General features: G+C 39.1%; 3 protein-coding genes and 1 long non-coding RNA gene across 14 annotated transcripts in view; 1 reads left to right on the top strand and 3 right to left on the bottom strand.

Annotated features, from left to right (window-relative positions):
* Positions 1-14504: 14504 nt before the first annotated feature.
* LOC137244585 (mannosylglucosyl-3-phosphoglycerate phosphatase-like) lies at positions 14505-23301 on the bottom strand. 5 transcript variants are annotated; one of them, XM_067773789.1, is made up of 9 exons: positions 22679-22831; positions 22482-22572; positions 16817-17095; positions 16674-16760; positions 16037-16600; positions 15606-15940; positions 15341-15520; positions 15027-15272; positions 14505-14971 (listed from the first exon to the last, which is right to left on the bottom strand). In XM_067773789.1, the coding sequence occupies exons 3-9, from the start codon at positions 16995-16997 to the stop codon at positions 14798-14800; spliced, it is 1767 nt and encodes a 588-aa protein (XP_067629890.1). In that variant the 5' UTR covers positions 16998-17095; positions 22482-22572; positions 22679-22831; the 3' UTR covers positions 14505-14797. The 5 variants fall into 5 exon arrangements, with proteins under 5 accessions (XP_067629890.1, XP_067629889.1, XP_067629888.1 ...); XM_067773788.1 differs by having other exon boundaries at positions 22482-22585; XM_067773787.1 differs by having other exon boundaries at positions 22482-22621.
* Positions 23302-25388: 2087 nt separating this feature from the next.
* Positions 25389-94878, bottom strand: LOC137244588 (uncharacterized). Of its 3 annotated transcripts, XR_010951118.1 has the most exons (5): positions 93683-94878; positions 86562-86718; positions 30513-30669; positions 26146-26381; positions 25389-25622 (listed from the first exon to the last, which is right to left on the bottom strand). It is a non-coding gene; the product is annotated as an uncharacterized lncRNA (long non-coding RNA). The 3 variants fall into 3 exon arrangements; XR_010951120.1 differs by lacking the exons at positions 86562-86718; positions 93683-94878 and adding an exon at positions 37635-38830; XR_010951119.1 differs by lacking the exons at positions 25389-25622; positions 26146-26381; positions 30513-30669 and adding exons at positions 81438-81671; positions 82195-82430 and having other exon boundaries at positions 93683-94875.
* Positions 71132-79350, bottom strand: LOC137244586 (mannosylglucosyl-3-phosphoglycerate phosphatase-like). Of its 5 annotated transcripts, none has more exons than XM_067773794.1 (9): positions 78728-78880; positions 78531-78621; positions 73444-73722; positions 73301-73387; positions 72664-73227; positions 72233-72567; positions 71968-72147; positions 71654-71899; positions 71132-71598 (listed from the first exon to the last, which is right to left on the bottom strand). In XM_067773794.1, the coding sequence occupies exons 3-9, from the start codon at positions 73622-73624 to the stop codon at positions 71425-71427; spliced, it is 1767 nt and encodes a 588-aa protein (XP_067629895.1). In that variant the 5' UTR covers positions 73625-73722; positions 78531-78621; positions 78728-78880; the 3' UTR covers positions 71132-71424. The 5 variants fall into 5 exon arrangements, with proteins under 5 accessions (XP_067629895.1, XP_067629894.1, XP_067629893.1 ...); XM_067773793.1 differs by having other exon boundaries at positions 78531-78634; XM_067773792.1 differs by having other exon boundaries at positions 78531-78670.
* A 37289-nt stretch (positions 94879-132167) lies between the features above and the next one.
* The window catches only part of LOC137246763 (nucleoporin seh1-like), a 21983-nt gene continuing 9971 nt past the window's right edge, over positions 132168-144179 (top strand). Inside the window, exons 1-2 of the mRNA XM_067777772.1 lie at positions 132168-132303; positions 132381-133350. The gene's annotated coding sequence lies outside the window, so the exon portion shown is untranslated. The remainder of the gene's footprint in view (positions 132304-132380; positions 133351-144179) is intronic.

Genomic DNA, 144179 nt, shown 5'->3' on the forward strand with positions numbered 1-144179 from the left:
GCTTCAGTGCTTAGCTGCGCCGCCGATTCGAGAGAAGGTAAGCTGTTGTTCCGTATTCTCCCAGTGACAGTATATGGAAAGCAACAAAATGTAAACACGTATGCTCTGCTGGACGAAGGTTCATCCATAACCATGCTTGACAACACCCTAGCTGAAGAACTGAATTTGCGTGGACAACCCCACCACCTCAACGTCCAGTGGTTTGGTGGTCATGCGGTGCAGGAACCAACTTCTTTGGTTAACATTAGTGTCAGTGGTGCAGGTATGTCAAAGAAACACAAATTGAAGAATGTGTACGTTGTCAAGAATCTTCAATTGCCATCACAAAGTCTTAGTCGTTCCGACTTAATGTGCGATGAAGAACAAGTGCGTCAGTTACCACTGCAGCCACAATCCAGTATAGTGCCGAGACTACTTATAGGAATTGACAATTGTCACTTGGGTATTGCATCCCAAACCTTTGCGATGCGTAAGAATGGTCCGTATGCCGCCAATACAGAATTGGTTTGGGTAGTGTTTGGGCCATCAAACAACACTACACCTAAGCCATATACATGCCTTTTGATGAATAGCAAGACGGATGAAGATCTCCACAAGATGGTAGCCGACTTCTTCGACACTGGAAGTTTCGGTGTGAGAGCTGCAAAGCGTATTGAAAGTGACGAAGATATACGCGCAAGGAGCATTTTGCAGTCGACGACCCGCCGTGTTGGTGCAAGGTTCGAAACGGCACTACTGTGGAAAGACGACAACATGCATCTGCCAGACAGTTATGATATGGCCTTAAGGAGACTAGTAAGCGTGGAGAAACGAATGAACCGCGAACCTAGCTTGGCCGCAGCATACAAGCTCATGATTGAATCTTACGTCGAAAAGGGTTATGCACGTAAGATTGAACACCCTGAAGAAAATTTCACAACACCGCGCACCTGGTATCTACCACACTTTCCAGTGACGAACCCTAACAAACCAAACAAGTTAAGAATTGTTTTTGACGCTGCCGCTGAAGTTAAAGGTGTTTCGTTAAATCATTGTTTGCTGAAAGGTCCTCAAGAATACAGACCATTGCCATCAATTCTTTTCCATTTCCGTGAAGGAGCGGTGGGCGTTTGCGGTGACATTAAGGAAATGTTTCACCAGGTGTTGGTACGTCCAGAAGACAGACAATCCCAGAAGTTCCTGTGGAGAGATGGTGACCTCGATAGACAACCAGACATGTATGAAATGTGCGTGATGACGTTTGGAGCGGCGTGCTCGCCATGTGTCGCGCATTACGTCAAAATTCGAAACGCCTTGGAACATCGCAATGAAAATCCATGCACAGCCCGTGCAGTTGAATCCATTTTAGAGTACCATTACGTTGATGATTTCGTCGACAGTTTTGACACGACAGATACAGCTATCGCAGTTTCAAGCCAAGAGAAGTCCATACACATGGATGCCGGTTTCGAGCTCCGTAACTTCACGTCTAGCTCATCGGAAGTTCTCGCTGCTTTGGATGGCGTTGATGTCACAAACAATCTCGTAAAGAAGGAAGGTCTAGCATTAGAAAAGGTGCTGGGTCTGTACTGGCAGCCAAATTTAGACTGTTTCAAATTTAACTTGAAGTTCCACAATGTCAGTGAGATCGTACTTGAAGGTAAGAGACGACCTACCAAGAGGGAACTACTAAGTGTGGTCATGTCAGTTTTTGACCCACTCGGATTTATCGCGCATTTCGTAATTGGCGCAAAGCTTCTCATGCGTGAGGCGTGGCGTCAAGAAGCCTGCTGGGACGAGCCGTTGCCCGACTACGTTGCCGAGTTGTGGGAAAGATGGCGCAAGCAACTTTCATCAATTAACCAATATGCCATTCCTCGCTATTATTTTCATGGAGGTAAGCCTGAAAAATTACAATTGCACATTTTTGTGGATGCAAGCGAGAACGCATTTGCTGCTGTTGCCTATTGGAGGTATACAAATGCCCGGGAAGAAGTTGGAGTCAGTTTCAGCAGCGCTAAATCCAAGTGCGAACCACTAAAGCCTCTCACGGTGCCGCGACTAGAACTGTAAGCTGCTATATTGGGAACACGACTTATGCAAACAGTGATCGAGGAGCACAGCGTAACCATCGACAAGTGCGTCCTCTGGAGTGACTCCAAAACCGTCATAAATTGGATACGAAGCAAACACCGAAGATACAAACCATTCGTGCAACATAGGATTTCGGAGATTCTTGCCTCCACTAAAGTATCCAATTGGCAATGGATCCCTACTGCCGATAATGTGGCCGACGAAGCTACACGTACCAACAACAAAATTGAGTTTTCCACGACAAGTCGTTGGGTTAATGGTCCGATTTTCCTGCGCCAGCCTGAGAATACCTGGCCATCCGAAGACATTTCTGCTATTGAACTCGATGAACCAGATGAGGAAATGCGATCACAATACACTTTGAGCATCATAAATTGTGACTTCATAAGTTTTGATCGTTTTTCGTATCTCAGCAGGTTGATAAGAACCACAGCCTGGGTAATCCTATTTTCTAAAAGATGTCGACGCCAAGTTCCAATTTTGAGTAACTGCTACGGATTGACTGCCAGTGATCTGGAAGCAGCAAAACACCTTCTATGTCGTATCGTCCAAAACGCGGCATTCAATACCGAAATTCAACAAATTCGTGATGGGCAGAGTATATCACACCAAAGCTCTCTGGTACAACTGTCACCATATCTAGACGAAAAAGGAATCCTGCGAGTACAAGGTCGTATTGATGCTGCCAGTTGGTTGCCAATGGACGTTAGACACCCCATAATATTGCCGCCTACACACACATTTACGAAACTGGTAGTGCTGAACTGCCACATGCTTATGGGACATCAAAACATTGAAGCTACCATATGTTCCGTACGCCGTGTCTATTGGGTACCACGATTGAGAACCCTTCTACGAAGCGTTATAGCCAATTGCCAAGTGTGCCGTCTCCGAAAAGCTGCCCCGATTAACCCGCTGATGGGACCACTTCCCATAGACAGATTGACGCCATACGTCAGGCCGTTCACATACACAGGCCTCGACTTTTTCGATCCTGTTTCCGTTACGGTTCGGCGCAGTACAGAAAAGAGATGGGTGGCTCTTTTCACATGCCTTACCATACGCGCGGTGCATTTAGAGATTGCTCACGATCTAAGTACCGACTCTTGTATAACCGTCATTCGAAATTTTATAAATCGCCGAGGAGTGCCACAACGTCTACGATCCGACAACGGAAAAAACTTCGTTGGCACCAACAACGAAGCCAAACGTTTCGACGAAGTCTTCGAATGCAATCGAATACAAAGTGAGTTATCGAAACGAGGTGTCGAGTGGTATTTCAATTCACCTCACAATCCGGCCGAAGGAGGAGCATGGGAGCGTATGGTTCAGTCGGTTAAGAAAGTTTTGCAACAAACAATGAAAGAAGTCAAGCCAAAGGAACATACTTTCAACAGTTTCTTGATTGAGGCGGAAAATGTTGTCAATTCCCGCCCTCTCACACACTTGCCTGTAGATGCGAATCAGGAGCAGCCGTTAACGCCAAACGATTTCTTATTGGGATCGACTAATATCGCACAGACACCATGTGCATCCGGAGTTTCAACTGATACCTTCTCAATGCGTCAACAATGGCGAATTGCTCGTCAACTCCGCGACCATTTCTGGAAGCGATGGATATCCGAGTATCTTCCCACATTGACACGTCGCGTGAAGTGGTGCCAGCGGACGAATCCTCTCAAAAAAGGTGATCTGGTATTTCTATGTGATCCCAACATACCACGAAGGGAATGGTGTCGTGGTGTAGTGGAGGAAGTATATCCTGGCCACGATGGTGAGATACGACAAGTCGACGTACGAACGAATACAGGAGTTAAACGGCGAGCTGTGTCTAAGTTGGCCGTTCTGGACGTTTCTTGTAATTAGTGAATCCAGTTGATTCACGGGGGTGGGAATGTTGTTGATGAGATACTTTGTCATATATACTTATACTTTGAAATATTTTATAGATCATAAGAACTTAGCATATAATTTCTTTATTTTGAATTTCGTGTCAATGTACTGTCATATTTTTTCTACTGCTGATAGTTTGTACGAATTTAATTTGGAATGAATCGTTGGTCGTCAGCCGGACAAACTACAGCAGAATAAACCGTTCGTAACTATTCCGTTTTCAAACCGTTTTGCCTTTAATAATTAATTCGGACTTTTAAACGCGTTAAATCTAAAATAGATCAGATAAAAAAGAATTATTGGTTTCCAAAACTTAGAAAGAAGGTTGAACATTATATCAGAAACTGTATTAAATGTATAGTATACTCACCTGCTGCACGTTTAAATGAACATAATTTGTATAACATTCCTAGGACACCAGTCCCTTTTGATACCGTACACATAGACCACTTCGGTCCACTTCCTTCAAATCGCACGATTAGAAAACACATTTTAGTGGTTGTAGACAGTTTCACGAAGTTTACTAAGTTGTATGCAGTAAAAACCACTAGCACCAAAGAGGTATGTGCATCTCTGCAAAAATACTTTGACAGTTATAGTCGACCCCGTCGTATTATAAGTGATCGGGGAACATGTTTCACTTCAAAGGACTTCTTGGAATTCCTTAAAAGTAACAATGTCCAGCATGTAAAGATTGCCGTCGCTTCTCCGCAGGCAAACAGACAGGTAGAAAGGGTGAACAGTGTTTTAAAGGTTATGCTAGCAAAGCTTACAGAACCAATCGGTTATTCAGATTGGTTGGGCAAACTTATCCAAGTAGAGTACGCAATAAATAACTCTGTTCACGCCTCGACTCAGGAATCACCGAATAATTATTGTTTGGAGTGGAACAGAGAGGGCGAATCATCGATGAGTTGACTGAATATATACAAGAAAAGGCGGGTGTAGTTGAATCACCGAATTTAGAGAAAATTCGAACAAAAGCATTGAATTATATCGAAAGGTCTCAGGAATATAATAATAAGTATTTTTAAAACATATATTATGTAGTGATGAAAAATGTTGACAGTACTGTTGGGACTAATAAAAAATGTATCGCTAAGTGCAAAGGCCCTTATGAGATTTCCAAAAATTTCCAAATGATCGGTATGTTTTGAAGGACATCGAAAATTTTCAGGTAACGCAAATACCATATAATGGTGTAGTTGAATCGAATCGATTGCGTATGTGGATAACACCAGATATTGCATCGGATCCTTTGGCTGCGAACAAGCACAGTGACACGAAGAAGGTGACGGAAGTTGTCCCGATCGAGTCGATCGAGATGTCAGGAAGGCCGAGTTGTAATACTGTATTGTAAAACACTTTGAAATATTGTATACAAGTTTTGGAATTTAGAAACAGAAAGCTTTGTATATCTTGGGGGATTCTTTTCAATTTGTTTGGGAAAAAGCTAGACGTTTTTTATAAAGAATAAAGATATATATAATTGGATCTGATTGTCGTCTTTACACTATATACATAATGACTTCGAAGTCCGAGAGGGAACACAAAAGCTCACATCATTCAGAAGGAATGGGCTTGAAATTGATCCATTTAAAAGTTTTGTCATAAATATTACACCAAGCATTTCCCTTCGACTAGTAAGAGTTTGAAGATTGATAAGCTTTAATCGATTAGTATAAGGTGGAAGATTATATAAAAGAGTCCTATTGAAAATTTCTTAAAGCAAATAGTAAAAACTGGTTTTGTATTGATTCGAGACTGTCTGCATGGACTTGATAACGCGGATTCCAGATTACGGCCTAACTAATGTTGTGAAAAGTGCTTCAGTTACGTAAGGGTCGTTAAATTCCTTTGACCACCGCAAGGTGGGGTGTTTGATCAATCTAGCTGGCCAAAATTAAAACAGCAGTTATTTCTGTTCAAAAAGTTGTCGTCTCACTTCATTGTTATGAAAGGAAATATTCCACAGTAAATTCACGGTGTTCGGCGCAGGATTACTATGGATCGGGCCCCCGGTTTTGGATAGACCCAGGGTCATTTTTTGGTATTACATGAGATATGTCAATATGGGTATCAAACGAAAAGTATTTTACTCCGCATTTCTATTAACATTTTTATACTTCTTTTCATATCCAGTACCATCTTGGAAACGGCTTAACCGATTTGAATCAAATTTGGTACATCGATATAGTATTGAATTTGAAGACTTTTCACCTAGGTGTTGCCACTGAGGATGTTTTCACAAGGTTGCCACCTTTTGCCAAAAAGGGTATCAGTCTCTTACAAAATTGATCACCACTCAAAAAATCGCGAGTATGCGCAGCCGTTTATGTTATTAAACTTTGAAACAAACACAAGCTTATGTATTGCCAAAAAATTACTGACATGATAATATAAGATATGCCATGAAAAAAAGATATCGTTAGCTTAATGTGAAAATGTGCTAAGTCACTTTTTTTTAAAAATTTTATTTTAATGCAGTTTTAAAACTGAATTCAAAATACATCGATCAGAAAAAAAAAATATTTTCATGTTTACGTGCTGTGAGAAATGATGTGTAAATTTGCTAAGTCGCCAGGCATTAAAAAAAAAATGTACTAAGTCAACCTGTCAATAATATCAATCTGAATTACTAGTCATTTCTTTGTGCGCGAATTTTATTTATTTATTTAATTCATTCAGACGAGAAGTGCATGCTTTGTTGTTGTATTAACGATAAAGACACTCCCCGAAGGCTTTGGGAAGTGTTACCGATGTTGATGGTCATTTGCCAGATATAGATCCGGTACGTTCCGGTAACAAAGCACTATTAAGGTACTAGCCCGACCATCTCGGGAACGATTTATATGACCACATTAAACCTTCTAGGCCATCTCGCCCTCCCCATCCCCTTGTTCCATGAGGAACTTGGGCCCGCCAGAGCCTCGGCTGTCAATGAAACGGGAGTCGCCAGTGAAGCATACGTAAAGCAATTTTTGTAAAAAATTTTGAACTATCTCAATTTTATAGGAGTTAGATTCATAGAAAGAATTCCATATTATTGAGCAATATTCAAGACCACTTCTGTCCAAGGATATATAAATTGCCTTCAACGTCTTCGGGTCCTTAAAGTCACTGGTGTTACGTCCACTGAACACAACCATTGCAACAAATTTTGAAACGATGAAGTCAATTTGACCAGAAAAAGAGGGTTTGGAGTCAAAAATTACACTCAAGTCTTTACTCTCTTGACAACGATTAAGAGATTTAGCATTTAGGTAGATAAAGTATGTGGCAGTTGTCTTTATGGAATAAGACACGAAACAGCATTTGTTTGAATTTAAAAACAAATTATTGTCTGCGCACCATCCGGCAAAAGAGTCCAGATCAGAACCGTTAGAAATAGTTTGACAAATAAAAAGTATTTTTTGTGAAATATATAGTTTTAATGTAATATTTCAATCATTAAAGAGGAGTGATGAGGAAATATTTTGAGTAAAAAGTGCCAAGTCAAGAGAAAAAATTTGTTTTGAGTGCGGAAATTGTGCTAAGTCATAAAATAGCTGCTGGGTTAGCATACATGATTTTTATTTCTTTTTCAAAGCTTCTACACTCAAAAGTATTGCAGCTATGGTATCCTCATTCACAGTTTTGAAAAAAAGAGTTATTTCATAAATTATTCATTTTTTTTCGTCTCCTGTAAAATTTATAAAAAGTGACTTAGCACATTTTCACATTGAGCTACTGATATATCTTTTTGTTTGGAAGGTTTTTAAAAAAATTAATATTGAAAAGTAATCTAACATATGAATTAAAAACACATTTACCTGTCCTAAAAAAAAAATGTAACTAGATTTCATTAAGGCTAAACAAGTGAACAAGTATTTATGTAGGTTAGAAGGAGTATATTGCTTTTTAATCCAAAAATACACCGTACAGCACACAATTTTTATACAACTTTAGATGTGGGCGGTTAGCTCCGTTGACGTTGCAGATGGGTTTTGGGGTATGTATACTATTCAATGGACATATAGGAGCGCCAGCGAGTATATTTTAAAAAAATTGGAATATTTTGAAAAATCAACTTTTGGCCAGCTAGATTGATCAAATACCCCACCGTGCGGCGTTTAACAAATGCAAAAAAACCTTTGCCTTTCTTCACTGCAGCATTAATATGAAGGTTGTAACTGACCTTGCAATCCATCATGACTCCCAAGTCAACAAAATTATTTACAATTTCTAGACTATTGTTGTTATTTGTATATGAAGCTGGCGGCAAAATTCTCTGTTAAAAACACAATCACTTTACATTTTTTAAGATTGAGCGTCATATAATTTACATTGCACCAGGCAACCAAGTGATTTAAATCCGTTTGAAGCAAGGAATGCTCCTCAACAGACGCATATGATTTGAAAGGTTTTACATCGTCGGCGTACAAGATTTTTAAGTATTTTATTGTATTGGATAAATCGTTTATGAACACCAGAAGAAACATTGATGACCCCAGAAAGTGTATTTTTAAAGATAACTTTTTGCGTACGATTACTGAGATACGAAGAAATCCAACATATAAGACGGGGTTGAAAACCAAGTTAGCTGAGCTTTTGAATAAGTAATGGGTGTGATACTTTGTCAAAAGCCTTACTGAAATCGGTGTAAATTACATCGGTGTGAAGGCTTTTTCAAAATCCATTACAAACATGAGTGATAAAGTCCAGTAAATTGGTGATAGTTGATTTACCTTACAGAATCCATGCTACGAGCTTGCAATTATGAGGGAAATAGAAAACGTTAGGTGGTGGGTAACAATAGCTTCAAATAACTTTGGAATAGCGGATAACTTTGCTATGCCGGGTGTTTTCTATTGCAAACCTGCTTCCATTTTTATGAAGCGGGATAAGAAAAGATTCCTTCCACATCGTTGGGAAAACGCCATATATTAAAGATAAATCAAAAAAAATCTGTTAGCGGCTGATAGATGTTTGCAGCACATTTTTTAACCCTTTCGACCCCGCTCATAAACCAGCAGTTCTAAAAAATTTTTTTTATGATTCCCGTGCTTTTTAGGCCTAAATTAAGGATTCCTGAAGATTTTAGACTTTTGGAATTATCGGGTCGTTAGTTATTGAAAGTTGCTTATAAGCAACTTTGGGCCGTTGAGGAAGCATTTCATGTCATTGGGCAATTAAAACAAATGGATGATCATTAAGTTTTAACTCTTTATTTTATAAGAATATTAAGTATGATATGACAAGAAACAATTTTTACTTGTATTGGAACATAGATGTATGCCACATTTCGCACATTTTGATAGTGGTGTTGCAATTTTACAGTGGCGGCATCGGCCTTTTTCTCCCCATATTACCCAATGAAGGCTCCCATCATATCTTTTGAAATTTGGCGGATCGTGAACTAATTTACGGCGCTTAGGATTGAAGATGGATGCACAATCCGATGACGGAGATGATGATGTGGTATCGACTTGGTACTGTTCCGATATGTTTTCACTTGGTCGACCTCTTTTTCGTTGTACTGAGCTGGTTGATGTGGCATTTAGCAACTCATTTGCTATCTCCATTTGAAATTTGATAAGTGGTATGTGTTTTGCATTCGGCTCAACGTTCTTCAGGTCCTTACGATACAAAAGCCAAGAATTTGTTACGGCCGTCCCTAAAGCCCAGTAAAGTATTCGCATGTACCATTTAGTGGACCGATGATTAATTTTATAAAGCTCCATTAGCATGTCTGCCAGATCCACCCCTCCCATATGTTTGTTATATTCTGACACAATGGCTGGCCTCGTTACATCAATAAATTGTTTTTTTTTGCGCTCCAAGGACGGCAGGTACCAATTGGTTCATCCCCAATAAATGAAGATAATAATTGTACCGCTTTATTGTCCAACCAGCGAACTGTGGCAATCCCATAGTTCCCTTCGCACTTCATATCATACGATCCTCGGCCCAATTTCTTTAAATCAGCTTCTGATTTCATATCGCAGTTACCCATACGATTTTTTCTGACAGTGCCGATACAAAATATACCCATCTCTTTCAAGCTTACAAGCAAACTTACCGAAGTAAACCAATTGTCGAAATACAGCTTGTAGTTTTTGAATTTCGGGACCGAGGATGCCAAATATATGACGATATCAGATGATATGCCAAGTCCATATGATGGGCAAGTTCCATCCCCTACATAAAGCGCGAAGTCGTATATTATACCCGATGAACCTGCTCGGGTAAACATTTTCAGTCCCCATTTATGAGGTTTAGCTGGGTTATATTGTTTCAGTGCTGATGCTCCTAAAAAGGGCGATTCAAAAATATTTATTTTTGACATTGAAAAAATATCACTCCCCTTTGTACGCTATTATTTGCTCGTCAATACTTTGATGTTCTTCCTGAGGTAAACTGTTGAGCTTGTCTTTCAGCATTGACAAAATTGGACGAATTTTGTACAGTTTATCATAGTTAGCATCCCCTTTTTTGGGTTGCTTTGATTTGTCAGAGAAATGTAAGAATTTCTTTATTTTTTCAAATTTGTTGCGGGGCATCGAATCCGTTATTGCGGTCAGCTTTAGTTCTTGAGACCATGTCATTTTGAAATTTGGAAGCTTAATCACTCCCAAATATAACAAAATACCAAAATATCGGTGAATATCCTCTTTAGTACATTTTAGTTCAGTGCCGGACTCCTGCAGTGCATACAGGTTAGTCTCTTTTACGAAAAGTTCTATGACTGCTTCGTCAAAAAATGAGTTGAAGTATTGTATCGGGCTTTTAACCAATTGAGAATCCTCTAGAGGATTTTCGAAATGGGTATTTGGTATATCAAATGACGTCTTTCTCCGCCGCAATGTTGCCAGATCGATTTTTTCAGCTATAAAACTTTCGGATCTCTCCGGATAATCTTCACCATGTTCTTCGCTGTCGATATTTTCTAATAAATTCAGCTGGATTTCCTCACCTTCACCTAAATTATCTTCCAAATCGTTTACTAAAGCTTCCTCCTCGCCAACTTCACTTTCTTCATCAGAAGATTCATCCCAGTCAAATGCTAGAGCTGCAGCTATATCCACTTCAGAAAGACCTTTACGTTTGCTCATCTTTTTTTTTTTCTACCAGCGTTGCCCAAAGTTGCTTATAAGCAACTTCAATAGAAAAAAAAATACTAGTCTAAATATTGCAACTTTTTCTCAAATATTATATTACTTACTTTTTATAGAACTTTATAGCTTTGAAACGGCGTACTTATTTTTTTCAAATTCTATTTCGAATATATTTTTATTTAATTTTTAATTTTGCTCTACAATTTAGGCACGCGCACTTCACTTGACTTCCAACTAAATAAACATTTACAGTTATTTTTATCGCAGCACAAGCGAAACTTTGTTAGTGTTTTTCTTTTCATGGAACTACAAGTTATTCATTTCATCCAAGCGTTTAATCTTTTCGATCCGTTTGGTTCGAAAAAACTGTGCTGAAGATCGAAGTTGCTTATAAGCAACTTTGGGGTCGAAAGGGTTAAGAAAGTGTGTCACGATCCTGTCAGGACCGTATGTACATGATACTTTTAAAATTTTTAAATAAGAGAATACATCTTCTGAAGATATATCAGAGCGCCATGATTGAATTACATGTATCAAGATGGTATGGGTATTCAGTAGGCGAAACGTTGGTCTCTATAAAGTAATTTGATTTGAAAAATTCCGCAATCTATATTAGATATATATTATTTTGAAATTACATAGATAATGGAAACCCTTTCACACTGCGTTTAGAGTTTACGAATCCCTAAAATGCTTTCGGATTGCAAATTATATTTCTTTTCATTTTGCAAAGATAAGCTTTGTAACACTTTTGGTTCAATTGAAAATACTTATGGCGTAGAATCGAGTACTGTAAGTTATGGTTATGTAAACCCGTCTTCTTGAACAACTTGAAAGGCCGAGACTTGATTTTTTTAAATTTTCAGCTCTTTAGTGAACCATACTTGGCTTGTATCGGAATGTATACAAATCCGCTTAGGTACGTATTTTGTTTTGACAGGCCTGCATTTTCTTCCAGTGAGTATCCCTTAGGCTTGGCGACCCTATCGGAGTGAGTGGTATTCAGCGTCTCTTTGTCTTTACCCCAAGTGCTGCCGGCAAGAAATTTGAGGATTTTATTACGGCTCTGGATTTTAGGTTCAATTGCGGTTGCATTCTCGCCAAAACGTAGATCTTGAACGTCGAACGTCACACCCAGTATTTTTGGGTGTAAGACAGTTGGTAGCGTAAAGCCCTCGACGTTGATGTCCAATATGGTCGATATTTACCGTGTCCATGTTGTAAATAAGGTCGCCGATGATTTGATCGGTGACAATGTCATGTTTCGCTAAGCGAAAAAACTAGAGAGATCAGGGAGGTAGCCGTTTATTTTGTTGCAAAGCTCATCGATCTGTGGGCCTGGGCTTGTGGCCATTATCGTGCAGTCATCGGCGTGTATACAATAGTGACTCCTTCTCGTGGCCAAGGTAGCTTCGATATGAAATAGTCAAACAAAAGCGAGGATAGGACACCACCCCATGGTACACCTTGTTTAAATATTCTTGGTTTAGGTGTTACGTTCCTAAATTGCGCCGCTGCTTGCCGACCAGATAAATAATTTGCGGTCCACTTTGGAGATTTGAAGGAAGGGGGGACGCTTCCAAATCTTGCAGTTACGTGCCGTGATTGGCTGTATCAAAAGCTTTTGATAGGTCTAGCGCTCGGAGTACTGTTCTGTGGTGGAGTTTTTGCTTGAATCCGCAATTTTTCTGCGTGTTGATGGCATTTAGCGCGGTGATAGTGCTATAGTTATGGCATAGCAATGTGGTCATAATAACTCTGAGATGGTCGGGCTAGTACGTTAATGGTGCTTTTTATCGGAATGTACCGGATCTATATCCTACAAGGAACCATCAACATCGTTAACATTCCCAAAACCTTCGGAGAGTGTCCTTATCGCTACAATAACAAGAACAACAGCGCTCGCCTAGCCGGGCAATAGTTAGAATGGGAAGAGCAGCGAAATATTGATTTAAGAAAGTTTTATAGTCTTCCCAATTTCCTTTTTTGAAATTAATAAGAGTCCACTGTTCAAAGGTGATGAAATGGCTGATCGCTGTATGGGTAGGTGCTGAGACGCAAAGGTTAGTATCGGCTGCCATTCAACGATGGAAATGTCTTGCGAGCAGTGCCAGTTTCTGCAGTCCGAGTGGGGGCATCGCCATTCATCGTACATAAAGCCATACTCGTCACACAAAGTTTTTGGGTTAGAGATGGGTGAACATGCCTAGATGGGTTTAAACAGCACAGTGCAACGAATTCGCCCTTCGAAGGGTTGCTCTTGCTAAACCCAGAATATATATGAAGATGGCAGCGGCCAAGACATGAACTGCATTGGACTGATGTCACAATCATAAATATTCTTAGCTGGCATACGGAGCACGTGGAGTGAAGGGCGAGGAGTTGACTACTCCTTCTAACGCAAGTGCGTGTGCCGCATAGGAGAGGCGAGACATGGGCAGGGGCTTGTGCTTGGCATTGTTTCCATCCACTTTATGTAGGTTGAGGTGGCCGTGTGAGCTGGAGGTTCCGTTTGGTGCGAGCAACAGCTGCCAGAAAGTGGCAGAGGCACGCTTAAGTGTGTATCGCGGGACGTCCTTGGACGCGAACAGCAGGACGCCACAAAAGTTTTATAAGGATTTCGGTATCGACGAATATTGGGATTAAGCCCAGAAGTTTGTTTGTAAGGCAAACCTTGTATGTTTTGTAAATCGGACCCAAGCCTCCTGAGATGCGACTTTATTAATGATTTCGTTGAGATAAAACCTTAAGAATAGAATGTCCGAGATGTGTACCTTAATGTTAACAAAACTTTTAGGTTACGACTTTTCTATTAGGTTAGGTCGATATTCCTTACACTTCCGCGCAATAATGTAAACAATTGACCATGCCCCTTTATTTATACTTAAAATTTATAAACGAGTTTTGATATGTAAAGAGAACTAGACACATTTGCATTTATTAACTCAAACCGCCAAAGTATTATTCCTTGTAGCAAATAATTTGAATGGCCTGAAGGTTTAATGTGGCCACATAAATCGTTCCCGAGATGGTCGGGCTAGCACCTTAATGGTGCTGTGGTACCGGAGCGTACCGGATCTGTATCCGGCAAAGGACCATCACATCGATAACACTCCTCAAAGCCTTCGGGGAGCAACCTTATCGCTACAACAACAACAACAAGTAACCGGCAATAAAAAACAGAGTTTATATCAAGAGTGAATAAAACTGTATCTGTAAAAATATTTGTAAAATAAAACTTAAATAAAAATTGGCTGTAGAATTTTCATATCAACAACTATTTAAATGTTGCCGAATGCAACAAGCGAATTCGAGTGAAAGTGAAATGCAGCATATGCCTCTGTTTTTTTTTTTTTTCTTGCGGATATGCTTAGAAGTACTGCTTTTATTCTCTCTTGATATAAATCTATTTTTTATTGCCGATCGCTCATATAAGAGTACTTAAACGTTGTATGCGCCAAGATGGTATTTTTTTATATGGATTGGCATTGAATACTTCTCTGGTTGCCAAAACTTTTGGGCATATTTAAAACCAATATATTTCATACAGCTAGGCACAAATTTAAATAAAAGTATAGTAATTTTAACTTAAACTTAAAAGAAAAAGTCCAACAATATTAGAGATAGGAAAACAACTAATATCAACAATTCAGTATTATTACTAATACATTTGCTCTAAGCATCGCATTACTGTTCGTCACGCATTTCAATTTAATCCCTGTTAATAGATTTGTTCATTGCTCGTCTTCCACTTCTTTAATTACAGAATTCGCGATAGAAGTTTCCTGCTTCATTGTTAATTGCTTATGATGTTCCTCGTCCAGAATTCGTATAATCCTTTGTTGTATTGTGGGAGCCAGCTCACAACTTGATTGTTCTAAATCATCCAAAGAAGCTCGTCGTGACATCTATGAACAAAATTATTGCTTTGTTTATAACCACTTTACAAAAAATGTTAAGTACCTTTGACACTTTTGTGTTGGGAAAGTCAACAATTTTTGCTTGATGTCCTACAGATAATTTTCTTAAGGGAGATGGCCCATCTAGGTCCATATTTTCCAACATTTGTACCATACTGTGACGTCTTGAAAGTGTAACTAATGATTGTCGATGTTTAGTATGATGATCCTTTTTTTCATTTCTTAAATAAATGGCCTTAAAGTGGTTTTGTATGGCAAGGCCAAGCTCAGGGCAAAGATCTTCGTCAATCTGTAGCGTTAATAAATATTTAACAAATAGGTTAAGATTTAGTTTAAGCAAGAGGCTCTATAATTTACCAGAACTTTGGCCTTTTTAAACATTGTAAAGCCATCACATCCATGATAAATATAACTTTTAATACATATTTTATACGTTTGCTTTAAGTTTATATATTCATCTCCGACTTGTATTAAGCGTGGGTCTATTCGACTTCCAGGTGGTTTTGCAGGATCAAAGGCGAATGTAATACCACTTACCTACATGTACATTATACTGTTTAATTGTGTAAACCGACATGCTTCTAAAGCGCTAAAATAAAAATTCTTTGATACTAATACTCACTTGGGCAAATCTTCCTTCTAGCTTGGGATACGCAGATACGGCGTTTTCTAAAGCATCCAGCAAGCATTTTCCTGTGATCTCCAATAGTATTAGAGGGTCACGCATTGGTATGACATTCACTAAGTCTCGCATCGTAAAAGGACCAGGTGGATGAATTTGGTCTGAACGGAAAGTGCCAGAATTGATAATCACCACGTCGGCTCCAGTTGCAGCCAAAACTACATCGCACACCCAATTCCCCAAATTAGTTTCTTGTGCGCGAATAACGGAGAAACGCCCATCTAGTTCAACACTAAAGTTCCCCAGAACCTCGGTCATTTTAGATTCAACAATTTCTAAAAATTATAATTTTAATTTAATAAACTTTTCTATTTAAAGCTTAGCAGGGAATTTGTTTCCAAATCATACATGTACTACCATAAATAAACTACCTGAAAATTTTCCCAGTTCTTCTTTTAAATCTTTATCCTCCACGTATGCTGCTGTTACATTTATCTGTTCAATGTTTATCACAAGTTTACTATTCACATCACGTTCATTCTCAATTGTAATTTTGGAAAATTGACGAAAATCTGTCCCTGACTTTAATATTTTTACACCGTTCACTTCTTTGATCTCATATACATGATCATGTCCACCCAGTACTAAATCTATACCAATGGAATGAGTCGCGAGTTTCAAATCATTTGGTGTTCGCATATGAGTGAGTGCAATAATAATTTCGCAGCCCTCTTTATGCAATTGAGATGCTAATTTATTTCCTGACTCTACGAAGTCAAAGTAGATAACTTCATTTAGATCAATAGTTGGCAATGTTTCCAGCCACTCCTTTTCGACTAATCCAATAAGCCCAATGTGCGTTCCATTATGAATTAGTGAGTGATGTGTTTTACCACCACCAAGAGGCTTTCCTGTTTCTTTGTCTACAACATTCGACATAAGCCAAGGAAAAGTTGTTTTCTTAATTAAATTCGCGAGAACATCCAAACCGTGATCTAAAAATAAATTGTAAAAGGGCGTACATATGTAGGAACTTATTATATACAAACATTTAAAATATGTATATACCAAAATCATGGTTTCCAAAAACAGCACAATGAGTACCGGATTCTCGTAGGACTGGTAGCATCTGTTCGCCCTGAGTGAATGTACTAACTAAATAAAAGAGCATTCAATTTAAAATTTTATTTTATTAAATAATGCCTACTTACGCATGCTGGGAGAGAAAATATCACCGCTGAACAGAACTAGTGGGTCCAGATGAGCAAATGATTTGATAGCCGTGCAAAACCGTGTTGCTCCGCCAATTGGTTCCTTACCACTGTTCGGTTCAATATTATAAACGTCATTGTAATGTAAGATTGTTAAAGGAGTCTCGCTGCGGTTAGACATTATCAGTCAATTATTCAAATTTGTTTTGATTCTGTCTCTGAATGGCTGATTTACTAGATTGAGTAAAATATCCACACAAGTACTGGGATCTGAAATAACTAAATAAATATGTATGTATAGATATACAATATAAGTCGATACAATATATGTTTCACTGCACCTATGCATCTTATAAAATTAAGTCCTTTAATGCCGATGTCGCACAGAAAGCTCCGATTTAAAGAAGTTTTGTTTTTATACTCAGTTGAGCAGAGCTTACAGAGTATATTAAGTTTGATTGGATAACGGTTGGTTGTACATATATAAAGGAATCGAGATAGATATAGACTTCCATATATCAAAACAATCAGGATCGAAAAAAAATTCGATTAAGCCATGTCCGTCCGTCCGTCCGTCCGTCCGTACGTCCGTCCGTTAACACGATAACTTGAGTAACTTGAGTATGCGGCTTTCATTTGGCGGCCCTACCACACAGTTCACATCAACCGCCTGGAGCGGGTTCAAAAAATCTTTATGCGCTTCGCGCTTATTTCATTACGTTTCTCTGAACCGATCCCGTCTTATGAGTCTCGATGCCAACTAATATCCTTATTATCCCTTAACAATCGCAGAATTCTTTTGGCCTCGTTGTTCATTTTCGATCTTTTCACGGGCAAAATTGACTGCGCGCTGCTTCTTGAAAGACTATGCTTAAATACTCCCTGTAGAAACCTCCGCCACTTTGAAATCTTTTTCATAGGGCTGAGTAGAACTGTTTATAACTCAAAAGCGCCTATTAACAGAGCCCTATCAGAAATTAATTGCTTCTCTAGTGTTTTGGATTTTGATTTCTCCGACTCAAAATACGCTTTTCAACTTAAACTAAAAAATTACTTAATCTGTAATAATATAAATTCTTCTTGTTAATGTTCTCCATTGCTTAATATAAGCTGGTCTCTGTAATTTAGTCATAAGTGTCTGTACTAAACATTTGTTACTAGACTAAATAAATAAATAAATAAATAAATAAATTTTGAGGTATCTTGATGATGTAGGTTCCTGAGCACTCATCTCAGATCGCTATTTAAAATGAACGATATCGGACTATAACCACGCCCACTTTTTCGATATCGAAAATTTCGAAAAACCGAAAAAGTGCGATAATTCATTACCAAAGACAGATAAAGCGACGAAACTTGGTAGATGAGTTGAATTTATGACGCAGAATAGAAAATTAGTAAAATTTTGGACAACGGGCGTGGCACCGCCCACTTTTAAAAGAAGGCAATTTAAAACTTTTGCAAGCTGTAATTTGTCAGTCGTTGAAGATATCATGATGAAGTTTGGCAGGGACGTTACTCCTATTAATATATGTATGCCCAATAAAAATTAGCAAAATCGGAGAAGGACCACGCCCACTATTAAAAAAAAAAATTTTTTTTAGTAAAATTTTAACAAAAAAATTAATATCTTTACAGTATATAAGTAAATTATGTCAACATTCAACTCCAGTAATGATATGGTGCAACAAAATACAAAAATAAAAGAAAATTTCAAAATGGGCGTGGCTCCGCCCTTTTTTATTTAATTTGTCTAGGATACTTTTAACGCGATAAGTCGAACAAAAATTAACCAATCCTTTTGAAATTTGGTAGTGGCATAGATTTTATGATGTTAACTGTTTTCTGTGAAAACGGGCGAAATCGGTTGATGCCACGCCCAGTTTTTATACACAGTCGTTCGTCTGTCCTTCCGCATGGCCGTTAACACGATAACTTGAGCAAAAATCGACATATCTTTAATGAACTTAGTTCACGTACTTACTTGAACTCACTTTATCTTGGTATGAAAAATGAACGAAATCCGACAATGACCACGCCCACTTTTTCGATATCGAAAATTACGAAAAATGAAAAAAATGCCATAATTCTATACCAAATACGAAAAAAGGGATGAAACATGGTGAGGTAATTGGATTGGTTTATTGACGCGAAATATAACTTTAGAAAAAACTTTATAAAATGGTTGTGACACCTACCATATTAAGTAGAAGAAAATGAAAAAGTTCTGCAGGGCGAAATAAAAAACCCTTAAAATCTTGGCAGGTATTACATATATAAATAAATTAACGGTATCCAACAGATGATGTTCTGGGTCACCCTGGTCCACATTTTGGTCGATATCTGGAAAACGCCTTCACATATATAACTACCACCACTCCCTTTTAAAACTCTCATTAATACCTTTAATTTGATACCCATATCGTACAAACACATTCTAGAGTCACCCCTGGTCCACCTTTATGGCGATATTTCGAGACGGCGTCCACCTATAGAACTAAGGCCCACTCCCTTTTAAAACCCTCATTAATACCTTTAATTTGATACCCATATGGTACAAACAAATTCTAGGGTCACCCCTGGTCCACCTTTATGGCGATATCTCGAAACGGCGTCCACCTGTGGAACTAAGCATCACTCCCTTTTAAAATACTCATTAATACCTTTCTTTTGATACCCATATTGTACAAACACATTCTAGAGTCACCCTTGGTCCACCTTTATGGCGATATCTCGAAACTGCGTCCACCTATGGAACTAAGCATTACTCCTTTTTAAAATACTCATTAACACCTTTCTTTTGATACCCATATTGTACAAACAAATTCTAGGGTCACCCCTGGTCCACCTTTATGGCGATATTTCGAAACGGCGTCCACCTATGGAACTAAGGATTACTCCCTTTTAAAATACTCATTAACACCTTTCATTTGATACCCATATCGTACAAACGCATTCTAGAGTCACCCCTGGTCCACCTTTATGCCGATATCTCGAAAAGGCGACCACCTATACAACTACCACCACTCCCTTTTAAAACCCTCCTTAATACCTCTAATTTGATACCCATATCGTACAAACGCATTCTAGAGTCACCCCTGGTCCACCTTTATGCCGATATCTCGAAAAGGCGACCACCTATACAACTACCACCACTCCCTTTTAAAACCCTCCTTAATACCTTTAATTTGATACCCATATCGTACAAACAAATTCTAGGGTCACACCTGGTCGACCTTTATGGCGATATCTCGAAACGGCGTCCACCTATAGAACTAAGGCCCACTCCCTTTTAAAACCCTCATTAATACCTTTAATTTGATACCCATATGGTACAAACAAATTCTAGGGTCACCCCTGGTCGACCTTTATGGCGATATCTCGAAACGGCGTCCACCTGTGGAACTAAGCATCACTCCCTTTTAAAATACTCATTAATACCTTTGTTTTGATACCCATATTGTACAAACAAATTCTAGAGTCACCCTTGGTCCACCTTTATGGCGATATCTCGAAACTGCGTCCACCTATGGAACTAAGCATTACTCCTTTTTAAAATACTCATTAACACCTTTCTTTTGATACCCATATTGTACAAACAAATTCTAGGGTCACCCCTGGTCCACCTTTATGGCGATATCTCGAAACGGCGTCCACCTATGGAACTAAGCATTACTCCTTTTTAAAATACTCATTAACACCTTTCTTTTGATACCCATATTGTACAAACAAATTCTAGGGTCACCCCTGGACCACCTTTATGGCGATATTTCGAAACGGCGTTCGCCTATGGAACTAAGGATTACTCCTTTTTAAATTACTCATCAACACCTTTCATTTGATACCCATATCGTACAAACGCATTCTAGAGTCAACCCTGATCCACCTTTATGGCTATATCCCTAAATGGCGTCCACCTATAGAACTATGGCCCACTCCTTCATAAAATACTCTTTAATGCCTTTCATTTGATACACATGTCATACAAACACATTCCAGGGTTTCCCTCGGTTCATTTTCCTACATGGTTATTTTCCCTTATGTTGTCACCATAGCTCTCAACTGAGTATGTAATGTTCGGTTACACCCGAGCTTAACCTTCCTTACTTGTTTTAATTGCAATTGTTGTTGTTGTAGCAGTGCTTCGCCCCACCTAATAGTTGCGACCGATCACAAATTGTCATCAATGTTCTCTAACGGAAGCCTAAGGAAACTTGCTGTTTCAACAGGGGTGGACCATAATGAAAGGGATGTTAGAGGCGTTGGTTCCACATTACAATTAAAGAGATGGTCGGTGTCACGTGGGGGGACACATTGCAAGCGGGGCATAACTTTTGTATGTCGTGGTTGATTCTGGATAGGTAAGAGTTTAACCTGTTACAGTATCCAGAACGAAGTTGAGCTAGAGTGACTCGCGTTTCCCTGGGAAGTATGCGTACCTCTTTCGCAAGTTTTGGGTACCTTGTCCATTTTCCATTTTTCGGGTATGACAAAGGTGGAAAGAGACAGGTTGAAGACATGTGCTAAATATTTGAAACCCTCTTTCCCTAGGCTTTTAAGCATCGGCATGGCTATGCCGTCTGGGCCCACTGCTTTGGATGGTTTAGCATGACCGATGGCATCCTCAACCTCTCTGGCGGTGATGGTAATTTGTGACGCGCTGAATTTATGTTTATGTGCGTGTCTGTTGGCCCTCCGTCTATCTTTGTCGGCAGAAAGCGCGTATTTACGTCTAGATGGTGAAAAAAGTTAACTTCCGCTTTCGGATTCTCAATTTAGACGTAAATACGCGTATTTTGAGACTTCAATCGACCATAAACAACAACAACAACCCATGTTTGTACTAATGGAGCTATGTAAATGTACCATATTATAAAATTGGAAATTTAATCCTCAAATAATATTCGTTCTCTGGACAATAACCTGAAACTAGGACTATTAAATATAGACCTGTCCACGAAACCGAACACCAGAAACAAAAAAAAACAAAAACGATTCAAGGGGTTGTGTAGCGCAATATATAGCTTATCCAACCCAATTGTCAACCTCACCTACCCGCGGCGTATTCTGTTTCATTAACAGACGAGGCTCTGGCGACCCCAAGCTCCTCATGGAACTAGGGGTGGGGAGGGAGAGCTGACCTGAAGGTTTAGTGTGGTCATATAAATCGTTCCCGAGATGGTCGGGCTAGTACCCTAATGGTGCTTTGTTACTAGGGCGTAGCGGATCTATATCTGGCAAAGGACCATCAGCATCGATAACACTCCCCCAAGGCCTTCGGGGAGTGTCTTTATCGTTAATACAACAAAAACAACAGAAACAAAAAAATGCTCAACTTGCTTTATTTTTGCGGCGTGTGAATCACATTTTTTTCTCTAGAATCGTCATCTCGATGTGAGGAGTCTTTTGATACCACCTTTGATAATTTTTTGATAAAAATTAGGGGGTGCACCGTCTTGTAAAACGTTACCGTACAATGTTCCAATTGTAGCTGGCACCTGAAAGGGGTTGCTGGTCGTCAATTTGAAACAAATCGGTGTCTTAACTCCGCCCAAATTCATTTTATTATACAGAACTCATGACCATACCTTTTTAGGTAATTTTCAATGTGGTTATTGAATTTTTGCAGCAATACTTATGTATATTTATAAAACAGAATATTTACCAATGTGTGCCTTCAGTTCAACATAATTCACGTTTTTTAAAGATTTTTTTAATAAAGTATATTTTTCTGCAATGTCGATTTGGTTATGTTTCTGCAAGTCCGTTCTCAAAATTTAAACACATTGGAAATGGAAAGCATCGCTAATCAAATAAAGTCGCACAAACTTTAATATATGTAGGTTTTAATTGAATAATTACCAAACAATTCAATACAATTTACGCCAATAAACAACCATATTCCGTAAGAGGTTTTGGAATTTTTGTTTTCGTTTCGAGAGAAATAAGTCGTTCTTTTTGGTGGTATGGGTGGCCCACGGACCATAGTAAAGGTCAAGGCGAATCTATACCAGGTGGTGGCCAAGGCGAACACCACCTGGTACTGAATTCGCCTTCGGTGGTGGCAAAGCGAATTCCATCAATTCGTCGTGCAGATGATTGTCAAGCAAGGCGAATTCATTACAGGTGGTGTTATCCCATCAGCTGATTGCTTCTTCTTGATAATTTTCCATACAACGCCTTGTACTGCAACATGTCAGTTAATCGAAATCAATGAAAATTTTCTTTTGACTTGACATTCTTCCGCACAGCGAATTGGTTGAATTCGCTTTGCCATTACCTAGTATAGATTCGCCTTGATTGTCAAGTCAAAAAAAATGTTAACCATTGTAAATTTTACCAAGTAGCGCAACTAACAGCTGATCGGTGAAAATTCGCACATTCACACGCACAGTTCTCGACTCAGTTTCAAAAAAAACTTTAGATTATTTAACTCAAATTTTAAAGTGAGATAATCCTTACGAATTTATGTATATACAAAGAGTATATATTTGTCAAGAGGCGTCACTCGATACTTTTGTTGTTGCCAAAGCAAATTACTCGATGTTTTCTCAAGGTAGTCGTTGGTTTTTTTTATCAGATGTATTTATAAAAACGCTTTCTATACATTTTCGTGGGGTATTTGTGTTTATTTTACTGATTGTATTAAATTAATTCTCTTTCCAAAAATCGTAATTATGCAAAGTCACTTTACCGCATAACTATATAGGATTCAATTAAAAAAAACTAAACAAAACTTCCTTGAGAATCACATTCGACATGACAGGGTGCTTTGGCAACAACAAAGTATCGAGTGAGGCCTCTTAACAAATATATACTCTTTGGTATATAGAATATATAAGGCGTTTTTGTTGTTATTAAAACAATAGTTTTATTTATATTAAAGCTTTTATCATTTTTTTTTAAAACTTTGAAAAAACTCCGAACACCATTCCTTCATTATATGACATTCGACTGCCTAGTCCACTGCCTTCCACTCTATTCGCAACATAACCTCTATTTAAGCTGCCAAACTATATAGTAAACAATGATGTTAACCTCTTGTGATTGAATCATGCACTGAACTTACCTACTGAATTTGCTTTGGTCCAATCATGGCGGAACGATACAAGGTGGCAGCATGGAACAGCTGATTATAAACTTTTTTTGTTTGATTTGATAAATCAACTTCCGGCGCAGTACGATTTTGACATTTGTCCATCGAATTTACAAAAACAAAGTACATGGGATTTTTATTTATGTTTGTAGGTATGTCACCATGCTGCCACCTTGTATCGTTCCGCTATGGGTCCAATATAATAGACGTCACAATCATCTGACTGTACCGTACTACACCCGGTAGTTACCCTGCTAAACAGAGCAGAGGGAAACTCCAACAATTTAACAGAATTGTTGACATCACTAATACAATCGCATAAATCCTGACTGAAAACCTCAAGGAATCAGACAATAATAGCCGTGTTTTTTAACACGCGTATATCCGTTTACGCTTAAACTTTATATTGACTGCTAAGAGACAAACTATAAATACACCTCTGAAATTGCTGCGCATAAATTTTGTCCTACAAAATTTCAATACGCATTATACTCAGATGTAACTGAAATATGTGTCTTTGTTTCACCCTGTACACTAATTCTATGTATTATATGTGTGTCCACAATTCATCGCAACTGATTCAGCTATATGTTATACCCTATGGCCATCAGAGCGTTGCGTCTCCGCTTTTCGGTACACCCTGTTGCTGTAGCTAGTTGTTTTACCACAGCCGCTAGATGGGTCTCCTAAGCATTATCTAAGCGAAGATAGGCGTTTTTTAACACGCGCAAACGAAACGTATACGCGCGTGTTAAAAAACACGGCTAATATCATATTTGGAGATTTTAACATCAATATGAATGTATGTCAACATACTCGAAACACCTATTAAGTTTATTCGCACAAAGGGCAAAGATTCGCAGAATTAATTTCAATACGAGAATAGCAGAGAACTCGTCTATCAAAATTGACTTGCTCTATAGTAATAATGATCAAGTTAGGTCGGAAAATATAGTTGAATATAGAATTTCGGATCATGAGACAATTAATTTCAAAGTGCCAACAACAAAGTTTTGCAAAATGAAAAGTTACTCTACTTTTTCCTCTTGGGAATACTATAGTTCCGAAAACCTTTTAAATAAGCTACCCTACAAGACAGGTACCCGTTACCTAATCGATTACTTAATCGTTACCAATAACTTAGTCACCAATTATCGTCTTAATGACTTTTACCAATTGCTTTTATATTGCTGTCGTGAAAAAGGTACCGCATGCGCTCTCTCAAAATAGTGTACGTGTGACTCGCTTTCTCGCTCTTACCTATTGTGTTTTCGACATTCCTTCTCGCTTGATGTTATTTACATTTTTAAGTTACTTCATTAGGTATGTTTTCGTTATCGCTAACCAAAACATATGCAACAACAACAACACGGGTAACTGGCCTATCGGTTACCCGTACCAGTTACCTTCTATCAATTCGCTTTTTATATGAATGAAACGAGTCCCTTTTGTTTAAATAATATTTAATTATGAATAAATTATGTATACAATGGTTTTTACAAATAATTTCCTTAATTTTCTGGTAAACCTTACATATGTGCATATTTATATGTACAAACTACATATGTAAAGACATAAACTCATTCGTAGTCGTACCCTTTCTGAAACCATTTTGAGTTTCGAAGCTCACACTGATGGTGCTCAATTTTTCCTGTGCTGGTGGTGTTGTTAGTATCAGTTTGCATAGATATGAGTGTTGTAGATATAATGCTATGTTCAAACAGAAAAATAAATTGAGGCAATATCAATTCAAATTGAGTGGTGTTCATACAACTCAATTTAGCTTACACAATAGTAATTTGATGGCCGGTTGGCTCATCTCTACAGCAACAACATACCTGTGTTCAGAATGTCAAAATGTGCGTGTTGGAATTAGGTGAATGGAATGGAATGAAAACATAAAACTTTAAAATTTTTGTGTGTTGTAAGATAATGTGTTCAATGTTTTGGTTTCATTTTGAGTTTGCCATCCTCTTTTGACAATTCCTACTCCAGTGAAATGAAAAAAATAATATCAGCTGATGAGATGAGCCAACCATATAGTTGAGCCATGCGCAGCTGACGTTTAATTCTACTCAATAAACACACTTTACAAGGTTGTATTTACAGTTTGAAACAATTTATTACGCAATTTTTTTTAAATTGGCAATTTGTTATTACAATTTATTATATGATAAATTGCGTAATAAATTGCCCAAATGGTATAAATTGCCAATATGGCGTGTGTTTGTACCTAGTATAATACCGGAATATATGCAGCCCCATTTCGTGCTATCAAAGTCGATTTGCAGGTGATGTTGAGCCTTTGAACTTGACCCTTTCCCATAATATGCGTGGCAGGGCCTTATATGTGATACTAAAAAGGCCGAGGGACAGTTGTCGCAGTTTTCTTGTAGTTTGAGCAAATGTACGTTCTTCTTACAGCCACAGCTGGAATATTGCTATGCCCACATCGTCAAATCGAATTACCTAGAATGAAAAAGAAACGAATATCAGTAAGGATAGATAATAAGTTTTTAATATAACCGGAAGTGCTTAATAAATACAAGATACTCAAGGGGATTTCAGATAACCAGAATCAGGACCTGTAAAGTAAATTCAAGTGAACCTCCACCATGCCAAGGCATCTTCCGGTAGCGGGGAAACCCGAAGATTATAACAAGGGATAATTGATAGATGTTGGGGTAATAGATAGTAAATTAGGCGTGCTACAAAATAAATGCAGATGACTGTTTAATCCATTATGCGAAGTTCTTTGAATGGATGTGCAAATTGAAACGGGCAAAGTACTGCTAAAACTGCTTTCCCCGAGTAACCCGGGAACGAATTGATATGACTACGTCTATTCTTCTTTAGCACCAGTGACGAGCACCAATTCCCTTTTGGACAGGAAAGTAAACGTTTGGTTGTCTGCAAGTTTATCATATGTCAGTACAGAACATACTCGTTTGCTGGATCTGAGCAGTACATCTAATTTTCCCAGATTTGCTGGGCTCAGCGAAGGTATCCTCCTGAATGGTGCATGTGTACCCTGCTGCCTTGCCTGGCCGCTCACCCAACAACACCAGGCACGACGGAACTTGCCTTGCGACACCCAAAGTGCACTCACGCTTCTCATGGCTCCAGCGGGTTAGTGGGCTTAGAGTATACCCGTGGTAGCTATGCCTGTCGTAAGAGGCGACTAAAATACCAAATTGATTCAAGGGGTTTTGTAGCGCAATCCTTTCAATGGGTTGCCAGCGCAATATATAGCCTCTCCAACCCAATTGTCAACGTCACCTACCCGTGGCGAATCCTCTTTCTTTAACAGCCGAGGCTCTGGCGACCTCATGTTCCTTATGGATCTACATTTGAAGGCGCTTAGTTAGCTGACATCGCTTAATTAACCGGTAGATTCTAAAGTAAAAACCAAAACACAAAATATAGGTTAGGTTGAAGTGGCCGGTTCATGAGGATCTCACATAGACTGAATGGGTCCGTAGTGTTACCAGAAGTATGTTTTAACAACCAAGCTGAAAACCCTATCAAGAACCAGGACCTATGTTATAAAAAAACTCCGTCCTCTTCACAAATACTAGAAGCTTCCTAGGACTTAAGCCACTTGCTGCTTCTAGATCTGACAGCTTTATCACTCCTAATAGCTGGAGCCTTAGCCTGGCAAGCACAGGGCACGATATTTCTTAGGGGCCCCGGTATTTCTCGGGGGGGCCCGCGATTTAGAGGTACTAAGACATTTTTTTTAATTCAGGAGAGTCTTTAGTTCTTCCATGTGGAAATTTTAAGCCGAATTTCAAAAGCAACGAATATTGATAATAATTTTTTACCTGGTCCCTCGAACAGTGAGGAGACAATAAAAACATCGAACAAAAATATATGTTTACATGAATCCGAAATCGTAAAGTTTTCGTGGTAACACTGATGAAGGTTCATCTTCAAAAAGCCTTCCAACAATACGACCAACTCTGTATCAAAGTCTAGATTATTTAAACGACTTCGATATCGGTACCGTGAATAATGAGTTTTTGCGATCTGAAGAAGTCAACGAAATAATTCGTCGAGGACATCAAAAGTGCCCTGTTATTTTTCCACGTGATTGTCATGACGAGGAATTTCCTACCTCGTTGTTAAACAGAATCTTGCCAAATAGAGAGAAAGTGGAGCGTCACTGGTTGGTATGGAGTGCCAGTAGCAATGCTTTTTATTGCCTACCATGTCGTCTGTTAAGCACCAATACTTTAAATCGAAATCGAAATTTGTTGTCCTGGCGAATATTGGAAATTCCAGGTATGGAAGAAGCTATACGCTTATCTGCCATCACACGAAAATACTGCAGATCACATTAAATGTTATATTCAATGGCGATCTTTACAAAACCTAATTCGAAAGGAGGCTACAATTGATACACTTATCAATAAACAGCTAATCACTGAAACTCAAAAGAGGAAAGAAATTTTATATAGAATTTTGGACACTATTTTGGTTTTTTTCAAAAAGCGAAAGGATGGACATTTTTTGGGCATCTAAGATCTCATAAGCCATTATGATCCGATACTTAGAGATCATTTGGAGAAAGTTAGGATTTTACAATAGCAGCACAAATGTTTAAAAGTTCACTATCTTTCCCCAGACATTCAGAACGAGTTTATAGAAATTTGTGCAAAGCATGTGAGGGAAACTATATTAGATCAAGGCAAGAAAGCTAAGTATTTTGCTATTATCGTTGATGCTATGCTTGATGCTAGTCACGTTAACTACGTTCATTTTGCGCTCACTCCATTTCAATTCGAAAGCAACAAATTTACAATTCCAGAACAGATTTTGGCTTTCGTGAATTGTAACCAAAAAACTGCTCAGAAAATCGCTGATCTAATTTTCCATACATGATTGAAGATTGTCGTGCACAAGGGTACGATAACGGCGCCAATATGAAAGGAGCTTACAACGGAGCACTACGTCACATTCTCAACAAAAACTCTAATGCTGATTACTCGCCTTGTGCAACCCGCAGCTATGATAGCGTTTTCTTTTCTGGATAAAGTGTTACGCAAGCGTTGTTGTTCTATTCTAAAAAACAGGCAACGCCTTTACGGGGTATTTCGTTCTTTTGTGAAAATTCTTGCCTGCTCGCAACGCAAAAGCGTTACACTTTTACCCTGTGTTAAAATGGCGGTGTGGCAGTGCAACTTTGTGAAACTCTCAATTCGCTCTTAAGTTCCACATATACTCTGTTAATATGAGTGAATTTGTGAGTTGAAATGTTCTTTGTATGCACTATAAATGTTGACCATTTTTAGGGGTAGGAGTAACTCTATTGTTGTTGTTGTTGTTGTTGTAGCGATAAGGTTGCTCTCCGAAGGCTTTGAGGAGTATTATCGATGTGATGGTCCTTTGCCGGATACAGATCCGGTACGCTCCGGTACCACAGCACCTTTAAGGTGCTAGCCCGACCATCTCGGGAACGATTTATGTGACCACATTAAACCTTCAAGCCATCCCCTCCCTCCCCATCCCAATTTCCATGAGGAGCTTGGGGTCGCCAGAGCCGCGTCTGTTAGTGAAACAGGATTCGCCGCGGATAGGTGAGGTTGACAATTAGGTTTGGGGAAGCTATATATTGCGCTCGCTACCTGCAGGGTTGCGCTACACAGCCCCTGGAATCTGATATTTTAGTCCCCTCTTACGCATACGACAGGCATACCTACCGCGGGTATATTCTGACCCCCTAACCCGATGGGGTAGAGTATTACCATTTACTTAGGCAACAATTTATTTCAGAAAAGAAAACGCTATCAATTTATGTGGTGTTGATGCTGCAGAATGTTGTACGGCTGCAATTATTTTCTTCGGCAGCACTCCACAACGATGTGACATCTTCAAAAAAAATGTACCTAGCTCTCTTCATAGTCTTTCAGCCAAAAGCCAAATTTGACTGCTCAAGCATACGGCGATGTTACCGGCATTCTCAAGTACATCAACAAGTTCGAATGTATCTTGCTGGCCTCAATTTGGTTCAAAACCCTACCATTAATGAAAGAAGCGTGGTCCTCCAAGCGAGAGACGCTACCACAGATGTTGAGGTCCGACATCTAGATGCCTTATTAGCTGATTTGAAGTTCATCAGGAACCAATGGGAAACAATTTTAAACGAATGCAAAACAGTTGCTATTCAATTGAACATCTCGGCAAAGTTTCCGGACATTCGAAAGAGAAAACCCAAAAGGCGTTCTGAAGATAATTTAAATGAGATGATTACGGATGATTCAGAGTCTGATTTCAAAAACAATACATTCTTGGTGATCGTTGATTCGGTAATCACTGGCATCACTGAACGATTTGCAGCTATGAGAAATTTGAACGAAAAGTTTTCCTTTTTGTGGCAATTTAAGACATGGATGAAACTACGGTTCGGGCGAACGCAGCAAAATTTGTCAAAAATACAAGTCGGATATTTCTCAAAGCTTAGAATGTGAAATAGTTCACTTGAAACACATTTACGAAGCAAATTTTGATAAAGGTCTGTCACCATTGGAATTGCTAAATGCCGTCTATTTTCAAAATATGTATACAATTTTCCCCCAACTTTTGTATTGGTTTACGTACCTTTTGCACTTTACCTGTCACTGTATCTAGTGCAGAACGTTCCTTCAGCGTCTGTTATGGAATCGCATTTACGGTGGAAGCAGTAAGGAAGGCGGTCGGCATTATGTGTTGGTGCACAGTGGCTAGTCATTGTCGGCTGGGGCGGGTCCTTGCCAACCTTAATGTTAAGAAAAATTGTAAATAAATGTGCTTATGAATAGTAGATATATTACATACAAAGTAAAAATTTGGTTAAATGCCCGTTTTCGTTTCAATCACAAACCTATTCTAGGGCTATACAGTTTGGATACAAATTCCGATAATTGGGGCCCCCTTACAAAATTAATATGTTGTTGTAGTAGAACTTATTTTTGAGTTTAACCAAATATCAATCCGGTATAACGCATAGTTTAATGACACTAATATGTAATATGTACTAAGAAAATTTGTTATAAACGCAATTAAGATTAAATTTGGGGTAAATCATACTCCTCGAAGAAATTGTTTCACATATTCAAGTAAAACATAACTTTTAAATTTATAGGAAAATTAACGGAATCGTTTTACATGTTCAGATAAAACGGGTACTTTTAAATTCATAGCAAAATTAACGAAATCGTTTACATGTTCAGGTAAAACGTGAACTTTTAAATTTATGGTAAAATTAATGAAATCGTTTTACATGTTCAGGTAAAACGTAAACTGTTTTGCATTTACTAGTCAGTGCTGGTATTGTTTTGTTTTTTTTTTTTTTTATTGCTTCTAAGTTAATTAAACCTATCTACTTAACTTTACGTTACGTCTACTTTATTTTTGCATGGTATAATAAGTTAACTTTACTACAAGTGGATGCAGCTTGCTCTCTTTCCTTAGGTATATGCATGTATGTATGTATTACGTGTTAAGATTCTATACTAGGGTGATAGCCTTGATTTTGAATATGGCTGTATATTAACAATATTTGTTGTTGCAGAGCCAAAAAAAAAATTAAAGAACAAGGTTGAGACTACAAATACGTATATTTAGTTCAGTATTGGAACGAACTCACCGCTTTAACCGCTGATATTCGTTGTTGCAATTGGGATGGCCGCAGGCGTATGTTCGCTGCACTGTGGTTGTTATTGTAGCTGGTATTGTTGTAGCTGGTATTGGTGTAGTTGGTCGTAGCTGATACGGTTGCGCTAGCATTGTTATAGCCGGTATAGTCATAGTTGATAAGGATGCGGTTAGTATTGTTGTAGCCGTTATGGTCGTAGCTGATAGGGTTGCGCTAGCATTGTCATAGCCGATATAGTCGTAGCTGATAAGGATGCGGCTAGTATTGTTGTAGCCGTTATGGTCGTAGCTGATAAGGTTGCGGTAGCATTGTCATAGCCGGTATAGTCGTAGCTGATAAGGATGCGGCTAGTATTGTTGTAGCCGTTATGGTCGTAGCTGATAAGGTTGCGGTTAATGTTGTTGTCCGTGCTGCCCGTGATAATAGTAGGCGCCGTTGGTGGTGGTTGGCGCTTTGGGTCGAGGTAACCGAGTGAACCGGGTGGCGATAAAGCTTCGTGCTACCCTTTACGAGCCGGATGACTTGGCTCTTTGACGTTGATTGCATTACGCGGCAGCGTACTGCTGGCCCTGGAGGCAGAGGTAGTGTCGGACGCTTTTCCGCAGATGGTAGGGTTCTTCGTAAACGTAGAGGAAGTGGTTTATCTCACTAGGTGTGACTGCGAACGCCGACCTACTTCAACTGGATCTTATGTCCACGCAACACAACCGGTGCAAGGTTTATTACCACCCAAAATAGACGCGTAGAAACGAGATTTGTCGGAAAGAACGGTTTCGGTGCTTTGCGCTATCGACTCTTTCCTAGTTTCTGGACAATCACCTGCTTACGTGCACAGCCGGCGAGGATGTTTTGTGATTAGTTGAGTATCGTTGGGGATGCGCAGTGAGCAATGAGGTTACCAAAGCAGTATACTTGAGTATCGTTGGGGATGCGAAGTGAGCAATAAGGTTACTAAAGCAGTATATTGGCGGAACTTGACGCCTTTGCTGCTGAAGTTATGCCCCTAGATGTTATATATCCCGTTTGTATAATTGTAGGGTCGCCAAAATTTCGCTCACGCAATTTTTCACCTTTCCTCTTTTTCTTTTTTGCCGGAAACTCATGGCAATTTTCGCTAGTGATGGCCGGTCTGTTTTTTTCCTTCTTTCTCGATACTTTTTATCGCAACTTTCGCCCCATCACTAGGTGTGTTCGCGCGAATACGCTCCCAAGTGGACCGTAACCGTAGACCGTAGCAGCAGACCCTAACAAACCTGCTTCGCTTTGAAGACCTGGCGATGAAGCGAACAGGAAACCGGATCCGCTGTGGGAAGCCTCTGCCAGGGGCCTCCAATGCCAATCAACGTGGGGCACGACTCACCCCTGAGATAAGAGTCTCAAAGTCCTACTACGAAGCTAGCCGGGCAACATAGGTCCATCAAAAAAAACTAAGTCAAGTTGGGAATTAATTCTGTTTCCTAGTTTAAAAGGGCTTTGCGGCAATTAGACATTTGTTATGGAGAACTCGTCAAAATTCCGAAAGATGATTTCTAGTGGTTATCGCTCCCACCGGAATGCAAAACAAAAAAAAAGGTGTAGACATTTTGATCTGGAGAACTCGTCCAAACTCCGAAAGGCTAGTCCGACCTAAGCGTGGACTGCCTGGGGGTTCACGGTCCTCGGTGAGTACGCGTGTGAACATCCTCTGAGGTCAGTGCTCGGGGAGGATACTGGGCGAGATGTCCCCGACCGCCAAAACGCCCAGACAAAAAAAGAGGTCCAATTGGTAGGTATATAAAAAAAAGTCAAATTGTAATTTGGCAAAGAAACGTTCTTTCTGGTTCATTGAGGACGAATGTCCGAAGCGTGAAAGCGGCCTATCAATTTCCCGTTTAGGTCTTCGAGATCATACAGTGCATTGCCTATTTTTCGAAGCACGCGACACTTCAGGTATTTTGGTAGGAATTTGGCGTTAATGCCCTGTTTGAAGTTACTTAAGGCAAAGTTTCTCCGAAAAACTTCCTGACTTTCCTTATAGTTGACTTGCCTAGAGCGCTTGTTATAGGTGGTTACTCTCCTATCCTTGGCCTGATCTAAATTTCTACGGATCTGCTCACGAATATTAGTCAACTTGTCAGCTCGGCCTACTACCGTAACCTGGTCTTCCCGAAGGCTGTCGAGTTTCCCTAAAATGTTGTACGTTGAGGCATGTTGGACCATATTTTGGCCATATAATGCAAAGTATGGAGAACACTGAATCGCCGTATGAAAATCACTTCTCAAAACTGATAAAATCTCGGGTATATGCTTATCCCAATCGGTATGGTCAGGTTTATCTTTTAGGAAAATCCTAATCTTCGAAACAATTTCTCTATTAACGCGCTCGGATGCGTTCGCTTGAGGAGAATATAACCCCGTCCTCACGTGCGTCACCCCGTAATTTGCAAAAAATTGGTTCATTTCCTTCGAGATAAACTGTTTACCATTGTCACTGTGAATAACCTCAGGGACCCCTACAGCCGGAAAAATTTCTGAAGCGAAGTAATTTATAACGTTTACAGTGGTGGCTCTCTGCATGGGCTTTAGCCAAACGTATTTTGAAAAATGGTCTAGTACTATGAAAAGAAATTGATTTCGCCGCTTAGATCTCGGATACGGCCCTAGGAAATCGCAATATAATCGCTGAAATGGCCTCTCGGATGCAAAGGTATTCTCTATAGGCGGTCTCGACTGCTGATTAGTGGGTTTTACAGCCTTGCAGGTGTCACAACGCTGGACGTAGTCCCTGACGTCCTTAGCCTGTGCGGCCAGAAGTACTTCTGCCTAACACGTTCTAAGGTTTTCTGCCACCCGCCATGGTAACTCCGGTTAGCGTCATGTGCTAATCTCACTGCTTCCTCAGTCAACCCTTTCGGCAACCATAATCGCCACAGTGAGTCTTCTTCCCCTTCCACCCCCTTACGAAATTTAACTCGTTTGAAAATTACCCCGTCCACCACTCGTAAATCCGGAAGCGATTCCTCGTTTTCGGTGAGGGTCCGAATTAAGTCTAAATATTCGTTGCTGCTAAATTCGGGAGAGACTAAATCTATTTCCCCGGGTGTGGTAGTAAAAGACAACTCACCGGCATCAAACCACGACAGCGCATCTGGTACTACATTCAGGGTGCCCTTACGATGTTCCATTTTAAAGTCGTATCTTTGCAGTAAGAGCGACCATCTCGCCAATCTCCCGCTCAAGTCCTTTTGTGTCATTAACCACTTGAGACTGGAGTGGTCCGTGATGATACGAAACGGTAATCCCTCCACATAGGGTCGGAAACGCTTCACGCTGATTATGGCGGCGAGACATTCCAGCTCGGTTACCGTGTAATTGCGTTGAGCATTATTCAGTTTTTTCGATACAAACGCGATCGGATGCTCAGCGCCCTCGTCATCCACCTGGAGCAACACTCCGCCAACACCTATTTTGGAAGCGTCGCATTGTATCACGAATTCCCTTGAAAAGTCTGGTTGGGCCAAGACAGGGGCGGAACTCAAAGCTACTTTTAGCTTTTCGAAGGCCTCTATAGCTTCAGAGGTAAGCTTGAACGGGCCTGCTGACTTACGGAGACAGTCGGTCAAGGGACCTGCCAAGTCAGCAAAATTGGTAATAAACGCCCTGTACCAATTTCCCATGCCCACAAACCTACGCACTTGCCGAGGGGATTTAGGGATCGGGAAGTTTTGCATTGCTTCTATTCTTCCCGGATCCACTTTCAGACACCCGCTGCCTATCAAGTACCCTAAGTAGCGTATTTCCTTCTGACAAAATTTACTTTTTTCACGTTTATTGTCAGCCCTGCGCCTCTCAAACATTGGGCCACTTCCGCTAGCAATTTCAGGTGGTCTTCAAAATTAGTGCTGCATACCATCAGGTCGTCCAGATAGACTAGTGATGGACGATATGGCGATTTTGAGCTATCAGTGAAAATAGATATGGCTATTTTTGAATATCGGCTATTTTTTATAGCTATAGCGATCGCTTTATTTCAACAAGCGATTCCATACAGAAGAGCGATTTTGAGCTATCAGTGAATATATGTAGGTATGGCTATTTTTTACAGCTATGGCTATTTTTTACAGCTATGGCGATCGCTTTAATTTATCTTTAATAAGCGAATGTGCAATTATTTTTTTATGGTATCGCATCTTCAAGGGAAGCAGTAAGGAAGGCGGTCGGCATGATGTGTTGGTGCACAGTGGCTAGTCATTGTCGGCTGGGCGGGTCCTTGCCAACCTTACTGTTCCTGCGCCATAAACAGAAAAAATGGTCGTATCATGCCTGTTCAAAAGCAACAGCTGTCAGATTCAAAAAAACCTGACAGAAGCGCAGAGACCGACTCAAAACGCTTGAAATTCAAAAATAAAACAACATCCGGCTGAACCGGATGTCACGGACAGACCGTTGACATTCAAAATTTAAAAATTCAAATAAAAAAATAACCGCAAAAAAGAAATTGACGCAAAAAAAATTACCGAACCGGAGATGACCGGTTACTAACTGTTAAAATCAAACTCGGAAAAAAAAACGCTGAAAAATAAAAGGGCCGAATATACAGAGGGGCGCCGCGGGTGGTGTTGCGACGCCCGGTGCCTATACCCACCCTCAAATAACCATGGCCACCGACGCACCTAATTTTCGGTGGCCCCTTACCTGTATGCCCTAAGTGCCTTCTAAAAGAATAGGGTAGTCAACATTCCCATTTTAATTACAATATTTATTCACAATTCATTATAAAAAAATATATATAAAGTTCTAGCTAGTTTTGGTTATTCACGTAGGGGGTTGGTGATTGTGTTGGTGTTGTTGGTTGCGAGTGTATATAAGTTACATACATACATACTTGATCTATGCACATACTATTTTAGTGTTATATGGTTTAGCCCCTTACTCATTTTGCCCTTACATTAGTACGTTGTTACAATAATCACTTATTATATGCTTTGTGGTAAACTTATTTTTTTGAGTGTAACTAAATATCAATTTGGTATAACGCGCATATTATAATGATAATAATAATATGTAATATGTACTGAGACATTTTGTTACAAAAGCAATAAAGATAAATTTTATATAGCGCTATGCAGTATATGCACGTATATTACCTTCTTCTGGTTGTTCGAACAATATTGCTAGCAATAGTAATTCATATGTGTAGATATATATATATATATATATATTGTACTTGAATGATATAAGAAAAGAAAGTTTAAATCTTCTAGCCGATTCGTGCATAAAATTTCCTTTTTTTTTCTAACATTTTATGGGTGAGCTCCAAAATGAATCGCTAAAACGTTTCACGTGATTGCGTGAGCTAACTTCAAACATTTTAAAGCGCCCAAATGTATTCTTAAAATGATAAAGAAAAGGGTATGCCTTTTAAAAAAAAATTCTTTTTTTTTTTTTTTAATCTAGTGCTTAGGTAGGTATTAGATATATGGAATTATGCTCGGGAATTGCTGAATACAATTTTAGTTACATCTAAAGAGTTTTGTTCAAAATAATGTGTCTAAGATGCATTCACAAATAAACGGCGTATGTTGGAATTAGGGTTAGCGTTCTAACAGGTAGGTGCTGCTTGACCTGGCTGAGACAAACTGCCTGTTTATTTATGCACAAACCTTGAAAATGTGTAAATATATTAAACGGTGGTTACATTCTTTAATATCTTGTTAAGTTGCAAACATGAGTGTTCATGTGGTAATTCTTTTGGTTAGATAGATATTACAAGCTAAAGTTACATAGTGGCAATCATTTATGTGTGACTTTTCTTCTATAAAACGTTAATCTACCTTTTTATCTTTTAGGTTGCTAATTCGAAAGTAAAAATGTCGTAATTTGGACAAAAAAAATCGATCCCTGTCGAATGGTTCACCGGGCTATATAAAACCCTCCAAGTACCACTTGGAAGTTCCTTTAACTGCCCTGCAAAAAATGCTCTAGTCATTCCACGCCGTTGGACTAGTTACTATACTTCATATGTTATGTTCTTAGTCATAATTGCATGGCGTGGGTAAGTTTCATGACCAGAATTTTTTGTAGGGTAATTACATCTAAATTTATACCTTGATGTTTGCTTCTTTTGCTGCGCCTCCAGCTGATGTTCCAGATGTTGGAGTCTTGGTTGTAATTGTGGTACTAATTCAATGATGCAAGTACCAAATTTTGTGATTATTATAAGATTTTTAGCGCTGGGATTTGGAATTTTAGCCACTTTGCGTATACAAGTACGATGGTGGCAGGGCGTTGAATCTCGTACACGTCGTCGCAAGCGTTGGGAAGACGAGGAACAAGACGCTGCTGTTATTTCTTGTTTATGCCCGTGCTACGCCACTTGGTTGCAATTGATATATGTATGATGATGATGATCCACCCAACTTGCTAGAACAGCAGGGCGCCGCGACAATTGTTTAACGCGATTCCGTATTGTTGGTTTATGACTAATTCTACGTTCAACAAATATGTGCATATGTAACACATGCAGTTTTAAGGTTTAGTTGATTGGCGTTGATCACCATAACTTTTATAAGTAATTATTGGCGTAGTTGAATTAATTAAACTTTTCAATACATAGCAGCAATTCCACAAAATAGTTCCCGCTTTTATTGTGCATCAGCCTTCGCAGTATGTATTTGTGTATATTTTCTTTTGCTCTTCCAATCTTCCTTGCACCAGTAAGGGATTATTTCATAGAACTTTGGAAAATGTTCAAGTTCTACCCATTGGGTTTAAATTCTTATCAGGATGACTTACTCGAGCTTTTCGCTGCTGGAACCTCGTGCTAAAAGAGAAAAATTTTTCGTAGTGATGGCCGGTCTGTCTTTTTCCGGTTTTCGATATTTTTTTATCGCCATTCAGCGCACGGGACGACGCCTCGAGCACTGGCTGATGTGGGAGCTATGAAGCCGAACGAGGTTCCCCCGCCTTCTCGCTCGGGTACTGGTTTCCCTGCCTACGATGGTCCCTAGGGCATTTAGAGGTAAATACACCCTTATACCCACATTTAAAACAAAAAGGTTTTTTATATGGGTCCCTCACAATATATATAGGAGTGCCCCATTCCCTGGCAATTCCAGCATTGGATTCCCGAGTAGTCCGGTCTTCTGCTGCGTCGATATTCCAGCGCCTCTATCTGCGGATCCATCTCGCCGTCCTCGTTTTCCGTCCTCATATCCGGGGCTGTCACGCGTGCTTCGCTTACATGCCGTCCTGGGTAAGTAGCTCCCAACAGCTTGCTTTCTTTCAGCACTTGTTCACCTCTGCGTGCTACATCCCGTAAATCATGAAGGTTCCTTACATCTGCGTTGAAAAGCATCAGCTTAAGGCTACTGTTGACGTTTCTTTTTATTATGTCAATCAGTAAAAGCTCCGACATTGGCTCCCTTAAGCGCGCGTTCAAGGAGATTATGTCCGCCTGAAACACGTCATAACACTCACTTGCTTTTTGCTTCCGCATGGAGATCTCCATCATGATCTCGTGGTCAGTCTTCAAAGTGCCAAATTCCCTTTTCAGTGAGTAGCACAAAAAGGCATATGTCGCATTTGGGTTTTGTTTTGTGAACAGCCAGTACCATTCTTCGGCTCGTCCAGAAAGGAACAAGTGGAAACTAGCCATTATCTGTTCGTCAGGGCATTGTGTGCGCTCACAAAAGGTGTTCAGTTTGAAAAGGAAATCGGCTACGCTCCCAGTGTCGTCGAATGCGATTTTCCACTCCTGCGGTTTTACTGCTAGGCTGCTTGGAATCGGGTACATTGGTGGTACTCCCGTTGGAAATGGGTTATGGTCCATCCTACTTGCGTTCCTATTTTGCTGATTCGCTTGCTGCGTGGATTCGAGAGCGGCGTTGAGCTGGGCCATATTGGCTCTAATTGAGCCCATCTCTCTCCGCATTTCCTCCTGCGAAGCCTGGAACAGTTGGTGTAGCACGTCCACCCACGAGCCTCCACGAGTGGCTTCGTCCTGCATTCCTAAGGTATTCGTCCGATCACTTGTAGCGTCTACAAAATTTCCCATTTCCTGATTTGGTGGTAAAGCACCAGCTCCTTCGGGTGCGTAGGTCGCCACATTGGCCACTAGCGCCGAGAGATCGTGCGCGTTCACGTGACTGGTGCTTATAGGTCCGTCCAGTTTTTCGCGAGGGTCATTCAGGTCCGAGCCCATGTTTATTAACGCGGGGTCTCCATATTGTACGCCTACTGGGGTGTGCACCACCAAGGGACGCCTGGCCTGAGGGAAGGCCCTTCTATTTTTACTGCCCCGGTTCTGGTTTCCCCGGTAATTCCCTGCACTCCCAAACGGGGTAGTCCAGCCCGGTTGCCCGAACGACTGGTCGCGCGACATATTAAAAAAAAAATGGTCAGTTATAGGTCAAAAAAAACTTTTGCCACGTAAGGCAGTTAGGAATTCAAACAACAAGGTTTTTGTATATAAATTTATACGCAAAAAAAAATGAATAAAACTTTCAAAAGCTGAAAAAAAAACAGAAGCGATTAAGCAATTTAAATGTGTCGTGCAATCAATGGGAAAGCTGACATTCCCTTCCCGAAGGCACTCGGGCTACAGGCGAAAAAAGGAAAAAAAAAAATTACATAAACTCATTCATACTTGTCCCTAGTGCTCCCAACCGCAGTGCGAGGGGGTCTTAAGGCCCCCCTCCGAGACTGGTTGGGGCCACTAGGGTCACTCCAGGCACACACGGGTTGGTCTCAACACGCCCAGCCGCAACGCAGGGGCAGTCTCCAGGGGCTTGCCCCTGGGACTGGTTGGGGGTGTTGAGGCCTCCCGTCCATTCTCGCTGGACACACCTCCTGCCTCCGCCGCAATGGGTGGAGCGGTTTCGGAACCGCTCCCCCAGTCTGGTGGGACAGGAAGGAGTGCCACTCTGAATCCCAGCTCAACCCGTCACAATCCAGGTGGCACTATGAGTTGCCACCTGAGACGTGGGATGAGCTGGGGTCCTGTCAACACCTACACACACTCCAGACAACACAAAACAAAACAAATTCGGCAAAAAAAATTTAACATTACAAAAAAAAATTGAAACCCAATTAGCGGACATATATTTTTCCAATGCCGACTGCAGACAAAATTCCGGAAAAAAAACCCCAATTACAAAAACTAAGTGCGTTCAGCACTGCCTCACCGGGTGGAATAAAAAAAAATCCGGGTAACACGACGTGAAGTCACATGGCCCCGTCAGCTACTGCCCCCCATGACCAGCCCGGGCAACCTGATCCGTCTAACCATCGCACCGCAACGTAGGTGGCAGCTTCTGTGGCTGCTCACTCGGACTGGTGGGATGGTCAACCTCACAGGTTGACCCGACTGTCCCTCGCGGCCAGCGCCTCAGGTGCCACGTTGGGCGCCATCTGTTATGGTATCGCATCTTCAAGGGAAGCAGTAAGGAAGGCGGTCGGCATGATGTGTTGGTGCACAGTGGCTAGTCATTGTCGGCTGGGGCGGGTCCTTGCCAACCTTACTGTTCCTGCGCCATAAACAGAAAAAATGGTCGTATCATGCCTGTTCAAAAGCAACAGCTGTCAGATTCAAAAAAACCTGACAGAAGCGCAGAGACCGACTTAAAACGCTTGAAATTCAAAAATAAAACAACATCCGGCTGAACCGGATGTCACGGACAGACCGTTGACATTCAAAATTTAAAAATTCAAATAAAAAAATAACCGCAAAAAAGAAATTGACGCAAAAAAAATTACCGAACCGGAGATGACCGGTTACTAACTGTTAAAATCAAACTCGGAAAAAAAACGCTGAAAAATAAAAATAATATACAAAAAGCTGAAAAATAAAAGGGCCGAATATACAGAGGGGGCGCCGCGGGTGGTGTTGCGACGCCCGGTGCCTATACCCACCCTCAAATAACCATGGCCACCGACGCACCTAATTTTCGGTGGCCCCTTACCTGTATGCCCTAAGTGCCTTCTAAAAGAATAGGGTAGTCAACATTCCCATTTTAATTACAATATTTATTCACAATTCATTATAAAAAAATATATATAAAGTTCTAGCTAGTTTTGGTTATTAACGTAGGGGGTTGGTGATTGTGTTGGTGTTGTTGGTTGCGAGTGTATATAAGTTACATACATACATACTTGATCTATGCACATACTATTTTAGTGCTATATGGTTTAGCCCCTTACTCATTTTGCCCTTACATTAGTACGTTGTTACAATAATCACTTATTATATGCTTTGTGGTAAACTTATTTTTTTGAGTGTAACTAAATATCAATTTGGTATAACGCGCATATTATAATGATAATAATAATATGTAATATGTACTGAGAAATTTTGTTACAAAAGCAATAAAGATAAATTTTATATAGCGCTATGCAGTATATGCACGTATATTACCTTCTTCTGGTTGTTCGAACAATATTGCTAGCAATAGTAATTCATATGTGTAGATATATATATATATATATATATATATATATATATATTGTACTTGAATGATATAAGAAAAGAAAGTTTAAATCTTCTAGCCGATTCGTGCATAAAATTTCCTTTTTTTTTCTAACATTTTATGGGTGAGCTCCAAAATGAATCGCTAAAACGTTTCACGTGATTGCGTGAGCTAACTTCAAACATTTTAAAGCGCCCAAATGTATTCTTAAAATGATAAAGAAAAGGGTATGCCTTTTAAAAAAATTTCTTTTTTTTTTTTTTAATCTAGTGCTTAGGTAGGTATTAGATATATGGAATTATGCTCGGGAATTGCTGAATACAATTGTAGTTACATCTAAAGAGTTTTGTTCAAAATAATGTGTCTAAGATGCATTCACAAATAAACGGCGTATGTTGGAATTAGGGTTAGCGTTCTAACAGGTAGGTGCTGCTTGACCTGGCTGAGACAAACTGCCTGTTTATTTGTGCACAAACCTTGAAAATGTGTAAATATATTAAACGGTGGTTACATTCTTTAATATCTTGTTAAGTTGCAAACATGAGTGTTCATGTGGTAATTCTTTTGGTTAGATAGATATTACAAGCTAAAGTTACATAGTGGCAATCATTTATGTGTGACTTTTCTTCTATAAAACGTTAATCTACCTTTTTATCTTTTAGGTTGCTAATTCGAAAGTAAAAATGTCGTAGTTTGGACAAAAAAAATCGATCCCTGTCGAATGGTTCACCGGGCTATATAAAACCCTCCAAGTACCACTTGGAAGTTCCTTTAACTACCCTGCAAAAAATGCTCTAGTCGTTCCACGCCATTGGACTAGTTACTATACTTCATATGTTATGTTCTTAGTCATAATTGCATGGCGTAGGTAAGTTTCATGACCAGAATTTTTTGTAGGGTAATTACATCTAAATTTATACCTTGATGTTTGCTTCTTTTGCTGCGCCTCCAGCTGATGTTCCAGATGTTGGAGTCTTGGTTGTAATTGTGGTACTAATTCAATCATACAAGTACCAAATTTTGTGATTATTATAAGATTTTTAGCGCTGGGATTTGGAATTTTAGCCACTTTGCGTATACAAGTACGATGGTGGCAGGGCGTTGAATCTCGTACACGTCGTCGCAAGCGTTGGGAAGACGAGGAACAAGACGCTGCTGTTATTTCTTGTTTATGCCCGTGCTACGCCACTTGGTTGCAATTGATATATGTATGATGATGATCCACCCAATTTGCTAGAACATCAGGGCGCCGCGACAATTGTTTAACGCGATTCCGTATTGTTGGTTTATGACTAATTCTACGTTCAACAAATATGTGCATATGTAACACATGCAGTTTTAAGGTTTAGTTGATTGGCGTTGATCACCATAACTTTTATAAGTAATTATTGGCGTAGTTGAATTAATTAAACTTTTCAATACATAGCAGCAATTCCACAAAATAGTTCCCGCTTTTATTGTGCATCAGCCTTCGCAGTATGTATTTGTGTATATTTTCTTTTGCTCTTCCAATCTTCCTTGCACCAGTAAGGGATTATTTCATAGAACTTTGGAAAATGTTCAAGTTCTACCCATTGGGTTTAAATTCTTATCAGGATGACTTACTCGAGCTTTTCGCTGCTGGAACCTCGTGCTAAAAGAGACAAATTTTTCGTAGTGATGGCCGGTCTGTCTTTTTCCGGTTTTCGATATTTTTTTATCGCCACTTTCACCACATCGCTAGGTGTGTTCGCGTGAACACGCTCCCAAGTGGGTCGTAGCCGTAGACCGTAGCAGCAGACCGTAACAATTTGTATACTTGTATATAAAAAATGAATGTTTAAGTTTTTTACCAGAGTAGATTGAATGTTATACATTAATTTATACTAAATTAAATTTTATTAGAATATATGAACCAAAATTGGAATAAAAAGAAAAAAGTATGTACCTTTAATTGTAAACTAATGTAATGTGAAATTCTAATTTTCTGAGATGTTATGATATATATTATTAACTGGCTGACGACAATATGTTCAGACTCCTATTACACTCAATGAGATGAAACTACCTGAAATAAATGTATATGCATCTTTGTTTTATAAATTTTGTTAATTGAAAATGCTTTGATTTTTAAATGTAAGATGAATCAACCCGAAATAAATCTGTATATGTAACACCATGAAAACATGATTTATTTACTATATTATACTACACCGATGTATTCAGAAATACTCCGTATGAATTTATTCTGAAAGTTGTATTTGCATAAATTTGTACAGTAAAGTGAATCAATTTTTAATGAAAAATACAGAGGAAAAATATAGCAAATTCTTCAAACTATTATAAAAATATTCTTTAGCAGAAAATTAGCCACCCACTGCAGTGCCCTAGAAATTAGCCGGAGAATTCAACCATATACAAACCATATGACAAATCTTGAATTGCATTCTCCCAAAAACCTTAAATTTTGAGTTAATCTGTTTACAATAAGACGAGTGATATATGTTTCTATAATTCTTTTATTTTACCATCAAAAACACAAATTTTATAAAACTGTTAACGGCTACTGCCTAGAAGTATGAACTTATGAATAACACAGGCAATCAATCTTATGCCAAGTCTAAAGACTCATGTCTATTTGGCGTCACATAGTGTAATTGAAAACAAAAAAATTCAGTCAGTCCATTTCTTTTATACATTTCATGAAATTAAAATCAAAATATAACGAATTTTATATTTTATGATTGGCGTTTAAAAAGATAAGCATTTTAGCCTTTTCATCATCTAAGCGCATTATTCTCTCGCTTAAAATAAGGCCGGCTTGAGAAAAAGTCTTTCACAGGGAACCGATGTTCCTAAACACCCCAACTTTTCGCGAGCTATAGGAGATAGATTGGGATACTTGTAATTGTTTTTCTGCCACCATAAAAAAGGATCAGCTTTTTGTGCAATTACAGTTCCTTCTATATACCTCTGCACTTCGATAATTGCTCTTGAATGAGTTGTGCCTTGCGGTCTCTTTGATCCTTGCGTTGATTACACTGGTCGACGGCCAAAATTTACCAGAGACGCCGTTATGAAATTCGTATGTAAAACCACCTCCTGCTTTCGAAAATCGAGTTCGTTTTTGATTGTATGGTACCGTTTTTGAGATATTTGCAATTTACCGTTATTCGAAAAAACCAAAAAGATGGCTCCCTTTAATTACGTATATCTCATGAACGAGTCAAGCAATTGGAAAATGTTTATAGAATCAGAAATACGATAAAATTTGCTATAAATACATCATACATTGTTTTTTTCTCAACCAGATAGTTTTCGAGATATCAGCTTATTATTTCAGATTTTTGTTTTTTTTTATGAAAAAATATGAAAAAAATTACTTTTTGCGAGGGTAGCATTCCAAAGCCACAACTTTTTTTCCAGATATTTTTTCTTTGCGTAAAGCTCTGTTTAATTAGAAAAAAGGCAAGCTACCATCTAAGAAAATCGATGCAAAAGTACGTAAGTTATAATCAATCAAATAAAAATACCCAGGTTGCGCAATTTCAACGTATACCTCAAAACGTACGTGTGGTATAAAGAAGAGTAAAATATCTAGTTTTGCTCTGTTTCTATTTAGTTAAAAGTTCAATTTATGAATGAAATTACCCCTATTTTTAACTTTTTTTAAATTTATTTATGTTTATAATATATTCTAACAATCTTTATCTTAATTTGATTTTACTATGTAGTCGAAATAATTATGTGTTCTACTTTGACGCTTATTCAGTTTAGGATCGGTTTCTCTTATGAGAAACCAGCAGCAATCAGCCATTATTGTGGCGCCCCGAATCCTTGATATCGATTGTCAATTAATTTCATTTGCTGATGTAACCTTTCGCCATGTTCGTCACTTTCGTCGCCAAGATTTGCCGGAAAAAAGCTCAAATGTGAGTGCAGAAAGTGAATTTTTAAGGACATATTTACGCCTGGAAATAAATTATTAGTTAGGTAAACAAGTTATAGAATATTGGGAAATTAATTTTAATAAGCCTTTAATATCTACCCATTTTCACATAATTATTGATTAAGTTGTTCACTATCTGCTCGTAGTTAGGGCTTTTGTGTCTACCGAGAAAAGAAGCAACGACCTTTTCAAAGGATTCCCACGCTGCTGCGACAACTGATGAGAGTAGTCCTTTGAATTGATTATTGTTGATCAACTTTTTTATTTGTGGTCCAACAAATATACCTTCCTTTATATTGGCTTGAGAAATATCTGGAAAAATTATTTTCAAATAGTCGGATGCTTCGCCTTCTTTGTCCAAAGCCTTAACAAAGTTTTTAATGAGACCGAGCTTGATGTGTAAGGGTGGAAGTATGATTTTCTCTTTCTTGACAAGAGGGGTGTATTTGATGTTATCCACACCAACGGTAAACTGGACTCTTTCCGGCCAATCCTTTCTGACGTAGTGGTCTTCACGAGCTCGGCTATCCCACTTACAGAGGAAGCAGCAGTGCTTGGTGTAGCCACTTTAGTGTTTGGAAAATGGTTCGTGACGAGTTCTACAATATATCACCTTAACATTGGATGACACAAATTTAAATTGTTGCATACCAGAAGTGCGGATCTCGGCCTTTTCCTTGGATAGTTCCAAATCTCTTATCCAATCATTAAGTTGTGCTTGTGACAGAACGTTTCTCTCGTTTCCCATGCGAAATTCAGTACAACTTGATTCCTCGCACTCAGATATTACTGTTGACAATGGAACTGGATCCGCAGCTGCCATTGAATGTAGTACTGGTAATGTCACTGTAGGTACGCTGGCATAGGTTACTCTTTGTATTTGTATTCTCTATTGAATGGCAAGTAGGTTCTCTCCATATCATTGCTGTATCAAATTGTATTTGTTCTCCTGATTCCGACTGAATCAATTCTACTCGAAAGTGTTCGGTGTCCATGGTTTTTCAGCATTTTTAGGCTCAATGCCAAAATACTTGGAGTATAAAGTTTTCATATGATCTCAGCAAACTCGGCGTCGCCTTATGATAGTATATTGGGCACACATGAAACAGAACATATCTGGATCGTTATTACACTCAAATTCTCCCGTCCTTTTACTCATTTTATTTTTTTTTAATAAATCACGGTTTTGAAATTTGACTTATGAACTGAACTACCTCCGGCGAGCCTTGCAGATGTTATGAAGTTTCAAGGCGCATTAACTCCTATTTATACTCGGAACAAGAATAAAATTGAAAAAATCAAATCTTACCTAGACAGAAGGGTTCCATTTATACGAAGCCGTGAAAAGAAAATACTACCTGCTTTAGATGTAGGCTTTAAAAATATTCTGTGTCTTATAATTTTGAAAATCTACCTGCATACTTACACATAAGTGACGGAAATACATGTTTATAACTACATGCCTACAGCAGGTTTCGAACCCAACCACTCTTCCTTTCGATGCAACCACTCTACCTACTATAAAACAATTCGAGTATTAAAAGTACTATTTGATTTATTTAAAGAAAAAGTATTATCATTGTTATGGTGTTATTCGTTTATCCGGATAATATCCCATTTGCACTGTATACCTTTAATATATGTATACATACATTGAAGTTGCGGAACCTGGCTATTTTTATTTGATCGCTTATAACTTACGTAGTTTTGCACCGATTTTCTTCGGTGATAGCTTATCTTTTTTCTAATTAAACAGAGCTTTAAGTAAAGAAAAAATATCTGCAAACAAAGTTGTGGTTTTGGAATGCTGCCCTCGCAAAAAGTAATTTTTTACATATTTTTCCATAAAAAAAAAACAAAAATCTGAAATGATAAGATAATATCTCAAAAACTATCTGGTTGAGCAAAAAACAATGTATGATGCAATTATAGAAAATTTTATCTTCTTTCCGATTTTGTAAACGTTTTGCAATAGCTTGACTCGTTCGTGAGATATACGTAATTAAAGGGAGCCATCTTTTTGGTTTTTTCGAATAACGGTAAATTGCAAATATCTCAAAAACGGTACCATAGAATCAAAAAAGAACTCAATTTTCGAAATCAGGGGGTGATTTTACATACGAGTTTCATAGCGGCGTTTCTGGTAAAGAGAAAAAGTTGAAATTCGTGGTCCAGTGTTATTTTTGAATTCGATCTTTCGCTTGTCTGTAAAAATTACCCAAACCACGTGGCTGCTTTTCTAGCCGACTTCACAATGTCGTCGTTCTAGTTGTTGCACAAGTTTGCTTTGTTCCGTTCGCTGTTTCGGAAAGTAAAGCACACAGATGAGCAATGATGAACGATATCTCACTATCGATGATTGCATCGCTGCTATTAGTATTAGAATTTCATGCTGAAGGAAAATCGCCAATCGCTATTGGCGATATTCTGCCAGAGGTGATTGTCATTCAAAAGAATCGAATGAAGGAAAATAGCCAATCACTGATATATTTGGATTGCAATAGCTATAGCTATTAGCGATTTGTCAATAGCGGCGATGCAATCACCAATAGCGAAATATCGAGCCATCACTAAGATAGACAAAGACGTTCTCTCGCAAACGCAAAGGGATTGCCTTGTCCATCAGCCTACTCATAGTCTGCGGTCCATTGCACAGACCAAATGGCATTACTTTGAAGTGGTACAGAGGCCTCCCCGGAACTGCGAATGCTGTTTTTTCCTTGGAGGACTCTGTCAATTTGATCTGGAAGAACGCGTCCTTCAGATCAATACCACTAATAAAATGTGTATTCTTTAGTCTGCTCAATAAGCCGTTGATATGAGGAAGAGGGAATGAGTCCTTCTTAGTCACCGCGTTGACCTTCCTGGAATCTATGCACAGCCTAACTTTACCTGGTTTCCGGACCAGTACTACAGGACTACACCACGGGGAGTTTGATTCTTCTATAACTCCTAACTCGAGTAACCTGTCTAGTTCGCTAAAAGCTTCGGCTTGCCTCGGTGGCGAAAGGGGGAAATGTTTGCTTATTATGGGAACGGCATCACCGATGTCAATGTGATGCTCCACTATTTTAGTTTGCCCTAGGCCTAACTTCTCGTACGAAGGAAACGTCTCGATGACCTTTTGCAATTCTAATTTCCGATCTGGTGACAATTCATGGAGGTTAAGTTCCTCTTCTTTTTCAAGTCTAATATCTATGCACTCTACGCTTGGGAATATTTCGGGAGCTACCGCAAATGCTCTCCAAAAATCTACCCCGAAATACGCTTCTTGGAGCAATGAGGGAACAAGGTAAAAACGAATAACCTTTGTGATATTTTTGAAGGTGACTGGTAGGGATACTGAGCCAAAAATTTTTTGCTTGTTGCCGGCCGCGGTATATACGAACGCATGTAGGGGCTGATATTCGAAGCCGTTATCCTCTAGGAATTCTAATCGATTTTTCCCTAAGATGGAGACGTTGGCTCCCAAGTCCAACAGCCCTACAAGAAAGCTATATTTAATTTTGGCCTTTACGAGAGGCCTTTCATCCTCTGTAAGCGTCAACGTGGTGGCTTGCAGCAGTCTTCGCTCCTGTACTCTCCTGTGGTATCTCTTCCTACACTTCAAAATATTGTCCGATACCGGGTATTGTTCGAAAATGGTATGTCTTATTTGTTCATACCTATGTTCCCTTTCTTCTAGGTTTGGTAGAAATTGCGTTTGGCAAGCGACATCCCTATGCTGGCGTTGCAGAATTCTGGTCGGTTCGCCCATCGCGGATGAGGACGTTTGACTCTCGGATTCAGAACTATTCGAATTGTCGGTACTGTCAGGGTAAGTTATTATCACGTTTGGGTGTTCCTTTGCCAGGGTACTACTGCACCTCGGAGCTCACCACCTCCATGCAGAGATTCACCCTCTGGTTCGGTGCACGGGACGACACTTCGAGCACCGGCTGGTGTGGGAGCTATGAAGCCGAACGAGGATCCCCCGCCTTCTCGCTCGGGTACTGGTTTCCCTGCCTGCGATGGTCCCTAGGGCATTTTGGAGTTAATACTCCCCTATGGCCGCATTTAAAACAAAAAGGATTCCTAATGGGTTCCTCGCAGTATATGTATGAGTGGCCCATTGCCTGGCAATTCCAGCATTGGATTCCCGAATAGTCTGGCCTCCTGTTGCGTCGATATTCCAGCGCCTCTATCTGCGGATCCATTTCGCCGTCCATCCTTATGTCCGGGGTTGTCACGCGTGCTTCGTTTACATGCCGTCCTGGGTAAGTAGCTCCCAACATCTTGCTTTCTTTCAGCACGTGTTCACCTCTGCGTGCTACATCGTGTAGATCATGAAGGGTCCTTACATCTGCGTTAAAAAGCATCAGCTTAAGGCTACTGTTGACGTTTCTTTTTATTATGTCAATCAGTAGAAGCTCCGACATGGGTTCTCTTAAACGTGCGTTCAAGGAGATTATGTCCGTGTGGAACACGTCATAGCACTCACTTGCTTTCTGCTTTCGCATGGAGATCTCCATCATGATCTCGTGGTCAGTTTTCAAGGTGCCAAACTCTCTTTTCAATGAGTAGCATAAAAAGGCATAGGTCGCATTAGGGTTTTGTTTTGTGAACAGCCAGTACCATTCTTCGGCCCGCCCGGAAAGAAACAGGTCGAAACTAGCCGTGATTTGTTCGTCCGTGCATTGAGTGGGCTCACACAAGGTGTTCAGCTTAAAAAGGAAATCGGCTATGCTCCCAGTGCCGTCGAACGAGATTTTCCGCTCCTGCGGTTTCACTACTATGCTGCTCGGAGTCGGGTACATTGGTGGTACTACTGTTGGACGTGGGTTACGGTCCATCCTATTTGCGTTCCGGTTTTGATGAATTGATTGCTGCGCGGATTCGAGAGTGGCGTTGAGCTGGTCCATGTTGGTTCTGATTGACCCCATCTCTCTCCGCATTTCCTCCTGCGAAGCCTGGAACAGCTGGTGTAGCACGTCCACCCACGAGCCTCCACGAGTAGCTTCGTCCTGCATTCCTAGGGTATTCGCCCGATCCCCTGCAGCTTCTCCAGAGTTTCCAACTCCTTGGTGTAATGGTAAGGCACCAGCTCCATCCGGTGCATAGGTCGACACATTGGTCATTAGCCCCGAAATATCATGTGTGTTTAATAGGGGCGCATTAAGGTTACTGGCGCTTACAGGTCTGTCCATTTTATCGCGAGGGTCATTCAGGTCCGAGCCCACGTTCATTACCGTGGGATCTCCGCATTGTCCCCCTACTGGGGTGTGCACCACCAAGGGACGCCTGGCCTTGGAGAAAGCCCCTCTATTATTACCGCCCCGGTTCTGGTTTCCCCGGAAATTCCCCGCACTCCCGAACGGAGTATTCCGGCCCGGTTGCCCGAAAGACTGGTCGCGCGACATATTCAAAAAAAAAAGGTCAAATCGTAGATTAAAAAAAAACTTTTGCCACGTAAGGCAGTTAGGGATTGGAGGGAGAAAAAAAGTTAAAGTCCACCCCCTTCACTTAGTACACCTAGCGATGATTGATAAAAAATTTTTTTTATATATATATCTACAGGTACGCGAGGAAATACAAAAAGCTCGCAAATAATAATTACTACGATTGATAGCCGTACAAAAAAAAAGTCAAGCTGCAAGAAAAAATGATTAGTTATGTATATAATCAATGGGAATGCTGGCATCCCCTTCCCTAGGGCACTCGGGCCACAGGCAAAAACAAAAAATCAAAAATCCATTCATACTTGTCCCTAGTGCTCCCAAACGCAATACGAGGGAGTCTTAAGGCCCCCCCTTACTGTTCCTGCGCCATAAACAGAAAAAAAGTCATATCATGCCTATCAAACTAGCAGCTGCCAAATTTAAAATAAACTGACAGAAGCGCAGAGGCCGACTCAAAACGCTTATCAATTCAAAATAAAACGACATCCGGTCGACCCGGATGCCACGGACAGACCGTTAGACATTCAAAATTTCAAAAATTCAAAAAAAAACGAAGAAAAAGAAATTGACGCAAAAAAAAGTTACCGAACCGGAGATGACCGGTTACTAACAGTTGAAATCAAACTCGAAAAAAACGCTGAAAAATAAAAATACAAGTAAAAGCTGAAAATTAAAATAAAAATAGAAAAGGGCCGAATATATATAGGGGGCGCCGCGGGTGGTGTTGCGACGCCCGGTGCATTGTCCCACCCTCAAAAACCATGGCCACCGACGCACCTAAATTTCGGTGGCCCCTTACCTGGTAAACCTACGTGCCTTCTAAATAAATGGCGACGCCAGCATTCCCATATTATTTACAAGTTTATTCAAATTTCATTTTTACTAACGTATGTATGCTATAAAAGAAATATTTAAAGCTATACCTATATTTATGTCACCCCCTTTTTTCTTGACAAGGGTTATAAGCGCTTGGTGTGAAAAAAAAATTGTAAATAAATGTGCTTATGAATAGTAGATATATTACATACAAAGTAAAAATTTGGTTAAATGCCCGTTTTCGTTTCATTCACAAACCTATTCTAGGGCTATACAGTTTGGATACAAATTCCGATAATTGGGGCCCCCTTAAAAAATTAATATGTTGTTGTAGTAGAACTTATTTTTGAGTTTAACCAAATATCAATCTGGTATAACGCATAGTATAATGACACTAATATGTAATATGTACTAAGAAAATTTGTTATAAACGCAATTAAGATTAAATTTGGGGTAAATCATACTCCTCGAAGAAATTGTTTTCACATATTCAAGTAAAACATAACTTTTAAATTTATAGGAAAATTAACGGAATCGTTTTACATGTTCAGGTAAAACGGGTACTTTTAAATTCATAGAAAAATTTACGAAATCGTTTACATGTTCAGGTAAAACGTGAACTTTTAAATTTATGGTAAAATTAATGAAATCGTTTTACATGTTCAGGTAAAACGTAAACTGTTTTGCATTTACTAGTCAGTGCTGGTATTGTTTTTTTTTTTTTTTTTTTTCTTGCTTCTAAGTTAATTAAACCTATCTACTTAACTTTACGTTACGTCTACTTTTTTTTGCATGGTATAATAAGTTAACTTTACTAGAAGTGGATGCAGCTTGCTCTCTTTCCTTAGGTATATGCATGTATGTATGTATTACGTGTTAAGATTCTATACTAGGGTGATAGCCTTGAATTTGAATATGTCTGTATATTAACAATATTTGTTGTTGCAGAGTCAAAAAAAAAATTTAAGAACAAGGTTGAGACTACAAATACGTATATTTAGTTCAGTATTGGAACGAACTCACCGCTTTAACCGCTGATATTCGTTGTTGCAATTGGGATGGCCGCATGCCTATGTTCGCTGCCCTGTGGTTGTTATTGTAGCTGGTATTGTTGTAGCCCGTACGGTCGTAGCTGATACGGTTGCGCTAGCATTGTTATAGCCGTTATAGTCGTAGCTGATAAGGATGCGGCTAGTATTGTTGTAGCCGTTATAGTCGTAGCTGATAGGGTTGCGCTAGCATTGTCATAGCCGGTATAGTCGTAGCTGATAAGGATGCGGTTAGTATTGTTGTAACCGTTATGGTCGTAGCTGATAAGGTTGCGGTAGCATTTTCATAGCCGGTATAGTCGTAGCTGATAAGGATGCGGCTAGTATTGTTGTAGCCGTTATGGTCGTAGCTGATAAGGTTGCGGCTAATATTGTTGTCGGTGGTGCCCTTGATAATAGTAGGCGCCGTTGGTGGTGGTTGGCGCTTTGGGTCGAGGTAACCGAGTGAACCGGGTGGCGATAAAGCTTCGTGCTACCCTTTACGAGCCGGATGACTTGGCTCTTTGACGTTGATTGTATTACGCGGCAGCGTACTGCTGGCCCTGGAGGCAGAGGTGGTGTCGGACGCTTTTCCGCAGATGGTAGGGTTCTTCGTAAACGTAGAGGAAGTGGTTTATCTCACTAGGTGTGACTGCGAACGCCGACCTACTTCAACTAGATCTTGTGTCCACGCAACACAACCGGTACAAGGTTTATTACCACCCAAAATAGACGCGTAGAAACGAGATTTGTCGGAAAGAACGGTTTCGGTGCTTTGCGCTATCGACTCTTTCCTAGTTTCTGGACAATCACCTGCTTACGCGCACAGCCGGCGAGGATGTTTTGTGATTAGTTGAGTATCGTTGGGGATGCGCAGTGAGCAATAAGGTTACCAAAGCAGTATAGTTGAGTATCGTTGGGGATGCGAAGTGAGCAATAAGATTACTAAAGCAGTATATTGGCGGAACTTGACGCCTTTGCTGCTGAAGTTATGCCCCTAGATGTTATATATCCCGTTTGTATAATTGTAGGGTCGCCAAAATTTCGCTCACGCAATTTTTCACCTTTCCTCTTTTTCTTTTTTGCCGGAAACTCATGGCAATTTTCGCTAGTGATGGCCGGTCTGTTTTTTTCCTTCTTTCTCGATACTTTTTATCGCAACTTTCGCCCCATCACTAGGTGTGTTCGCGCGAATACGCTCCCAAGTGGACCGTAACCGTAGACCGTAGCAGCAGACCCTAACACGTCCTTTCAAGAAAGAAAGACTTTCATAAATCGTGTTCATCTAAAGAGCGAGTTTTAGGACTTGCCACGCTTTGTGTTGCATCCGTTTTGGCAATATTTTATAGATCATAAGAACTTAGCATATAATTTCTTTATTTTGAATTTCGTGTCAATGTACTGTCATATTTTTTCTACTGCTGATAGTTTGTACGAATTTAATTTGGAATGAATCGTTGGTCGTCAGCCGGACAAACTACAGCAGAATAAACCGTTCGTAACTATTCCGTTTTCAAACCGTTTTGCCTTTAATAATTAATTCGGACTTTTAAACGCGTTAAATCTGCTAAATCCGTCCAGCGATTACAAATTTTTATTCTGCTTGTTTTCCGTGTGAAAATTTGCTGCAACTTTTTCGCCAACATACATTTGTGTAGTAAGTCATTTCCGCCGCCCGTCTATCTCCGCAAATGCTATTTCGCACTCCACCACGAAGGAGCCCTCGATTAAACAACAATTTGCCAACCACAACTAGCCAAAATAGTATGGATAACGTCACTTTAGGTCCAATTCCCGAGGAATCTTCCAGTACTACAAGCATTATCCAGCCAGATATCAGTACATCAGTCGCCATAACTGTACCCACGTCTGATGCCGATAGTGGAATAACCACTAATTTAGCCACGGATGCTAGCGCCACCGAAGCATTCAGACACAACACAATGGACCCGCCGGCCCATTCAGTTTTTGATTTCAACGCCATGGAGCAACGTTTAGCTTTGTTGGAAAGCAATTTGAGAGCCACTCAAGTGCAATTAAGGGAGCGTGACATGCAAAACGAAACCCTCAGGACAGAACTATTACGTAGCGCCAGCTTTACAGCCACACACGTCAGCAGCGCAGTAGCCGTGTCGCAGCCATCGATACCGCAGTCAATGCCAGCTCCGTTGACAAGTGCACATACTTTTACAAGTCAACTCTATCCTGGAATTCGTTACGATGTCAACTCACAGCCAATAACTCAAAGCCGACTATATGCTGATTCCTTTCATGGAATAAGTTCAATGCCAACTCAAGGCCAACTATATACCGAACCTCGTTATGACCTTTACTCGCAACCTACTGCCTTTCGTTTAGTATCGTCAGCCAACAATATGAACACACCATTTTTGCCCAATGTATCTATGCCGCCGCCTAATGCCAATACACAATTTTATACAGCGCCAACCACATCATCATCCGCATACATGCCGCGGAAGTTATTAGATTTGCCAGAGTTTAGTGGCCGTCCAGAAGAGTGGCCAGTTTTTTATACAGCTTTTGTCGAGTCAACGTTAAGGTATGGATACTCCAATTTCGATAACAACCAACGGCTACAAAAGTGCCTCAAGGGTGACGCACGCGAGATGGTTGAATCTCTACTTATTCACCCTAACAACGTTGACTGCATTATAAATCAACTCAAGAGTCGATTTGGACGTCCGGAGCAGCTCGTTCGAAGCCAACTACAACAAGTGAAGGAGATCGCGCCGATCTCGGAGACAGCATTGGGAAAGCTCGTGCCTTTCGCAACCAAGGTCAAAAATATTTGCGCCTTTTTACAATCCGCAAACGCCGACCATCACTTATCCAACCCGATGTTGCTCGATGATTTAATTTCGAAACTACCGATGAGTAAGCGCATCGAATGGGGCCGGTATGCAGCCACCGTACAGCCAAGAGCTACAACAGCACATTTCAGTGATTGGTTAACATCACTTGCCGATGTCATCTGTTCTATACAGGACGAAAGCCAGTTTGCCGTACGTGACCCGAAACGTCGAGTGCTTCTACAAGTGGACAAAAAGCAACAACCATACAAATGTCTAGTTTGCCAGGGTCCGCACAAACCATACGAGTGCAAACGCCTTCTCGACGCGACAGTTGCTAACAGGTGGGCTGAAGTAAAATCGCATCACCTATGTTTCGCATGCCTTAATGTAGGTCACTCCTCTCGAGAATGCAGACAACGGAAGGTTTGTGGCATCGATGGATGTAAACGCATGCACAACAAATTGCTTCACGAAACCCAGTCAGTAAATGCGCCAGTTCAATCATCATCGTCCTCAAAGGACTTCGTTCGACCCAAATCATCTCAGCCATCGCCGCCAACACAAGGTAATGATCCAAGAGCTTCAGTGCTTAGCTGCGCCGCCGATTCGAGAGAAGGTAAGCTGTTGTTCCGTATTCTCCCAGTGACAGTATATGGAAAGCAACAAAATGTAAACACGTATGCTCTGCTGGACGAAGGTTCATCCATAACCATGCTTGACAACACCCTAGCTGAAGAACTGAATTTGCGTGGACAACCCCACCACCTCAACGTCCAGTGGTTTGGTGGTCATGCGGTGCAGGAACCAACTTCTTTGGTTAACATTAGTGTCAGTGGTGCAGGTATGTCAAAGAAACACAAATTGAAGAATGTGTACGTTGTCAAGAATCTTCAATTGCCATCACAAAGTCTTAGTCGTTCCGACTTAATGTGCGATGAAGAACAAGTGCGTCAGTTACCACTGCAGCCACAATCCAGTATAGTGCCGAGACTACTTATAGGAATTGACAATTGTCACTTGGGTATTGCATCCCAAACCTTTGCGATGCGTAAGAATGGTCCGTATGCCGCCAATACAGAATTGGTTTGGGTAGTGTTTGGGCCATCAAACAACACTACACCTAAGCCATATACATGCCTTTTGATGAATAGCAAGACGGATGAAGATCTCCACAAGATGGTAGCCGACTTCTTCGACACTGGAAGTTTCGGTGTGAGAGCTGCAAAGCGTATTGAAAGTGACGAAGATATACGCGCAAGGAGCATTTTGCAGTCGACGACCCGCCGTGTTGGTGCAAGGTTCGAAACGGCACTACTGTGGAAAGACGACAACATGCATCTGCCAGACAGTTATGATATGGCCTTAAGGAGACTAGTAAGCGTGGAGAAACGAATGAACCGCGAACCTAGCTTGGCCGCAGCATACAAGCTCATGATTGAATCTTACGTCGAAAAGGGTTATGCACGTAAGATTGAACACCCTGAAGAAAATTTCACAACACCGCGCACCTGGTATCTACCACACTTTCCAGTGACGAACCCTAACAAACCAAACAAGTTAAGAATTGTTTTTGACGCTGCCGCTGAAGTTAAAGGTGTTTCGTTAAATCATTGTTTGCTGAAAGGTCCTCAAGAATACAGACCATTGCCATCAATTCTTTTCCATTTCCGTGAAGGAGCGGTGGGCGTTTGCGGTGACATTAAGGAAATGTTTCACCAGGTGTTGGTACGTCCAGAAGACAGACAATCCCAGAAGTTCCTGTGGAGAGATGGTGACCTCGATAGACAACCAGACATGTATGAAATGTGCGTGATGACGTTTGGAGCGGCGTGCTCGCCATGTGTCGCGCATTACGTCAAAATTCGAAACGCCTTGGAACATCGCAATGAAAATCCATGCACAGCCCGTGCAGTTGAATCCATTTTAGAGTACCATTACGTTGATGATTTCGTCGACAGTTTTGACACGACAGATACAGCTATCGCAGTTTCAAGCCAAGAGAAGTCCATACACATGGATGCCGGTTTCGAGCTCCGTAACTTCACGTCTAGCTCATCGGAAGTTCTCGCTGCTTTGGATGGCGTTGATGTCACAAACAATCTCGTAAAGAAGGAAGGTCTAGCATTAGAAAAGGTGCTGGGTCTGTACTGGCAGCCAAATTTAGACTGTTTCAAATTTAACTTGAAGTTCCACAATGTCAGTGAGATCGTACTTGAAGGTAAGAGACGACCTACCAAGAGGGAACTACTAAGTGTGGTCATGTCAGTTTTTGACCCACTCGGATTTATCGCGCATTTCGTAATTGGCGCAAAGCTTCTCATGCGTGAGGCGTGGCGTCAAGAAGCCTGCTGGGACGAGCCGTTGCCCGACTACGTTGCCGAGTTGTGGGAAAGATGGCGCAAGCAACTTTCATCAATTAACCAATATGCCATTCCTCGCTATTATTTTCATGGAGGTAAGCCTGAAAAATTACAATTGCACATTTTTGTGGATGCAAGCGAGAACGCATTTGCTGCTGTTGCCTATTGGAGGTATACAAATGCCCGGGAAGAAGTTGGAGTCAGTTTCAGCAGCGCTAAATCCAAGTGCGAACCACTAAAGCCTCTCACGGTGCCGCGACTAGAACTGCAAGCTGCTATATTGGGAACACGACTTATGCAAACAGTGATCGAGGAGCACAGCGTAACCATCGACAAGTGCGTCCTCTGGAGTGACTCCAAAACCGTCATAAATTGGATACGAAGCAAACACCGAAGATACAAACCATTCGTGCAACATAGGATTTCGGAGATTCTTGCCTCCACTAAAGTATCCAATTGGCAATGGATCCCTACTGCCGATAATGTGGCCGACGAAGCTACACGTACCAACAACAAAATTGAGTTTTCCACGACAAGTCGTTGGGTTAATGGTCCAATTTTCCTGCGCCAGCCTGAGAATACCTGGCCATCCGAAGACATTTCTGCTATTGAACTCGATGAACCAGATGAGGAAATGCGATCACAATACACTTTGAGCATCATAAATTGTGACTTCATAAGTTTTGATCGTTTTTCGTATCTCAGCAGGTTGATAAGAACCACAGCCTGTGTAATCCTATTTTCTAAAAGATGTCGACGCCAAGTTCCAATTTTGAGTAACTGCTACGGATTGACTGCCAGTGATCTGGAAGCAGCAAAACACCTTCTATGTCGTATCGTCCAAAACGCGGCATTCAATACCGAAATTCAACAAATTCGTGATGGGCAGAGTATATCACACCAAAGCTCTCTGGTACAACTGTCACCATATCTAGACGAAAAAGGAATCCTGCGAGTACAAGGTCGTATTGATGCTGCCAGTTGGTTGCCAATGGACGTTAGACACCCCATAATATTGCCGCCTACACACACATTTACGAAACTGGTAGTGCTGAACTGCCACATGCTTATGGGACATCAAAACATTGAAGCTACCATATGTTCCGTACGCCGTGTCTATTGGGTACCACGATTGAGAACCCTTCTACGAAGCGTTATAGCCAATTGCCAAGTGTGCCGTCTCCGAAAAGCTGCCCCGATTAACCCGCTGATGGGACCACTTCCCATAGACAGATTGACGCCATACGTCAGGCCGTTCACATACACAGGCCTCGACTTTTTCGATCCTGTTTCCGTTACGGTTCGGCGCAGTACAGAAAAGAGATGGGTGGCTCTTTTCACATGCCTTACCATACGCGCGGTGCATTTAGAGATTGCTCACGATCTAAGTACCGACTCTTGTATAACCGTCATTCGAAATTTTATAAATCGCCGAGGAGTGCCACAACGTCTACGATCCGACAACGGAAAAAACTTCGTTGGCACCAACAACGAAGCCAAACGTTTCGACGAAGTCTTCGAATGCAATCGAATACAAAGTGAGTTATCGAAACGAGGTGTCGAGTGGTATTTCAATTCACCTCACAATCCGGCCGAAGGAGGAGCATGGGAGCGTATGGTTCAGTCGGTTAAGAAAGTTTTGCAACAAACAATGAAAGAAGTCAAGCCAAAGGAACATACTTTCAACAGTTTCTTGATTGAGGCGGAAAATGTTGTCAATTCCCGCCCTCTCACACACTTGCCTGTAGATGCGAATCAGGAGCAGCCGTTAACGCCAAACGATTTCTTATTGGGATCGACTAATATCGCACAGACACCATGTGCATCCGGAGTTTCAACTGATACCTTCTCAATGCGTCAACAATGGCGAATTGCTCGTCAACTCCGCGACCATTTCTGGAAGCGATGGATATCCGAGTATCTTCCCACATTGACACGTCGCGTGAAGTGGTGCCAGCGGACGAATCCTCTCAAAAAAGGTGATCTGGTATTTCTATGTGATCCCAACATACCACGAAGGGAATGGTGTCGTGGTGTAGTGGAGGAAGTATATCCTGGCCACGATGGTGAGATACGACAAGTCGACGTACGAACGAATACAGGAGTTAAACGGCGAGCTGTGTCTAAGTTGTCCGTTCTGGATGTTTCTTGTAATTAGTGAATCCAGTTGATTCACGGGGGTGGGAATGTTGTTGATGAGATACTTTGTCATATATACTTATACTTTGAAATATTTTATAGATCATAAGAACTTAGCATATAATTTCTTTATTTTGAATTTCGTGTCAATGTACTGTCATATTTTTTCTACTGCTGATAGTTTGTACGAATTTAATTTGGAATGAATCGTTGGTCGTCAGCCGGACAAACTACAGCAGAATAAACCGTTCGTAACTATTCCGTTTTCAAACCGTTTTGCCTTTAATAATTAATTCGGACTTTTAAACGCGTTAAATCTAAAATAGATCAGATAAAAAAGAATTATTGGTTTCCAAAACTTAGAAAGAAGGTTGAACATTATATCAGAAACTGTATTAAATGTATAGTATACTCACCTGCTGCACGTTTAAATGAACATAATTTGTATAACATTCCTAGGACACCAGTCCCTTTTGATACCGTACACATAGACCACTTCGGTCCACTTCCTTCAAATCGCACGATTAGAAAACACATTTTAGTGGTTGTAGACAGTTTCACGAAGTTTACTAAGTTGTATGCAGTAAAAACCACTAGCACCAAAGAGGTATGTGCATCTCTGCAAAAATACTTTGACAGTTATAGTCGACCCCGTCGTATTATAAGTGATCGGGGAACATGTTTCACTTCAAAGGACTTCTTGGAATTCCTTAAAAGTAACAATGTCCAGCATGTAAAGATTGCCGTCGCTTCTCCGCAGGCAAACAGACAGGTAGAAAGGGTGAACAGTGTTTTAAAGGTTATGCTAGCAAAGCTTACAGAACCAATTGGTTATTCAGATTGGTTGGGCAAACTTATCCAAGTAGAGTACGCAATAAATAACTCTGTTCACGCCTCGACTCAGGAATCACCGAATAATTATTGTTTGGAGTGGAACAGAGAGGGCGAATCATCGATGAGTTGACTGAATATATACAAGAAAAGGCGGGTGTAGTTGAATCACCGAATTTAGAGAAAATTCGAACAAAAGCATTGAATTATATCGAAAGGTCTCAGGAATATAATAATAAGTATTTTTTAAAACATAGTGTTCCAGCAAAGGTTTTTAATGAAGGGGATTATGTAGTGATGAAAAATGTTGACAGTACTGTTGGGACTAATAAAAAATGTATCGCTAAGTGCAAAGGCCCTTATGAGATTTCCAAAAATTTCCAAATGATCGGTATGTTTTGAAGGACATCGAAAATTTTCAGGTAACGCAAATACCATATAATGGTGTAGTTGAATCGAATCGATTGCGTATGTGGATAACACCAGATATTGCATCGGATCCTTTGGCTGCGAACAAGCACAGTGACACGAAGAAGGTGACGGAAGTTGTCCCGATCGAGTCGATCGAGATGTCAGGAAGGCCGAGTTGTAATACTGTATTGTAAAACACTTTGAAATATTGTATACAAGTTTTGGAATTTAGAAACAGAAAGCTTTGTATATCTTGGGGGATTCTTTTCAATTTGTTTGGGAAAAAGCTAGACGTTTTTTATAAAGAATAAAGATATATATAATTGGATCTGATTGTCGTCTTTACACTATATACATAATGACTTCGAAGTCCGAGAGGGAACACAAAAGCTCACATCATTCAGAAGGAATGGGCTTGAAATTGATCCATTTAAAAGTTTTGTCATAAATATTACACCAAGCATTTCCCTTCGACTAGTAAGAGTTTGAAGATTGATAAGCTTTAATCGATTAGTATAAGGTGGAAGATTATATAAAAGAGTCCTATTGAAAATTTCTTAAAGCAAATAGTAAAAACTGGTTTTGTATTGATTCGAGACTGTCTGCATGGACTTGATAACGCGGATTCCAGATTACGGCCTAACTAATGTTGTGAAAAGTGCTTCAGTTACGTAAGGGTCGTTAAATTCCTTTGACCACCGCAAGGTGGGGTGTTTGATCAATCTAGCTGGCCAAAATTAAAACAGCAGTTATTTCTGTTCAAAAAGTTGTCGTCTCACTTCATTGTTATGAAAGGAAATATTCCACAGTAAATTCACGGTGTTCGGCGCAGGATTACTATGGATCGGGCCCCCGGTTTTGGATAGACCCAGGGTCATTTTTTGGTATTACATGAGATATGTCAATATGGGTATCAAACGAAAAGTATTTTACTCCGCATTTCTATTAACATTTTTATACTTCTTTTCATATCCAGTACCATCTTGGAAACGGCTTAACCGATTTGAATCAAATTTGGTACATCGATATAGTATTGAATTTGAAGACTTTTCACCTAGGTGTTGCCACTGAGGATGTTTTCACAAGGTTGCCACCTTTTGCCAAAAAGGGTATCAGTCTCTTACAAAATTGATCACCACTCAAAAAATCGCGAGTATGCGCAGCCGTTTATGTTATTAAACTTTGAAACAAACACAAGCTTATGTATTGCCAAAAAATTACTGACATGATAATATAAGATATGCCATGAAAAAAAGATATCGTTAGCTTAATGTGAAAATGTGCTAAGTCACTTTTTTTTAAAAATTTTATTTTAATGCAGTTTTAAAACTGAATTCAAAATACATCGATCAGAAAAAAAAAATATTTTCATGTTTACGTGCTGTGAGAAATGATGTGTAAATTTGCTAAGTCGCCAGGCATTAAAAAAAAAATGTACTAAGTCAACCTGTCAATAATATCAATCTGAATTACTAGTCATTTCTTTGTGCGCGAATTTTATTTATTTATTTAATTCATTCAGACGAGAAGTGCATGCTTTGTTGTTGTATTAACGATAAAGACACTCCCCGAAGGCTTTGGGAAGTGTTACCGATGTTGATGGTCATTTGCCAGATATAGATCCGGTACGTTCCGGTAACAAAGCACTATTAAGGTACTAGCCCGACCGTCTCGGGAACGATTTATATGACCACATTAAACCTTCTAGGCCATCTCGCCCTCCCCATCCCCTTGTTCCATGAGGAACTTGGGCCCGCCAGAGCCTCGGCTGTCAATGAAACGGGAGTCGCCAGTGAAGCATACGTAAAGCAATTTTTGTAAAAAATTTTGAACTATCTCAATTTTATGGGAGTTAGATTCATAGAAAGAATTCCATATTATTGAGCAATATTCAAGACCACTTCTGTCCAAGGATATATAAATTGCCTTCAGCGTCTTCGGGTCCTTAAAGTCACTGGTGTTACGTCCACTGAACACAACCATTGCAACAAATTTTGAAACGATGAAGTCAATTTGACCAGAAAAAGAGGGTTTGGAGTCAAAAATTACACTCAAGTCTTTACTCTCTTGACAACGATTAAGAGATTTAGCATTTAGGTAGATAAAGTATGTGGCAGTTGTCTTTATGGAATAAGACACGAAACAGCATTTGTTTGAATTTAAAAACAAATTATTGTCTGCGCACCATCCGGCAAAAGAGTCCAGATCAGAACCGTTAGAAATAGTTTGACAAATAAAAAGTATTTTTTGTGAAATATATAGTTTTAATGTAATATTTCAATCATTAAAGAGGAGTGATGAGGAAATATTTTGAGTAAAAAGTGCCAAGTCAGGAGAAAAAATTTGTTTTGAGTGCGGAAATTGTGCTAAGTCATAAAATAGCTGCTGGGTTAGCATACATGATTTTTATTTCTTTTTCAAAGCTTCTACACTCAAAAGTATTGCAGCTATGGTATCCTCATTCACAGTTTTGAAAAAAAGAGTTATTTCATAAATTATTCATTTTTTTTCGTCTCCTGTAAAATTTATAAAAAGTGACTTAGCACATTTTCACATTGAGCTACTGATATATCTTTTTGTTTGGAAGGTTTTTAAAAAAATTAATATTGAAAAGTAATCTAACATATGAATTAAAAACACATTTACCTGTCCTAAAAAAAAAATGTAACTAGATTTCATTAAGGCTAAACAAGTGAACAAGTATTTATGTAGGTTAGAAGGAGTATATTGCTTTTTAATCCAAAAATACACCGTACAGCACACAATTTTTATACAACTTTAGATGTGGGCGGTTAGCTCCGTTGACGTTGCAGATGGGTTTTGGGGTATGTATACTATTCAATGGACATATAGGAGCGCCAGCGAGTATATTTTAAAAAAATTGGAATATTTTGAAAAATCAACTTTTGGCCAGCTAGATTGATCAAATACCCCACCGTGCGGCGTTTAACAAATGCAAAAAAACCTTTGCCTTTCTTCACTGCAGCATTAATATGAAGGTTGTAACTGACCTTGCAATCCATCATGACTCCCAAGTCAACAAAATTATTTACAATTTCTAGACTATTGTTGTTATTTGTATATGAAGCTGGCGGCAAAATTCTCTGTTAAAAACACAATCACTTTACATTTTTTAAGATTGAGCGTCATATAATTTACATTGCACCAGGCAACCAAGTGATTTAAATCCGTTTGAAGCAAGGAATGCTCCTCAACAGACGCATATGATTTGAAAGGTTTTACATCGTCGGCGTACAAGATTTTTAAGTATTTTATTGTATTGGATAAATCGTTTATGAACACCAGAAGAAACATTGATGACCCCAGAAAGTGTATTTTTAAAGATAACTTTTTGCGTACGATTACTGAGATACGAAGAAATCCAACATATAAGACGGGGTTGAAAACCAAGTTAGCTGAGCTTTTGAATAAGTAATGGGTGTGATACTTTGTCAAAAGCCTTACTGAAATCGGTGTAAATTACATCGGTGTGAAGGCTTTTTCAAAATCCATTACAAACATGAGTGATAAAGTCCAGTAAATTGGTGATAGTTGATTTACCTTACAGAATCCATGCTACGAGCTTGCAATTATGAGGGAAATAGAAAACGTTAGGTGGTGGGTAACAATAGCTTCAAATAACTTTGGAATAGCGGATAACTTTGCTATGCCGGGTGTTTTCTATTGCAAACCTGCTTCCATTTTTATGAAGCGGGATAAGAAAAGATTCCTTCCACATCGTTGGGAAAACGCCATATATTAAAGATAAATCAAAAAAAATCTGTTAGCGGCTGATAGATGTTTGCAGCACATTTTTTAACCCTTTCGACCCCGCTCATAAACCAGCAGTTCTAAAAAATTTTTTTTATGATTCCCGTGCTTTTTAGGCCTAAATTAAGGATTCCTGAAGATTTTAGACTTTTGGAATTATCGGGTCGTTAGTTATTGAAAGTTGCTTATAAGCAACTTTGGGCCGTTGAGGAAGCATTTCATGTCATTGGGCAATTAAAACAAATGGATGATCATTAAGTTTTAACTCTTTATTTTATAAGAATATTAAGTATGATATGACAAGAAACAATTTTTACTTGTATTGGAACATAGATGTATGCCACATTTCGCACATTTTGATAGTGGTGTTGCAATTTTACAGTGGCGGCATCGGCCTTTTTCTCCCCATATTACCCAATGAAGGCTCCCATCATATCTTTTGAAATTTGGCGGATCGTGAACTAATTTACGGCGCTTAGGATTGAAGATGGATGCACAATCCGATGACGGAGATGATGATGTGGTATCGACTTGGTACTGTTCCGATATGTTTTCACTTGGTCGACCTCTTTTTCGTTGTACTGAGCTGGTTGATGTGGCATTTAGCAACTCATTTGCTATCTCCATTTGAAATTTGATAAGTGGTATGTGTTTTGCATTCGGCTCAACGTTCTTCAGGTCCTTACGATACAAAAGCCAAGAATTTGTTACGGCCGTCCCTAAAGCCCAGTAAAGTATTCGCATGTACCATTTAGTGGACCGATGATTAATTTTATAAAGCTCCATTAGCATGTCTGCCAGATCCACCCCTCCCATATGTTTGTTATATTCTGACACAATGGCTGGCCTCGTTACATCAATAAATTGTTTTTTTTTGCGCTCCAAGGACGGCAGGTACCAATTGGTTCATCCCCAATAAATGAAGATAATAATTGTACCGCTTTATTGTCCAACCAGCGAACTGTGGCAATCCCATAGTTCCCTTCGCACTTCATATCATACGATCCTCGGCCCAATTTCTTTAAATCAGCTTCTGATTTCATATCGCAGTTACCCATACGATTTTTTCTGACAGTGCCGATACAAAATATACCCATCTCTTTCAAGCTTACAAGCAAACTTACCGAAGTAAACCAATTGTCGAAATACAGCTTGTAGTTTTTGAATTTCGGGACCGAGGATGCCAAATATATGACGATATCAGATGATATGCCAAGTCCATATGATGGGCAAGTTCCATCCCCTACATAAAGCGCGAAGTCGTATATTATACCCGATGAACCTGCTCGGGTAAACATTTTCAGTCCCCATTTATGAGGTTTAGCTGGGTTATATTGTTTCAGTGCTGATGCTCCTAAAAAGGGCGATTCAAAAATATTTATTTTTGACATTGAAAAAATATCACTCCCCTTTGTACGCTATTATTTGCTCGTCAATACTTTGATGTTCTTCCTGAGGTAAACTGTTGAGCTTGTCTTTCAGCATTGACAAAATTGGACGAATTTTGTACAGTTTATCATAGTTAGCATCCCCTTTTTTGGGTTGCTTTGATTTGTCAGAGAAATGTAAGAATTTCTTTATTTTTTCAAATTTGTTGCGGGGCATCGAATCCGTTATTGCGGTCAGCTTTAGTTCTTGAGACCATGTCATTTTGAAATTTGGAAGCTTAATCACTCCCAAATATAACAAAATACCAAAATATCGGTGAATATCCTCTTTAGTACATTTTAGTTCAGTGCCGGACTCCTGCAGTGCATACAGGTTAGTCTCTTTTACGAAAAGTTCTATGACTGCTTCGTCAAAAAATGAGTTGAAGTATTGTATCGGGCTTTTAACCAATTGAGAATCCTCTAGAGGATTTTCGAAATGGGTATTTGGTATATCAAATGACGTCTTTCTCCGCCGCAATGTTGCCAGATCGATTTTTTCAGCTATAAAACTTTCGGATCTCTCCGGATAATCTTCACCATGTTCTTCGCTGTCGATATTTTCTAATAAATTCAGCTGGATTTCCTCACCTTCACCTAAATTATCTTCCAAATCGTTTACTAAAGCTTCCTCCTCGTCAACTTCACTTTCTTCATCAGAAGATTCATCCCAGTCAAATGCTAGAGCTGCAGCTATATCCACTTCAGAAAGACCTTTACGTTTGCTCATCTTTTTTTTTTTCTACCAGCGTTGCCCAAAGTTGCTTATAAGCAACTTCAATAGAAAAAAAAATACTAGTCTAAATATTGCAACTTTTTCTCAAATATTATATTACTTACTTTTTATAGAACTTTATAGCTTTGAAACGGCGTACTTATTTTTTTCAAATTCTATTTCGAATATATTTTTATTTAATTTTTAATTTTGCTCTACAATTTAGGCACGCGCACTTCACTTGACTTCCAACTAAATAAACATTTACAGTTATTTTTATCGCAGCACAAGCGAAACTTTGTTAGTGTTTTTCTTTTCATGGAACTACAAGTTATTCATTTCATCCAAGCGTTTAATCTTTTCGATCCGTTTGGTTCGAAAAAACTGTGCTGAAGATCGAAGTTGCTTATAAGCAACTTTGGGGTCGAAAGGGTTAAGAAAGTGTGTCACGATCCTGTCAGGACCGTATGTACATGATACTTTTAAAATTTTTAAATAAGAGAATACATCTTCTGAAGATATATCAGAGCGCCATGATTGAATTACATGTATCAAGATGGTATGGGTATTCAGTAGGCGAAACGTTGGTCTCTATAAAGTAATTTGATTTGAAAAATTCCGCAATCTATATTAGATATATATTATTTTGAAATTACATAGATAATGGAAACCCTTTCACACTGCGTTTAGAGTTTACGAATCCCTAAAATGCTTTCGGATTGCAAATTATATTTCTTTTCATTTTGCAAAGATAAGCTTTGTAACACTTTTGGTTCAATTGAAAATACTTATGGCGTAGAATCGAGTACTGTAAGTTATGGTTATGTAAACCCGTCTTCTTGAACAACTTGAAAGGCCGAGACTTGATTTTTTTAAATTTTCAGCTCTTTAGTGAACCATACTTGGCTTGTATCGGAATGTATACAAATCCGCTTAGGTACGTATTTTGTTTTGACAGGCCTGCATTTTCTTCCAGTGAGTATCCCTTAGGCTTGGCGACCCTATCGGAGTGAGTGGTATTCAGCGTCTCTTTGTCTTTACCCCAAGTGCTGCCGGCAAGAAATTTGAGGATTTTATTACGGCTCTGGATTTTAGGTTCAATTGCGGTTGCATTCTCGCCAAAACGTAGATCTTGAACGTCGAACGTCACACCCAGTATTTTTGGGTGTAAGACAGTTGGTAGCGTAAAGCCCTCGACGTTGATGTCCAATATGGTCGATATTTACCGTGTCCATGTTGTAAATAAGGTCGCCGATGATTTGATCGGTGACAATGTCATGTTTCGCTAAGCGAAAAAACTAGAGAGATCAGGGAGGTAGCCGTTTATTTTGTTGCAAAGCTCATCGATCTGTGGGCCTGGGCTTGTGGCCATTATCGTGCAGTCATCGGCGTGTATACAATAGTGACTCCTTCTCGTGGCCAAGGTAGCTTCGATATGAAATAGTCAAACAAAAGCGAGGATAGGACACCACCCCATGGTACACCTTGTTTAAATATTCTTGGTTTAGGTGTTACGTTCCTAAATTGCGCCGCTGCTTGCCGACCAGATAAATAATTTGCGGTCCACTTTGGAGATTTGAAGGAAGGGGGGACGCTTCCAAATCTTGCAGTTACGTGCCGTGGTTGGCTGTATCAAAAGCTTTTGATAGGTCTAGCGCTCGGAGTACTGTTCTGTGGTGGAGTTTTTGCTTGAATCCGCAATTTTTCTGCGTGTTGATGGCATTTAGCGCGGTGATAGTGCTATAGTTATGGCATAGCAATGTGGTCATAATAACTCTGAGATGGTCGGGCTAGTACGTTAATGGTGCTTTTTATCGGAATGTACCGGATCTATATCCTACAAGGAACCATCAACATCGTTAACATTCCCAAAACCTTCGGAGAGTGTCCTTATCGCTACAATAACAAGAACAACAGCGCTCGCCTAGCCGGGCAATAGTTAGAATGGGAAGAGCAGCGAAATATTGATTTAAGAAAGTTTTATAGTCTTCCCAATTTCCTTTTTTGAAATTAATAAGAGTCCACTGTTCAAAGGTGATGAAATGGCTGATCGCTGTATGGGTAGGTGCTGAGACGCAAAGGTTAGTATCGGCTGCCATTCAACGATGGAAATGTCTTGCGAGCAGTGCCAGTTTCTGCAGTCCGAGTGGGGGCATCGCCATTCATCGTACATAAAGCCATACTCGTCACACAAAGTTTTTGGGTTAGAGATGGGTGAACATGCCTAGATGGGTTTAAACAGCACAGTGCAACGAATTCGCCCTTCGAAGGGTTGCTCTTGCTAAACCCAGAATATATATGAAGATGGCAGCGGCCAAGACATGAACTGCATTGGACTGATGTCACAATCATAAATATTCTTAGCTGGCATACGGAGCACGTGGAGTGAAGGGCGAGGAGTTGACTACTCCTTCTAACGCAAGTGCGTGTGCCGCATAGGAGAGGCGAGACATGGGCAGGGGCTTGTGCTTGGCATTGTTTCCATCCACTTTATGTAGGTTGAGGTGGCCGTGTGAGCTGGAGGTTCCGTTTGGTGCGAGCAACAGCTGCCAGAAAGTGGCAGAGGCACGCTTAAGTGTGTATCGCGGGACGTCCTTGGACGCGAACAGCAGGACGCCACAAAAGTTTTATAAGGATTTCGGTATCGACGAATATTGGGATTAAGCCCAGAAGTTTGTTTGTAAGGCAAACCTTGTATGTTTTGTAAATCGGACCCAAGCCTCCTGAGATGCGACTTTATTAATGATTTCGTTGAGATAAAACCTTAAGAATAGAATGTCCGAGATGTGTACCTTAATGTTAACAAAACTTTTAGGTTACGACTTTTCTATTAGGTTAGGTCGATATTCCTTACACTTCCGCGCAATAATGTAAACAATTGACCATGCCCCTTTATTTATACTTAAAATTTATAAACGAGTTTTGATATGTAAAGAGAACTAGACACATTTGCATTTATTAACTCAAACCGCCAAAGTATTATTCCTTGTAGCAAATAATTTGAATGGCCTGAAGGTTTAATGTGGCCACATAAATCGTTCCCGAGATGGTCGGGCTAGCACCTTAATGGTGCTGTGGTACCGGAGCGTACCGGATCTGTATCCGGCAAAGGACCATCACATCGGTAACACTCCTCAAAGCCTTCGGGGAGCAACCTTATCGCTACAACAACAACAACAAGTAAGCGGCAATAAAAAACAGAGTTTATATCAAGAGTGAATAAAACTGTATCTGTAAAAATATTTGTAAAATAAAACTTAAATAAAAATTGGCTGTAGAATTTTCATATCAACAACTATTTAAATGTTGCCGAATGCAACAAGCGAATTCGAGTGAAAGTGAAATGCAGCATATGCCTCTGTTTTTTTTTTTTTTTTCTTGCGGATATGCTTAGAAGTACTGCTTTTATTCTCTCTTGATATAAATCTATTTTTTATTGCCGATCGCTCATATAAGAGTACTTAAACGTTGTATGCGCCAAGATGGTATTTTTTTATATGGATTGGCATTGAATACTTCTCTGGTTGCCAAAACTTTTGGGCATATTTAAAACCAATATATTTCATACAGCTAGGCACAAATTTAAATAAAAGTATAGTAATTTTAACTTAAACTTAAAAGAAAAAGTCCAACAATATTAGAGATAGGAAAACAACTAATATCAACAATTCAGTATTATTACTAATACATTTGCTCTAAGCATCGCATTACTGTTCGTCACGCATTTCAATTTAATCCCTGTTAATAGATTTGTTCATTGCTCGTCTTCCACTTCTTTAATTACAGAATTCGCGATAGAAGTTTCCTGCTTCATTGTTAATTGCTTATGATGTTCCTCGTCCAGAATTCGTATAATCCTTTGTTGTATTGTGGGAGCCAGCTCACAACTTGATTGTTCTAAATCATCCAAAGAAGCTCGTCGTGACATCTATGAACAAAATTATTGCTTTGTTTATAACCACTTTACAAAAAATGTTAAGTACCTTTGACACTTTTGTGTTGGGAAAGTCAACAATTTTTGCTTGATGTCCTACAGATAATTTTCTTAAGGGAGATGGCCCATCTAGGTCCATATTTTCCAACATTTGTACCATACTGTGACGTCTTGAAAGTGTAACTAATGATTGTCGATGTTTAGTATGATGATCCTTTTTTTCATTTCTTAAATAAATGGCCTTAAAGTGGTTTTGTATGGCAAGGCCAAGCTCAGGGCAAAGATCTTCGTCAATCTGTAGCGTTAATAAATATTTAACAAATAGGTTAAGATTTAGTTTAAGCAAGAGGCTCTATAATTTACCAGAACTTTGGCCTTTTTAAACATTGTAAAGCCATCACATCCATGATAAATATAACTTTTAATACATATTTTATACGTTTGCTTTAAGTTTATATATTCATCTCCGACTTGTATTAAGCGTGGGTCTATTCGACTTCCAGGTGGTTTTGCAGGATCAAAGGCGAATGTAATACCACTTACCTACATGTACATTATACTGTTTAATTGTGTAAACCGACATGCTTCTAAAGCGCTAAAATAAAAATTCTTTGATACTAATACTCACTTGGGCAAATCTTCCTTCTAGCTTGGGATACGCAGATACGGCGTTTTCTAAAGCATCCAGCAAGCATTTTCCTGTGATCTCCAATAGTATTAGAGGGTCACGCATTGGTATGACATTCACTAAGTCTCGCATCGTAAAAGGACCAGGTGGATGAATTTGGTCTGAACGGAAAGTGCCAGAATTGATAATCACCACGTCGGCTCCAGTTGCAGCCAAAACTACATCGCACACCCAATTCCCCAAATTAGTTTCTTGTGCGCGAATAACGGAGAAACGCCCATCTAGTTCAACACTAAAGTTCCCCAGAACCTCGGTCATTTTAGATTCAACAATTTCTAAAAATTATAATTTTAATTTAATAAACTTTTCTATTTAAAGCTTAGCAGGGAATTTGTTTCCAAATCATACATGTACTACCATAAATAAACTACCTGAAAATTTTCCCAGTTCTTCTTTTAAATCTTTATCCTCCACGTATGCTGCTGTTACATTTATCTGTTCAATGTTTATCACAAGTTTACTATTCACATCACGTTCATTCTCAATTGTAATTTTGGAAAATTGACGAAAATCTGTCCCTGACTTTAATATTTTTACACCGTTCACTTCTTTGATCTCATATACATGATCATGTCCACCCAGTACTAAATCTATACCAATGGAATGAGTCGCGAGTTTCAAATCATTTGGTGTTCGCATATGAGTGAGTGCAATAATAATTTCGCAGCCCTCTTTATGCAATTGAGATGCTAATTTATTTCCTGACTCTACGAAGTCAAAGTAGATAACTTCATTTAGATCAATAGTTGGCAATGTTTCCAGCCACTCCTTTTCGACTAATCCAATAAGCCCAATGTGCGTTCCATTATGAATTAGTGAGTGATGTGTTTTACCACCACCAAGAGGCTTTCCTGTTTCTTTGTCTACAACATTCGACATAAGCCAAGGAAAAGTTGTTTTCTTAATTAAATTCGCGAGAACATCCAAACCGTGATCTAAAAATAAATTGTAAAAGGGCGTACATATGTAGGAACTTATTATATACAAACATTTAAAATATGTATATACCAAAATCATGGTTTCCAAAAACAGCACAATGAGTACCGGATTCTCGTAGGACTGGTAGCATCTGTTCGCCCTGAGTGAATGTACTAACTAAATAAAAGAGCATTCAATTTAAAATTTTATTTTATTAAATAATGCCTACTTACGCATGCTGGGAGAGAAAATATCACCGCTGAACAGAACTAGTGGGTCCAGATGAGCAAATGATTTGATAGCCGTGCAAAACCGTGTTGCTCCGCCAATTGGTTCCTTACCACTGTTCGGTTCAATATTATAAACGTCATTGTAATGTAAGATTGTTAAAGGAGTCTCGCTGCGGTTAGACATTATCAGTCAATTATTCAAATTTGTTTTGATTCTGTCTCTGAATGGCTGATTTACTAGATTGAGTAAAATATCCACACAAGTACTGGGATCTGAAATAACTAAATAAATATGTATGTATAGATATACAATATAAGTCGATACAATATACATATGTTTCACTGCACCTATGCATCTTATAAAATTAAGTCCTTTAATGCCGATGTCGCACAGAAAGCTCCGATTTAAAGAAGTTTTGTTTTTATACTCAGTTGAGCAGAGCTTACAGAGTATATTAAGTTTGATTGGATAACGGTTGGTTGTACATATATAAAGGAATCGAGATAGATATAGACTTCCATATATCAAAACAATCAGGATCGAAAAAAAATTCGATTAAGCCATGTCCGTCCGTCCGTCCGTACGTCCGTCCGTTAACACGATAACTTGAGTAAATTTTGAGGTATCTTGATGATGTAGGTTCCTGAGCACTCATCTCAGATCGCTATTTAAAATGAACGATATCGGACTATAACCACGCCCACTTTTTCGATATCGAAAATTTCGAAAAACCGAAAAAGTGCGATAATTCATTACCAAAGACAGATAAAGCGACGAAACTTGGTAGATGAGTTGAATTTATGACGCAGAATAGAAAATTAGTAAAATTTTGGACAACGGGCGTGGCACCGCCCACTTTTAAAAGAAGGCAATTTAAAACTTTTGCAAGCTGTAATTTGTCAGTCGTTGAAGATATCATGATGAAGTTTGGCAGGGACGTTACTCCTATTAATATATGTATGCCCAATAAAAATTAGCAAAATCGGAGAAGGACCACGCCCACTATTAAAAAAAAAAATTTTTTTTAGTAAAATTTTAACAAAAAAATTAATATCTATACAGTATATAAGTAAATTATGTCAACATTCAACTCCAGTAATGATATGGTGCAACAAAATACAAAAATAAAAGAAAATTTCAAAATGGGCGTGGCTCCGCCCTTTTTTATTTAATTTGTCTAGGATACTTTTAACGCGATAAGTCGAACAAAAATTAACCAATCCTTTTGAAATTTGGTAGTGGCATAGATTTTATGATGTTAACTGTTTTCTGTGAAAACGGGCGAAATCGGTTAATGCCACGCCCAGTTTTTATACACAGTCGTTCGTCTGTCCTTCCGCATGGCCGTTAACACGATAACTTGAGCAAAAATCGACATATCTTTAATGAACTTAGTTCACGTACTTACTTGAACTCACTTTATCTTGGTATGAAAAATGAACGAAATCCGACAATGACCACGCCCACTTTTTCGATATCGAAAATTACGAAAAATGAAAAAAATGCCATAATTCTATACCAAATACGAAAAAAGGGATGAAACATGGTGAGGTAATTGGATTGGTTTATTGACGCGAAATATAACTTTAGAAAAAACTTTATAAAATGGTTGTGACACCTACCATATTAAGTAGAAGAAAATGAAAAAGTTCTGCAGGGCGAAATAAAAAACCCTTAAAATCTTGGCAGGTATTACATATATAAATAAATTAACGGTATCCAACAGATGATGTTCTGGGTCACCCTGGTCCACATTTTGGTCGATATCTGGAAAACGCCTTCACATATATAACTACCACCACTCCCTTTTAAAACTCTCATTAATACCTTTAATTTGATACCCATATCGTACAAACACATTCTAGAGTCACCCCTGGTCCACCTTTATGGCGATATTTCGAGACGGCGTCCACCTATAGAACTAAGGCCCACTCCCTTTTAAAACCCTCATTAATACCTTTAATTTGATACCCATATGGTACAAACAAATTCTAGGGTCACCCCTGGTCCACCTTTATGGCGATATCTCGAAACGGCGTCCACCTGTGGAACTAAGCATCACTCCCTTTTAAAATACTCATTAATACCTTTCTTTTGATACCCATATTGTACAAACACATTCTAGAGTCACCCTTGGTCCACCTTTATGGCGATATCTCGAAACTGCGTCCACCTATGGAACTAAGCATTACTCCTTTTTAAAATACTCATTAACACCTTTCTTTTGATACCCATATTGTACAAACAAATTCTAGGGTCACCCCTGGTCCACCTTTATGGCGATATTTCGAAACGGCGTCCACCTATGGAACTAAGGATTACTCCCTTTTAAAATACTCATTAACACCTTTCATTTGATACCCATATCGTACAAACGCATTCTAGAGTCACCCCTGGTCCACCTTTATGCCGATATCTCGAAAAGGCGACCACCTATACAACTACCACCACTCCCTTTTAAAACCCTCCTTAATACCTCTAATTTGATACCCATATCGTACAAACGCATTCTAGAGTCACCCCTGGTCCACCTTTATGCCGATATCTCGAAAAGGCGACCACCTATACAACTACCACCACTCCCTTTTAAAACCCTCCTTAATACCTTTAATTTGATACCCATATCGTACAAACAAATTCTAGGGTCACACCTGGTCGACCTTTATGGCGATATCTCGAAACGGCGTTCACCTATAGAACTAAGGCCCACTCCCTTTTAAAACCCTCATTAATACCTTTAATTTGATACCCATATGGTACAAACAAATTCTAGGGTCACCCCTGGTCCACCTTTATGGCGATATCTCGAAACGGCGTCCACCTGTGGAACTAAGCATCACTCCCTTTTAAAATACTCATTAATACCTTTCTTTTGATACCCATATTGTACAAACAAATTCTAGAGTCACCCTTGGTCCACCTTTATGGCGATATCTCGAAACTGCGTCCACCTATGGAACTAAGCATTACTCCTTTTTAAAATACTCATTAACACCTTTCTTTTGATACCCATATTGTACAAACAAATTCTAGGGTCACCCCTGGTCCACCTTTATGGCGATATCTCGAAACGGCGTCCACCTATGGAACTAAGCATTACTCCTTTTTAAAATACTCATTAACACCTTTCTTTTGATACCCATATTGTACAAACAAATTCTAGGGTCACCCCTGGACCACCTTTATGGCGATATTTCGAAACGGCGTTCGCCTATGGAACTAAGGATTACTCCTTTTTAAATTACTCATCAACACCTTTCATTTGATACCCATATCGTACAAACGCATTCTAGAGTCAACCCTGATCCACCTTTATGGCTATATCCCTAAATGGCGTCCACCTATAGAACTATGGCCCACTCCTTCATAAAATACTCTTTAATGCCTTTCATTTGATACACATGTCATACAAACACATTCCAGGGTTTCCCTCGGTTCATTTTCCTACATGGTTATTTTCCCTTATGTTGTCACCATAGCTCTCAACTGAGTATGTAATGTTCGGTTACACCCGAGCTTAACATTCCTTACTTGTTTTAATTGCAATTGTTGTTGTTGTAGCAGTGCTTCGCCCCACCTAATAGTTGCGACCGATCACAAATTGTCATCAATGTTCTCTAACGGAAGCCTAAGGAAACTTGCTGTTTCAACAGGGGTGGACCATAATGAAAGGGATGTTAGAGGCGTTGGTTCCACATTACAATTAAAGAGATGGTCGGTGTCACGTGGGGGGACACATTGCAAGCGGGGCATAACTTTTGTATGTCGTGGTTGATTCTGGATAGGTAAGAGTTTAACCTGTTACAGTATCCAGAACGAAGTTGAGCTAGAGTGACTCGCGTTTCCCTGGGAAGTATGCGTACCTCTTTCGCAAGTTTTGGGTACCTTGTCCATTTTCCATTTTTCGGGTATGACAAAGGTGGAAAGAGACAGGTTGAAGACATGTGCTAAATATTTGAAACCCTCTTTCCCTAGGCTTTTAAGCATCGGCATGGCTATGCCGTCTGGGCCCACTGCTTTGGATGGTTTAGCATGACCGATGGCATCCTCAACCTCTCTGGCGGTGATGGTAATTTGTGACGCGCTGAATTTATGTTTATGTGCGTGTCTGTTGGCCCTCCGTCTATCTTTGTCGGCAGAAAGCGCGTATTTACGTCTAGATGGTGAAAAAAGTTAACTTCCGCTTTCGGATTCTCAATTTAGACGTAAATACGCGTATTTTGAGACTTCAATCGACCATAAACAACAACAACAACCCATGTTTGTACTAATGGAGCTATGTAAATGTACCATATTATAAAATTGGAAATTTAATCCTCAAATAATATTCGTTCTCTGGACAATAACCTGAAACTAGGACTATTAAATATAGACCTGTCCACGAAACCGAACACCAGAAACAAAAAAAAACAAAAACGATTCAAGGGGTTGTGTAGCGCAATATATAGCTTATCCAACCCAATTGTCAACCTCACCTACCCGCGGCGTATTCTGTTTCATTAACAGACGAGGCTCTGGCGACCCCAAGCTCCTCATGGAACTAGGGGTGGGGAGGGAGAGCTGACCTGAAGGTTTAGTGTGGTCATATAAATCGTTCCCGAGATGGTCGGGCTAGTACCCTAATGGTGCTTTGTTACTAGGGCGTAGCGGATCTATATCTGGCAAAGGACCATCAGCATCGATAACACTCCCCCAAGGCCTTCGGGGAGTGTCTTTATCGTTAATACAACAAAAACAACAGAAACAAAAAAATGCTCAACTTGCTTTATTTTTGCGGCGTGTGAATCACATTTTTTTCTCTAGAATCGTCATCTCGATGTGAGGAGTCTTTTGATACCACCTTTGATAATTTTTTGATAAAAATTAGGGGGTGCACCGTCTTGTAAAACGTTACCGTACAATGTTCCAATTGTAGCTGGCACCTGAAAGGGGTTGCTGGTCGTCAATTTGAAACAAATCGGTGTCTTAACTCCGCCCAAATTCATTTTATTATACAGAACTCATGACCATACCTTTTTAGGTAATTTTCAATGTGGTTATTGAATTTTTGCAGCAATACTTATGTATATTTATAAAACAGAATATTTACCAATGTGTGCCTTCAGTTCAACATAATTCACGTTTTTTAAAGATTTTTTTAATAAAGTATATTTTTCTGCAATGTCGATTTGGTTATGTTTCTGCAAGTCCGTTCTCAAAATTTAAACACATTGGAAATGGAAAGCATCGCTAATCAAATAAAGTCGCACAAACTTTAATATATGTAGGTTTTAATTGAATAATTACCAAACAATTCAATACAATTTACGCCAATAAACAACCATATTCCGTAAGAGGTTTTGGAATTTTTGTTTTCGTTTCGAGAGAAATAAGTCGTTCTTTTTGGTGGTATGGGTGGCCCACGGACCATAGTAAAGGTCAAGGCGAATCTATACCAGGTGGTGGCCAAGGCGAACACCACCTGGTACTGAATTCGCCTTCGGTGGTGGCAAAGCGAATTCCATCAATTCGTCGTGCAGATGATTGTCAAGCAAGGCGAATTCATTACAGGTGGTGTTATCCCATCAGCTGATTGCTTCTTCTTGATAATTTTCCATACAACGCCTTGTACTGCAACATGTCAGTTAATCGAAATCAATGAAAATTTTCTTTTGACTTGACATTCTTCCGCACAGCGAATTGGTTGAATTCGCTTTGCCATTACCTAGTATAGATTCGCCTTGATTGTCAAGTCAAAAAAAATGTTAACCATTGTAAATTTTACCAAGTAGCGCAACTAACAGCTGATCGGTGAAAATTCGCACATTCACACGCACAGTTCTCGACTCAGTTTCAAAAAAAACTTTAGATTATTTAACTCAAATTTTAAAGTGAGATAATCCTTACGAATTTATGTATATACAAAGAGTATATATTTGTCAAGAGGCGTCACTCGATACTTTTGTTGTTGCCAAAGCAAATTACTCGATGTTTTCTCAAGGTAGTCGTTGGTTTTTTTTATCAGATGTATTTATAAAAACGCTTTCTATACATTTTCGTGGGGTATTTGTGTTTATTTTACTGATTGTATTAAATTAATTCTCTTTCCAAAAATCGTAATTATGCAAAGTCACTTTACCGCATAACTATATAGGATTCAATTAAAAAAAACTAAACAAAACTTCCTTGAGAATCACATTCGACATGACAGGGTGCTTTGGCAACAACAAAGTATCGAGTGACGCCTCTTAACAAATATATACTCTTTGGTATATAGAATATATAAGGCGTTTTTGTTGTTATTAAAACAATAGTTTTATTTATATTAAAGCTTTTATCATTTTTTTTTAAAACTTTGAAAAAACTCCGAACACCATTCCTTCATTATATGACATTCGACTGCCTAGTCCACTGCCTTCCACTCTATTCGCAACATAACCTCTATTTAAGCTGCCAAACTATATAGTAAACAATGATGTTAACCTCTTGTGATTGAATCATGCACTGAACTTACCTACTGAATTTGCTTTGGTCCAATCATGGCGGAACGATACAAGGTGGCAGCATGGAACAGCTGATTATAAACTTTTTTTGTTTGATTTGATAAATCAACTTCCGGCGCAGTACGATTTTGACATTTGTCCATCGAATTTACAAAAACAAAGTACATGGGATTTTTATTTATGTTTGTAGGTATGTCACCATGCTGCCACCTTGTATCGTTCCGCTATGGGTCCAATATAATAGACGTCACAATCATCTGACTGTACCGTACTACACCCGGTAGTTACCCTGCTAAACAGAGCAGAGGGAAACTCCAACAATTTAACAGAATTGTTGACATCACTAATACAATCGCATAAATCCTGACTGAAAACCTCAAGGAATCAGACAATAATAGCCGTGTTTTTTAACACGCGTATATCCGTTTACGCTTAAACTTTATATTGACTGCTAAGAGACAAACTATAAATACACCTCTGAAATTGCTGCGCATAAATTTTGTCCTACAAAATTTCAATACGCATTATACTCAGATGTAACTGAAATATGTGTCTTTGTTTCACCCTGTACACTAATTCTATGTATTATATGTGTGTCCACAATTCATCGCAACTGATTCAGCTATATGTTATACCCTATGGCCATCAGAGCGTTGCGTCTCCGCTTTTCGGTACACCCTGTTGCTGTAGCTAGTTGTTTTACCACAGCCGCTAGATGGGTCTCCTAAGCATTATCTAAGCGAAGATAGGCGTTTTTTAACACGCGCAAACGAAACGTATACGCGCGTGTTAAAAAACACGGCTAATATCATATTTGGAGATTTTAACATCAATATGAATGTATGTCAACATACTCGAAACACCTATTAAGTTTATTCGCACAAAGGGCAAAGATTCGCAGAATTAATTTCAATACGAGAATAGCAGAGAACTCGTCTATCAAAATTGACTTGCTCTATAGTAATAATGATCAAGTTAGGTCGGAAAATATAGTTGAATATAGAATTTCGGATCATGAGACAATTAATTTCAAAGTGCCAACAACAAAGTTTTGCAAAATGAAAAGTTACTCTACTTTTTCCTCTTGGGAATACTATAGTTCCGAAAACCTTTTAAATAAGCTACCCTACAAGACAGGTACCCGTTACCTAATCGATTACTTAATCGTTACCAATAACTTAGTCACCAATTATCGTCTTAATGACTTTTACCAATTGCTTTTATATTGCTGTCGTGAAAAAGGTACCGCATGCGCTCTCTCAAAATAGTGTACGTGTGACTCGCTTTCTCGCTCTTACCTATTGTGTTTTCGACATTCCTTCTCGCTTGATGTTATTTACATTTTTAAGTTACTTCATTAGGTATGTTTTCGTTATCGCTAACCAAAACATATGCAACAACAACAACACGGGTAACTGGCCTATCGGTTACCCGTACCAGTTACCTTCTATCAATTCGCTTTATATATGAATGAAACGAGTCCCTTTTGTTTAAATAATATTTAATTATGAATAAATTATGTATACAATGGTTTTTACAAATAATTTCCTTAATTTTCTGGTAAACCTTACATATGTGCATATTTATATGTACAAACTACATATGTAAAGACATAAACTCATTCGTAGTCGTACCCTTTCTGAAACCATTTTGAGTTTCGAAGCTCACACTGATGGTGCTCAATTTTTCCTGTGCTGGTGGTGTTGTTAGTATCAGTTTGCATAGATATGAGTGTTGTAGATATAATGCTATGTTCAAACAGAAAAATAAATTGAGGCAATATCAATTCAAATTGAGTGGTGTTCATACAACTCAATTTAGCTTACACAATAGTAATTTGATGGCCGGTTGACTCATCTCTACAGCAACAACATACCTGTGTTCAGAATGTCAAAATGTGCGTGTTGGAATTAGGTGAATGGAATGGAATGAAAACATAAAACTTTAAAATTTTTGTGTGTTGTAAGATAATGTGTTCAATGTTTTGGTTTCATTTTGAGTTTGCCATCCTCTTTTGACAATTCCTACTCCAGTGAAATGAAAAAAATAATATCAGCTGATGAGATGAGCCAACCATATAGTTGAGCCATGCGCAGCTGACGTTTAACTCTACTCAATAAACACACTTTACAAGGTTGTATTTACAGTTTGAAACAATTTATTACGCAATTTTTTTTAAATTGGCAATTTGTTATTACAATTTATTATATGATAAATTGCGTAATAAATTGCCCAAATGGTATAAATTGCCAATATGGCGTGTGTTTGTACCTAGTATAATACCGGAATATATGCAGCCCCATTTCGTGCTATCAAAGTCGATTTGCAGGTGATGTTGAGCCTTTGAACTTGACCCTTTCCCATAATATGCGTGGCAGGGCCTTATATGTGATACTAAAAAGGCCGAGGGACAGTTGTCGCAGTTTTCTTGTAGTTTGAGCAAATGTACGTTCTTCTTACAGCCACAGCTGGAATATTGCTATGCCCACATCGTCAAATCGAATTACCTAGAATGAAAAAGAAACGAATATCAGTAAGGATAGATAATAAGTTTTTAATATAACCGGAAGTGCTTAATAAATACAAGATACTCAAGGGGATTTCAGATAACCAGAATCAGGACCTGTAAAGTAAATTCAAGTGAACCTCCACCATGCCAAGGCATCTTCCGGTAGCGGGGAAACCCGAAGATTATAACAAGGGATAATTGATAGATGTTGGGGTAATAGATAGTAAATTAGGCGTGCTACAAAATAAATGCAGATGACTGTTTAATCCATTATGCGAAGTTCTTTGAATGGATGTGCAAATTGAAACGGGCAAAGTACTGCTAAAACTGCTTTCCCCGAGTAACCCGGGAACGAATTGATATGACTACGTCTATTCTTCTTTAGCACCAGTGACGAGCACCAATTCCCTTTTGGACAGGAAAGTAAACGTTTGGTTGTCTGCAAGTTTATCATATGTCAGTACAGAACATACTCGTTTGCTGGATCTGAGCAGTACATCTAATTTTCCCAGATTTTCTGGGCTCAGCGAAGGTATCCTCCTGAATGGTGCATGTGTACCCTGCTGCCTTGCCTGGCCGCTCACCCAACAACACCAGGCACGACGGAACTTGCCTTGCGACACCCAAAGTGCACTCACGCTTCTCATGGCTCCAGCGGGTTAGTGGGCTTAGAGTATACCCGTGGTAGCTATGCCTGTCGTAAGAGGCGACTAAAATACCAAATTGATTCAAGGGGTTTTGTAGCGCAATCCTTTCAATGGGTTGCCAGCGCAATATATAGCCTCTCCAACCCAATTGTCAACGTCACCTACCCGTGGCGAATCCTCTTTCTTTAACAGCCGAGGCTCTGGCGACCTCATGTTCCTTATGGATCTACATTTGAAGGCGCTTAGTTAGCTGACATCGCTTAATTAACCGGTAGATTCTAAAGTAAAAACCAAAACACAAAATATAGGTTAGGTTGAAGTGGCCGGTTCATGAGGATCTCACATAGACTGAATGGGTCCGTAGTGTTACCAGAAGTATGTTTTAACAACCAAGCTGAAAACCCTATCAAGAACCAGGACCTATGTTATAAAAAAACTCCGTCCTCTTCACAAATACTAGAAGCTTCCTAGGACTTAAGCCACTTGCTGCTTCTAGATCTGACAGCTTTATCACTCCTAATAGCTGGAGCCTTAGCCTGGCAAGCACAGGGCACGATATTTCTTAGGGGCCCCGGTATTTCTCGGGGGGGCCCGCGATTTAGAGGTACTAAGACATTTTTTTTAATTCAGGAGAGTCTTTAGTTCTTCCATGTGGAAATTTTAAGCCGAATTTCAAAAGCAACGAATATTGATAATAATTTTTTACCTGGTCCCTCGAACAGTGAGGAGACAATAAAAACATCGAACAAAAATATATGTTTACATGAATCCGAAATCGTAAAGTTTTCGTGGTAACACTGATGAAGGTTCATCTTCAAAAAGCCTTCCAACAATACGACCAACTCTGTATCAAAGTCTAGATTATTTAAACGACTTCGATATCGGTACCGTGAATAATGAGTTTTTGCGATCTGAAGAAGTCAACGAAATAATTCGTCGAGGACATCAAAAGTGCCCTGTTATTTTTCCACGTGATTGTCATGACGAGGAATTTCCTACCTCGTTGTTAAACAGAATCTTGCCAAATAGAGAGAAAGTGGAGCGTCACTGGTTGGTATGGAGTGCCAGTAGCAATGCTTTTTATTGCCTACCATGTCGTCTGTTAAGCACCAATACTTTAAATCGAAATCGAAATTTGTTGTCCTGGCGAATATTGGAAATTCCAGGTATGGAAGAAGCTATACGCTTATCTGCCATCACACGAAAATACTGCAGATCACATTAAATGTTATATTCAATGGCGATCTTTACAAAACCTAATTCGAAAGGAGGCTACAATTGATACACTTATCAATAAACAGCTAATCACTGAAACTCAAAAGAGGAAAGAAATTTTATATAGAATTTTGGACACTATTTTGGTTTTTTTCAAAAAGCGAAAGGATGGACATTTTTTGGGCATCTAAGATCTCATAAGCCATTATGATCCGATACTTAGAGATCATTTGGAGAAAGTTAGGATTTTACAATAGCAGCACAAATGTTTAAAAGTTCACTATCTTTCCCCAGACATTCAGAACGAGTTTATAGAAATTTGTGCAAAGCATGTGAGGGAAACTATATTAGATCAAGGCAAGAAAGCTAAGTATTTTGCTATTATCGTTGATGCTATGCTTGATGCTAGTCACGTTAACTACGTTCATTTTGCGCTCACTCCATTTCAATTCGAAAGCAACAAATTTACAATTCCAGAACAGATTTTGGCTTTCGTGAATTGTAACCAAAAAACTGCTCAGAAAATCGCTGATCTAATTTTCCATACATGATTGAAGATTGTCGTGCACAAGGGTACGATAACGGCGCCAATATGAAAGGAGCTTACAACGGAGCACTACGTCACATTCTCAACAAAAACTCTAATGCTGATTACTCGCCTTGTGCAACCCGCAGCTATGATAGCGTTTTCTTTTCTGGATAAAGTGTTACGCAAGCGTTGTTGTTCTATTCTAAAAAACAGGCAACGCCTTTACGGGGTATTTCGTTCTTTTGTGAAAATTCTTGCCTGCTCGCAACGCAAAAGCGTTACACTTTTACCCTGTGTTAAAATGGCGGTGTGGCAGTGCAACTTTGTGAAACTCTCAATTCGCTCTTAAGTTCCACATATACTCTGTTAATATGAGTGAATTTGTGAGTTGAAATGTTCTTTGTATGCACTATAAATGTTGACCATTTTTAGGGGTAGGAGTAACTCTATTGTTGTTGTTGTTGTTGTTGTAGCGATAAGGTTGCTCTCCGAAGGCTTTGAGGAGTATTATCGATGTGATGGTCCTTTGCCGGATACAGATCCGGTACGCTCCGGTACCACAGCACCTTTAAGGTGCTAGCCCGACCATCTCGGGAACGATTTATGTGACCACATTAAACCTTCAAGCCATCCCCTCCCTCCCCATCCCAATTTCCATGAGGAGCTTGGGGTCGCCAGAGCCGCGTCTGTTAGTGAAACAGGATTCGCCGCGGATAGGTGAGGTTGACAATTAGGTTTGGGGAAGCTATATATTGCGCTCGCTACCTGCAGGGTTGCGCTACACAGCCCCTGGAATCTGATATTTTAGTGCCCTCTTACGCATACGACAGGCATACCTACCGCGGGTATATTCTGACCCCCTAACCCGATGGGGTAGAGTATTACCATTTACTTAGGCAACAATTTATTTCAGAAAAGAAAACGCTATCAATTTATGTGGTGTTGATGCTGCAGAATGTTGTACGGCTGCAATTATTTTCTTCGGCAGCACTCCACAACGATGTGACATCTTCAAAAAAAATGTACCTAGCTCTCTTCATAGTCTTTCAGCCAAAAGCCAAATTTGACTGCTCAAGCATACGGCGATGTTACCGGCATTCTCAAGTACATCAACAAGTTCGAATGTATCTTGCTGGCCTCAATTTGGTTCAAAACCCTACCATTAATGAAAGAAGCGTGGTCCTCCAAGCGAGAGACGCTACCACAGATGTTGAGGTCCGACATCTAGATGCCTTATTAGCTGATTTGAAGTTCATCAGGAACCAATGGGAAACAATTTTAAACGAATGCAAAACAGTTGCTATTCAATTGAACATCTCGGCAAAGTTTCCGGACATTCGAAAGAGAAAACCCAAAAGGCGTTCTGAAGATAATTTTAATGAGATGATTACGGATGATTCAGAGTCTGATTTCAAAAACAATACATTCTTGGTGATCGTTGATTCGGTAATCACTGGCATCACTGAACGATTTGCAGCTATGAGAAATTTGAACGAAAAGTTTTCCTTTTTGTGGCAATTTAAGACATGGATGAAACTACGGTTCGGGCGAACGCAGCAAAATTTGTCAAAAATACAAGTCGGATATTTCTCAAAGCTTAGAATATGAAATAGTTCACTTGAAACACATTTACGAAGCAAATTTTGATAAAGGTCTGTCACCATTGGAATTGCTAAATGCCGTCTATTTTCAAAATATGTATACAATTTTCCCCCAACTTTTGTATTGGTTTACGTACCTTTTGCACTTTACCTGTCACTGTATCTAGTGCAGAACGTTCCTTCAGCGTCTGTTATGGAATCGCATTTACGGTGGAAGCAGTAAGGAAGGCGGTCGGCATTATGTGTTGGTGCACAGTGGCTAGTCATTGTCGGCTGGGGCGGGTCCTTGCCAACCTTAATGTTAAGAAAAATTGTAAATAAATGTGCTTATGAATAGTAGATATATTACATACAAAGTAAAAATTTGGTTAAATGCCCGTTTTCGTTTCATTCACAAACCTATTCTAGGGCTATACAGTTTGGATACAAATTCCGATAATTGGGGCCCCCTTACAAAATTAATATGTTGTTGTAGTAGAACTTATTTTTGAGTTTAACCAAATATCAATCCGGTATAACGCATAGTTTAATGACACTAATATGTAATATGTACTAAGAAAATTTGTTATAAACGCAATTAAGATTAAATTTGGGGTAAATCATACTCCTCGAAGAAATTGTTTCACATATTCAAGTAAAACATAACTTTTAAATTTATAGGAAAATTAACGGAATCGTTTTACATGTTCAGATAAAACGGGTACTTTTAAATTCATAGCAAAATTAACGAAATCGTTTACATGTTCAGGTAAAACGTGAACTTTTAAATTTATGGTAAAATTAATGAAATCGTTTTACATGTTCAGGTAAAACGTAAACTGTTTTGCATTTACCAGTCAGTGCTGGTATTGTTTTGTTTTTTTTTTTTTTTATTGCTTCTAAGTTAATTAAACCTATCTACTTAACTTTACGTTACGTCTACTTTATTTTTGCATGGTATAATAAGTTAACTTTACTACAAGTGGATGCAGCTTGCTCTCTTTCCTTAGGTATATGCATGTATGTATGTATTACGTGTTAAGATTCTATACTAGGGTGATAGCCTTGATTTTGAATATGGCTGTATATTAACAATATTTGTTGTTGCAGAGCCAAAAAAAAAATTAAAGAACAAGGTTGAGACTACAAATACGTATATTTAGTTCAGTATTGGAACGAACTCACCGCTTTAACCGCTGATATTCGTTGTTGCAATTGGGATGGCCGCAGGCCTATGTTCGCTGCACTGTGGTTGTTATTGTAGCTGGTATTGTTGTAGCTGGTATTGGTGTAGTTGGTCGTAGCTGATACGGTTGCGCTAGCATTGTTATAGCCGGTATAGTCATAGTTGATAAGGATGCGGTTAGTATTGTTGTAGCCGTTATGGTCGTAGCTGATAGGGTTGCGCTAGCATTGTCATAGCCGATATAGTCGTAGCTGATAAGGATGCGGCTAGTATTGTTGTAGCCGTTATGGTCGTAGCTGATAAGGTTGCGGTAGCATTGTCATAGCCGGTATAGTCGTAGCTGATAAGGATGCGGCTAGTATTGTTGTAGCCGTTATGGTCGTAGCTGATAAGGTTGCGGTTAATGTTGTTGTCCGTGCTGCCCGTGATAATAGTAGGCGCCGTTGGTGGTGGTTGGCGCTTTGGGTCGAGGTAACCGAGTGAACCGGGTGGCGATAAAGCTTCGTGCTACCCTTTACGAGCCGGATGACTTGGCTCTTTGACGTTGATTGCATTACGCGGCAGCGTACTGCTGGCCCTGGAGGCAGAGGTAGTGTCGGACGCTTTTCCGCAGATGGTAGGGTTCTTCGTAAACGTAGAGGAAGTGGTTTATCTCACTAGGTGTGACTGCGAACGCCGACCTACTTCAACTGGATCTTATGTCCACGCAACACAACCGGTGCAAGGTTTATTACCACCCAAAATAGACGCGTAGAAACGAGATTTGTCGGAAAGAACGGTTTCGGTGCTTTGCGCTATCGACTCTTTCCTAGTTTCTGGACAATCACCTGCTTACGTGCACAGCCGGCGAGGATGTTTTGTGATTAGTTGAGTATCGTTGGGGATGCGCAGTGAGCAATGAGGTTACCAAAGCAGTATACTTGAGTATCGTTGGGGATGCGAAGTGAGCAATAAGGTTACTAAAGCAGTATATTGGCGGAACTTGACGCCTTTGCTGCTGAAGTTATGCCCCTAGATGTTATATATCCCGTTTGTATAATTGTAGGGTCGCCAAAATTTCGCTCACGCAATTTTTCACCTTTCCTCTTTTTCTTTTTTGCCGGAAACTCATGGCAATTTTCGCTAGTGATGGCCGGTCTGTTTTTTTCCTTCTTTCTCGATACTTTTTATCGCAACTTTCGCCCCATCACTAGGTGTGTTCGCGCGAATACGCTCCCAAGTGGACCGTAACCGTAGACCGTAGCAGCAGACCCTAACAAACCTGCTTCGCTTTGAAGACCTGGCGATGAAGCGAACAGGAAACCGGATCCGCTGTGGGAAGCCTCTGCCAGGGGCCTCCAATGCCAATCAACGTGGGGCACGACTCACCCCTGAGATAAGAGTCTCAAAGTCCTACTACGAAGCTAGCCGGGCAACATAGGTCCATCAAAAAAAACTAAGTCAAGTTGGGAATTAATTCTGTTTCCTAGTTTAAAAGGGCTTTGCGGCAATTAGACATTTGTTATGGAGAACTCGTCAAAATTCCGAAAGATGATTTCTAGTGGTTATCGCTCCCACCGGAATGCAAAACAAAAAAAAAGGTGTAGACATTTTGATCTGGAGAACTCGTCCAAACTCCGAAAGGCTAGTCCGACCTAAGCGTGGACTGCCTGGGGGTTCACGGTCCTCGGTGAGTACGCGTGTGAACATCCTCTGAGGTCAGTGCTCGGGGAGGATACTGGGCGAGATGTCCCCGACCGCCAAAACGCCCAGACAAAAAAAGAGGTCCAATTGGTAGGTATATAAAAAAAAGTCAAATTGTAATTTGGCAAAGAAACGTTCTTTCTGGTTCATTGCGGACGAATGTCCGAAGCGTGAAAGCGGCCTATCAATTTCCCGTTTAGGTCTTCGAGATCATACAGTGCATTGCCTATTTTTCGAAGCACGCGACACTTCAGGTATTTTGGTAGGAATTTGGCGTTAATGCCCTGTTTGAAGTTACTTAAGGCAAAGTTTCTCCGAAAAACTTCCTGACTTTCCTTATAGTTGACTTGCCTAGAGCGCTTGTTATAGGTGGTTACTCTCCTATCCTTGGCCTGATCTAAATTTCTACGGATCTGCTCACGAATATTAGTCAACTTGTCAGCTCGGCCTACTACCGTAACCTGGTCTTCCCGAAGGCTGTCGAGTTTCCCTAAAATGTTGTACGTTGAGGCATGTTGGACCATATTTTGGCCATATAATGCAAAGTATGGAGAACACTGAATCGCCGTATGAAAATCACTTCTCAAAACTGATAAAATCTCGGGTATATGCTTATCCCAATCGGTATGGTCAGGTTTATCTTTTAGGAAAATCCTAATCTTCGAAACAATTTCTCTATTAACGCGCTCGGATGCGTTCGCTTGAGGAGAATATAACCCCGTCCTCACGTGCGTCACCCCGTAATTTGCAAAAAATTGGTTCATTTCCTTCGAGATAAACTGTTTACCATTGTCACTGTGAATAACCTCAGGGACCCCTACAGCCGGAAAAATTTCTGAAGCGAAGTAATTTATAACGTTTACAGTGGTGGCTCTCTGCATGGGCTTTAGCCAAACGTATTTTGAAAAATGGTCTAGTACTATGAAAAGAAATTGATTTCGCCGCTTAGATCTCGGATACGGCCCTAGGAAATCGCAATATAATCGCTGAAATGGCCTCTCGGATGCAAAGGTATTCTCTATAGGCGGTCTCGACTGCTGATTAGTGGGTTTTACAGCCTTGCAGGTGTCACAACGCTGGACGTAGTCCCTGACGTCCTTAGCCTGTGCGGCCAGAAGTACTTCTGCCTAACACGTTCTAAGGTTTTCTGCCACCCGCCATGGTAACTCCGGTTAGCGTCATGTGCTAATCTCACTGCTTCCTCAGTCAACCCTTTCGGCAACCATAATCGCCACAGTGAGTCTTCTTCCCCTTCCACCCCCTTACGAAATTTAACTCGTTTGAAAATTACCCCGTCCACCACTCGTAAATCCGGAAGCGATTCCTCGTTTTCGGTGAGGGTCCGAATTAAGTCTAAATATTCGTTGCTGCTAAATTCGGGAGAGACTAAATCTATTTCCCCGGGTGTGGTAGTAAAAGACAACTCACCGGCATCAAACCACGACAGCGCATCTGGTACTACATTCAGGGTGCCCTTACGATGTTCCATTTTAAAGTCGTATCTTTGCAGTAAGAGCGACCATCTCGCCAATCTCCCGCTCAAGTCCTTTTGTGTCATTAACCACTTGAGACTGGAGTGGTCCGTGATGATACGAAACGGTAATCCCTCCACATAGGGTCGGAAACGCTTCACGCTGATTATGGCGGCGAGACATTCCAGCTCGGTTACCGTGTAATTGCGTTGAGCATTATTCAGTTTTTTCGATACAAACGCGATCGGATGCTCAGCGCCCTCGTCATCCACCTGGAGCAACACTCCGCCAACACCTATTTTGGAAGCGTCGCATTGTATCACGAATTCCCTTGAAAAGTCTGGTTGGGCCAAGACAGGGGCGGAACTCAAAGCTACTTTTAGCTTTTCGAAGGCCTCTATAGCTTCAGAGGTAAGCTTGAACGGGCCTGCTGACTTACGGAGACAGTCGGTCAAGGGACCTGCCAAGTCAGCAAAATTGGTAATAAACGCCCTGTAACAATTTCCCATGCCCACAAACCTACGCACTTGCCGAGGGGATTTAGGGATCGGGAAGTTTTGCATTGCTTCTATTCTTCCCGGATCCACTTTCAGACACCCGCTGCCTATCAAGTACCCTAAGTAGCGTATTTCCTTCTGACAAAATTTACTTTTTTCACGTTTATTGTCAGCCCTGCGCCTCTCAAACATTGGGCCACTTCCGCTAGCAATTTCAGGTGGTCTTCAAAATTAGTGCTGCATACCATCAGGTCGTCCAGATAGACTAGTGATGGACGATATGGCGATTTTGAGCTATCAGTGAAAATAGATATGGCTATTTTTGAATATCGGCTATTTTTTATAGCTATAGCGATCGCTTTATTTCAACAAGCGATTCCATACAGAAGAGCGATTTTGAGCTATCAGTGAATATATGTAGGTATGGCTATTTTTTACAGCTATGGCTATTTTTTACAGCTATGGCGATCGCTTTAATTTATCTTTAATAAGCGAATGTGCAATTATTTTTTTATGGTATCGCATCTTCAAGGGAAGCAGTAAGGAAGGCGGTCGGCATGATGTGTTGGTGCACAGTGGCTAGTCATTGTCGGCTGGGCGGGTCCTTGCCAACCTTACTGTTCCTGCGCCATAAACAGAAAAAATGGTCGTATCATGCCTGTTCAAAAGCAACAGCTGTCAGATTCAAAAAAACCTGACAGAAGCGCAGAGACCGACTCAAAACGCTTGAAATTCAAAAATAAAACAACATCCGGCTGAACCGGATGTCACGGACAGACCGTTGACATTCAAAATTTAAAAATTCAAATAAAAAAATAACCGCAAAAAAGAAATTGACGCAAAAAAAATTACCGAACCGGAGATGACCGGTTACTAACTGTTAAAATCAAACTCGGAAAAAAAAACGCTGAAAAATAAAAGGGCCGAATATACAGAGGGGCGCCGCGGGTGGTGTTGCGACGCCCGGTGCCTATACCCACCCTCAAATAACCATGGCCACCGACGCACCTAATTTTCGGTGGCCCCTTACCTGTATGCCCTAAGTGCCTTCTAAAAGAATAGGGTAGTCAACATTCCCATTTTAATTACAATATTTATTCACAATTCATTATAAAAAAATATATATAAAGTTCTAGCTAGTTTTGGTTATTAACGTAGGGGGTTGGTGATTGTGTTGGTGTTGTTGGTTGCGAGTGTATATAAGTTACATACATACATACTTGATCTATGCACATACTATTTTAGTGTTATATGGTTTAGCCCCTTACTCATTTTGCCCTTACATTAGTACGTTGTTACAATAATCACTTATTATATGCTTTGTGGTAAACTTATTTTTTTGAGTGTAACTAAATATCAATTTGGTATAACGCGCATATTATAATGATAATAATAATATGTAATATGTGCTGAGACATTTTGTTACAAAAGCAATAAAGATAAATTTTATATAGCGCTATGCAGTATATGCACGTATATTACCTTCTTCTGGTTGTTCGAACAATATTGCTAGCAATAGTAATTCATATGTGTAGATATATATATATATATATATATTGTACTTGAATGATATAAGAAAAGAAAGTTTAAATCTTCTAGCCGATTCGTGCATAAAATTTCCTTTTTTTTTCTAACATTTTATGGGTGAGCTCCAAAATGAATCGCTAAAACGTTTCACGTGATTGCGTGAGCTAACTTCAAACATTTTAAAGCGCCCAAATGTATTCTTAAAATGATAAAGAAAAGGGTATGCCTTTTAAAAAAAATTCTTTTTTTTTTTTTTTAATCTAGTGCTTAGGTAGGTATTAGATATATGGAATTATGCTCGGGAATTGCTGAATACAAGTTTAGTTACATCTAAAGAGTTTTGTTCAAAATAATGTGTCTAAGATGCATTCACAAATAAACGGCGTATGTTGGAATTAGGGTTAGCGTTCTAACAGGTAGGTGCTGCTTGACCTGGCTGAGACAAACTGCCTGTTTATTTATGCACAAACCTTGAAAATGTGTAAATATATTAAACGGTGGTTACATTCTTTAATATCTTGTTAAGTTGCAAACATGAGTGTTCATGTGGTAATTCTTTTGGTTAGATAGATATTACAAGCTAAAGTTACATAGTGGCAATCATTTATGTGTGACTTTTCTTCTATAAAACGTTAATCTACCTTTTTATCTTTTAGGTTGCTAATTCGAAAGTAAAAATGTCGTAATTTGGACAAAAAAAATCGATCCCTGTCGAATGGTTCACCGGGCTATATAAAACCCTCCAAGTACCACTTGGAAGTTCCTTTAACTGCCCTGCAAAAAATGCTCTAGTCATTCCACGCCGTTGGACTAGTTACTATACTTCATATGTTATGTTCTTAGTCATAATTGCATGGCGTGGGTAAGTTTCATGACCAGAATTTTTTGTAGGGTAATTACATCTAAATTTATACCTTGATGTTTGCTTCTTTTGCTGCGCCTCCAGCTGATGTTCCAGATGTTGGAGTCTTGGTTGTAATTGTGGTACTAATTCAATGATGCAAGTACCAAATTTTGTGATTATTATAAGATTTTTAGCGCTGGGATTTGGAATTTTAGCCACTTTGCGTATACAAGTACGATGGTGGCAGGGCGTTGAATCTCGTACACGTCGTCGCAAGCGTTGGGAAGACGAGGAACAAGACGCTGCTGTTATTTCTTGTTTATGCCCGTGCTACGCCACTTGGTTGCAATTGATATATGTATGATGATGATCCACCCAACTTGCTAGAACAGCAGGGCGCCGCGACAATTGTTTAACGCGATTCCGTATTGTTGGTTTATGACTAATTCTACGTTCAACAAATATGTGCATATGTAACACATGCAGTTTTAAGGTTTAGTTGATTGGCGTTGATCACCATAACTTTTATAAGTAATTATTGGCGTAGTTGAATTAATTAAACTTTTCAATACATAGCAGCAATTACACAAAATAGTTCCCGCTTTTATTGTGCATCAGCCTTCGCAGTATGTATTTGTGTATATTTTCTTTTGCTCTTCCAATCTTCCTTGCACCAGTAAGGGATTATTTCATAGAACTTTGGAAAATGTTCAAGTTCTACCCATTGGGTTTAAATTCTTATCAGGATGACTTACTCGAGCTTTTCGCTGCTGGAACCTCGTGCTAAAAGAGAAAAATTTTTCGTAGTGATGGCCGGTCTGTCTTTTTCCGGTTTTCGATATTTTTTTATCGCCATTCAGCGCACGGGACGACGCCTCGAGCACTGGCTGATGTGGGAGCTATGAAGCCGAACGAGGTTCCCCCGCCTTCTCGCTCGGGTACTGGTTTCCCTGCCTACGATGGTCCCTAGGGCATTTAGAGGTAAATACACCCTTATACCCACATTTAAAACAAAAAGGTTTTTTATATGGGTCCCTCACAATATATATAGGAGTGCCCCATTCCCTGGCAATTCCAGCATTGGATTCCCGAGTAGTCCGGTCTTCTGCTGCGTCGATATTCCAGCGCCTCTATCTGCGGATCCATCTCGCCGTCCTCGTTTTCCGTCCTCATATCCGGGGCTGTCACGCGTGCTTCGCTTACATGCCGTCCTGGGTAAGTAGCTCCCAACAGCTTGCTTTCTTTCAGCACTTGTTCACCTCTGCGTGCTACATCCCGTAAATCATGAAGGTTCCTTACATCTGCGTTGAAAAGCATCAGCTTAAGGCTACTGTTGACGTTTCTTTTTATTATGTCAATCAGTAAAAGCTCCGACATTGGCTCCCTTAAGCGCGCGTTCAAGGAGATTATGTCCGCCTGAAACACGTCATAACACTCACTTGCTTTTTGCTTCCGCATGGAGATCTCCATCATGATCTCGTGGTCAGTCTTCAAAGTGCCAAATTCCCTTTTCAGTGAGTAGCACAAAAAGGCATATGTCGCATTTGGGTTTTGTTTTGTGAACAGCCAGTACCATTCTTCGGCTCGTCCAGAAAGGAACAAGTGGAAACTAGCCATTATCTGTTCGTCAGGGCATTGTGTGCGCTCACAAAAGGTGTTCAGTTTGAAAAGGAAATCGGCTACGCTCCCAGTGTCGTCGAATGCGATTTTCCACTCCTGCGGTTTTACTGCTAGGCTGCTTGGAATCGGGTACATTGGTGGTACTCCCGTTGGAAATGGGTTATGGTCCATCCTACTTGCGTTCCTATTTTGCTGATTCGCTTGCTGCGTGGATTCGAGAGCGGCGTTGAGCTGGGCCATATTGGCTCTAATTGAGCCCATCTCTCTCCGCATTTCCTCCTGCGAAGCCTGGAACAGTTGGTGTAGCACGTCCACCCACGAGCCTCCACGAGTGGCTTCGTCCTGCATTCCTAAGGTATTCGTCCGATTACTTGTAGCGTCTACAAAATTTCCCATTTCCTGATTTGGTGGTAAAGCACCAGCTCCTTCGGGTGCGTAGGTCGCCACATTGGCCACTAGCGCCGAGAGATCGTGCGCGTTCACGTGACTGGTGCTTATAGGTCCGTCCAGTTTTTCGCGAGGGTCATTCAGGTCCGAGCCCATGTTTATTAACGCGGGGTCTCCATATTGTCCGCCTACTGGGGTGTGCACCACCAAGGGACGCCTGGCCTGAGGGAAGGCCCTTCTATTTTTACTGCCCCGGTTCTGGTTTCCCCGGTAATTCCCTGCACTCCCAAACGGGGTAGTCCAGCCCGGTTGCCCGAACGACTGGTCGCGCGACATATTAAAAAAAAAATGGTCAGTTATAGGTCAAAAAAAACTTTTGCCACGTAAGGCAGTTAGGAATTCAAACAACAAGGTTTTTGTATATAAATTTATACGCAAAAAAAAATGAATAAAACTTTCAAAAGCTGAAAAAAAAACAGAAGCGATTAAGCAATTTAAATGTGTCGTGCAATCAATGGGAATGCTGACATTCCCTTCCCGAAGGCACTCGGGCTACAGGCGAAAAAAGGAAAAAAAAAAATTACATAAACTCATTCATACTTGTCCCTAGTGCTCCCAACCGCAGTGCGAGGGGGTCTTAAGGCCCCCCTCCGAGACTGGTTGGGGCCACTAGGGTCACTCCAGGCACACACGGGTTGGTCTCAACACGCCCAGCCGCAACGCAGGGGCAGTCTCCAGGGGCTTGCCCCTGGGACTGGTTGGGGGTGTTGAGGCCTCCCGTCCATTCTCGCTGGACACACCTCCTGCCTCCGCCGCAATGGGTGGAGCGGTTTCGGAACCGCTCCCCCAGTCTGGTGGGACAGGAAGGAGTGCCACTCTGAATCCCAGCTCAACCCGTCACAATCCAGGTGGCACTATGAGTTGCCACCTGAGACGTGGGATGAGCTGGGGTCCTGTCAACACCTACACACACTCCAGACAACACAAAACAAAACAAATTCGGCAAAAAAAATTTAACATTACAAAAAAAAATTGAAACCCAATTAGCGGACATATATTTTTCCAATGCCGACTGCAGACAAAATTCCGGAAAAAAAACCCCAATTACAAAAACTAAGTGCGTTCAGCACTGCCTCACCGGGTGGAATAAAAAAAAATCCGGGTAACACGACGTGAAGTCACATGGCCCCGTCAGCTACTGCCCCCCATGACCAGCCCGGGCAACCTGATCCGTCTAACCATCGCACCGCAACGTAGGTGGCAGCTTCTGTGGCTGCTCACTCGGACTGGTGGGATGGTCAACCTCACAGGTTGACCCGACTGTCCCTCGCGGCCAGCGCCTCAGGTGCCACGTTGGGCGCCATCTGTTATGGTATCGCATCTTCAAGGGAAGCAGTAAGGAAGGCGGTCGGCATGATGTGTTGGTGCACAGTGGCTAGTCATTGTCGGCTGGGGCGGGTCCTTGCCAACCTTACTGTTCCTGCGCCATAAACAGAAAAAATGGTCGTATCATGCCTGTTCAAAAGCAACAGCTGTCAGATTCAAAAAAACCTGACAGAAGCGCAGAGACCGACTTAAAACGCTTGAAATTCAAAAATAAAACAACATCCGGCTGAACCGGATGTCACGGACAGACCGTTGACATTCAAAATTTAAAAATTCAAATAAAAAAATAACCGCAAAAAAGAAATTGACGCAAAAAAAATTACCGAACCGGAGATGACCGGTTACTAACTGTTAAAATCAAACTCGGAAAGAAAAACGCTGAAAAATAAAAATAATATACAAAAAGCTGAAAAATAAAAGGGCCGAATATACAGAGGGGGCGCCGCGGGTGGTGTTGCGACGCCCGGTGCCTATACCCACCCTCAAATAACCATGGCCACCGACGCACCTAATTTTCGGTGGCCCCTTACCTGTATGCCCTAAGTGCCTTCTAAAAGAATAGGGTAGTCAACATTCCCATTTTAATTACAATATTTATTCACAATTCATTATAAAAAAATATATATAAAGTTCTAGCTAGTTTTGGTTATTAACGTAGGGGGTTGGTGATTGTGTTGGTGTTGTTGGTTGCGAGTGTATATAAGTTACATACATACATACTTGATCTATGCACATACTATTTTAGTGCTATATGGTTTAGCCCCTTACTCATTTTGCCCTTACATTAGTACGTTGTTACAATAATCACTTATTATATGCTTTGTGGTAAACTTATTTTTTTGAGTGTAACTAAATATCAATTTGGTATAACCCGCATATTATAATGATAATAATAATATGTAATATGTACTGAGAAATTTTGTTACAAAAGCAATAAAGATAAATTTTATATAGCGCTATGCAGTATATGCACGTATATTACCTTCTTCTGGTTGTTCGAACAATATTGCTAGCAATAGTAATTCATATGTGTAGATATATATATATATATATATATATATATATATATATTGTACTTGAATGATATAAGAAAAGAAAGTTTAAATCTTCTAGCCGATTCGTGCTTAAAATTTCCTTTTTTTTTCTAACATTTTATGGGTGAGCTCCAAAATGAATCGCTAAAACGTTTCACGTGATTGCGTGAGCTAACTTCAAACATTTTAAAGCGCCCAAATGTATTCTTAAAATGATAAAGAAAAGGGTATGCCTTTTAAAAAAATTTCTTTTTTTTTTTTTTAATCTAGTGCTTAGGTAGGTATTAGATATATGGAATTATGCTCGGGAATTGCTGAATACAATTGTAGTTACATCTAAAGAGTTTTGTTCAAAATAATGTGTCTAAGATGCATTCACAAATAAACGGCGTATGTTGGAATTAGGGTTAGCGTTCTAACAGGTAGGTGCTGCTTGACCTGGCTGAGACAAACTGCCTGTTTATTTGTGCACAAACCTTGAAAATGTGTAAATATATTAAACGGTGGTTACATTCTTTAATATCTTGTTAAGTTGCAAACATGAGTGTTCATGTGGTAATTCTTTTGGTTAGATAGATATTACAAGCTAAAGTTACATAGTGGCAATCATTTATGTGTGACTTTTCTTCTATAAAACGTTAATCTACCTTTTTATCTTTTAGGTTGCTAATTCGAAAGTAAAAATGTCGTAGTTTGGACAAAAAAAATCGATCCCTGTCGAATGGTTCACCGGGCTATATAAAACCCTCCAAGTACCACTTGGAAGTTCCTTTAACTACCCTGCAAAAAATGCTCTAGTCGTTCCACGCCATTGGACTAGTTACTATACTTCATATGTTATGTTCTTAGTCATAATTGCATGGCGTAGGTAAGTTTCATGACCAGAATTTTTTGTAGGGTAATTACATCTAAATTTATACCTTGATGTTTGCTTCTTTTGCTGCGCCTCCAGCTGATGTTCCAGATGTTGGAGTCTTGGTTGTAATTGTGGTACTAATTCAATCATACAAGTACCAAATTTTGTGATTATTATAAGATTTTTAGCGCTGGGATTTGGAATTTTAGCCACTTTGCGTATACAAGTACGATGGTGGCAGGGCGTTGAATCTCGTACACGTCGTCGCAAGCGTTGGGAAGACGAGGAACAAGACGCTGCTGTTATTTCTTGTTTATGCCCGTGCTACGCCACTTGGTTGCAATTGATATATGTATGATGATGATCCACCCAATTTGCTAGAACAGCAGGGCGCCGCGACAATTGTTTAACGCGATTCCGTATTGTTGGTTTATGACTAATTCTACGTTCAACAAATATGTGCATATGTAACACATGCAGTTTTAAGGTTTAGTTGATTGGCGTTGATCACCATAACTTTTATAAGTAATTATTGGCGTAGTTGAATTAATTAAACTTTTCAATACATAGCAGCAATTCCACAAAATAGTTCCCGCTTTTATTGTGCATCAGCCTTCGCAGTATGTATTTGTGTATATTTTCTTTTGCTCTTCCAATCTTCCTTGCACCAGTAAGGGATTATTTCATAGAACTTTGGAAAATGTTCAAGTTCTACCCATTGGGTTTAAATTCTTATCAGGATGACTTACTCGAGCTTTTCGCTGCTGGAACCTCGTGCTAAAAGAGACAAATTTTTCGTAGTGATGGCCGGTCTGTCTTTTTCCGGTTTTCGATATTTTTTTATCGCCACTTTCACCACATCGCTAGGTGTGTTCGCGTGAACACGCTCCCAAGTGGGTCGTAGCCGTAGACCGTAGCAGCAGACCGTAACAATTTGTATACTTGTATATAAAAAATGAATGTTTAAGTTTTTTACCAGAGTAGATTGAATGTTATACATTAATTTATACTAAATTAAATTTTATTAGAATATATGAACCAAAATTGGAATAAAAAGAAAAAAGTATGTACCTTTAATTGTAAACTAATGTAATGTGAAATTCTAATTTTCTGAGATGTTATGATATATATTATTAACTGGCTGACGACAATATGTTCAGACTCCTATTACACTCAATGAGATGAAACTACCTGAAATAAATGTATATGCATCTTTGTTTTATAAATTTTGTTAATTGAAAATGCTTTGATTTTTAAATGTAAGATGAATCAACCCGAAATAAATCTGTATATGTAACACCATAAAAACATGATTTATTTACTATATTATACTACACCGATGTATTCAGAAATACTCCGTATGAATTTATTCTGAAAGTTGTATTTGCATAAATTTGTACAGTAAAGTGAATCAATTTTTAATGAAAAATACAGAGGAAAAATATAGCAAATTCTTCAAACTATTATAAAAATATTCTTTAGCAGAAAATTAGCCACCCACTGCAGTGCCCTAGAAATTAGCCGGAGAATTCAACCATATACAAACCATATGACAAATCTTGAATTGCATTCTCCCAAAAACCTTAAATTTTGAGTTAATCTGTTTACAATAAGACGAGTGATATATGTTTCTATAATTCTTTTATTTTACCATCAAAAACACAAATTTTATAAAACTGTTAACGGCTACTGCCTAGAAGTATGAACTTATGAATAACACAGGCAATCAATCTTATGCCAAGTCTAAAGACTCATGTCTATTTGGCGTCACATAGTGTAATTGAAAACAAAAAAATTCAGTCAGTCCATTTCTTTTATACATTTCATGAAATTAAAATCAAAATATAACGAATTTTATATTTTATGATTGGCGTTTAAAAAGATAAGCATTTTAGCCTTTTCATCATCTAAGCGCATTATTCTCTCGCTTAAAATAAGGCCGGCTTGAGAAAAAGTCTTTCACAGGGAACCGATGTTCCTAAACACCCCAACTTTTCGCGAGCTATAGGAGATAGATTGGGATACTTGTAATTGTTTTTCTGCCACCATAAAAAAGGATCAGCTTTTTGTGCAATTACAGTTCCTTCTATATACCTCTGCACTTCGATAATTGCTCTTGAATGAGTTGTGCCTTGCGGTCTCTTTGATCCTTGCGTTGATTACACTGGTCGACGGCCAAAATTTACCAGAGACGCCGTTATGAAATTCGTATGTAAAACCACCTCCTGCTTTCGAAAATCGAGTTCGTTTTTGATTGTATGGTACCGTTTTTGAGATATTTGCAATTTACCGTTATTCGAAAAAACCAAAAAGATGGCTCCCTTTAATTACGTATATCTCATGAACGAGTCAAGCAATTGGAAAATGTTTATAGAATCAGAAATACGATAAAATTTGCTATAAATACATCATACATTGTTTTTTTCTTAACCAGATAGTTTTCGAGATATCAGCTTATTATTTCAGATTTTTGTTTTTTTTTATGAAAAAATATGAAAAAAATTACTTTTTGCGAGGGTAGCATTCCAAAGCCACAACTTTTTTTCCAGATATTTTTTCTTTGCGTAAAGCTCTGTTTAATTAGAAAAAAGGCAAGCTACCATCTAAGAAAATCGATGCAAAAGTACGTAAGTTATAATCAATCAAATAAAAATACCCAGGTTGCGCAATTTCAACGTATACCTCAAAACGTACGTGTGGTATAAAGAAGAGTAAAATATCTAGTTTTGCTCTGTTTCTATTTAGTTAAAAGTTCAATTTATGAATGAAATTACCCCTATTTTTAACTTTTTTTAAATTTATTTATGTTTATAATATATTCTAACAATCTTTATCTTAATTTGATTTTACTATGTAGTCGAAATAATTATGTGTTCTACTTTGACGCTTATTCAGTTTAGGATCGGTTTCTCTTATGAGAAACCAGCAGCAATCAGCCATTATTGTGGCGTCCCCGAATCCTTGATATCGATTGTCAATTAATTTCATTTGCTGATGTAACCTTTCGCCATGTTCGTCACTTTCGTCGCCAAGATTTGCCGGAAAAAAGCTCAAATGTGAGTGCAGAAAGTGAATTTTTAAGGACATATTTACGCCTGGAAATAAATTATTAGTTAGGTAAACAAGTTATAGAATATTGGGAAATTAATTTTAATAAGCCTTTAATATCTACCCATTTTCACATAATTATTGATTAAGTTGTTCACTATCTGCTCGTAGTTAGGGCTTTTGTGTCTACCGAGAAAAGAAGCAACGACCTTTTCAAAGGATTCCCACGCTGCTGCGACAACTGATGAGAGTAGTCCTTTGAATTGATTATTGTTGATCAACTTTTTTATTTGTGGTCCAACAAATATACCTTCCTTTATATTGGCTTGAGAAATATCTGGAAAAATTATTTTCAAATAGTCGGATGCTTCGCCTTCTTTGTCCAAAGCCTTAACAAAGTTTTTAATGAGACCGAGCTTGATGTGTAAGGGTGGAAGTATGATTTTCTCTTTCTTGACAAGAGGGGTGTATTTGATGTTATCCACACCAACGGTAAACTGGACTCTTTCCGGCCAATCCTTTCTGACGTAGTGGTCTTCACGAGCTCGGCTATCCCACTTACAGAGGAAGCAGCAGTGCTTGGTGTAGCCACTTTAGTGTTTGGAAAATGGTTCGTGACGAGTTCTACAATATATCACCTTAACATTGGATGACACAAATTTAAATTGTTGCATACCAGAAGTGCGGATCTCGGCCTTTTCCTTGGATAGTTCCAAATCTCTTATCCAATCATTAAGTTGTGCTTGTGACAGAACGTTTCTCTCGTTTCCCATGCGAAATTCAGTACAACTTGATTCCTCGCACTCAGATATTACTGTTGACAATGGAACTGGATCCGCAGCTGCCATTGAATGTAGTACTGGTAATGTCACTGTAGGTACGCTGGCATAGGTTACTCTTTGTATTTGTATTCTCTATTGAATGGCAAGTAGGTTCTCTCCATATCATTGCTGTATCAAATTGTATTTGTTCTCCTGATTCCGACTGAATCAATTCTACTCGAAAGTGTTCGGTGTCCATGGTTTTTCAGCATTTTTAGGCTCAATGCCAAAATACTTGGAGTATAAAGTTTTCATATGATCTCAGCAAACTCGGCGTCGCCTTATGATAGTATATTGGGCACACATGAAACAGAACATATCTGGATCGTTATTACACTCAAATTCTCCCGTCCTTTTACTCATTTTATTTTTTTTTAATAAATCACGGTTTTGAAATTTGACTTATGAACTGAACTACCTCCGGCGAGCCTTGCAGATGTTATGAAGTTTCAAGGCGCATTAACTCCTATTTATACTCGGAACAAGAATAAAATTGAAAAAATCAAATCTTACCTAGACAGAAGGGTTCCATTTATACGAAGCCGTGAAAAGAAAATACTACCTGCTTTAGATGTAGGCTTTAAAAATATTCTGTGTCTTATAATTTTGAAAATCTACCTGCATACTTACACATAAGTGACGGAAATACATGTTTATAACTACATGCCTACAGCAGGTTTCGAACCCAACCACTCTTCCTTTCGATGCAACCACTCTACCTACTATAAAACAATTCGAGTATTAAAAGTACTATTTGATTTATTTAAAGAAAAAGTATTATCATTGTTATGGTGTTATTCGTTTATCCGGATAATATCCCATTTGCACTGTATACCTTTAATATATGTATACATACATTGAAGTTGCGGAACCTGGCTATTTTTATTTGATCGCTTATAACTTACGTAGTTTTGCACCGATTTTCTTCGGTGATAGCTTATCTTTTTTCTAATTAAACAGAGCTTTAAGTAAAGAAAAAATATCTGCAAACAAAGTTGTGGTTTTGGAATGCTGCCCTCGCAAAAAGTAATTTTTTACATATTTTTCCATAAAAAAAAACAAAAATCTGAAATGATAAGATAATATCTCAAAAACTATCTGGTTGAGCAAAAAACAATGTATGATGCAATTATAGAAAATTTTATCTTCTTTCCGATTTTGTAAACGTTTTGCAATAGCTTGACTCGTTCGTGAGATATACGTAATTAAAGGGAGCCATCTTTTTGGTTTTTTCGAATAACGGTAAATTGCAAATATCTCAAAAACGGTACCATTGAATCAAAAAAGAACTCAATTTTCGAAATCAGGGGGTGATTTTACATACGAGTTTCATAGCGGCGTTTCTGGTAAAGAGAAAAAGTTGAAATTCGTGGTCCAGTGTTATTTTTGAATTCGATCTTTCGCTTGTCTGTAAAAATTACCCAAACCACGTGGCTGCTTTTCTAGCCGACTTCACAATGTCGTCGTTCTAGTTGTTGCACAAGTTTGCTTTGTTCCGTTCGCTGTTTCGGAAAGTAAAGCACACAGATGAGCAATGATGAACGATATCTCACTATCGATGATTGCATCGCTGCTATTAGTATTAGAATTTCATGCTGAAGGAAAATCGCCAATCGCTATTGGCGATATTCTGCCAGAGGTGATTGTCATTCAAAAGAATCGAATGAAGGAAAATAGCCAATCACTGATATATTTGGATTGCAATAGCTATAGCTATTAGCGATTTGTCAATAGCGGCGATGCAATCACCAATAGCGAAATATCGAGCCATCACTAAGATAGACAAAGACGTTCTCTCGCAAACGCAAAGGGATTGCCTTGTCCATCAGCCTACTCATAGTCTGCGGTCCATTGCACAGACCAAATGGCATTACTTTGAAGTGGTACAGAGGCCTCCCCGGAACTGCGAATGCTGTTTTTTCCTTGGAGGACTCTGTCAATTTGATCTGGAAGAACGCGTCCTTCAGATCAATACCACTAATAAAATGTGTATTCTTTAGTCTGCTCAATAAGCCGTTGATATGAGGAAGAGGGAATGAGTCCTTCTTAGTCACCGCGTTGACCTTCCTGGAATCTATGCACAGCCTAACTTTACCTGGTTTCCGGACCAGTACTACAGGACTACACCACGGGGAGTTTGATTCTTCTATAACTCCTAACTCGAGTAACCTGTCTAGTTCGCTAAAAGCTTCGGCTTGCCTCGGTGGCGAAAGGGGGAAATGTTTGCTTATTATGGGAACGGCATCACCGATGTCAATGTGATGCTCCACTATTTTAGTTTGCCCTAGGCCTAACTTCTCGTACGAAGGAAACGTCTCGATGACCTTTTGCAATTCTAATTTCCGATCTGGTGACAATTCATGGAGGTTAAGTTCCTCTTCTTTTTCAAGTCTAATATCTATGCACTCTACGCTTGGGAATATTTCGGGAGCTACCGCAAATGCTCTCCAAAAATCTACCCCGAAATACGCTTCTTGGAGCAATGAGGGAACAAGGTAAAAACGAATAACCTTTGTGATATTTTTGAAGGTGACTGGTAGGGATACTGAGCCTAAAATTTTTTGCTTGTTGCCGGCCGCGGTATATACGAACGCATGTAGGGGCTGATATTCGAAGCCGTTATCCTCTAGGAATTCTAATCGATTTTTCCCTAAGATGGAGACGTTGGCTCCCAAGTCCAACAGCCCTACAAGAAAGCTATATTTAATTTTGGCCTTTACGAGAGGCCTTTCATCCTCTGTAAGCGTCAACGTGGTGGCTTGCAGCAGTCTTCGCTCCTGTACTCTCCTGTGGTATCTCTTCCTACACTTCAAAATATTGTCCGATACCGGGTATTGTTCGAAAATGGTATGTCTTATTTGTTCATACCTATGTTCCCTTTCTTCTAGGTTTGGTAGAAATTGCGTTTGGCAAGCGACATCCCTATGCTGGCGTTGCAGAATTCTGGTCGGTTCGCCCATCGCGGATGAGGACGTTTGACTCTCGGATTCAGAACTATTCGAATTGTCGGTACTGTCAGGGTAAGTTATTATCACGTTTGGGTGTTCCTTTGCCAGGGTACTACTGCACCTCGGAGCTCACCACCTCCATGCAGAGATTCACCCTCTGGTTCGGTGCACGGGACGACACTTCGAGCACCGGCTGGTGTGGGAGCTATGAAGCCGAACGAGGATCCCCCGCCTTCTCGCTCGGGTACTGGTTTCCCTGCCTGCGATGGTCCCTAGGGCATTTTGGAGTTAATACTCCCCTATGGCCGCATTTAAAACAAAAAGGATTCCTAATGGGTTCCTCGCAGTATATGTATGAGTGGCCCATTGCCTGGCAATTCCAGCATTGGATTCCCGAATAGTCTGGCCTCCTGTTGCGTCGATATTCCAGCGCCTCTATCTGCGGATCCATTTCGCCGTCCATCCTTATGTCCGGGGTTGTCACGCGTGCTTCGTTTACATGCCGTCCTGGGTAAGTAGCTCCCAACATCTTGCTTTCTTTCAGCACGTGTTCACCTCTGCGTGCTACATCGTGTAGATCATGAAGGGTCCTTACATCTGCGTTAAAAAGCATCAGCTTAAGGCTACTGTTGACGTTTCTTTTTATTATGTCAATCAGTAGAAGCTCCGACATGGGTTCTCTTAAACGTGCGTTCAAGGAGATTATGTCCGTGTGGAACACGTCATAGCACTCACTTGCTTTCTGCTTTCGCATGGAGATCTCCATCATGATCTCGTGGTCAGTTTTCAAGGTGCCAAACTCTCTTTTCAATGAGTAGCATAAAAAGGCATAGGTCTCATTAGGGTTTTGTTTTGTGAACAGCCAGTACCATTCTTCGGCCCGCCCGGAAAGAAACAGGTCGAAACTAGCCGTGATTTGTTCGTCCGTGCATTGAGTGGGCTCACACAAGGTGTTCAGCTTAAAAAGGAAATCGGCTATGCTCCCAGTGCCGTCGAACGAGATTTTCCGCTCCTGCGGTTTCACTACTATGCTGCTCGGAGTCGGGTACATTGGTGGTACTACTGTTGGACGTGGGTTACGGTCCATCCTATTTGCGTTCCGGTTTTGATGAATTGATTGCTGCGCGGATTCGAGAGTGGCGTTGAGCTGGTCCATGTTGGTTCTGATTGACCCCATCTCTCTCCGCATTTCCTCCTGCGAAGCCTGGAACAGCTGGTGTAGCACGTCCACCCACGAGCCTCCACGAGTAGCTTCGTCCTGCATTCCTAGGGTATTCGCCCGATCCCCTGCAGCTTCTCCAGAGTTTCCAACTCCTTGGTGTAATGGTAAGGCACCAGCTCCATCCGGTGCATAGGTCGACACATTGGTCATTAGCCCCGAAATATCATGTGTGTTTAATAGGGGCGCATTAAGGTTACTGGCGCTTACAGGTCTGTCCATTTTATCGCGAGGGTCATTCAGGTCCGAGCCCACGTTCATTACCGTGGGATCTCCGCATTGTCCCCCTACTGGGGTGTGCACCACCAAGGGACGCCTGGCCTTGGAGAAAGCCCCTCTATTATTACCGCCCCGGTTCTGGTTTCCCCGGAAATTCCCCGCACTCCCGAACGGAGTATTCCGGCCCGGTTGCCCGAAAGACTGGTCGCGCGACATATTCAAAAAAAAAAGGTCAAATCGTAGATTAAAAAAAAACTTTTGCCACGTAAGGCAGTTAGGGATTGGAGGGAGAAAAAAAGTTAAAGTCCACCCCCTTCACTTAGTACACCTAGCGATGATTGATAAAAAATTTTTTTTATATATATATCTACAGGTACGCGAGGAAATACAAAAAGCTCGCAAATAATAATTACTACGATTGATAGCCGTACAAAAAAAAAGTCAAGCTGCAAGAAAAAATGATTAGTTATGTATATAATCAATGGGAATGCTGGCATCCCCTTCCCTAGGGCACTCGGGCCACAGGCAAAAACAAAAAATCAAAAATCCATTCATACTTGTCCCTAGTGCTCCCAAACGCAATACGAGGGAGTCTTAAGGCCCCCCCTTACTGTTCCTGCGCCATAAACAGAAAAAAAGTCATATCATGCCTATCAAACTAGCAGCTGCCAAATTTAAAATAAACTGACAGAAGCGCAGAGGCCGACTCAAAACGCTTATCAATTCAAAATAAAACGACATCCGGTCGACCCGGATGCCACGGACAGACCGTTAGACATTCAAAATTTCAAAAATTCAAAAAAAAACGAAGAAAAAGAAATTGACGCAAAAAAAAGTTACCGAACCGGAGATGACCGGTTACTAACAGTTGAAATCAAACTCGAAAAAAACGCTGAAAAATAAAAATACAAGTAAAAGCTGAAAATTAAAATAAAAATAGAAAAGGGCCGAATATATATAGGGGGCGCCGCGGGTGGTGTTGCGACGCCCGGTGCATTGTCCCACCCTCAAAAACCATGGCCACCGACGCACCTAAATTTCGGTGGCCCCTTACCTGGTAAACCTACGTGCCTTCTAAATAAATGGCGACGCCAGCATTCCCATATTATTTACAAGTTTATTCAAATTTCATTTTTACTAACGTATGTATGCTATAAAAGAAATATTTAAAGCTATACCTATATTTATGTCACCCCCTTTTTTCTTGACAAGGGTTATAAGCGCTTGGTGTGAAAAAAAAATTGTAAATAAATGTGCTTATGAATAGTAGATATATTACATACAAAGTAAAAATTTGGTTAAATGCCCGTTTTCGTTTCATTCACAAACCTATTCTAGGGCTATACAGTTTGGATACAAATTCCGATAATTGGGGCCCCCTTAAAAAATTAATATGTTGTTGTAGTAGAACTTATTTTTGAGTTTAACCAAATATCAATCTGGTATAACGCATAGTATAATGACACTAATATGTAATATGTACTAAGAAAATTTGTTATAAACGCAATTAAGATTAAATTTGGGGTAAATCATACTCCTCGAAGAAATTGTTTTCACATATTCAAGTAAAACATAACTTTTAAATTTATAGGAAAATTAACGGAATCGTTTTACATGTTCAGGTAAAACGGGTACTTTTAAATTCATAGAAAAATTTACGAAATCGTTTACATGTTCAGGTAAAACGTGAACTTTTAAATTTATGGTAAAATTAATGAAATCGTTTTACATGTTCAGGTAAAACGTAAACTGTTTTGCATTTACTAGTCAGTGCTGGTATTGTTTTTTTTTTTTTTTTTTTTCTTGCTTCTAAGTTAATTAAACCTATCTACTTAACTTTACGTTACGTCTACTTTTTTTTGCATGGTATAATAAGTTAACTTTACTAGAAGTGGATGCAGCTTGCTCTCTTTCCTTAGGTATATGCATGTATGTATGTATTACGTGTTAAGATTCTATACTAGGGTGATAGCCTTGAATTTGAATATGTCTGTATATTAACAATATTTGTTGTTGCAGAGTCAAAAAAAAAATTTAAGAACAAGGTTGAGACTACAAATACGTATATTTAGTTCAGTATTGGAACGAACTCACCGCTTTAACCGCTGATATTCGTTGTTGCAATTGGGATGGCCGCATGCCTATGTTCGCTGCCCTGTGGTTGTTATTGTAGCTGGTATTGTTGTAGCCCGTACGGTCGTAGCTGATACGGTTGCGCTAGCATTGTTATAGCCGTTATAGTCGTAGCTGATAAGGATGCGGCTAGTATTGTTGTAGCCGTTATAGTCGTAGCTGATAGGGTTGCGCTAGCATTGTCATAGCCGGTATAGTCGTAGCTGATAAGGATGCGGTTAGTATTGTTGTAACCGTTATGGTCGTAGCTGATAAGGTTGCGGTAGCATTTTCATAGCCGGTATAGTCGTAGCTGATAAGGATGCGGCTAGTATTGTTGTAGCCGTTATGGTCGTAGCTGATAAGGTTGCGGCTAATATTGTTGTCGGTGGTGCCCTTGATAATAGTAGGCGCCGTTGGTGGTGGTTGGCGCTTTGGGTCGAGGTAACCGAGTGAACCGGGTGGCGATAAAGCTTCGTGCTACCCTTTACGAGCCGGATGACTTGGCTCTTTGACGTTGATTGTATTACGCGGCAGCGTACTGCTGGCCCTGGAGGCAGAGGTGGTGTCGGACGCTTTTCCGCAGATGGTAGGGTTCTTCGTAAACGTAGAGGAAGTGGTTTATCTCACTAGGTGTGACTGCGAACGCCGACCTACTTCAACTAGATCTTGTGTCCACGCAACACAACCGGTACAAGGTTTATTACCACCCAAAATAGACGCGTAGAAACGAGATTTGTCGGAAAGAACGGTTTCGGTGCTTTGCGCTATCGACTCTTTCCTAGTTTCTGGACAATCACCTGCTTACGCGCACAGCCGGCGAGGATGTTTTGTGATTAGTTGAGTATCGTTGGGGATGCGCAGTGAGCAATAAGGTTACCAAAGCAGTATAGTTGAGTATCGTTGGGGATGCGAAGTGAGCAATAAGATTACTAAAGCAGTATATTGGCGGAACTTGACGCCTTTGCTGCTGAAGTTATGCCCCTAGATGTTATATATCCCGTTTGTATAATTGTAGGGTCGCCAAAATTTCGCTCACGCAATTTTTCACCTTTCCTCTTTTTCTTTTTTGCCGGAAACTCATGGCAATTTTCGCTAGTGATGGCCGGTCTGTTTTTTTCCTTCTTTCTCGATACTTTTTATCGCAACTTTCGCCCCATCACTAGGTGTGTTCGCGCGAATACGCTCCCAAGTGGACCGTAACCGTAGACCGTAGCAGCAGACCCTAACACGTCCTTTCAAGAAAGAAAGACTTTCATAAATCGTGTTCATCTAAAGAGCGAGTTTTAGGACTTGCCACGCTTTGTGTTGCATCCGTTTTGGCAATACAGTTAAATTTTGATATTATTATAAAAAAATTTGCAGCGAAAAAAGCAAGCCACTCTTTGATATCCGAACATTCTATATTGAATAATTAAAATTTATAATCATCATTAAATTTATCAGAAATGTATGAAAATGTTACCAAATAACTAGAAAAGATTATTTGAAATAATATGTGGCTGTTAAAAGAGAATTTTATTTCTACGTTACAATAAAATAAAACAAATAGTAAATATTCTGTGTTAATTTTATTGTCAGCTCTTAGCCAAAAATCATTTAGTTGATGTGGCAAACATTTTTTTTTGATGTAATCCATCAATAATGATTTATGAATGAAACGTCATTAATTCACGTTAATCAAATGTATTAGTGGATTTTTTATAGGGGGCCCGTAAATTTTTTTAGTCCCGGGCCCGGATTTTCTCTCTACGGCCCTGGTTCGAAGACGCCAGAGGGGATTGAAGCCAGAGTCTCCGGACCCAGAGCCAAAATATCAGTACCTCTAAAAGCACATACGAGCAGCTTTCAAGCGGAAGTATTCGCCATATGTTGGTGCGCTAAGCTGAACCTTCAGCGCTGATACTCCAATGAAACAATTGCCATACTCAGTCAGACAGTCAGGCCCCACTAAAAGCAATTGTGGCGTTCGAAATAAAGTCAGCACTGGTCCTTGGGTGCACAACGTGATACTGTTGCACTGGGTCCCAGGCCCACAGGGGAGTACATTATGAGAAAATACGGCACCTGAGAACACAGCCGTATGAAGCTGAAAAACACAAGTAGGTCCTGAGTGAACTCCACAAACAGGCATCGGACCTCTATGCCAGGAATTGCCCGGTAAATCCTGTACTCAAAGAAAAAAACTAGCAGAGTAGGAACGCACTCTCCCTAAGGAAACGGGATGCACTCTAGCCCAACTTCGATCTGGATACTGTAACAGGTTAAACTCTTACCTATCCAGAATCAACCCCGACATACAAAACAAATGTCCTGCTTATAATGTGCCCCCACATGACACCAACCATCTCTTTAGCTGTATTGTGGAATCAACGCCTCTAACACTCCTCTCATTATGGTCCACCCCTGTTGAAACTTTCTGTTTTCTTGGACTCCCGTTAGAGGACATTGATGACAATTTGTGATCTGTCGCACCTATTGGATGGGGCGAAGCACTGCTACAACAAGAGCAGGCGGACAACCCGGAAAGAGAGGCAGGAACTGCATGACCCATCGATCCCGATCCGTTCCTGTCAGTTGGTTCACAGGGGCATTTATTAGGAGAAAGGGGGGGGGGGGGGGGGGGGGGGGAAGAGACAAGAACACTGGAGCAATACGCCAGGTTTGAGACAATCTAAGTTACTGTTAGGAAGTTATAGCACAAGTCGCTACAGGGCAATAATAGACCTATCGAAAAATAACCGAAGAATCCCAAGAGCTATTCTTACAGGGCATTATAGACTGAGCAGCCGTATGCAGAAAGTGGGCATACTATCGAATAACACATGCCGATTTTGTGATCGATCAGCAGACGGCGGACCATGTCCTCCAAGAATACGAAGCAATCTCAAAACTTAGGGCTAAGTTTATGGGCTCACCATGGCCAGTGCATTCCCACATTTAATCCCTCAAGCCAAGAACTCTGCTAGGGTTCATCAAAGAAGTCGGCTACGATGAGGTGCTGTGGAGATGTGCAAGTCACTGTGCAATCCTCAATAAATTATCTCTCTACGTTCCGGTAACAAGCACCATTGAGGTACTAACCCGACCATCTCCGGACCTATTGATATGACTACATTGAACCTTCTAGGGATTGAATATTAATAATAACCGCAATGCGAAAGTCTGCAAAATTTACCATTCTCCATGGAATGCTACATATATAACTTCCCACGTTTTGAATCAGTAATGAAAAGAGCAAAATTTACTAAAATTTTAACTGGTTGTGGGTAAGGTGTTGATGTTCTTTCTTAACGCAATGTAATGGCAACGGCGACGTAGGGAAAATAATAAAAATCCTATAAATCTACTGAACATAATTAATTAATCCCTCCCTTTCTATGCAGTTGTATGCATACATACATATGGGTTTTGTTCTCCAAACGCTATTTAAAGAAATCAATTGGTATTTACATGAACTTCGAACTCTTTGGTATTTGCCTTCTTCAGTTGATTATCAACAAAAGCATGACAAATTATCACTATTAAATTCATACATGTTGTTTATATATTTAATATGGTAGGCAATTCACTTACCCTTTCTGGTGCGATGATCCTGGACAATCGGGCCTGACTAGACGAGATTTATTTTGCTTTAATATAGCGTGCTTAACGCGAACCATATCATGTTAGGGCACAATTTCGATTATGCAACCAATCAAAGAAATTTCGTGCTTGTAATACTGCTATGATAGCAGCAGCAGCTCCCGGTGGCGGCACATAAACAACAGTTGTATGAGGATCAGTTGCATTTTTTGCTTCGGCTACCTATTCAATTTTAATTCACATTACATTATCTACTATTGCAATTTTTAATCAATATAAATTACCGAAGCAAATACTGGCAAACCAAGATGCGTAGTTCCACCCTTTTTTGGGAAAATACATCCAACCAATTTTGTACCATATTCCAAAGCATGTTGGTTGTGGAAAGTACCTTGTTTACCGGTAAATCCTTGGCAAATGACACGTGAATCTGCATTTAATTGTAGGTTTCTTGTTGTTTTGGCATATCCTGAGCTGAATCGCACCCCGGCAGAGATGATATATATTAGAATAATATAACATTTTTTTTATTATTTAAAAATACACATACGTATGAATGAAAAGCAGAGAGTGAATAATGTTGCTTTGGTTGTAGCGATAAGGACACTCCCCGGGAGCGATTTAGTATGACCACCTGAAACCTTCTAGGCCATCCCGTCGATTCTATACAACTTTCAGATTCTAAAAATGGATCCCGACACGCGTTTTTTGATACCACCTTTGTTTAGGTTGTGTACTGTCTTGAAAACGTTACCTTTTTTGGTTTTGGAAATCGAATCTTCCAATTCCAATTGGTGGCAAGAGGACTTGGCTGCCTCTAGTTAATGCGCCAGGTTAATTTAGAAGTGCCTAAACAGCTAACACACGTCACACCTAAAAGCCCGTAGCACAAGCACTTTTTTAGTTTAATTACCACAATTATAGTTTTTCATCGTTTTAAAATGTTTCCCGGAATATTTTTTTTTTTTTTTTGGGCTTTGGTTGAATGGCACGGACGTTAGGCCATAACGCCAGGTTATCAGATTGTTTTTTCTTCAGCTTGTTCCTGTTTTCCGTTTGTTGTTTTCTTTGTAGAGGTTGGTTTAGTTTTGCCAGGATAAATCTTTACAATGATTGCTTTGCCTTCGTAATGAAATTACAAAGATTGTATGTTGAACGATAGCTTTCATGTACTAAGTAGGGTTGCATTTTTTATATCTGTTTTATTGGTTTGGTTTTTGTCTTAAAGCGAAAGCACATATGTTGACTTTTAAGTGCTTTGAATTTATACTGTATCGCGAATGAGATCAGTGGATACGTATGAATGCCCATTTTGGCATGTTCGTTTAAATGAAAGTTTTGTATGTACATATACATATAATTGTCGATATTGGTATCTTGAAGTTTTATATTAAAATAATATACTTAAAAAAGAGAAAAGTATAGAAAAGTGTATATTGCTCTTGTAATTTTTAATCACAGATTTTACAATTTAACTTGTGCTTTTTTTAAAAATGAGGCAAGTTGAATAATCTTGGTTGTGTTGTTACCACTAAAAATATCTTTAAAACTGAAGTTGTTGTTAAATAAATTGAGTTCAGATCTTATATCATTTAGGTTTCTGCATAGGAAGGTTTGGTGATAGTAACTGTCTGTTTGACCACAGCGACACCGTGTCGAGTTGATTGCCTTTATTTTTTGTAAGTATTGCTTGTCATAGGTATGACCGGTGAGGATTCTATTTATTGTTTTAATTTCTGTAGTAGGTATATCTATATTTTTGAACCAAGTTTTGTTTTTTCTAATGGGGTATGTTGTTGCGAATAAGTTGGGTTTATCACTCGCATAATTTAAAAATTCTTCATACCAGTCATCATGAATATTAGTTTTTATTAGCTTGAGAGCTTCGTCAATTGTAAGTTTAAAACTTTTATTCGGACTATTAATCGTTGCTTTTTTGGCTATTTCATCAGCTTTTTCGTTGCCTGGGATACCTTTATGGCTAGGTATCCAGACAATGTGGATCTGTCTAAAATTATAACTCATGATGTCTTGATGAATATTATATACAATGCTATTGGTTGCTTTTGGGTTTAGGAGTGCTTGGCACGAACCCAAACTGTCCGTAAATATCACCAGTTTATCACATTTGTTATTTATGGCTATGTTGATGGCTTCTTGTATAGCCATCAATTCACCAAAAATAGATGAGGATTTAAAATTAAAATTAAAGCTATGATCTAGATTCGAGGAATAGTTATATATGCCACATCCAGTCGTATTGTGTGAAAGAGATGTATCGGTGAACATTATGTGAAAAAGATTGGCTTTGTAGTCATTTAGAATGCTTGAGAAATTGGCCTGAACACTTTCACTTGTCATATTTGCTTTCTTTCCAGCAAACAATTTATCTAGGACCACCAGGTCAGAAATAGGACACAGTACATGGGGATTCACCACGTCAAGGCTGTCAAGATTTTTACCAGCTCTTTAGCTGTCAGCCACATTGCACGTTTAGAGGCAGGAAGTTCATTTGCAATTGCATAAAGCAAGGGAATGGGTGTGGAAGGGGTGGCTCCTAAACACCTTCTTAGAAATTTATTTTGCAAAGTAATTATTTTCTTGGTATTTGAATTAGGGCTGTTGGATGCCGTGGTACCACAGTATTCTATTTTTGATCTAATTAACGTTTTATATATATTTAAAGCTTTTTGTGGATGTAGCCCTGATTTAATATTGGTGAGATATTTGAAAAAGTTAATGTTGTTGTCTGTTTTTATAATTACAGAATCGTAATGATCTTTGATTGTGAGGGAACTATTTATGATTCTTCCCAAAATTTTTAAGCTTTGAACTTGTGGGAGTGTTTGTTTGTTGTGAACACTAATTTGAATATCTTTTAGCGGGCCTCTATTTAGGTGCATAATTTTTGTTTTACTTGAATTTAAGCTTAGGTTCAGTTCAGAGCACTTGTCTGCAAACCGGTTTAAGGTATATTGTAGATTTATCTTGGCGGCATCTATGGTTTCACCAGAAGCAACAAAGAAAAAATCGTCTGCGAATTGATATATTTGAGTATTGGTATTAGTAGTATCATGCAATTTGGATGTATAAATGTTAAATAGTATGGGAGATAAACAGCTACCTTGGGGAATTCCATTGTAAATATTAATGACCTCCTTGCCTATGTTAAGAGTTCTGAGGGCTAGGAAGTTTATTATCCATTCAATGTATAGCTGATCAATTTGTAGTTCAAAAAGCATATCTTTAAGAGCGCTTATGTCGACGCAGTTGTATGCGTTGAATATGTCGGTGGAGCAGAGAATTACGTGTTTTTTCTCATTTTTTGATACACTGATATTGTGTAGGATATAATTTAGACATACAGGGCATGATTTGTTTTTCCTGTAAGCAATGGAATTTTTGGGAAGGCAATTGTTGGTTTCTAGAAAGTTGTATAATCTGTTTTTTATACATGAATTAATAATTTTTAAGAGTACAGGTATTAAGGAGATCGGTCTGAAATTTTGATATTGACTGAGATCAGCATCTTTTTTTGGAATCGGAACTACTTTAATTGCTCTCCAATGGTCAGGAATTTGATTTGATAAGAAAAGGTCATTTAGTATTGTTTTTAAATTGTTTAGTGTCACCTCTGGTAACGCTTTGATCATGTTGTATGAGATGCCGTCAATACCCGCAGCAGAGTCCTTTTTTTTATTGGCCAAAACTAGTTGGATTTCTTCAAATGTGAAAGCTAAATCAAGGTTTGGTTCCACTTCGGTGTTTATTGCAAGTCTTAAAGAGTTACTTGGTACTTGGTCGTTCAACATATTCAAGAAATCTTTATTGTAGTTATCACACCATGTTTGAGAGATATTTTGACTGAAGTCTCCTCTAAGGGCCTTTACAAATTTCCATGCACCTTTGCCTTTACTCAGATCTAATTCTTCAATTTTATTATTAAAATTGTTTTTTTTGCCCTTTTCACATCTTTTTTCCATTGTTTTTTGGTTGTAATTAAATTTTCAAAATTTTCGGGATTGGGGATGAGTTTGGCCTTCTTGAATGCCACAATAAGAAGTCTGTATGATTTGTTTATTTCTTCATTCCACCAAGATTTGGGGATTCGGTTATTCTTAACAACATATGTAGCATCTTGGATTTCATCTTTGATTTTTTCTTCAAAAACACCTAGAGACGAGTCGCATTCAAGTTCATTTAGTGACTTGATGAGTTTTTTTTTGGAAATGAATTTAGTGATGTATGTGCTAATGTTGTTAGTTTCTATTGTAATAGGAAAGTGATGGCTTCCTCCAATTCTGGTTTGATCTACAGAAAATTTGTATATGAAATTGTTATTGACGAAACATAAGTCGAGTACTGATCCGTTGTTTGTACGGATGTCACTTTTAAATGTGTAGGTGCCATCATTTATATTGGTAAAATTGGATTGTTGTATGAGATGATTTAAGTGCTTTCCCTTATTTGACTCACATGCGTCACCCCAAGCAGTGGATCTTGCATTAAAATCACCAATTAAAAAAACATTGTTGTATCGTTCTAAAAAATTTAAAATTCTGGAAATTTCACCAGTGAAGTTACTGGTATTTATATTTGGAGGGAAATATACGCTGCAAATTATTATGTTTGGGCTTAAGTTTTTTGTTTGTATAATTAAAACATCATATTCACTATTGAAATTAATTTTGTGGAATTTGATTTCTCGTTTGACAGCTATGGCTACGCCACCATAGCCATCATTCCTATGTTTTTTACATAAATTAAAATTGAGTATTTTTCTATGAGATGTGTTTCTGGATAAGAATACTTCGCTTAAGCAAGCGAAGTCAAAATTGTATTTGTTTAGGTAAAATTCTATTGTGTTTATATTAGCTTTTAATGATTGATAATTATATTGCATTATTTTCATGATTTTTGAAGGGATTTGATTGTTGAATATGGAGAGTATCTTTTTGAGCAATTATTGCTTCAAATTGGCCTTTGAGGCCTTGAATTTCTTCAAGAGCGTTGGAGTTGTTATGTTCTAGAGATATTTTTGGGAGATTTTAATTAATTGATTTATGAACTTTTCAAATTGGGATACTAATCCTTTTTGATATTCAGGAGAGTTGAATACAGAATTAATTGGATTTTTTTGTCTAACTATTTTGGGAGGAGATCCTCTGGGAGGTGGGGTCATGTATCTTTCATTGCCCTTTTTGGCCACATGGCTATATTGTTTTTTGGTGAAATTTCTATTTATTTCAGTTTCTTTATCAACAATGTTTGAATATTCATTTTCCAACGCAGGGAAGTCTGTTTCCTCAACTTCAAGCATTTCAAATCTGTTACCACCACGAGGGTAGTACAAATCCAGTGCCTCCTTTCTTGTTAGCTTCTTGACAGCCCTGACGCGGGCAATCTTTGCTTCTTTTTCCCACTGTGGGCATATATTCCTATCTCTGGCTGAGTGGCCTTGATTATTGCATAGAATGCAGGTGTTAGATACACATTTTGGATTTTGACATTCAGCTTTACCACATGTTAAGCAACGTGTCTTCGTTTTACACGACATCTTTGTGTGACCAATTCTGCCACATTTCACATTGTCTGAGGGGAGGGATGAAAAACTCAACATTTAGCTTTGTATAGTTGTATATAATGTGGGTAGGAATGTTATTTCCTGAAAACCCAATTTTTAAAGTCATAGTCGCAATATACTTGTCAGTGTTGGGGTCTTTTCGTGTAAAGCGTTTCACCGACACTATAGGTATAGTCGTGATTGCTTCTTTGGCAACATCATCATCTGAGAAGCAGAGTGGGACTCCTTTTACAATTCCATATATTTCCGAGGCAGTTCTTGGAATGAATGGTTTCAAGTCTCTTTGGATGACATGTTGATCTATAACAAAGTTATTAGCATGATATGTACTTTTAAGTATAATTTTATATAACGTTCTTCCAATGGCTTGGATGTGGTCAATGTCTTTTATACGTAAGTCTCTTATTTGACTGAATAGTGTGAGACCATTTGTATTTTTTTCATTTTTCAATGTGGCATGTGACGAAGAGTCTACTAGCACAAAAATTTCACCTTGAAAATTTTGAAGGTATTGTATTAACGGTCGCTGCTCATATTTTTGTCTTGCACTGTTTTGTGCATTACCTATATTTGTGGTTGTAACTGTACTTATGTTTGGGTTCGTGCCCTTAGCTGTGTCTGTTTCATTTCCTTCCATTTCTACACTACCACTAGCATTGCCTAATGTCACACTATTATTGTTGCTTTCTTTTTTCCCGCCATTTTTGGCGCTTTTGGCGCCTTTTTTGCTTTCATCATCCCCAAACTTCAATTCTATATCCATGGCTTGAGCCATGTTGAAATTAACATTAGAATTTTCATTTGATTTGATGTATACAACACCCGATTTTTCATTGATTTTGGACATTGCCTTGTACATGGAATCCTCACCTTTATATTTCACCAAACCCTCACTACTAAGCTCGAAGAACCCAGTTACATTTTCATTTTTTTCTATTTTAGCTTTTTTGTTAGCTCCGGTTGCACTAGGTGCATCCTTTGCATCCGTGGACGTCACCGACCGTCGGGTCGGCGACGCCATAGTGTCTTTAAGATTTCTAGGTGCCTTGTAAGACACCTTTGCCTTTTTTTCTTTGGGCACTGTAATAAATTGCTTTTTTCTTTCTTGTTATTAATTTAACCAAAAGTATCAATATATATTTTTTTGTGTCACACAACCAAAATACTCACCAATTTAAATGTATATATGTATCGTAGACAATAAATTAAACGTGAGAACAGTTCTAATTATATTTGACACACACAAAACTTGTAAGTCACTAACACGTAACACTTAAAGAAAAACGCGGGACGATCCACTTTACTCAACGATTAAAAGCCAAATTAAACTTCCTTAACCCTAACGCCATAGTCGTAACCATACCCATATCCATAACCATCTCAATGTGATCGATTAATGGTGCCTTAACCTAACAATCGTGAAAATTTCATAAAAATGAAGAAAACGTAAAAAATTACAAAACATATTCCACAAAAAAATAAGTCTCTTAGTCATAACGTACCCAAAACAATGAAGAAAAACTAAAAAAAGTTATTAAATTCACCAACTCAAATATATTTAGGTTACGGATATGGCGAGAAACCAAAAACCAATTGATTGGTTATGGCGTTAGCGTTATGGTATGGCACCATTAATCAATTACATTCCTTTCCATAAGGTAGGTTCGATCAGCTGATTTATCTGGTTATGGCTTTATGGTTATAAGTCACCATTAATTCGCCCTTAAAGCATTGTAAATTTTACCAAGTAGCGCAACTAACAGCTGATCGGTGAAAATTCGCACATTCACACGCACAGTTCTCGACTCAGTTTCAAAAACAAACTTTAGATTATTTAACTCAAATTTTAAAGTGAGACAATCCTTACGAATTTTGTGTATGTAGAATATATAAGGCGTTTTTATTGTTATTAAACCAATAGTTTTATTTTTATTAAAGCTCTTATCATTTTTTTTTTAACTTTGAAAAGACTCCGAACACCATTCTTTCATTATATGACATTCGACTGCCTAGTCCACTGCCTTCCACTCTATTCGTAACAAAACCTCTATTTAAGTTGCCAAACTATATAGTAAAAAATGGATTAAAGTCCGAATGTCCCGGAATATTTAATAAATTGTCGTATTAAGAGGACGCTGTCATTTCGATGACAGCAAGAAACGTCGATGGGTTAGTGGAGAGCGAAAAAAGCTTTGAATGTGTGGGTGAACTACCCTACAAGAAACGCTGATAGTTTTACTAATACTGACTATCATCTGATTGTCAGCAATGTCAACCTAACGATCAGCGCCTCATACAAACTTTCTATCACAAACTTAAGGGGACTTGCGCAAATGTGATGTAAACAATTGTGTACGTGTGAGTTTTTGTCTCCTTCTTATACACCAACATAGCCTACTGATTAAGTATATAGCCGTACTGCTCACTCTCATTCCTTTTCCTGGATCAGTGCTGACACTCTAACTATCAAAAATTGTCATAAATGATAGTTTACTGTAGATATCAGTTTTGACTGTTATACTATCATAAATCACCATTGTTATATTCCGCCAAAAATGAAACAATGCTTTTTGCTTTTTACTTACTTTATTTCATTCCGTTCTTAATTTTGTACGTGATAAAAGCATACGTGTTTCTTATTTGTTTAAAATAAATAATTTTATAACAATTCGAGTTCAGAATGTCCAATTTAAATTCAGAAAATAACAAAACAATAGAAGAGCGCTTTCCTCATGCGGAAACACATTTAAAAATGAATCACCACTAACGACTATTATTTTTCGCGTATCAATTTTTTGAGTGCGCCCCACACATTCCGATAGCTTTTGGTATTTTTTAATATTATTTTCGATTTTTTTTTCTTTTAGCATGGAACTTTGAAATGCTCTCTTTTTCATTTTTTAAACTTATTTTTTATATGGTTTTCGTCGGTTGAAAATGGCGGAATTTAAAAAATAACAAAATAACCGTGATAATCATTTGATTGTCAAATGACAGTCAGTAGTGACAACATGATTAAATCGGATAATCTCTTCTCGCATACATAAAATTCCGTTGAGAATTATGTATCTGTCTCACATGCATAATGGTATCTGCTGTATGTTCTTTTGTTCTGTACCAGGTGTCCGAAGCTTTCCCAGTTTGAGTCCTTTTTCATGATTATAGGCTGTCGTTGGGTACATGCGGACATGCGTGAGCGAACAAAGGAACATACATAAATTTGAGTATCAATGTTTACGTCATCGCAGGATCAGCATTGTCAATTACAAGTGTGAGTGTATTAGTAAAACTATCAGCGTTTCTTGTAGGGTATTTGACTATACGTGATTTGTAAAATGGTATTTAAATGGCACCACGCCAGGTTATATTCAAATAGTCTTCGTTTTTAGTGTTATATATTTATTTTTTTTATAATGTAATTTCAAAGAGGCCAGAACCACGTGTAGCAGCTAGCGAATGGATGTCAATTTTTGTAATTGTTCTCAAGTTCAATTGAGATTGGTATTTCGATGGCCCACGCCAGGTTATATTCAATTTGTCAATTAATTAATTAATGTTCACAGAAAGTGATTTTAAAATTTTTGCAATCAAAATTGCAATTTAATATGCACAGTATTGCATAGCTTTTAAAACGAGCGCTTATTCAGCATAAAATTATAATCCGTAATTTTTTCCGTTATAATTCCGAGAATTTCCAGTATATGGCCTGTTGCCATGTGCTCAACATTTTCCCGTTACGACAGTTATACGTAAATCGAGTTGGTATTATGTGGCCCACGCCAGGTTATCAATTCCAATTTTTCAATATGTTTTCACTTATACTTTCACTGATTCCTGTTGGGAGTGCACAACCCCTATCTGACACCAGATTAGTGAAGCACTGCATCTCCCAACTCCGCCGAAAAGCCAGAAGGAAGCACTAAGCCAACCGCCAATTGCGTATATGTCGAAAAAACTTAGTCGTGCGCAACGTAATTATAGCGTCACTGAGCGAGAATGTTTAGCAGTGATTACGGCCATTGAAAAATTCCGCTGCTATCTGGAACTGCAAGAGTTCGAGGTAGTTATCGATCATTCAAGTTTGCTTTGGCTCATGCGTCAACAGAACGTTTCGGGCAGACTCGCGCGTTGGATATTTCGCCTTCAACAATTTAAATTTTCAATCTCCCATCGAAAAGGGAAAGACCACATTGTCCCCGACGCTTTGTCGCGACTTCAAGAAAATGAAATCGCAGCACTGGACATGGGTTCTGTGGTAAACCTTGAATCGGATGCGTTTTTGGATGAGTCTTATGTAGTGTATGTTCAAGAAAACCCAGAAAGGTTTCCCGATATCAAGATGGTAGACCAATTCATATATATTCGTACGGAACACGCTTCTGGAGAGGATATGCAAGAGAAGAACTCCTGGAAATTATGGGTTCCAGAGAGACTTCGACGGGGTATTCTTTTCCAGGCCCATGACAGCTCTACATTTTCGCATGCGGGAATTCAAAAAACCATAGAGAAGTTACGCCGTTATCTTTTTTGGCCAGGGCTGGCAAAAGATGTCCGTAATTATGTTCGAACTTGTGAAATATGTAAAGAGAACAAAGCACCAAACTTCACTCTTAGGCCCCCCATGGGTGCTCACAGCCCTACGTGTCGACCTTTTCAGAGGATATATGTCGATCTGCTTGGACCTTATCCGCGCAGTAAAAATGGGCATATAGGGTTACTGATTGTGCTTGATCATTTTAGCAAATATCATTGGATCCACCCGCTAAAAAAGTTTACTTCAGTCGCCATTCAGAAATACCTTCTGGAAAACATTTTTCATAGTTTTGGCGTACCAGAGATTCTGGTCAGTGACAACGGAACGCAATTCAAAGCCAATGATTTTAATGCCTTCCTGACGGAACTGGGTATAAATCATGTCTATACGGCTCTGTACTCGCCGCAAAGCAATGCTGCGGAAAGAGTTAACCGGTCGCTGTTAACAGCAATTCGGTCATACTTAAAACAAGACCAGACAAGATGGGACGAACATCTTACAAGCATCTCCTGCTCGTTAAGATCGTCTTTGCATCAAACGTTGGGTTGTTCTCCGTATCGCGCGTTGTGTGGCTTGGACATGATCACCCACGGTGCTGATTACAAACTACTAAAAGAACTTAGCTTGTTGGAAGAACCGATTGCTCCTCTTTCCCGATCCGATAATCTAGCATTAGTACGAAAAGACGTTCAAGTGAATATTCGTAAAGCTTACGAACGCAATGCAAAGCAATACAACTTGCGTTCGAAGCCAGTCAGTTTCAAGGAAGGCCAAGAAGTTTATCGAAGAAACTTTGCCCTTAGTAAGTTTTCACAAAACTTTAACGCCAAATTAGGCCCGCAATTCCTCAAATGCCGGATCCGCAGAAAACTCGGTAATTGCTATTACCAGTTGGAAGATTTGCAAGGAAAAGAAATTGGTACATATCATGCCAAGGATATCCGAGCCAAATTCCCTCTAATACTTCTATCAAGCTACCGTATTATTGGGTTTTGTAATGGTCGCTATCAAAATTAATGTCAAACATTTTCATCGCCTACAGTTCGCGACAAAAACTTGTCGCAGGCGATAAAATGAAATGCTAGTTCGACGAATGGATGGCGCTGCTGTTGGTATTTGATCTAACTTATATCGCACTGAACGTACTATAAACCACAGCTAACTTCAATAGAGACTTTCCAAAAGAAAAAAATATATATATAAAGAGCGGCAATTTCAGAAGTTATAAAAAGGCTGAACACCTAACAGTTACCCTTTTCTTTGGACAACCGCCAAGTCATCGCCGAGTACCTTATTCAATTGCCGCCTTATTCGGACTTTAAAGTCCCACTTACGAATTCCCAGGTATGTATACATGAAAGTAAAGTGTAAAGTGCCAGGTTGTTGCATTCACTTATGCACATCCCGTTTTTTTGTTACAGTGCCATAGAAATTGCAGTGTAGGGAAGAACCACACCCGACACCCAAAATCTTACATCCACGACAGGGGTGGGTGTGGATACATTTTTATTACAAGTGAAAAGGCAGAACACTAAGCAACCTATAACGGGGCAGCAACAGCCTTCTGCTTCTGTTCTGTACAGGCACCAACCACACATATGTACCAATGTACAGGCCCCACTGCGCCTAGGTGTTGTACGTTACCCATTCAGGCCTTTGCCATCCAATAAGGTGCAAGACAAATCCCATCTCAATAGCCAGAGGCAAGAGGACAGGATAGGTGGTACCAGCAACCATTCGCACTAAACAAGAGTAGGGAAGAATAAGTGGAAACCGTTAGGAAAAGATTTGAAACGAAAACGCGATAGAGTGCGGAAAGTCTAAATATATGTAGCCAAAGAGATTTGTGGCAACCAAAAAGAGTGACAGCAACAACTACCGAACATTAGAAAACAAAGAGTTGTTACAACCAGACAAAAAAGAAAGAAATAAGTCGAAGATTAGTTAAGTTAAAAGTGTGAATTAAATGCGAAGGGTATTATTCAATGTATACTCGTAATCAGTTAAAAAAACATCCGATAAGGTTGAGTAGCTAAAAGAAAACCAATCACTTATACCAGCTAGTGCCTATAAATAATCAATGTAAAAGTTATTGCCGGTCCTATTGTGTTCGGTGTTGTTGCCAATCCCAACCCCCCGCTTAGAAAAGCAAGCGCAAAAATCTCAATTAAATCAGAATCAGATTCAATCAAGTAAATGTTCGTATATCTCGCTGCGGACAATCAAAGAAGATATGCCTACATATATAGATAGAAAACTACGGTTTCTATAGAACTGTTAAGTTAGGATTTTTATGTAACGAAAGAAAACGAAATTGCTAATAAGTGCCACCAGCTGATTCCAGCTCCGACCGACCGCAACATCGCATAACAACTACAACGATGGAAGGCCTTTCAACGCTGCAGCTGAACGCGAATTTGTAAGCACGTAAGTTATATATTTTCTATCTTTCGTTACCATTTGTATTCAGCCGATCCATATCGCCGTAAATATGTACGTCTGCCGGCAACCATTTTCCTTGCCTAAAGTTCATTTTCTATAGTGTTTGAAATTTTAAATTTTCAGTACTGCTGATTGGCATTTTCATAAATCGGTATTTTCGCTCTAAGCTCACTCCCACTCGCTCAGAATAGGTAGTTGGTGTCCATACCTACATACCTACATAATTACAAACGTACATATGTCGATTTAATGACAGCTAAACACTTACATAAAATCCGGGAAAACCTTAATTGAAAACCCAACCGAAGGGATAAAATTCCACATCGAGTTGATAATTGTTAAAGAGACATTGGCAGTTGTATTCGATTTTTTTTTGGTGTACCTTAGATCCAATTGATCTAGTTGGGATTGCCTTTGCTTTTTTATGCAGAACTCGCTTTGAGTGGGAAACCCAAATCCATAGAGAGATAAGAGTTTAAACTTCAACAATTTTTATTAGCCCCTTGTAAAGCCCATAGGTATGTAGGTGAAAAGTTGTTATTATTAAGAATCAAATCCTATAGTTGAAGTTTCTTGATATTTGAAATTACGAGGGTTACTCGTCATACAAGTTTGTTTAGCTAAGTTTAGTAGTAATCATTGTTTAATAAAACACCAATATGAATTTATAAAGTTGTCAAGAAAACAACCTATCATGTGTTAAGTCTTTCTGCTAATTCCTGGTAGGCATGGCAACATAAAAAGGTAAGAGAAATTAACGTGGGTATCTTCCAATGCATGTTTAGATTGAAGATCATGGTAGGGTAGGGTGCAGAATGCAAGAGTCGAATGTCACCTTAGCCCGTGCACCCTAATACACACTCATAAGGGGGAAGTTTCAAATATTCTTAAATCTAATTTTTATGTGACTTCATCATGACTTGATATTTGCTTGTTTAAACCGAGGAGGTTTCTCCCTTCTTCGGTTCTGCCCGGAGTTCTATAAATTAAAGTTTGTGCAACTGAGGTTGAGTATCGGCAAAAACCCACCCCACGCCGAAAGAGCTAAGGCACGAGAGAGCTCCATCCGCCGAGACCCCTTCAACCTTTTGTAGTCGAGAATGCTAGGAGTCTAGTTCAGTTTGTTTGACACTAGCTTGCATTCACCTACATTCAACTAAATGCTCCTATGATCTCACCTTGCCACATCCCGTTGTGTTATGTCCCATCGGTACCAAAACATGTTACCTCACCTACATCTTTGGCTTCTCATTAAGGAGCCAGCGAGCACAAAGATCATACGGCAGTCAAATTAACATTACATAAATTTTTGGCGCCCAACGTGTGAGCCTAGCTAACGGTTTAAAATTGAGTTTTATAAATAGGGAAATGTTGGGAACGATGTATTAAACCACATAGTGCTGTTAGGTACTATTGGAAAACACCTTAAGAATATATCGTTAGCAGTCACACGCCTATTTTGGTGCGGCAGTAAAAACCTTTTCATAGCGTTGTATCTCACTTGCCGATGTTGTGTTGATGGATTTCGTCAATCTTCCGCAGGTGTAGATATAAGAGATTTTAGGTAGTCAATAGGTCTACGATGCTGGTTATTCATTGGGGATACCATGCCGAGAACTTATTTGGGCTACCCTAGTAATTTCACCAGCTTGAGTTTAATTATAGAAAACTACCACCGACTATAAAATAATGATACGCGCACCATAATTGCTCGTTTGTCTTCCTATGCAGTTGATAAGTCAGTATCCTACGATGGTTCTACTTAGGAATAATATCCTGTACACTTCCAGAATTTTGCGAATTTGGCTAAGATCAGATTCCAAAACTGATTGCTATAGGGTATAATTTTCTGGGCGGAGACCTTCCGAATATTGACGGAGTCAATTGGCATAGATGTCGATAGGTTTCTTGATCATTTGCCTCCAACAAATACAGATTTTGTTGTTGTCTGGAACTTGTGCGAAGCAAGATATGCTTGTACTTGCCGAATAGCGAAATTTTTATAAAGTTGGAAGTCAACTATTTAGTACCTTTCGACTATTAGTTTCAATAGCTTCTTATACCTACTTCCATCTTATCTTTAGTGTTGTATTAGAGTTTTTTTTACCTTTTTGTGGTTGTATGCCAAAACCAGGAATGCTTATATATTATATCAAATAAATCAAATGCCCATAGAACATAGCCCGCAACGGAATCAACCGTCAGGTTCTGCCCCTATGAGCCAATGTGCTATATGTGAACAAAATTTAGTTAGTACAGAGCCATGCTATGTGCTCAAATGCAAACATCTATTTCATCTGCCTTGTTTAGACGAGTGGACCGAAGGTAATCAAAGTTGTTTTACCTGTTCCCAACCGATTAGTCAACAGGAGCTGAAATCCCGTAAGCGAAATTGCCCACCTGATACCAAAACTACGTCTACGACAGCTGCAGAAGCTATGCAAATTGTAACTAGAAACATGGCTAGGATATTGAACCTAGGTTCGTCGTCAAATACCGGTGAAGTACCAGAATTGCATAATTCCGATGCCAGTGTTATGCAATCATCTGCTTTAGATGCTAGTAATAGCGGGAATCAGGGTGAAGGCCCACCTCAAAGACAATCTATAAATAGAAGAAGAGGGAGACCAAATAGAAATTCACGTCAGAATAACAACATTGATTACAATCGTATTCAACAAATGATCGAACAATCAATATATCAATTTATGTCCTCTATGAATATGCGGTCAGGTACCAATCCTTGCCCGAGTTCAAGTCCCGGAAATACGCAAGGTTTAGTAGCTACAATACATGAAGCCCCGTCATCCATGGTTTCCTCGGTTTTTCTTAGGAAAACTGCGGACATAATGCAAAAATGGAACTTGCAATTCGATGGATCCTCGGAAGGTTTAGGCGTGGAAGAATTCATTTATAGAGTCAAATCACTCACAGACGAAACTTTAGACAGCGATTTCACCGCCATTTGTAAGCACATACACATTTTATTTGTTGGTAAAGCACGGAATTGGTATTGGAGATACCATAAGCAAGTGAACCGCGTTATCTGGTCAGACATATGCAGTTCACTTCGCCAACAGTATAAAGATTATAGATCCGACTTTATGAGCAGGGAGATGATTCGATCTCGCAAACAAAAAGTCGGTGAGTCCTTTTCTGCATTTTACGAAGCAGTGGCTTCCTTAATCGATAAACAAAGTGTTAAAATTGACGAGGATGCCCCCGAAACTATAAAGAAGTTTAATCTCAACGCTACACCGAGTAACCCAGAAAAAACTACTGATTCGAAGTCCGGGCTACTCGCCCCTAACTTTATTCCCTTTCATCTTCGTTCATATACAGACAGACTGCAAAATTATACATCAGTAAGGAACCAAATTTTTCAGAATGAAAAACCTATAATTCGAAAACGTACCTTAAGATTAAACGCATTTTACGATAATGTTAAAAGAAGCCAAAAGTTACTTCTTTCTACCCGGTTTAGCAATCTCAATGATATGCGAACCTATGCCGAAGTATCTTTTCTAAAATATAGCGAGCTTGGGTTACTAGATACCGGAGCGAATATCAGTTGTGTTGGTTCATCGCTTGCGACAAAAGATCTTTTAAACTTTCCAGAGTTTAAAGCTATCAATTCTCATGCCAAAACGGCTAATGGAGACAACCAAGAGATCATAGGAGTACTCGATGTGATACTGAAATATAAAGCGGCCGAAAAGCCTATGAAACTCTATGTAATACCTTCCATTAAGCAAAGACTTATATTAGGTCACGATTTTTGGAAAATTTTTTAACTTGCTCCAAATATAATTAGCTCACTAGAGCAAAGACAGAATGTAGCTCAGTCTAAGGAAGTCGATGCATATCCTTTGAGTCCACAACAAATTCAACAATTGGCAGTTGTCAAACTTATGTTTCCCAACGCCAAGTAAGGATTAGGTCGTACATCCCTGATAAAACACCACATCGATATAGGCAATTCAACACCCATTAAGCAACGTTTATACCCTGTAAGCCCAGCGGTAGAAAAACTTTTATACCAAGAAATAGATCGTATGATAGCCCTAGATGTAATCGAACCATCGGTAAGCCCCTGGAGTTCACCTATGCGATTGGTTATCAAACCGAACAAAGTACGTCTATGTCTGGATGCTCGTCGGCTGAACGACGTGACGAAAAAAGATGCGTATCCACTGCCCAGCATAGATGGTATTTTTCCCGGCTTCCAAAAGCTAATATTATCACCAAAATTGACTTAAAAGACGCGTACTGGCAAATCGAACTTAGTTCCGAATCAAAGCATTTAACTGCATTTACGGTTCCCGGCTTTACCAATTTAAAGTTATGCCTTTCGGGCTTTGCAATGCGCCGTCGACGATGTGTCGTCTCATGGATAGTATTATTCCTCCAGATCTCCGTAATTGTGTATTTGGGTATCTGGATGATCTATGCGTGGTATCAGAAGACTTTTCTTCCCATCTAGCAATACTCGTGAGATTGGCCGAACAATTTCGCAAAGCCAATCTAACGATTAACATTGAAAAAAGCCAATTTTGTGTTACTTCAGTTAATTATCTCGGCTATATCATTGGTAGCGGAGGTATACGCACAGATCCCTCAAAGGTATCTTGTATTTTAAGCTGGCCATCACCCAGAAACCTGAAGCAAGCCAGAGGATTCCTCGGAGTTTGTGGATGGTACCGTCGGTTCATACCGAACTTCGCCGACCTCACTTGTCCCATAACCGAAGTATTGTCTACAAAGAAGAAATTTGTTTGGACTACGGAAGCGCAGCAGGCCATGAATAAATTGAAAGAAATTTTAACCTCTGCCCCAGTGTTAACTAACCCCAATTTTGCGAAAAAGTTCTATTTGCACTGCGATGCGAGTGACGTTGGTATTGGGGCCGTGTTAGTACAATTATCCGAGGAAAACGAGGAAAAACCAATTGCGTATATGTCGAAAAAACTTAGTCGTGCGCAACGTAATTATAGCGTCACTGAGCGAGAATGTTTAGCAGTGATTACGGCCATTGAAAAATTCCGCTGCTATCTGGAACTGCAAGAGTTCGAGGTAGTTATCGATCATTCAAGTTTGCTTTGGCTCATGCGTCAACAGAACGTTTCGGGCAGACTCGCGCGTTGGATATTTCGCCTTCAACAATTTAAATTTTCAATCTCCCATCGAAAAGGGTCTACATTGTCCCCGACGCTTTGTCGCGACTTCAAGAAAATGAAATCGCAGCACTGGACATGGGTCCTGTGGTAAACCTTGAATCGGATGCGTTTTTGGATGAGACTTATGTAGATGTGAAGACAAAGTTTCAAGAAAACCCAGAAAGGTTTCCCGATATCAAGATGGTAGACCAATTCATATATATTCGTACGGAACACGCTTCTGGAGAGGATATGCAAGAGAAGAACTCCTGGAAATTATGAGTTCCAGAGAGACTTCGACGGGGTATTCTTTTCCAGGCCCATGACAGCTCTACATCTTCGCATGCGGGAATTCAAAAAACCATAGAGAAGTTACGCCGTTATCTTTTTTGGCCAGGGCTGGCAAAAGATGTCCGTAATTATGTTCGAACTTGTGAAATATGTAAAGAGAACAAAGCACCAAACTTCACTCTTAGGCCACCCATGGGTGCTCACAGCCCTACGTGTCGACCTTTTCAGAGGATATATGTCGATCTGCTTGGACCTTATCCGCGCAGTAAAAATGGGCATATAGGGTTACTGATTGTGCTTGATCATTTTAGCAAATATCATTGGATCCACCCGCTAAAAAAGTTTACTTCAGTCGCCATTCAGAAATACCTTCTGGAAAACATTTTTCATAGTTTTGGCGTACCAGAGATTCTGGTCAGTGACAACGGAACGCAATTCAAAGTCAATGATTTTAATGCCTTCCTGACGGAACTGGGTATAAATCATGTCTATACGGCTCTGTACTCGCCGCAAAGCAATGCTGCGGAAAGAGTTAACCGGTCGCTGTTAACAGCAATTCGGTCATACTTAAAACAAGACCAGACAAGATGGGACGAACATCTTACAAGCATCTCCTGCTCGTTAAGATCGTCTTTGCATCAAACGTTGGGTTGTTCTCCGTATCGCGCGTTGTGTGGCTTGGACATGATCACCCACGGTGCTGATTACAAACTACTAAAAGAACTTAGCTTGTTGGAAGAACCGATTGCTCCTCTTTCCCGATCCGATAATCTAGCATTAGTACGAAAAGACGTTCAAGTGAATATTCGTAAAGCTTACGAAGGCAATGCAAAGCAATACAACTTGCGTTCGAAGCCAGTCAGTCTCAAGGAAGGCCAAGAAGTTTATCGAAGAAACTTTGCCCTTAGTAAGTTTTCACAAAACTTTAACGCCAAATTAGGCCCGCAATTCCTCAAATGCCGGATCCGCAGAAAACTCGGTAATTGCTATTACCAGTTGGAAGATTTGCAAGGAAAAGAAATTGGTACATATCATGCCAAGGATATCCGAGCCAAATTCCCTCTAATACTTCTATCAAGCTACCGTATTATTGGGTTTTGTAATAGTCGCTATCAAAATTAATGTCAAACATTTTCATCGCCTACAGTTCGCGACAAAAACTTGTCGCAGGCGATAAAATGAAATGCTAGTTCGACGAATGGATGGCGCTGCTGTTGGTATTTGATCTAACTTATATCGCACTGAACGTACTATAAACCACAGCTAACTTCAATAGAGACTTTCCAAAAGAAAAAAATATATATATAAAGAGCGGCAATTTCAGAAGTTATAAAAGGGCTGAACACCTAACAGTTACCCTTTTCTTTGGACAACCACCAAGTCATCGCCGAGTACCTTATTCAATTGCCGCCTTATTCGGACTTTAAAGTCCCACTTACGAATTCCCAGGTATGTATACATGAAAGTAAAGTGTAAAGTGCCAGGTTGTTGCATTCACTTATGCACATTCCGTTTTTTTGTTACAGTGCCATAGAAATTGCAGTGGAGGGAAGAACCACACCCGACACCCAAAATCTTACATCCACGACAGGGGTGGGTGTGGATACATTTTTATTACAAGTGAAAAGGCAGAACACTAAGCAACCTATAACGGGGCAGCAATAGCCTTTTGCTTCTGTTCTGTATAGGCACCAACCACACATATGTACCAATGTACAGGCCCCACTGCGCCTAGGTGTTGTACGTTACCCATTCAGGCCTTTGCCATCCAATAAGGTGCAAGACAAATCCCATCTCAATAGCCAGAGGCAAGAGGACAGGATAGGTGGTACTAGCAACCATTCGCACTAAACAAGAGTAGGGAAGAATAAGTGGAAACCGTTAGGAAAAGATTTGAAACGAAAACGCGATAGAGTGTGGAAAGTCTAAATATATGTAGCCAAAGAGATTTGTGGCAACCAAAAAGAGTGACAGCAACAACTACCGAACAAAAAAGAAAGAAATAAGTCGAAGATTAGTTAAGTTAAAAGTGTGAATTAAATGCGAAGGGTATTATTCAATGTATACTCGTAATCAGTTAAAAAACATCCGAAAAGGTTGAGTAGCTAAAAGAAAACCAATCACTTATACCAGCTAGTGCCTATAAATAATCAATGTAAAAGTCATTGCCGGTCCTATTGTGTTCGGTGTTGTTGCCAATCCCAACCCCCCGCTTAGAAAAGCAAGCACAAAAATCTCAATTAAATCAGAATCAGATTCAATCAAATAAATGTTCGTATATCTCGCTGCGGACAATCAAAGAAGATATACCTATATAGATAGAAAACTACGGTTTCTATAGAACTGTTAAGTTAGGATTTTTATGTAACGAAAGAAAACGAAATTGCTAATAAGTGCCACCAGCTGATTCCAGCTCCGACCGACCGCAACATCGCATAACAACTACAACGATGGAAGGCCTTTCAACGCTGCAGCTGAACGCGAATTTGTAAGCACGTAAGTTATATATTTTCTATCTAATTCTTTCGTTACCATTTGTATTCAGCCGATCCATATCGCCGCAAATATGTACGTCTGCCGGCAACCATTTTCCTTGCCTAAAGTTCATTTTCTATAGTGTTTGAAATTTTAAATTTTCAGTAATGCTGATTGGCATTTTCATAAATCGGTATTTTCGCTCTAAGCTCACTCCCACTCGCTCAGAATAGGTAGTTGGTGTCCATACCTACATACCTACATAATTACAAACGTACATATGTCGATTTAATGACAGCTAAACACTTACATAAAATCCGGGAAAACCTTAATTGAAAACCCAACCGAAGGGATAAAATTCCACATCGAGTTGATAATTGTTAAAGAGACATTGGCAGTTGTATTCGATTTTTTTTTGGTGTGCCTTAGATCCAATTGATCTAGTTGGGATTGCCTTTGCTTTTTTATGCAGAACTCGCTTTGAGTGGGAAACCCAAATCCATAGAGAGATAAGAGTTTAAACTTCAACAATTTTTATTAGCCCCTTGTAAAGCCCATAAGTATGTAGGTGAAAAGTTGTTATTATTAAGAACCAAATCCTATAGTTGAAGTTTCTTGATATTTGAAATTACGAGGGTTACTCGTCATACAAGTTTGTTTAGCTAAGTTTAGTAGTAATCATTGTTTAATAAAACACCAATATGAATTTATAAAGTTGTCAAGAAAACAACCTATCATGTGTTAAGTCTTTCTGCTAATTCCTGGTAGGCATGGCAACATAAAAAGGTAAGAGAAATTAACGTGGGTATCTTCCAATGCATGTTTAGATTGAAGATCATGGTAGGGTAGGGTGCAGAATGCAAGAGTCGAATGTCACCTTAGACCTTGCACCCTAATACACACTCATAAGGGGGAAGTTTCAAATATTCTTAAATCTAATTTTTATGTGACTTCATCATGACTTGATATTTGCTTGTTTAAACCGAGGAGGTTTCTCCCTTCTTCGGTTCTGCCCGGAGTTCTATAAATTAAAGTTTGTGTAACTGAGGCAAAAACCCACCCCACGCCGAAAGAGCTAAGGCACGAGAGAGCTCCATCCGCCGAGACCCCTTCAACCTTTTGTAGTCGAGAATGCTAGGAGTCTAGTTCAGTATGTTTGACACTAGCTTGCATTCACCTACATTCAACAAAATGCTCCTGTGATCTCACCTTGCCACATCCCGTTGTGCTATGTCCCATCGGTACCAAAACACGTTACCTCACCTACATCTTTGGCTTCTCATTAAGGAGCCAGCGAGCACAAAGATCATACGGCAGTCAAATTATCATTACAAGGGTAACCCTGGAATGTGTTTGTATGACATGGATATCAAATGAAAGGTATTAAAGAGTATTTTATGGGGAGTGGACCATATTTCTATAGGTGGACGCCATTTAGGGAAAAAGGTGGACCAGGGCTGACTCTAGAATTTGTTTGTACGATATGGGTATCAAATGAAAGATGTTAATGAGAATTTTAAAAGGCGTGGGCTTAGTTCTATAGGTGGACGCCTTTTCGAGATATCGCCATAAAGGTGGAACAGGGTTGACTATAGAATTTGTTTGTACGATATGGGTATCAAATGAAAGGTATTAATGAGTATTTTAAAAGGGAGTGATCCTTAGTTAGTAAGTAAGATCCTTAGTTCCATAAGTGGACGCCCTTTCGAGATATCGCCATAAATGTAGACCAGGGGTGACTCTAGAATGCGTTTGTACAATATGGGTATCAAACGAAAGGTGTTAATGAGTATTTTAAAAGGGAGTGGGCCTTAGTTCTATAGGTGGACGCCTTTTCGAGATATCGCCATAAATGTGGACCAGGGATGACTCTAGAAAGCGTTTGTACAATATGGGTATCAAACGAAAGGTGTTAATGAGTATTTTAAAAGGGAGTGCGCCTTAGTTCTATAGGTGGTCGCCTTTTCGAGATATCGCCTTAAAGGTAGACCAGGGGTGACTCTAGAATATGTTTGTACGGTATGGGTATCAAATGAAAGGTGTTAATGAGTATTTTAGAAGGGCGTGGGGCTTAGTTCTATAGATGGACGCCTTTTCGAGATATCGCCATAAAGGTGGACCAGGGGTGACTCTAGAATGTGTTTGTACAATACGGGTATTAAATTAAAGGTATTAATGAGGGTTTTAAAAGGGAGTGGTGGGAGTTGTATAGGTGGTCGCCTTTTCGAGATATCGCCATAAATGTGGACCAGGGGTGACTCTAGAAAGCGTTTGTACAATATGGGTATCAAACGAAAGGTGTTAGTGAGTATTTTAAAAGAGAGTGGGCCTTAGTTCTAGAGGTGGTCGCCTTCTCACGATATCGCCTTAAAGGTGGACCAGGGGTGACTCTAGAATATGTTTGTACGATATGAATATCAAATTAAAGGTATTAATGCGGGGTTTAAAAGGGAGTGGTGGTAGTTGTATATGTGAAGGCGTTTTCCAGATATCGCCGAAAATTTGGACCAGGGTGACCACTAATTTATTTATATATATAATACCACGAACAGTATTCCTGCCAAGATATCAAGGGTTTTTTATTTCGCCCTGCAAAACTTTTTCATTTTCTTCTACTTAATATAGTAGGTGTCACACCCATTTTACAAAGTTTTTTTCTAAAGTTATATTTTGCGTGAATAAACCAATCCAATTACCATGTTTCATCCCTTTTTCGTATTTGGTATAGAATTATGGCATTTTTTTCATTTTTCGTAATTCTCGATATCGAAAAAGTGGGCGTGGTCATAGTCGGATTTCGGCCATTTTATATACCAATACAAAGTGTGTTCAGATAAGTACGTGAACTGAGTTTAGTACAGATATATCGATTTTTGCTCAAGTTATCGTGTTAACGGCCGAGCGGAAGGACAGACGGTCGACTGTGTATAAAAACAGGGTGTGGTTTCAACCGATTTCGCCCTTTTTCACAGAAATATGTTATCGTCCAAGAATCGAATCCCCTACCAAATTTCACAAGGATTGGTAAATTTTTGTTCGACTTATGGCATTAAAAGTATCCTAGAAAAATTTAATTAAAAAGGGCGGAGCCACGTCCATTTTGAAATTTTCTTTTATTTTTGTATTTTGTTGCACCATATCATTACTGGAGTTGAATGTTGATATAATTTACTTATATAATGTAAAGACATTAAATTTTTTGTTAAAATTTGACTTAAAAAAAAAAAATTTTTTTAAAGTGGGCGTGGTCGTTCTCCGATTTTGCTAATTTTTATTAAGCATACATATAGTAATAGGAGTAACGTTTCTACCAAATTTCATCATGATATCTTCAACGACTGCCAAATTAAAGCTTGCAGAAATTTAAAATTACCTTCTTTTAAAAGTAGCCGGTGCCACGCCCATTGTCCAACATCTTACTAATTTTCTATTCTGCGTTATAAGTTCAATACACCTACCAATTTTCATCGCTTTATCCGTCTTTGGTAATGAATTATCGCACTTTTTCGGTTTTGCGAAATTTTCGATATCGAAAAAGTGGGCGTGGTTATAGTCCGATATCATTCATTTTGAATAGCGATCTGAGATGAGCGCCCAGGAACCTACATACCAAATTTCATCAAGATACCTCAAAATTTACTCAAGTTATCGTGTTAACGGACAGACGGACGGACGGACGGGCATGGCTCAATCAAATTTTTATTCGATCCTGATGATTTTGATATATGTAAGTCTATATCTATCTCGATTCCTTTATACCTGTACAACCAACCGTTATCCAATCAAAGTTAATATACTATGTGAGCTCTGCTCAACTGAGTATAACAATATTTTTACTGAAGTAATGCAAGCACCGACATATGTGAAGAGAACAAAAATACAACTGAGAAATAAGTGGTATGACCGTGAGCTTACAGCTCTCCATAAAAGAAAACTTGAGCTATATAATATAGTTATATTGTCACCTTTCTTCAGGCTAGGTTATCATAAAGTTGCCAGCTCTTGTTGCAAGTAGCCTCGAAATATCCTATAATTTGGAAATTAAACACCTTTAATTTATAAATTAAAATTGGTTTTTATTTCTTCAATGCGTTCAATCGCATGTACATTTCGAGACTAACTTATTCTCTATCATTTAACATAACTTTAGTATTCTTCTGTACCTCTTAAATTAATGTATGTATACTTATGTGCTTATGTCTCTATTCTTAAAGCGTTATCGTCAAAGTTTAAACAGGTTTTGAGAAGAAGCGTTTGATGATAACGAATTAAGCAACGCGTGATGCTTGGTGCTCAACTAGAAGGTGTATTTGTAAATACATCATATGTATGCGTATAGGTCATACCTATGTATACCCATATGTGACTCCCCCACCTCAAGTTTCAACAATACTTGTTGATAACATTCAGCCAAGTATCACGTTTACTTAATATTAATTTTTTTTTCTATTTGGCTTTTTCCTTCTTTTGGTATTTGTATTTTCTTTTTACTTGATCTTTGTATATTTTGCTCTTTTGATTGTCTTTCGAAATTAAGTAATTGCCTTTTTGGTGATAGTCTTTGATTAATTTATATTTTGGATTAGACTTGCCAATCTTAAAGTTTTTTACATACTCATTTTGAAAGTCGCTATTTTCTATATTTTTTCCTGTAGGAAACCGATCTTGTTTCTTTTTCTGTAACGTTTCTGCAAATTTTAAGATTTCTTCACTGCTAAGTGTATTATTTATGAAATCTATTGGCTTAAGGTTTGTACTTGTATGAATTGTGTTATTATAATGAACTATTGCCTTGAACACTTTCGTATCTATCGATTCTTCATTCTCAGGATCAGCATTAAAAATTCGAATGCGTTCTTTTAGTGTCAAATGTAATCTCTCAATGTCTGAATTGCCTGTCTTCTTATATGGTGTTGTAAGATGTAATTCTATATCTAATTCTATCAAAAATTGTTTAATTGTAACTACATCGAATTCGTTATCTGTGATAATTTTTCTTGGTTTTCCTAAGGTTTGTATTCTGTCTTTTATAGCTTTTAGTAGCGATATCCACGAACGATCTTGTAAAAAATGAGCCGTAACGTATTTCGTTAATTTATCGATAGTAGTAAGATACATAACATTTCTCTGAGGGTACCAAATATCGATGTGTATAATATCATTACATCTTGTGGGTGTATCGGTAATATTTAAATTGTATTTAATTGGGTTTCGATCATATTTAGCAAGATTGCAAATTTTACAATTATTTATATACTTATGTATTTCTTTTTGCAAATTCGGATAATAGTACAATTTTTTTATTTGTGCAAAATTTTCGTTAACCCCTCTATGATTATTATTTAAATGTTCTTTTTCGATAATCTTTAAAATAACTTCTTTGTCGGTAATGTCCGTTAGTACCAAGCATGATTTTAGTATTTTTAAATTTTTATTATTCGAAAAATATTGCCTATAACATTCTTGAAATTTAAGATATAGTTTTATGTTTTCACAGAAAACTGCAACTAGACCCTTTTCTGGCAGTATATCTTGCAAAAACCTTAAAATGTTTGGACTGTCTCCGTTTGTTTTTACAAAATATCTTATTTTGCTCTTATACAAAATTTTTGTCGTTCTTGATTCCTTATCTGACTCGTTTATCACTATTTGTATTTTATATAAGTTAAGTGCCTTTTCCGTAACTTGCATGCAACTCCGATCATCAGATCCGGCACTGTGAACCGTTTCTACGTCCTCCTGTTGGTTCGTGAACAAGTTAATTAAGTCTGCTGAAAAATCAGGTTCGTAGCTCCCATTGTTACCTTTCACATTCTCCCTCTCTACCTCTACAAAAAATATGTCTGTGTCTTCCGTTATTAAGGTCTCGTCCGTGTTTAGCCCTTGAACGTCATCTACAATATTATCTACAATTCTACTAAGACCATCTGCTAGGGCGTTTTCCTTCCCTTTTATAAAAACCAAATCGAAATCGAATTCATTCAACTGAATCTTCCACCTTTGTAGTTTTAGATTGGGCTCCTTTAAGTTGTTCAGCCACACTAAAGGGCGGTGATCCGTTTTGATTACGAACTTTCTTCCGTATACATAATATTTGAATTGTTTTGTAGCCCAGACTATCGCTAAGAGTTCCTTTTCGATTGTACTGTAATTAAGTTCGTGATTTTTAAGTGTGCGGCTCGCATAACAAACAACTTTCTCGTCTTGATAAGGACTGCTCCTAGTGCATAGTTACTGGCATCCGTCACAATCACAAATTGTTTCCTAAAATCTGGGTAAACAACGACAGGTTCATTTTTAATAATTTCTTTTAATTTCTTGAAAGCTTCAATGTACTCTGGGTCTTTTACGTTTATTCTTGTATTTTTTTTTTCAAATATTTTATCAGATTTTTTGCAATAACTAGTTATTCCCAAAAAGCTCTTAATTTGTTTTTGATTTATTGGTAACTTTATTTTTTCTTTTGCCTCCACCTTCTCTGGATTCGGTTTCAGCCCTTCGGCATTGATAATGTGACCTAAAAACTCTACTTCGCTTTTGGCGAACTCACATTTGTCAAGTTGAAGTTTTAGGTTTGCCTTCATGAGGCAATTCATGATAGTAGTTTTCAATACTGTTTTTTCTTCAATACTTTTTGAAAAAATGAGAATATCGTCCATGTAGACTAGACAAATGTGGCCTACATACGAGCTAAGGATATTGTTCATGAGTCTTTGGAAGGTAGATGGCGCATTTCGAAGTCCAAACGGCATTCTCAAAAACTCGTAATGGCCATGAGCAGTAGAGAATGCAGTCTTTAGGATGTCGGACTCATGCATTTAAATTTGATAATGACCTTTCGCCAAGTCTAGTGTTGAAAAACATTTACACCCCCAAGCTTATCGAAAATTTCATCGATATTCGGAATAGGAAAACGATCTTCCACGGTTTCGTTATTTAGCTTGCGATAATCAAGAACTAAGCGCCACTTCTGCTTGTTAGATGCGTCCATTTTCTTTTGAACAACACATACTGGACTATTGTATGGGCTTTTGGAGTGCCTTATAATTCCCTGTTTCAACATGTCGCTAATTTGCCTATTTATTTCGTGCTCGTGAACCTTAGGGTACCTATATCCTTTTGAGTAAATTGGAATGTCATTTTTTGTTAATATTCTATGTTTAACTTCATTGGTGAATGTTAAGTAATCCCCTTCTTTGTAAAAAATATCTCTGAATCTCTCAGCCAATGAATTTATTAAGTCCTTGATCTAGGATCAAGGTGTTGAGTCCGAACCAAATTGCAACTTATCTCATACACAGTTTCTCGATGAGGTGTTTGCATAAGCATATCTAGAAAAACGTCATTTATTTTAATTTTTCTCTGTGCGTAGTCTATAACCGCTTTTAAGTCGTTCAATATATTTCCCCCTATCTATCCGTCAAAATCATTATTGAAGTTATACTCTAAGAACTCACAGTAATAATTTTCTACACCAAATTCTTTGAATGCAGGAAACCTACACATTTATTTACTTGGAAAATACTGCCCATTGCTTTAATGCTGACGGAGACTCCTTTTCTCCATTTTGGATGGCAAATATTTTCGTTAATGACACTGAATTCTGCTCCAGTATCAATTATAAAATAAAGGTTTCTGACTTTAGTTTTAATTTCTATATAGGGTAAATATCTGGCCCCTCTAGTTGAAAATTTGCATTGGACTGGCCTATTTCCATCGGTTGAGTACTTCTCTGCCCTGATTGGGGAACGTTCGGTATAGTAGTTGGCATACGCGAACTTGTTGATGGGCTGTTAAAATTCTGACGTTCTTGATTTCTATTATTTGTGATATTTTTACTGCTTTCCCATTTCATTGAAGCTTGTCTACTTGAATTTTGTCTAGAGCTATTAGATTCGTCTATGTTTACTTCCTGATTCTGTGTTTCGGGAAAGATTTGTTCATTGTGATTTCGTCTGTCGTTGCTAAAGTTGGCTCTATAATTTTGTTTACTATTTACGTTCCTTTTAGTAGGGCCGTACAAAGTGTAACCTTGATGACGAGCTTCTTCAATGATCTTGTATGCATCATCAAGGTTTCCCGGATTTCTTGCAAAAACCATTGTTTTTGTTGGTTCGGGTAGATTTTCCCTGAAAACACGGAGTGATATGCGATTAACTTCTACTGTAGTGTAACTATTGTCGCCCTGTGTCAGAATACGATTGTGCAGTCTGTTAGCAGTTTCGTTAATTTTGTCATAGTATTGTTCAATTGTTGACTCTACCCTGCACAGTTTCAACATATCCATAAGCACGTCGCTACTTTCCTTCTCCCCAAAATGCTTAATCAGTATTCTCTTTAGGTTATCCCATGTCTCAATTCTCCCATACCTATGTAAAACTGGTCTTGTTAATCCTACGCATTTATTTTTTATATAGCCAAACAGCACATTTTTTATACCCTCTTCAAATGTTGAAAAAGTTACCAAAAGATTATCTATTTGTTCTACGAAATCTGGTAATTAGTTTTTATCCGAACCGTCAAATTATTGTATTGCTTTAATGCAATTTAAAGCTAAATTAAACTCTGGAGCATTCATTTTGTTAACACAACTTTGTTTTTTTTTTTTTTTTTATTATTTTGAAAGTACTATACCTCTGCAAGAGTGGTAGGTATACAATATTAAGCTGATATACTACCTCGCTAAGCCGCTCTTTGATGATTTTGATGATGATGAAATTCCTTTTTCTTAGTGCTGTCTTTTGATTTTGTTTTTTTGTAACCCCACGTGTGCCGTACAGTTGGTGCAAATTCCTGATGCTTTTTTTTTTACCTTTGCTTGTTTTAGAGTTTTTAATCTTTGCAAGCAAATGATCCTTTACTTGGTTCTGCTCCCCAGTTCAGTTTTTTTTATGTAATTTTCACAACATGTTATGTATTTGCTATTAGCGAAAATCCGATCTAACCAAGTGTTTAGTACGCACTCAAACGCTTATTAATTTTTTAATTTTAATTTTTTTTTTTTTTTTTTGTAATTTTCACAACATGTGGTGTTTTTGCTATTAGCGAAGATCCGATCTAACCAAGTGTTTAGCACGCAATTAACCTCTTATTAATTTTTTTTAAGTTTTTTCCTCGTCGCCAGTTATATTGTCACCTTTCTTCAGGCTAGTTTATCATAAAGTTGCAAGCTCTTGTTGCAAGTAGCCTCGAAATATCCTATAATTTGGAAATTAAACACCTTTAATTTATAAATTAAAATTGGTTTTTATTTCTTCAATGCGTTCAATCGCATGTACATTTCCAGACTAACTTATTCTCTATCATTTAACATAACTTTAGTATTCTTCTGTACCTCTTAAATTAATGTATGTATACTTATGTGCTTATGTCTCTATTCTTAAAGCGTTATCATCAAAGTTTAAACAGGTTTTGAGAAGAAGCGTTTGATGATAACGAATTAAGCAACGCGTGATGCTTGGTGCTCAACGAGAAGGTGTATTTGTAAATACATCATATGTATGCGTATAGGTCATACCTATGTATACCCATATGTGACTATATTGCCACAGGGCAGGATACTGGGATGAATACAATGTATTAAAGAAAATATAAAAAAGTACGATTATGTATAAGAAGAAGATGTATATGGAAGGCAGAGTTCACAGCAATAGCGGAAACATGAAGCGGATGTGGAAGTGTCTGAAAGACCTCGCAGAGCTTACAGATAACAAAAAACATATCACTAAGATATTGCGAATGCCTCGATAATGAGTATCATATAGCTAATGCCCTAAACAATTTTTTTGTACAGAGCATAGTCGAAATTAGTGATAGTATCGAAGAAATGCCTACTGCATCCGAACTAAACGTTGATCGCTCGATCGCAATAGAACTATTTCTTTTCACTAACATTGTTTTAGATGATATACTTAATATCACAAAAGCTTTTAAAAATAAATATGGCGGAGAAAAGCTTTTATCTGAGGGTGTTTTCAAGGATTCCACAACGTACATTGGTAACTTTTACAAAGACATAATAAATGAGTCCCTAAATAATGGCATTGTTCCAAACTGCTGGAAAGTTTCAACAATAGTACTTGTGGAAAAAGTAAAAAATACAGTGAAACCGGAGGCGCTACGGCCAATCAATACGTTACCCTCGGATGAGAAAATTATGGAAATGGTGGTGAATAATCAATTGGTGGCATACCTAGAAAAGCACAAAGTTATTATACCAGAACAATCTGGATTCAGGAAGAGCAATTCTAGTGAAACAGCACTTAACATGGTTATTGCAGAATGGAAAGAAGATATATAGTTGTGGTGTCTGTCTTCTTAGACTTGAAACGGGCCTTTGAAACAGTTGATAGACGGGAATTGTTGAATGTTTTGTTCAAAACTGGTGTCAGAGGAAAGATTTTCGAATGTTTCCGAAGTTATCTCAGTGACAGAAAGCAAAGGACGGTAATTGGAAACGCAGTCTCATCGGTTGTGAAAGTAGATATTGGATTGCCACAGGGTTCAGTACTTGCACCGATACTATTTACATTGTACATAAATGATATAAAAAAATGCTTAAAATATTGCAATATACGTCTATTTGCCGATGATGCACTGCTCATCATCAGTGAGAAATATGCCGACTGTACAATGCAGAAAGCACAAGAAAAAATTTAAGTTAAATATAGATAAGATTAAGTTCATGGTATTTTGCAAAAAACAGGAACATCATACGTAATAACGATCTAAACAGTATAACCCTGAAGATAAAAAAACAATTTAATTCAAAGAGTAAATGAAATGAAGTACTTAGGAGTTTTAATTGATGAAACCCTGAATTTTGGAGAACATATGAATTATCTTGAAAG

The sequence above is a fragment of the Eurosta solidaginis genome, chromosome 3 (genome assembly GCF_040869045.1).
Source record: "Eurosta solidaginis isolate ZX-2024a chromosome 3, ASM4086904v1, whole genome shotgun sequence".
In the NCBI taxonomy this organism is placed as follows: Eukaryota; Metazoa; Arthropoda; class Insecta; order Diptera; family Tephritidae; genus Eurosta; species Eurosta solidaginis.

What these genes read in the sequence shown, in the direction of transcription:
- LOC137244585 (XM_067773790.1), bottom strand. Translation starts at nt 16,997, where the DNA reads ATGTCTAACCGCAGCGAGACTCCTTTAACAATCTTACATTACAATGAC. An exon ending in TATTTTCTCTCCCAGCATGC is followed by an intron (nt 16,761 to 16,816) that starts GTAAGTAGGCAT and finishes TCTTTTATTTAG; the next exon opens with TTAGTACATTCACTCAGGGC. An exon ending in TAGAAGGAAGATTTGCCCAA is followed by an intron (nt 15,521 to 15,605) that starts GTGAGTATTAGT and finishes ATGTACATGTAG; the next exon opens with GTAAGTGGTATTACATTCGC.
- LOC137244586 (XM_067773795.1), bottom strand. Translation starts at nt 73,624, where the DNA reads ATGTCTAACCGCAGCGAGACTCCTTTAACAATCTTACATTACAATGAC. An exon ending in TTAAAAAGGCCAAAGTTCTG is followed by an intron (nt 71,900 to 71,967) that starts GTAAATTATAGA and finishes TTAACGCTACAG; the next exon opens with ATTGACGAAGATCTTTGCCC. An exon ending in CCAACACAAAAGTGTCAAAG is followed by an intron (nt 71,599 to 71,653) that starts GTACTTAACATT and finishes TTTTGTTCATAG; the next exon opens with ATGTCACGACGAGCTTCTTT.